Raw genomic sequence first — 142147 nt, 5'->3', positions numbered from 1 at the left:
GAATAGGGAGTTGTTTAAGGTGTTACAATTACCTCATCTTGAATAGGGAGTTGTTTAACACTGTCTTATTGAGGTTTTGGATTCACTTCTTAATCAATGATAGGTATGGGAACCTAAACATCGTCAAAAGTGATAGTAGAAACTGAGTTCGAATTCAATTTATCCTTAAAAGCAGCGTCTCTAACCTTATTTCTCCCTCCAAACTCAACTTCCTAAAAGAATGTTACAATTCTCATCTCAAAAATATTCTTAATTGTGGGATCATAAAACTCATAGCCCTTGGATTGCTTAGAATTTCCTTGTCTCTTATACTTTATAGACATCAAAGAAGTCAGAAGTGATGTCATTTCAACCATATCGTTTTTAGCAAAACGTTTCTCAATTTCGTCAAGGAAACTTTGGCTTGAGTAATCTTTTAACATGATCATTAGACTCATGCAATTTGAACCATCCCACATCTCAAAATCCTTTTTAACATAAAGGGTGTTTTCCATAATGAGAGGTGCGGGTTGTTCTTCCTTTAGTGTAATAACTATGTTCATACAACCAAACACTATAAGTAAGTGTCTTTTCCATTCATTGAAATTTGCTCCATTAAGGATGAGTATAAAATTTATATTAGCAGATATTATGGCAATAGAAGATGAATTAGCTGAATATAAAATAAAAAATAAATAAAAATAAACTCACATCAATATTCAAAAGTAAACAATAAATTCAAGATAATGGCTAATTTCATCTCAAGATACCAAACACAACATTAATATCAAGTCTTTGAGCAGTAATATTAACAGTAAGCGATACTCTTGTTGTAGTAATCAAATATTGATAATAAATTATGTCAAACAATTAATTAATCTTTGGACTTACTTATTGCTCACATAAAATACCTTATAATTGTCACACATTTATTACCACAGATGTCGTTGAAATTCTGCCAAATCTTAACTTAGCTTTGGGTCAATTAATAAACGCATGAATCACAAAAATATATAATCATCTTGATATTTCAAATAAACTAATCTACACAAAAGAGGTCACTTTGGCGACATTTTGTTTCAACTAATCTATTTAAAATATTAGACACCCTTAATTAAAACCTAGAGTCAAAATTTGAATTTATTTGTTTCAAAATATTTCTCTTAATTTCATCTTTCAATCAAATTCAAAGATAATATTATATATATTTATACCAAAACAACATACAGTGATGTTGGCAAATATAATAATAGTTGAATAAATCAAAATAACTTTACATAAGACTTTAAATTTAAACCACAATAATTTGAATAAAGGAAAATCTCATATCAAGATATCGAACACTCCATTAATATTTCATCTTTGGACAAAATATTAACTTGCAAGAGATATCTTGGTGTAGTAATCAAACATTGACAATAAGAACATGTCGAACAATAAATCTTCCTCTGGGCCGATTTATTACTCACATGTAAAACCGAATAATCATCACATGTTTATCGCCATAGTTGCACATGTAATATTATTAACCTTCAGTTGGGCCGATCAATATTAATATAACTTAAGTTACATGCACACAAACTTTTATATTTTAAAACAAAAATTTATACAAAAAAATCATTTTGGTGACTTATTGCTTCAATTAAGTTATTTTAAAATATATATAAACATACCAATATTAAAATTTAAAATTTACCCAATAGTCAAATGTCAAAACTATTTTTTTATTGCTTTATAGACTCGGAAATAACACAAAATAAGGTTGTCTTAATAATGCAATAAAAAACCGAAAATCTTAATCTTTGACTCTCTTTTTTTTGTTCCAAAATCATATATATCAAAACCAAATAGAAATAATGTAGTGGTTCAAAGCCAAAGAATTAATAAGCACATGTATTTATAATTTTGGCATGGACAAAAACACCAAAGTAATTCACGCATATACATGTATTCATAATCAAATAAAAAACTTACCTTAAATATACAATGTAAATCTAAAGTTATATTTATGATTAAACAGAGATTTACATGGATACATGAAAGAAAATTTTCAAGTCCATATATCTCAAAAATAATATCATAATAATTGACATACCCCATAATTCATACCGTAGACTATATCAATATAATTTAGCTGAATATTAGAAATAATAATATGTCAAACCCAAATATTATTTGACCAAACTTAAAACTAAAAATATATATATGTTTATATCTTGGTAGTATAGATAAATGAAATTCATAGACTAATATTAATAACATTAAAATAAGCAATTATGCACCAAGAAAAGGAATCAAAATAGGCGGCACAATTGGTAAAATTCAATAGCAACTATGATGCAAAACATTAAACATGAAAGATTAATTCATCTTGCACCAAAGCACCCATTAAATTGAATATACAACCATAACAAAAAAAAAATTTGACATCTTCAACGATATTCATCAAAACTTAATTTCACCAATTAAACTATAAAATATATCTTATTGAATAATGGTTATAAACGCCTATTCACGCCAACTATAACCATGCATTAATCCTCAAAATCATTGATATGCATATAATATATATACACACAATATATACACAATTATAATAATAGAAAAAATAATCTTGGCTTACCTTACATATTTCATGTAAACTAAAGACATTATCATAAAACTTCTTTATACACACAAATATTTAAAAAAATCCATAACCATCAAATATAAAATGAATCTCAAATTGTATAAAAGCCTTCATATGCTAACCACTTATGAAAATTCATTGTCACCATATTAAAAAATTCCAAATATTTTAATTTTAGTCGGGTTCCATAAGGACTAAAACTTATATAAAATAATTATAGTAGAAACCAAAAGTAATCATTCATATATATGAATTGAATTCAATGGTGAATATAATTAATTATGAATAAAGACAAAAGATAATAATTCCATGTACATTTAACCACAAACAAAAATTTAAAACAAATAGTGCTAAAAAATCATCTTAACAACATTCATTTATTCAATTATCAAGAGAATTAACTTTCAAAACCAATTATACAATCCAATTGGAATTCTTCAATTGCAAAAATTGTAAGTCTATAACTTTAATCTAATAATGACTTTAACAAAATTTATAAAATAATTGTGCGAAAATAAGAGAAAGAAATCTCACAAATCAATTTTTATCAATTGATTATAAATAAATAAATAAACCTGCATCTTTCAAATCATATGCAAATATTAAATTAGATTATATTTAAATTTAAAAAGAAAAACAAATCAATCCAAAAATAATAAAGAATCAATTCATTCTCAACGATTGAACATGACGAAACTCAGATGCCACTTGTTAGAATTGTAAAATAAATCTAAAATAAAACTTAATAAATTAGGATCTATCATGTCAAATCATTAAGAATAGATCAAGAACAAAACTAGATGCGGAAGCATTCCTTAATCCATGAATTCCTTGAAATCTACGGATCTTGGGGATTTGATCTTCTAAATTAACACACAAAAAATATTTGCTCTCTCTTTCCTAAAGATATCTTAACTGTAATTTTGAGATCATAACCTAACATATATAACTTTGATAGATTAACCCTAATTCCTAATTAGCCTATCATTCATTAGAAATTGATTAGAACTACAGTATCTATACATATTTGACTTATACTTTATTTAATATTTAAAGCTCAATAAAACTTTAACCAAATTAGATTACTTTTAATTTAAGCTAACTTATCATAATAGTAAATAATAATATATAATTATTTTATTATATATGTGATGTCCATATTTTTCAACAGTTGACGTCAACTATTTCAATCATTCTAAAATAGGACAAATTTTGAGATAAACTTAAATTCTATATAAGATAAAATTAAATTATGAAAGTGTCAAAACTTATAGTGTGAGATATTTTCTAATACTTAAATCAATTAAAAGAAATTGATAATAGAAAAAACCATATTAGGATATAAAAGAAGGACAAAACATGAAGGAGATGACCCCTCATGAGATTTTAATACTTATCCGCTTATGTTTAGTCCCCAAGACTATTCTGAAAGTGAGGTTGTTTTGTGATATATCAAGTTCAACCATTATTACTTGAGAACCAAAACTGTACTAATATGATTATATAAAGTAATTAAGGCAATTACAATTACACAACGTGGAGTACAGGACAAATGAAAATAAAATGATGAAGATTTGCTCGCGATAGTGAGCGTAAAATATAAGGTTGTGTATGTTCGAATAAACTCGTCCACTTTCCGTATCAATGACTAAAAAAGAAAAGTGGGTCGCTATAGGCTGACACTGATGAGTCATGCCCCCCCGACCCAGTCAAATTACTTACGTACCAACAAATAAAGTGAAATTGAATGGCTTCGGTTCAATCATCAATCATCAACCGTCCGTTTCCCAGTCGGAGCCGCCCATTATAATTCCTACATGGCACGTGCACCGCCCCAAAGTCACTGCAGCCTGACCAGATGCTTTGGATAGATGCCTTTGTATTTGAAATGGTCAAATCTGACTCGGATTTTGAACTCAGTCACGTGCATTGCCGGGGATCACAAATAATCTAATCCAAATGGTCATTCTTCACTTTCCGAAATACATGACATTCTCCAGCAATTTTTTTTATTTTATTTTTTACCTTTATATTTTGATAAAATTTATTATTTACCTTTTTTTCTTCCAACTTTTCATATCTTTCAATTTAAAATTCTAATTTAATCATTAATATTGTGTTAGTATTTTTTAAAACTTTTTAGTTTAATTAAATTTTTCTTTGTTAACCATATACCACATTATGTAAAAACCGAAAAAAAATAGAAAGAATAAATTTTAACTCTTTTAGCAAAACTTTTAAGTTCAAACACTAACTGCCAAACTGAGAATTTAACCTATAAATTTTAAGTATAGAAATTAACTCCCAAACTTTGTTATTGATGTTATTTTTAAAACTTAATTGTTTTTACTTGGGAAGCACCAAGGTATAAAAATTGTAAATTTATAATTTAGTTCCTTCAAAATTAAAAAAAAAAACTTTTAATCCTTTCAAAGTTTTATAATATAATTCTGATAAAAATTGAAATATTTTTATGTGATCACCCAATTAAACCCACAAATATATATAGGATTATTATACATATCTTGATTTGGTGGAAGACAGACTTTTACTTAAAAGATCGAGATCTATCTCTTTTTAATTATGACACATTGCACATGCTCTTTTTCCTTTCCTTGTCCACTTTCTTAGTTATTGCTTTTTGAAGATTTTGTTTAAATGTTTTTTCAGTTTGCAAAATATGTAACTTTTATGCTATTTTATTATTATTAATATAATAATATGAGAGAAAAATATTAATATACATGTGTTAAAATAGTTAGACTATTAGTTAAGTTTTTGAGTTGGTGTTACGCTTAATTAGGTCATCAATTTGGTTATAAAGTTATGGAAATGTTTATTCATGATTAAAATTTGTAATATTATTTGATGATGTTTTAATTTTTTACTTAAAACTAATAAAAATATACATATAGTAAGATTTCAATTTACACAAATTGCATTAGTAATTTCTTAAAATAAAGCTTTATTTTAATATTATTATGCTTATTTTATTACTTTCATCAGTTTCTATTATTTAAGTTTTTGATTGAGTCGATATCACTCTCAACCGATCACCAATTTAATTAGAAAATTATAAAAATACCCTTCCATAAATTTTAGGCTTTTATACGTAAATTATCCTAATTTAATCAATGCAAGAATCAACAAATTGTTATCTCAATGACAGAAGTAAAAGGAAATTTCTTCGCAGGAATCAAGGTGGGAGTTGCATCAACGTGGAAGATAGAAAATCCATTCATTTGAATGGCAAAAGAAAGGCTAAAGATAGAAAAAAAAAAAAAAGAAAGAGTACGGATGAGGTTTTTTTATATGAGTTTTTTAGTATTTTGTAGTAATATTTGTCCTCTATTAATTTTAAAATCGAATTGAATTGAACTCTTAAATAAAAATAAAAATAAAACTCGTCAATTGTTATTTCTTTTATCTATAAAATTAAAAGATATTATTGAGTTATTTACATTTTTCACGAAAAAAGAAAAAGAAAAAAGAAGTATGATTATGAACGAGTCTTAGAGTAGTAGTTAATTTGTTTAGAATTTGTTAGCAGCAATTGCTGCTATTCTTCTCTATATAAAACATGTTATTCACAGCTCGAGAAGTAAGGTTTTCTCTCTATTCTTGAATGACAAATCAGATCTAGTCTCACTTTTGTTCTATATTTATTGTTGTTTTTAGCACATTCTTTGAATGAGGAAATTGGATCGAGTACAAAGTCACAATAGCATAAGCATTTTTCTGTACAAAACAGAGTGTCGGGCTTTGACAACAAAATTTGGAAAAAAAAATTCTAACAAAAATGAATTTTATTAAAGATAAACATCATCCAATTGTTGGATAGACGATTTAATGTGAATATTTTTTAAAAATAGGTTTTAATAAAAAAAAAGTTACAAATTTTAGGGAGCTTAATAAGATTTTACAAAATAAAAAATAAAATTGAGTGGCCTAATGAAAATTCATAAAAGTTTTGAGAGTCTTTATTAAAATTTCTCAAGATTTTTGGGAGGTTTCATATCCACATGAATTTGTAATAATTTTATTTCTTCAGTAAAAACAAGTAAAATAATAATAATAACAATAATAATAATAATAATAATAATATGAGTTTCAAATTTAAAAATTAAAATGTTAAAAATATAATTTTAATTTTTTGAAAAATCAATATAATATGAAAATATAATGAAAAGGAGAAATTTCAATTTTCATTAACAGTTTGATTATTAATGCAAAATGATACAACTTCAATATGTTGTTGATGAATTCATTATATTTGACATCGACAAAACACCCAACAACAATTCTTTTCTTACATTCTCAATAACGAAAATGAAACTTATTGATTATTTCTCTTAACAAACAACGATAATATATATATATATAAAATCTAATTTGCTAATACCTTTAAAAAGATTTAATTTATTAAATGCATTAAAAAAATTCTAGCTAATAAATACTCACAAGCCAGATTTATTAAATTAAATTACATGCATAACATAAAATGCATACTTTGACATGCACATTCATGCAATTCATCTAAGATATTAAAATAATTAAATAATTATAGATTTCATAATTTTAATTTGACAAAAAAAATGTAAACTACCGAATATGAATATTTATATTTATATTCAACAACTTGAATATTAGTAATTTAAGTTGAAAGATAGAAATACCAAAGGATGGAGAAGAAAATAAACCAATTAAATCACATAAACTTAAACAATCAAAACTTTGAAATTATTAGAAAAAAAAAAAGTACAACAACTCATGTTGAGAGGAAGCACAAAACATGGTTAAAAATAGAAGCTGCCGCCCTCTTTCTCTAAAATCTAAAAATTCTTATTTACCAACTGAATGCAATAGTAAGTTACATTACACTTCTAAAGGAAGGGCCCGGATTCAAACTTTAAAGATGATATTGTTAAGGGAGGAGGCAGCCATGAACCCCAAAGGTGAAAGTGTAAGACATGATTTCTCTTTACAAAAAAAAAAGTTTTATTGTTTTTGAGTTCACTCGAGTGTGATTGCACCTTATGAAAAATGCACTTTTAATTTCATGTTTCACCCATCTCAAAATGTGAATTGTCTTTAGATCCTACCCTAAACTCCTCTTGCTTCGTTTTATTCCTTGAAAAACTAATAATTAAGCAATTAAAACTATAAAACTCAAGAAAAAATTCATGATGAAATAGAACTTTCAAAGAGGAATACCAAGTTGAATTATTTTGAAAAGTTGAAAAACTTCAATAAAGATTCATAATTTAATCTATCATAATCCATCACCATTTAAATTGTGTCTATATTGTTCTTTTAAATGTCTAATAATCTTTAAAATTTTATTATTTAAAAATATCCTTCATCGAATTGAATCTGAAACTTTCTGCGTCGTATGTATAAAAATCTTTCTTGTAAACATAATCTATTAATTATTCTCCTAATGTTTTGAACATTAATTATTATCCTAATTTAACAAGCCCAATTCAAATTAAATTGTTGATTAATTTATTTATAAAATATATCAAATATAAATATAATTTTAAAAAAGGATCACATGTTGGAAAAATAATAAATGCAAAGGCAAATTGGTGATATCGACATGAACGCCCTAACATTTGTCACTAATAATCATTAGCATGTCACTGTTTCTTGGTGTCAATGCCTTGTTTTCATTTTATTTCTTTAACTAACGCACTCGCAGAAAGGCCTAAAATATAAGTCCATTTAATTTGCAAAGACATAAAATATAAACAATTTTTATTAATATATATTATCATTAATTAATTCAATAAAATTGTAAAAATAATATTAACGATGTGTTTTTTTTTTAACAATTTCATTATAAGTTCTGATAATAATTAAGAGAATAATATGATTACGGTTCAACGCATTTAAACTTACATCTTCTGCATTAACAACAATATCCATACCAATTAAACTAAAACTCAATCAATTAAAACAAATCGATTTAAATTAAATGAATATAACAATAATCAATCTTAAATTAAATGTTGATCATTGACATTAATTACTTAAATGCATCAATACTCTTTATTTCAGTTTTACTTAAAGTAGATCCATTTTAAAATTTAAATTTACATATAATTTTCTTGTCAATAATAATAACAAAACACTAAATCATCAAATTTAATACATATTTTAGAAATCAAAATCAATAATCATAACACATATATTTAAAAACCAGTTTTGAAGTATGCCACCAATTTTCTATTTAAATAAAATCAATTTTAATTATTCCATTGAATAAATACTAAACTCCCAAATATTGTTTCATGTCATATTTAACTAGTCAATATTTTCAAAACTTTCATTTTAATTTGTAAATCTTTCACATATATTTTAATATAATTGATTTATATCCATACACAATTAAATCTCTCTAAATCAAACATTTTGAAATAATAAAATTTATACCATTTTGAAAGAGTTAGAACACGATAATCTAGATTTATTTTACAAATATTATTTCCAAAATAGAAAACATAAATATTAAATTATTTTATAATTTAATATTTTTTATTGATACTCATAATTAAATATATGCGTCGCACGAGTATACAAACTAGTTAGTAAATAAAATAAGCACAATCAAATATAGGATAAAGTTTGTTGATGAGGGTATCAACAATGGGAGAGAGACAGAAAGGAGAATACAATAATGCTAAGGAAGGTCGATTCACTTTAGCGGGGTGGAGAGTTGAAGGAGGTATGCTTAAAGATCAGTTTCTTCCTCATCGTGCTAAATGGTATATATAGTGGAGGTCATAAACTTGCTACCAATAAGCCACCATTGTGGAATGCATGGGGAGATGTACGTGATGGGACTCATTCTATCATTCTTTTTGAACAGTGGTATAGGTTTGTTATGTTCAAGTAGGAGTTGGTGGCCTAAAGTGCGTATCCACATTAGGAGGAGTGTTCTTACTAGAAAAATGGATGCCCTGAGAAGCAGGGCCTGCTCACGAAGACAAATAGACAATATCTTTCCAAAGGGAGCAAATAATTTGTTCATAGGGATAAATGACCAAAACCCTTCAAGGAAATTAAGAGGTTGGGTGGAAGTAAATCTTCTGAGATATTGGTCATCTGATGACCAGTCAAGTAATAGAGAATGACAGATTGCTTGTGATTGGCGCTTCTTAGAGCTTGCCATGTTGTCACGTGTCCAAAGGAAGGAGGGGTATAACAGAGTTATAAAGTTTAGTTTAATAATCTACATCTATGAGGTTTTATCTAGTGAGAGCTTCACTATAAATTTTTGGTATAAACTATAATTTAATGTAAGCTAATCCTTTTATTGTTGCAGTCTCACTTTTAAACATTCTCAATGAAAACTCTCAAAACTTATAATTTTTACCCTTATTATTACTCAGAAAGTAATTTTTTTTGTTGAAAAAGTAGAATAAGTAAGCTAATTACATAAACTAGACCATCCCCTCTAACGAGAAGATCTCAAACAAAATTTATTCTATGTTGGACTAATTTGACTAAACGATCAGCTTATTGATTATTCTCTCTAGAAATGTGTCGAATACTTCACTTTTTGAACCGTGATAACATCTGATGGATTCTCCTGATTAAAGTATAATTGAACCCTTTTGAAGAATTCTCCTGAATACTTATAACCGCCTCAAGACAATCAGATTGAATAAACACCTTTTCATATCCCCGCTCAATAAAACGAGTCAACCCGTCCAAAATACCTCACGTCTTCGCATAAAAGCAGAACAATTTTCCAAATGTCTATTAAATCCAAAAATCTACTATCCATTTTGATCACGTACTATTCTGCTGCTGCCGCAAAACCAGCATCTTAATCAAAAAGTAATTTAATACATTGTATCTGCATACAATAAGTTCTCGGTAATCAACTAGACTTGTGCACTCTTTTAACGTTTTTACTTTCTAAGGTACATTGAAACTTCAATATATAGGACTTTATTAGACCACTTTAATTTAGTGTCAAAATCAATCATGACTCATGATTTTTTTTTTCTTTTACAAAAATCGTGATTCATGATTTTTCAATCTCTAAAATATCATCCATATTAATTATCTTTTAAAATACAAATTATTTAACAAAATAAACTAAAGTTCTAATTTTGCTATGTTATGACATCCTTAAAAATATGTTAAAAACAGGCAACTTAGGAACACGATAATACCAGAACTCGTGACAACCTCAATTGCAATTGGAAAAACAACTTACTGCACTAACAATGTACATTCTAAATCTTATAAACATCTAACGATTTAAAAAAATATATTTGCACCAAATCTCCTTCAAACTTTCGCTCAAATTTTATTGTAGATTCCAAATTTTAAAATATTTTAATTAAATACTTAAATCGTCAATATTGTATATTAATCTAGTCTTACTATTATTTAAGTTGTCAACTTGAGCTGCTTAAATCTAATATAGAGCATATTTAAAATATGGGACTCAAATTAAATAAATTTATACTTGTTACATAAACAACTTGTATCTAATGTGTCAATAAAAATAGTGTCATTAACAAAATTCAAATTTTCATTTTTAGTATGACATATCCAAATTATTTTACAATAAGTATACATGTACTGAATTTGATTTACGTACTTTAGATATGCTTAACATGATATTTGAATGCATTAAGCCAACAACTAAACAGAAAAAAGAATCAGATTGATACAATATTGATATTTAAAAATTCAAATATTTTTAAGTTTGAGATCAATTTAAATCAAGGATATAGTTTGTGAACCATCGGTACTATAAACCTTAAAAAGTTAAAATTTAAATTCATTAATTAATATAATCTCTTTTATATATATATATATATATATATATATATATATATAACTACGATGTTGTCATCCATGGTATAATCTAAACTTAATCTTGTACTATCGTTTTATATACGAGTAAACTATACTAGTTGTCACTAAATTACTGTTAAATTTCTTTTGGTCACCTAACTATAAAATAAAATTATTATCCAACTATTTGATTTTGTATTTTTTGTTACCGGCTGTTAAATAGCTAAAGGAAATATGATGTGACAAGTTTTAAAATTTATATAATAGCAACTTTAACACTCAAGATTTATATATTGTGTTAATTTTATCTTGATTCTAAAAAAAAATAACATTCAACATTTGCAAATTGTGTAATTTGGTCTTCTTCTTTTTTCCCACTTTTGCTTTTCATTGTGACCTTTTTACTTAAAAACCTAAAAAAAAAATTATCAGCTAAATTTGGTAATTTCTTTTTACCAAAAATGGAAATATTAAAAAAAACCCAATATAATAGTTTTAAATGCTGACAAGTTATTTTTCCATTAGTAATTAAATGACTGATGACCGAAAAAGAAAAAAGTCAAATAGTTGGGTGACATTTTATAATTTTTCATAGTTGGGTAATAAAAAAACTTATCAATAATTGAGTGACTACTAGTATAATTTATCCTTTTTTATAAAAAAGTGGTTTCTTCTTCAAATAATTTGTTAATAAAACTACACCATTAGTCACTAAACTATGGGTAATCTTCATTTTGGTCACTCAACTAAAAAAAGTTACAATTCGGTTACTGAAATATTTGAAAGTTTTCATTTTAGTCACTGAACTATTCAAAAGTTTTATTTAAATTATTGAGTTGTTAAGTTTTTCTAAGAAAGTTCTGCCAGCGGGCTTCAAGCGATGATTTTGACGATCGGTACGGTGGATCATTACCCATAACGAATAGAACATACTTTAGACCCCAGTCGATATGACGATCAGTATCGAAGGTCGAAGAAAAAAATTGTTTGAATTTTAGTTCATAGATTCTTAACGTCCAAAGTTGTTTCATTAAAAAAAATTAAACTATAAAAAGATGAGGAAAGAATTTTTTATTTATGTAGATAATGTGAATAGAAAATTATATAATATTAATTTTAACAATCTAACGATATTAATAAAAATTTCAATTAATATAGTGACTAAATTATAACTTTTTTAATTAAGTGATTGAAATAAAATTTATCCATAATTTAATGAATAAAATAAGAATAGAGGTGAGAGGAAAAAGCATCTCATAATTTAATCCCCGGTGTACGAAAGTTGATGAAAAGAGAAAAAGTTGCGTAGGGGGGGGGGGGTCTTAGCCATTTGTGACCTCATATTTATTTTTCCTCCACCCATATAAATGCATCATATTTATATTTGACTTGGTCCATATAATTATGACTTTAAAGAAAAACTAGCACATTTATTAATCATTCTTTGACAAATAAAATACCCAATTTTATTTATTTGTCGGTCGATAGATTTATTTTAGGTGGTAGCGAGAGAAGTTTATTTTTAAAGGTTAAAATATGTTACAAAGTTCATGTTTTATTTATAAATTTTAGATTTTATGTTTATAAATTTAAATTTTTTATTTTTATTTTAAATTTTAGATTTTAGTATTATTTTTTGTTAAATTTATTAATGTGATAATTTATAATAAAAGAAATACTCATTTGATAGTTATGTATTTAACATAATAGTGTTAACAATTGGGTAAATAATAAAAATAGTCACTTATGTTACTGAGTGCTCACTTTCTTTGTTAAGTTCAATTCTTCTACTTCTCATGGCGGTATAAATAGATTTTAAATCTATCTTGGATGTCCAGTTGTTGGGATAAAAATAGGTTTTTAATTAAATAAAATTAATTTGGATTGTCACGTAAGATATCTGTTAGGGAGATAACGGAACTTAACAGTGGAGTGAGCATTTTGTAATAAAATAATAATTTAAGTGACTAAAACGTAACATTTTAAAAACAAATAACTAAAATATAATATAAAATAAATAAAAATAACTATTTTTATAATTTACCCGTTAACAACTTTACCGAATTTGTAGAATTTGAAAAAGTAAAACAGATGGGATATTCTGTATTTCCTGACTTATTAAAAATATGCTATCAATAGAGAATCGACAGCAAGCAGGAAAGGTTGCTGTTATTTTGGCGTATAAAACGGATGAAATTGAAAAAAGCTGACAAATAGATAGAAACAATGGAAAAAAAAAAAGCCTTAAAAAATTGGAGTAAAATAATAATAGTTTTAAATTAAATTAAAAGATCAATCAAACAATAAAATTAAGGTTAGAAATTTAATCTCCTAAGGTTTAATTAGCCGTAGCAACCAAAATTCGACAAGTGTTGGGCTGAAACTGGATACTGCTTTATTTTTTTGGTAATATTAGGACATAAATTTTTATTTTCATTTATGGTACATTCGTGAAGAAAATGTGTTTCACAACGTGTGAACTCTAAATTTGGATGTCGACTTACAAATTTCTTTACCACTAAATTACTGATTCAACCGTTGGCCATATAAATATTTAAAATTTTTATTATTTTTTAATAATTAGTTGATTACTTTAACCAATATTAATATTATTTAATAAACCCTAAATATTAATGAATAAAATCAGGTATTTCTAAAGATTAGAATAAGAAAGATTTCAATGGAGCCACCTGCACCACGGTCTATAAATAAAAGTGTATTTTGAGCTTGAAAATGGGGTACTCAATTCATTTCAATGAACTTGAATGCAATAAGTAAGTAAATATTGCTCTTTACCTCTCAACACTCCCTCGTCTCCACTGTCGCCCCTCTTCTCTTGTATTTCCTTTTGGGGATTCCGATTTGGGATATGGATACAAAGGTACTTTCCTCTGGAATCCGATATTCTAACTTACCGGAAAGTTACGTCAGACCGGAATCGGAGCGTCCCCGTTTATCCGAAGTCTCCGAATGTGAAGACGTCCCTGTTATCGATTTAGGGTGTGAGGACAGAACCCATATTATTCAACAAATTTGTCGTGCCTGCATGCAGTATGGATTTTTTCAGGTATGAAATTAATTTTCTCAATATCATCGCCTCTGTCTTTTTCCCTTTTTAGTTTTTTTGTAATCATCGATCGTATTATCCATTTTTCCAGGTAATTAATCACGGAGTTTCCAAAGAAACAGTTGAAAAAATGTTGCAAGTGGCACATGATTTCTTTGAGTTGCCATTAGAGGAGAAACTGAAGCTTTACTCCGATGACCCTTCTAAAACAATGAGACTTTCCACTAGTTTTAATGTGAATAAAGAGAAGGTTCATAACTGGAGAGATTATCTAAGATTACACTGCTACCCTCTTCACAAATATGTCCCTGAGTGGCCTTCAAATCCTCCTCCTTTCAAGTAAGTCCGTCATCTTCTTCTTCCTCGCATATACTGGTTTTGCCTCACCCTTTTTCTCTTTGAACAATGGCTATAAAATATTGAAAATCGATGCTCTAATTAGACCCATTTGTCATTTCCATTGTTTCTGTCATGCACGTTCTAATGATATGATTCAACTATAAGTTGAGTATTAAATGCATTATTTATGTTTCTTCAAAGGAGTAACAACCTAACATCATTTAAATAATCTCTTTGACATTATGCATGAAATCACAGTACGAGTCTTATAATTTTTCTCTTACTTGATTTGAGCACGTGATAAAATAAAACTGATAAGTTACTTTTTTGAATTTTTTAAATTTAAATAAGATCTTCTGAATGTTCTGATACTTTAGTACCATATAATTGATTTTATATTCTATTGATCATAACTCATATCAATTTTTTTTCCTTTGTCCCTACAAAATATCTTAAGATATTTTCTTGGTAGATTTTAGTACTTTTTAAGGTGACCTTAAAGGTGGAATTTTAGTGTTCTTCCTTTTGCTAATTAACCAAGTCATAAAGTATACTACATATCAAAGGAAAAGTTAAGTCCCCTCTCTTGAATTTTCCCCCTATTGGTCCCCTTCTTGTAATCTATACATGGTGTGCACTTGGCCATGTGGTCACGTGGTTTTCCTAGGAGTTTGTAGGTGGTGGTGTATTGTGGCCACTGCAATAAACATTACATAAACATGATGATCTAAGGGTTGTTTTAGATTGGCCTCCCATGGATGGATGAGTTTTGGTATGTATTTGTTGCTTATTCCATCACCAATAAAGCAACAATTACACAAAGTCAAAACATATTAACGCTAATTAAGCTAAAAAGAAAGTTGCGTTACTATTGGTTGGTAAAGGTGACGAAATGAAGAAAGATTCAAATCCCTTACTGAAATAAAAAGGAAAAAAGAAAAAAAATGTACTTTTATTATGAGAAAAGTAACTGGGAATATTCCGGTTTTGGATTCAAATTGTATGAACAAAATAATATTTATTTAGTTAGATATCAAAAGTTTTCGTATTCGGAAAAGGTTAAATAAGGTGCCTCTTCAGGAATTGGAAGAGTTAGAGCACGCGTAATTCACGTTTGTTGATATAAAGACTTAAAAACTACGGATGAAAGATGTCAGATTTTCAGATTTGGTTGCATGGAGTTTCAGGCTGTTGTCCGGAGAACAACCAAAATAAAATCAGTTTACCAGTAGATCTTCAGGTTTTTTTTTTTATAAAAACTCCATTATGGTATTATTTTTAAGAATAATATCATGACTGAGATAATAACAGGAATAGATGGAAATATTAACTGAAAAGATTAATTTGTGTTTTGAGTATGAGGGGTAAAATACGAACTCTTAATATAGAGGTATTAATGGTAATTCTACCTTAGTTGATCACGTATCTATACTTTTGGTCCAAAAGCAAATGTTATTTTCAGATTCATGACAAAATATTATAAAAATATCTTCTTCCATAGGGGAACACATAAACGTAATAAAGAGAAAAAGTTGTTCTTTTGATAGTGAAAAATAACAAATTTAGCCTTAAAAGAGTGTACAACTCGAGCTGGATGTTGATGCCCGAATTTATGATTACCTTAAGCCAAAATCGAATGAACACCGAGTATTATCGATCTCATCGTATAATTGGGTGGAGAGTGGGCCAATTGCCTTATCTGGTTAGATCTATCAGCTCAGACAGTGATTCAACCAGGTCTTTCTTAACCCTTCACTGTCAAGCTCCATTAGCGGAACAATAAACGGTCTACGGTGACGATGGCAACAAAACCTGAGAATAGAACCATGAAACTAATTGTGGAGACCGAGTCGGTGTGGCTTATGATAAGAAGATTTTTAATTAGTGGTAACACTCGGCGGTGATAATGGTGATGTTGATGATGAAGTTGACATTTGACAATTGCCTTTGTGGGGGTGAATAAAAGTCCTAATGAACATTTTTTTTATATACTCCATGCAGTGCATCTTTTTTTTATTCGAATCCAACATTTCAGACTGCCATCATCCAAACGTATATTTGGTATCATCATCTTTTTATCTGCATCTGCATATTTCTTTTTCCCTTCTTTTATTGTTGTTATACATCGTTTTCGAAGGGGCCTTTTTATGGTGTTTTTATTATTGGTTAAACACTTCCCCAATCAGATCGCTTTTATCTGCCCACTTGATCTCTTTTCTGTTTTTGAATTTTCTTCATGTGTTTCCAATGGACCCTATTTTGTTCTGAAATTAATATCAAAATGGGCTTTTTCCTGTTGAATTTTCTAGGAATATTGTAAGTAATTACTGTGTAGAAGTTCGAGAACTTGGGTATAGATTACAAGAATTAATATCTGAGAGCTTGGGCTTGGAAAAAGACTACATTAAGAATGTTCTTGGTGAGCAAGGCCAGCATATGGCTGTCAACTATTACCCACCATGTCCCGAACCAGAGCTGACTTATGGATTGCCTGGACATACAGACCCCAATGCTCTTACAATTTTGCTTCAGGACTTACAAGTTGCGGGACTCCAAGTACTCAAAGACGGCAAATGGCTCGCCGTTAATCCTCAACCGGATGCTTTTGTTATTAACATCGGTGATCAATTACAGGTAAACATAATATACCACTTTCAAAGGTAGCTAAGTATGATCAAGTGTGACATGTATGAATGGTTGCAGGCGTTGAGTAATGGGAGGTACAAGAGCGTGTGGCATCGAGCGGTCGTGAATGCCAATAAGGAAAGGATGTCAGTTGCTTCTTTCCTCTGCCCATTTGACCGTGCCTTGATCAGCCCCGCAAAGCCTCTCACTGAGGACGGATGTGGAGCTGTATACAGGGATTTTACTTATGCAGAGTACTACAGTAAGTTTTGGAGCAGGAACTTGGACCAAGAACATTGTTTGGAACTTTTCAAAAATTAATATCGGCTTTCGTCTCTGCCTGCTTCGGATGCTTGACTTCTATTGTTTCCACAGACTTGTCGGTTTTACTTGAATGCATGTATATTACTGCAGAATCACTAGACGGCCCCTATTATTATTATTGTTGTTATTATTACTATTCATTGCAGTACGCCATTTTTAATGCAGCATATTGCTGTATTGCTGGCCATCATTGCAGCCATTTTAGCAAGCCTACTCTGTAACATATGATCTATATGTAGCATGGGATTGTTTTGTACTGATATTGCACTTATCTTTATTATTGTATTCAAGCATACAGCACAACATTATCTGTAATAAAATGATTTTATGCAGATGATTTATATTATCTTTTATGAAAAAGGTTCTTGCTGTTCCTGAAACGTTCCAGATAATTCGAGCTGAGCCAGCTATCTATAGCTTTTCTGCCTACAGGCAACATTTGCCACTGCAAAGCGAACTGGATGCTGGATTCACGAAGTTATATACTGATTTAGCTGTCAGGATTTGACAATGATTTCCCGAGTTTTGCAGAAAGAAAACGGCAGCAAAGAAAAGGGGTATTTAAACAATCATCTTCTCCATGAATCATTCTCAAAATAGAGGCTTCATGCCTTTTTAACTTTGTTTAATAGTTACAGTAAGGTAGTGGATATAATATGGTATTTCTTCTACGTAAAAACCATGAAATTTCATTCTTTATTGTTTTCTGTCAGACAAAAAGTATGTAATTCCAGAAAATCCACCTTTGAGACAACAATCACCAAGCTTCAGAATCCAAAAGCATGTAAGATTCAAACACTTTTGAGAAACTCCATGATGTTGGTGCCAAAAGCGGAACATGTGATTTGGAAGCCTTGAAATCCCGCACCCTTTGCGAGTGCCTCGAATTCCTTTGCGGTCCTCTCTTTCCCACCAGGGTTGTGAGCCAACATAATGCAATCAATATGGACAACCAACTTCGTGGCAAGGCTAGGGTCGGGGTAATCAGGAAGAATGCATTCGGCAACAATCACTTTCCCGTTGTCTGGCAAAGCTTCATAGCAGTTCTTCAAAAACTTGGCGCAGTGTTCGTCGCTCCAATCATGACATATCCACTGTATAAGCACATACATGTCAAGAACATAACATAATGCGGTAGGTAAAGCTTAGTGGGGGCACTGAGCATACCTTCATGAAAATGGCATCTCCTTTTGGTACACTTACAAACATGTCTCCACCAACATGCTCCACACCTACAGCCAATCCCATTGCAAAAACATGATAAACAGGAACAATGCAATATTGCCTACAATTTGTGAAGAATGGATAATTGCATACCAGGACAGCTAGGAGCATCCTCAATGACATGAGGCAAATCAAAGTTAATGCCTTTTATGGTGGGGTACTTAGAGACGATCATGCTAAGCGTGGCACCGGTACCACCGCCAACATCGACCAATGTTTTTAGTCCCTGGAAACCATCATATGTATCGAGAATCTTCTTCATGGTGATGGTAGAGTGATCAGACATTCCCCTGTTGAAAACCTTGTTGAATCTAGGATCAGTGCCATGGTACTCAAATGCAGTCATACCATAGGCCTTGTTGAATGGAATTCCACCATCCAGCACAGCATCTTTCAAGTAGTACCTGGAAACAGTCCAACATGAAGGTTCAATTATTACCTCCCCTGAAAATTGTGAAACAGAGAATCGGATCCCCTGAATATTATCCAGCACTTCATCTTTTGTATGTTGAATACATATTATAAAAATTAAAGTTTGACATAGCTGATCAAGATAACGACAAAAAATAAATAAATAAACGCAATCATTCTACTTTTCCCATATGGAGGTTGAACCAACCCACTTATCCAATAACACGATTGAAATATATATTCTCTCCTATTTATTAACAATGCCTTGGTTTTCAATTTCTAGATTTAAATCTAAACAAACGTTGGGAGTTGGCTAAAATAGCTGTTAAGGCTGACATTTCAAGCAAGCAGAGCATATTCATATTTGAACACTATGCAAAAACTACATGTAGTCATGAATGATTGTTGTTGTTATCAATTCATCAAAAACAAACTCATAGATAAATGAAAAGATGAACCAGTTAAGCTTAAAGTTTTGAAGAATTGAGGCATACCAGCTCTCCATAAGGACCTTGTCTTGATTCATGAGACTAAGGGCGGAAAGAGTGACACCATCTTCGTTCTTGGTCAAGAATTTGCAGACAGGGCCAAGGCCATAGAGTCTTTCCACTTTGCCACCGGGAAAGGTACGCAAGGAGCAAGTGAGGACGTTGTAGCTAGCCAGGAGACGCAAGATACGGTCCAGCATGACGGGTGCATCAGGGTTGGTGGTGGGGAGCTTGGAAGCCACTTCTTTTGGGGACAAGAAAGCACCTGGACCAGCTTTAGCCATGATCTCGAGCAAGTCAAGTTCAATGGCTGATTTGAGGACCATGGGGAGGACTGATGCACTGGCAAGTTGCATAGCGAATAAGTTGGCTTCATCATCTGAGACTTGGGTGGGTGTCATTTGAGTTTCACCGATTGAACCCATTGTAATATCTGGTGTGATGAAACTCCAAAAAGAAGAGATTGCAGAGAATAAAGAAGATATGGGCATGGCTGATAACACAAAAGTGTTGTAATATATAATGTTTCGGTTCAACAGCTTTGGTTATGGAACCCAATTTCCTCTCTACACATACAAAACATTGACCCCACTTACCTACCTCTCTCTTTCACCATTTTTTCTCCATTTTAAAGATTACTTACTCCTGTTTATAGTAATTTATACGCGCCCCTTCCCCCCCCCCCCCCTCTCTTTTTTTATGGCAGTTCATATGTTTTCGTTTTCAAATTAATGCAGTTTTTAAATTGAGATTTTCTGTTTTGAGATTAATCTTTACTATTAAATTTGTTTAATAATTTAATGTGATTTATTTTAATCAAAATTTTAGTAAATTTATTTTTATTTGATTATATGTATGATAAGATTGTCAAAAGTATCGAAAATGGTAAAACTATTATGGAGGTCTTTGTATGAAGAATTAGATTATATTTTGTCTCCCTTTATTCAAAAAATAGATAAATTATTTCTTGTACATTAGATTAAAAAATAAATTAGATAAAAATTTCATTCATCATGCGGTTAAAAGCGGCGTGGTTGACGAAATAACTAGACAGTAACACGTGATGTGTCACGTTTACATCATGCTGATGTATAATGACCAATTTTTAATAATAAAAACAGATAGAATTTTTAACAGAAGAACCAATTTGTTCTTTGATATAACGTATAATAATTAATTTACCTATTTTTAGTAAAAGAACTAAAATATAATTCGATTCTTAATATAGGGACTTCTACAATATTTTTACCAATGGAACACATTCTCCTTGAGTAAAAGGGTGAAAGCATTTGCAAAGTAAGATTTTATATAGTTAAAGTTAACCTTTTTCTTTAAAAAGTGACATAAAAGTTTATTATTATTATTATTATTATCAATTTAATTTCTAACAAAATATTTTATTTGTATAATCATAAAAAACTTTTAAAATATTGACATTTTTAAACAATAAATATTAAGTTTATTGACATCTGACCTTATTTAATATTTTTAATAATAAAAAATTTAAATAATTTATTTAATAGTAGAAGGTATATAAATTGGTTTAAAACAAAGTGACCCATAAACTATATGGCCTGCAAAGGGATGAAGTGAGATTAGTGTTAGTTTAGTTAATTAATTAAGTTAAACTATTGTTTGATGCCAAGTTGCTGTCCAAACTTGTAAAATAAGAAAGATTAGAAAGCAACAAAAAGAAATGAAATTGTAATATTTAAATTAATGTTTTAGTTATAGGTAAAACCTTCATGCTGAGACAACCTCCAAATTAAAGCCCTAAGTTTTTCAATGAAAGCTGCCCCTTTAGGTCTTTTTGGTGCAATTTTATATTACGTAACGATTACGTCTTTGTGTTTTTCATAAATTTAAGATTTTAGTCCTATTTTTAAATTTTTAAATTCAAGTTTATCTATAAAAATTGTTAAATTTGTTGGTGTGATATTTTTAAATAAAAATATTCATTTGATAGTAATGTAATTAAAAAATGACATTATAATGAACTTGAATTTAACAAAATAATTTTAATCTATTTTAAATTTTGAAAATTAAAAAATTAACTTCTAATTATAAAAGCATAATTATTAGATTTTAAATTTATAAAGAATACATAAACTTATATCATATTTTAACCAATTTATAAACACTTTATATCTACTTTTTATTGTCGTGGTAGGAATTTTGTTCAGTGTGACATGAGAATTTGGACTAATATACTAACTTTATATATGAATTTAAAATATCTAAATAAAAATGGATTAATTAGAAAATAGTAAATTCGAACATTATAATTAACAAGGACTTACATGTTAAAAATTCAAATCACTATACAATTATAAAAATTCACATAATTTAAGTTGGTATAATCAAAAATAAAAAAATAAACTCAAACTTGAAATTATTTAAATAATAAAAAAGAAATTCAAATAATACAAAAGAATATACATTTTATTACGCAATTGTCAACGTAGAAATTAGAATAGAAGATTGTGAATTAATTTATAGAGGGATTAGCATTGTCATATCACTCACGTTATTAAGAAAAAACAAAAGGTAAAAGGACATAACATCTCACCTAACTACTGTTACATGAATAATAGTTACAATCGATGACCGGAAGAAATTCAAACCAACATGATCTGACCTCTTTTAATGTAAATTTTACGATTTAAAAGAATATTAATACTTTCGAAATTTATATTTACTTCTTGAAAATAAAAGATTTCTTATTATTATGGTGATTCCACCATTTTGTGTTGGTTTATTGTCAACATCTCAATTAAAATATCAACGTGACTCCATGTCTTATATAAATTTATGGACAAAAAATATATCACCATATTTATGCTGCAACTACACGTAGCCGAATTGTTTTGGTCAACACGCTATTGTCCTCACCAAACTCTCCCACCAACTCTACTACCTTCCAAGGGGTGAAAGGAAATGCGAAACAAAATGTAAGTTCACATTTAGGGGTCTTTACTTTAAGAAATGGAAGATTATTTTTAACAATAGATTTCCCAGATTACTTTTATTTGATTTATTCGGTTAAAATGTAAAATTTTTAGTATTTACTTGATAAAAGTGTTCCTTCAATAATTTTGTCACAATTGTGTTATTTTAGGGATATTTTAATCTTTTGAGATAAATTTATTTTTTCGATATGATTTTATTTTATTTTCTGATAATCATTACATCTTTATTTATAAAAAGTCAAATATTATAAAATAATAATCAAGACATTTATCATAAAAACAAGCAACTCGTGGTTAATTTACTTTCCATCTATCATGTAATGTCAATAAGAGGAAATGATGTTATATTGTAAAAGTCGATACTCAATACATCAACTTTTTAAAAATAAAAAATATATATAATGCAATTTTAACAAAAAATATTTATGGACTAATGAGGCATCTTTTGATACTTTTAATATTTAATTAGATGAATGATATTTCATTAATTTTAAAAGTAAGTACAAATAATGTTATTATTAATGACAACATTATTCTAATATTCACAATGTATATCAAATTGGCCTTGTAAACTGGATGAGAACGTGACACCAAATGCTAAAGTTGCATTCATTTATACTAAAATTCCTATCAGACTTGTACATGGAAATGATAGATTTAAAATATACATATATATTTTAAAATAATATATAATAAATAATTAAATGTAAAGTTTAGAATTAATTAATTATAATAACGCATGAAATATGTATGATATTAAATTAAAAATTAGATTAAATTATGAGTAAAGTGGCATTTAAACACAAATACATCGAAATGCAACACCCTGAAAATTTCTACAATAAGATATTATCCTTAATATAGTAAAATAGGGAAATAAAGTAACAAGAAGAGGAAAATTGAGTTATGTCACTGGGAAGTATATTATGTAAAGGATTAAATTGTAAAAGTGAGAAAAGTTTTGTGGCACAAGAGTAAATACTCAAATTTTGAGGAATTAAAGTGTAAATATGAAAAAGTTGAGGACTAATAGTGCAAATATTTTAAGGGTGGAATGATCTAGAAACCAAGTAAAATTGATGAATTAGGACCAAATTGAATAGGTAAAGAATTATGAGGGACTAAATTATAATTTTACCAAATTAAGTGATGACTCAATAATGAAATTTTAAAAGATCACGAAGGGTAAAATGGTCAATTGGAAGAGAAAGAAATCTAGAAAGTAATGATGATGTTGGTGATATGTTAATTATTTAATTAGATAATTATTATTTATTTAATATTTTAATAAGATATTTTATTATTTCATTTAGTCTCTCTATATATATATTTGTGTGTGTGTGGGTGAAAAAAAACACACACACACACATCATCCATCATCTTTTCCATGCAAACTAACGCGAGAAGAAGAGAGAAAGAAAGAAAGTTTTACTTTCTTTACAATTTGGTCCTTTCACAAAAAATTTACCATTTTTATCTAGAAATTAAAAGAATTTCCATAGCCATGAAGAGAGAAAGATCACAAGGAGACAAATATTAAGTTAGATTCAAGAAATAGAAGCTGGAGGAGAGAGAAAATCAAGTTAAAGATTGAAATCAATGGAACAAGGTGAGAACATCAAGATTTCAATACATTTTTAAGATTAATATTATTGAAAAAGCATGGAATTGATGTTAATGTAGAGTTTTCTTATATATAGTCTTATGTTCTTGATATGTTAGTGAAGAGAAAATAAGAGAAAGTAATGAGAAATAGTGTAGAGAAAGAAAATAAGGGTGTTATAAACATGATAAATAAACATCTTGCACTAAAATAGTTTTGGACAGCAGCAGTAGGCTAACTTTTAAAAATCACCATAAATTTTGGAAATCTAATTAGAGGATGAACAAAATATGAAATTAAATATTATTGAGTCTAGTTTCTTATAGAAGAAACGGTGTAAGCAATGGAATCGTGAATTGTGAGATATAATAAATTTAGTGAGACAAGGTCAGAATGATTTTGGGTTTCCCTGTTCTGAATTTGGAAAATCATCAAAAATTGGAGAAAAATAATTAGGTTCTTAAAGTTGTATGTTTAAAATATTTAAGGAGTCTATTTTCAATAGAAACAAACGAGAACATTATCCAAATCCTGTACAATGAGATAATTAATTTTTAGTAAAGAAGGGTTGGAACTGTTAGATAGTAGAACAAGGGTGAATTTAAAGAATAAACTGTACTTATTGGCTAAACCAAAAATTCTGAAAATTTTATGGTAAAAAGATACGTAAGTCTAGTTTTATAGAAAATTAGAGAATCTTAATTTTGAGTTCTGCAGCTCAAGATATAAATAATTTAGTGACTATGACGCAAATGAACAGTTTTGAATATACATATAAGTAAATAGTGAAATTATTGATAATGTTACTTATAGCATGTTATATAAATAAAGGATGTGGAATGGAGAGAAGGAGGAGGGAAATATTATGAATATTTAGCTAGTATGGCTAATTTGCATGTTTTAGGTTCAGGGACTAAGTTGAATAAAAGTAAAACTTTATGGGAAATTTTGTAAAAATTTTAGAAATGACTAATTTGCATGAGATGGATTATTTTATTATTTGAAAATTCAAAATTGAATGAAATTATTAATTTAGTTCAAGACCGCGGAAAAACATGTTTTAAGGATTAAATTGAAAAGTGTTGAAATTATGAAAATTATGATATTTTATAGAATTCATGGGTTGTTATCAATTTTTATGAGAATAACGGCTGAAAATACGGATTAAATTGTAAGAATTTTATTTTTTGAACCTAAGGATGAAATCGTCATGAATTAAAAGTTTAGGGGTAAAATGGTAATTTTTTTAGAGCATTAATTGAATGTATTAGAATATGAAATAAATGAAAACGACGATCAAATTTATTTACAAATATCGGGATGACTTGAATACGAGACTTGAACGTGGAAAAGAAAAAATATCGGATTAATGAAATTATAAATATGAACAAGCAACGAGGTAAGTTAGTGTAACTTGAATTGTATTTTTAAATGCATGAAATATCGATATAATGAATTACCTAATTTATGATTATGAAGAAACGACAAGAGAATGATATTTATCATTACATGTAAATTTGTGATTATCTTTTATACGTTAATACAAGGAAATTAAGTATATTGAGACGAGTAATAAATTCAAGTAAAACATTTCGAGAAAAATATGTACGTTTAAGGGACAATATGTTTGATTTTAATTGGTTCCAAATATGAACATTAGATGAAATAAAATATCTGATAAATATATCAGTAACTCCAATTATACTCCGTAACTCTATTCCAGTGATGGATTCGGGTTAGGGGCGTTACAAGAAAAATAGTACTAAATGCACTACAAGTATTTGTCCTGATTTCGTTATCAATTGTGAGTTGAATCGAGTTGCTTGGTGATACCAACTCAAGTAATAATATTATTAATATATATGTATATATATATACAATTGGTAGAGATAACAAATTGTGTATATTAAAAAATGTATAAAAAATTTCAAAATAAAATTTTGCTTGAGTAGTAAATTTAAGGTTTTATTAACTTAAGTGATGTGGGTTTTATTAATAGTATAGATATAGGTACAATGATAAGGTAATAAAGTGCGTATAATAAAAATTAAAATGTATAAAAATATCAAAATAAAATTTTACTTGAGTGATAAATTAAATGTTTTATTAATGCAGTCAATTTACGTTAAAATTCATCACATATTTTTATTACTATCATTTTAAGCATTAAATATTTAATTGGTTTTTAAATATTATATTTTTAATTTTTGTAATTAGTAAAATTTATTATTTGAATTGTTGAATATGATTAAAATATTATGGCTTTTCAATTCAAATATTATAATAGAAAATATTCAAATCATAATTAAAACATTTTAAACATATTTAACCTATAACATAGTTTTAACTTATGTAATTAATTTAAAGTAACATTATTCAAAACAATAGCCGATTAACATAATTAAATCTAATATATTAATTAAGTGATAATTAAGATTATTAGAATTATATTCAAGTAATACCCATATTTTACACAAATAAAATTGACACAATTTTTATTTACATAAAAAATATTAACTAATAATTGTAATTTATATTATAATTATCACAACTTGTTTTTATTATATTATATGTTTAACATTCTATTTAAGTAATAAACCTATTTTAAAATTAAAACAGATTTTAATTTCTAACTAATAATTTTAAATTAAATTATACTATTTTAAACGCGTAATAGTGATCACAACTTCTATTAAATTATAATTATTTTTAAATATATAATTATTATAAATTTTAAAAATTTTATTTTAAAATATGAATTTAGTGGTATGACTTGAGCTTTTATATATTATAGATAGATTATATGTATTTATATACTATATTTACATATATATATATATATGGCCACTTACTTAGGGTTGAAGAAAAGTGATAAAGTGAGGTGAAACCACCATTTTGGGACACTAACCGGCATCTGGGCCCTCTTGATAGGGTCACCTCATCATTCTTTCGGTTGAAACAAGCAATTGTTTGTTTGTGGACATGAATAATATATCATTTCAATATAGTAAATCCTACAGTACTCATTGTCTACAGTTTTAATATTAAAAATTTTGTATTATTATAATAAAATTAATTAAAAAGCCACATATCCAGTTTTTTTATATTGTTTCTGAAATTTAAAAAAAAAAAAAAGCACCTATAGTTGATGGCATAATGATCTTATATGCACACACCTAACGTGAGTCTCGGCCCAAGGCCACCACAGGTATATAGGTAGCTGAGAATACCCGTTTGATAGTAATGTAACTAAAAAAATAATATTGTAATGAACTTAAATTTAATAAAATAATTTTAATAATATTATCAGTTGGACTTATATTTTAAATTCTGAAAATTAAAAAAATTAACTTCTAATTATAAAAGCATAATGATTAAATTTTAAATTTATGAAGAGTACATAAACTTATATCATATTTTAACCAATTTATAAACACTTTATATCTACTTTTTATTGTCGTGGTAGGAATTTTGTTCAGTGTGACATGAGAATTTGGACAATATACTAACTTTATATATGAATTTAAAATATCTAAATAAAAATGGATTAATTAGAAAATAATAAATTCGAACATGATAATTAATAGGACTTACATGTTAAAAATTCAAATCACTATACAATTATAAAAATTCACATAATTTAAGTTGGTATAATCAAAAAATAAAAAATAAACTCAAAATTGAAATTATTTAAATAACAAAAAATATTCAAATAATATAAAAGAATATACATTTTATTACGCAATTGTCAACGTAGAGATTAAAATAGAAGATTGTGAGTTAATTCATAGAGGGATTAGCATTGACATCTCACCCACAATATTAGAAAAATAAAAGGTGGAAGGACATAACATCTTACCCAACTATTGCTACACGAATAATAGTTGCAATTGGTGACTGAAAGAAATTCTAACTAACATGATCTGACCTCTTTTAATGTAAAATTTACGATTTAAAAGAATATTAATATTTTTGAATTTTATATTTACTTCTTGAAAATAAAAGATTTCTTATTATTACGGTGATTCCACCATTTTATGTTGGTTTATTGTCAACATCTCAATTAGTCTTATATAAATTTATGGACAAAAAATATATCACCATATATATGCTACAAATACACGTAGCCGAATTGTTTTGGTCAACACGCTATTATCCTCACCAAACTCTCCCACCAACTCTACTACCTTCCAAGGGGTGAAAGGAGATGCGAAACAAAAACATTTAGGGGTCTTTACTTTAAGAAATGGAAGATTATTTTTAACAATAGATTTCCCAGATTACTTTATTTGATTTATTCGGTTAAAATATAAATTTTTTAGTATTTGCTTGATAAAAGTGTTCCTTCAATAATTTTGTCATAATTGTGTTATTTTAGGGATATTTTAATCTTTTGAATAATTTTATTTTCCGATATAATTTTATTTTTTTATGATAATCATTATCTTTTATTTATGAAAAGTCAAATATTATAAAATAATAATCAAGTCATTTATCATAAAAACAAGCAACTTGTGATCAATTTACTTTTATTTATCAAATAATGTCAATGAGAGAATATCATTTTCCTATTAATTGGACTTAAATGATGTTATATTGTAGAAGTCTATCACTACACCAAAACAGACTTTTCGCGGCGTTTTTAGCGGCGTTTTAAAAGAAAACGCCAGAAAAATCGAATAGATGGAGTTTTAGCGACGCTTTTAAAAAAACGCCGCAATAGGTCGACCTTTAGCGGCGTTTTTTGAAAAAGCGCCACCATAAGTCGGCCTTTAGCGGCGTTTTTTTAAAAGCGCCGCTAAAGGTTAATCAAAACGACGTCGTTTCGCATGAGCTTAACATTTTAGTGGCGTTTTTTATAAAAACGCCACTAAAATGTTAGGAAAAATGATATCATTTTCTATGAGCTTAATTGCCATTAGCGGCGTTTTCTCGAAAACGCCGCTAAAAGGTAACCTATAGCGGCGTTGTGAAAAACGCCACTAAAATGTTAAGGAAAACGACGTCGTTTTATATGTGCTCTTTTAGCGATGGCGGCGTTTTCCCAAAACGCAAAGAAAAGATCAAACTTTAGCGGCGTTTTTTTAAAAACGCATAATTGCTAAATATAATATTATATATTTTATATTTGTTTGAATTTATTTTAGTAGGGTTTAAATTATAGGTTTAACATTTTGTTAAAGCCCACTAATACTTGCAAATGATTAACCTAAGTCTATTTTAAGTCCAATCATATTATATTTTTAATTTTGTAATAATTATGTCATTTTAATTTAATATTTTTATTTATTTAAATTTTTATATAGTTATCTTAATATTATTTTAATGTTTATATTAGACTACTATTATACATTTAGTATAAATTTATTTTTTATAAATTATAAAATTACATAGTATATATATAAAATATTATGAAGTTGAAAACGGATTAGACCAAACTCGGTATTAAATGTTTCAGTCTAACTTATTTTTTAAATGAATTTAAAATTTTCTATTTAAACTGATTTTTACACTTAATATTTTTATAGGTTTAGGGTTATGGGTTTAAGGGTTATGATTTAGGGTTGATGATTTATGTTTTACGATTTAGAGTTTGAGGTTTATAATTTAGAAGGTTAGGGTTTAGGGTTTAAGGGTTAGTGGTTATTGGTTAGTGGTTAGTATTAAGGGATATATATGCATGGGTTTAAGTGGTTTATGGGTTAGATGTTAGGGTAGGGTTTATATGGGTTAAGAGGATAGAGGATAGGGTTTAGTGTTTTAAAGTTTATTATTTGGGGTTTAATGTTTAAGGTCTAAGATCTTAGTGTTTAGAGTTTTAGGGTTTAAGGGTTATGTGGATATAGGTTAAGAGTTTAGGGTTTAAGGGTCAATGGTGTAGTGTGCAATTGTGTACATGAATTGTAATTTGATCTAGATCTTGTAAAATATTAATTTACACGTTATTGATATAATAAACAGCATCATGTTTTTATTTAATTAATTAATTTATATGCATACATAATATGTATTTTAAAATGTGTATTAAAACAAAATTAAAGTTTCAACTATAGTTAGGGTTTTAGGTATTAGCGGCGTTTACACATAAAACGCCGCAAAAGATAGAAAATAGCGGCGTTTTTTTAGAAAAAGCATACAAATCATTTTAGAACGGCGTCGTTTTATTGTGTATCTGAAATAGGTATTAGTGGCGCTTTCTTTGGCCATAAAAGGTCTTATTAGCGGCGCGTTGCTAAAAACGCCACAAATTTTGCTTATTTGAAACGGCGTCGTTTTTTCTCTCCTGAGGTTTATGCCCTTTACCCGAAATCAGTTTCATTTTTTGGCTAAGTCCTTTTCCCCCATCTCGTCTTCCTTCCCCAAATCCCTAAAACAAAACCTCTTTTTTTTTCCCCAAATCATCCCTAATTCCCCAAACCCAAATCCCTAACCTTTTCCCCAAGTCCCCTTTTTTCCCTTAACTGTTCCCCATTCTCAAATCCTTACTTGTTTTCCCTTTCCTCTCGCCGACGATCGATGGTTTATGGGTTTTAAATGGTTAGTTTTTATTCCCTTTAGATTAATGTGTAATTCTTGTATTACTTGGCTTTTATTTTTTTGGGATTTTAGATTAATGATGTTGATACTGATGTTGATGTTGATCTCGATGATTATACCCTTGTTTTAAGTAAACCCAATACCGAGTCTAGTGTTTCTGGTGCTGTTTTGAACTGAACCACCACAATTATTTGTGCTGGAATCATGGCTTTACCTGCTACTATGAAGGTTCTAGGGCTTGTTTTAGGGATTCTCGATCAGTGGTTAGGACTAGTTCGGTTCGTAATGTCTGGGAGATGTTATGTCTGGTTCGGTTCGTCATATTGGGGTTCTCGATCAGTGGTTAGGACTAGTTTTGGGGATCATAGGAAGTTGTTGGTTTTGGTTGTTATGGTTGTTTTTCTTGCTCCACTTTGCGTGTTAGATAGGATTCATTCATTGAGCATGACTTTGGTCGCTTCGATAGCTCTCATTGTTGTTTTAATTGTGGTTTGCCTTCTTTGTTGCATTCATTAAGCTTATTGAAGGAAGATAGAGGCTCAATGAGGAGCCTAGATTTTGGATCGAAAATGGCAATTTTGGATTTACTAGTAGTTATCCCTATTATGACTAATGCATATGTTTGCCATTTCAATGTTCAACCTATATACAATGAGCTCAAAGGTGATATTTTGACCAATTTTGATAGGAATCTGGGAATTCGTTTTAGCACTGCTTTGAATTATATTTGGTCTTCATTTGTTTCTAGTTTTCCCTGTTATTCACTTTTCTCTACGGCAAACTGTGGATAACTTGGTGTTTGAGGGATCAGCTCCTCTCACGGAGAGTAAAAAACGGTCTTTGGCATTAACAGTAATATTGTTAGTGCTTATATATATTTGATCTACTATGTTCCCAAATATATGGACAGCTTTCAAATTTACTGGAGCAACAACAGCTTACTGTCTTTTAATATGTATATAATGTAACTTACTGTCTTTTAATGGTATTGAGCTTGGTCCTATTTCTCCTGTTAATGTTATACCATATTGTCGGGGCTGTTTTTGTAATCATTTTATTTGTTTATTCCCACCGTTATTATGCAATATAATTAATATTATACCAATCATTAAATGTTGTTTATTTTAGAACTCATTTGATTGTTTTGTCGACCGAAATGCACTTTTGTTCTTCAAATGCAATGAGTAGGAAGTCTCTCGACATTATTAGAGATCAATCCCAAGCATCTCTAAATAAACCCTCAAGAAAACATTTCCATTTCAATCAAGGTAACCTTTTTTTCCTAACATTTATGTTTCTTTCAACATGTTTTTCCTTTTATGTTTTCAATGTTTAATTAACATTTAATTACATTCGTAAAGTTTTAATGTTTTTCCTAACATTTAATTAACATTTTAATTACATTCCTAAATTTTTAAGCTTATTTCATCCACTCTTTTTTGTGTTTTGTCTCGATTTGGCTTCCTTCGTTAAGTTTCCTGTAGAAGCGTACTTATCTTTTATTTTCAAGAAATAGATGCCTGTAATGGAAGATGTATGCCTGTGTGTTTGTGTCTCTATATATGTATGTATTTGGTAATAAATGAAAGTCAGATTCAGCTTTTGAAATATAGACCAAGTTTTGCATACATTGATCAATTTCTGGCTCTTTTCCTTTGAATACATGGTTCTCTTGATATTAAATACTCAGGTACTTTCTGCATATTCTGTGATTCTTATTAGATAAGTTATATATCAACAGTTATATTAGTTTCCATCAAGGCCTCTGTAAATATAAAGTTGGTATTCTGGTTAGGAGAAGTTAATGTTTATGAGTTTTGTGGAGTATGATTCTGCACATGCAAAGTTGGTTTGTTTCAATCTGTGCATTTTCATGTTTACATAATAATGGTGATTCCATTTTGGTTATTTAGATGTTATTTTGGTCTGTTTTCATGTTTCTATCCAACTTATGTGTTTAGTGTGGACTTAGATTGATTTAAGAGTTTATTCTTTGTCTTGTTGCTCACGTTTTATATAATAAAATTGTTATATTTTGGTTATTTAGATGTTCTTTTGATGCATTTTTCATGTTTCTATCCAACTTATGTGTTTAGTGTGGACTTAGATTGATTTAAGAGTTTATTCTTGTCTTGTTGCTCACATTTTATATTGTTGAATTCCTCTATTCATTTTCTTTCGTTATGTGAAGAAATTGGTCATCTTGTGGATCGCTTTATTATCCATTTGTTTATTATTTTTATTGTTTGAATTGGAGTTGTCTGGGGTAGTTCGCATTTATTTTCCAGTCTTGAATGTTAAAAGCGCATTTCTTGCTCTGCTGCCTGAAAGGACCTTTTCGATTTGAGCTTCTTGGTCATTGTTTGGTTTTCAATCTCTGCAGAAAAACCGAGTTTATATGAATTCTGATTTATTGACATTATGTTCTATTTTACCATTCTTGAAATTATGTGAAGATTCTTTCTAATTTTCTCCTTGGTGTCTCTAGAGTCTAGCCTAATATTGATTTTTCCTTTTCATGCATTTTGAATCAAATAAAAGAATTTTAGCATGCAAGAAAAAGACACTTTACTTTCTTGAGAGTAATTTTTCATGTTCTTTTGGGAACCTACACATTGGGTCATTAACTTTGTTCATGTCTAGTTCTGTGTCAATCATTTTATCCTCACTTGTTTCCTGTTGGATTCTTTTTAGTTTCATACCCTCCATACTACCAAAAAGGAAGTGCTCTGTGAGACAAAGTCAAAAGTTCTAAGATATTTTTTTCATTATATTGTTTTTGTTCACCAAACCTAGAACTTAATAAAAATGATGGTTGTGAAATTTTATAAATAATGTTCCTGAAATGTTGGTAATGAACCAAAAAAGAAGAGAACTGCCTGCCATGCTGAAAATTCTTGATGATAGTCAAGAGAACAAGAGGTGGCTGTTGTCCTTAAATGAAATTGTTAGTATTTGAGTTTTTTCTTATGCTTTCTGTCTTTAGAATATTGATATTATTTCCTATGATGCTCTGATTCATGTGTGAGTGGGAATGAGCATGGTAGTATTTGCTTGTACTTATTCTGAAACCTGTTTTAAGATGTAGGATAATGTGTTCGATTTGGGCACTTTAGGAAAGTCAAGGTTTGAAGAAACAGCTGACTGGATTTGCTAATTGTGTTATGTGCCTTGTATTTACAATTTTTTTGCAGATGTGGAAGTCATTTGTATGCTCATAAAAGATTTTGTATTTTTTGCGAAATGGTTTGAAAAGATGTGCGCTTTGCGATTTTCTTTGAGGGTACAGACTTCATTTATCTTGCTTCTGCTCCTCCCGCAAGTATTGGTTCAATGAAGCTGCCATTTAATCTTCGAATTAAAATTTGGTACTGATATAGATAAAGTTTTTATATTTTCTTAAACTGAAATATATTTGGTGCTACTCTTATAATCTTACATCTGTTCTAGGTACGTACAGGTCGTTTAGTTGCTAAAATTTTTTTCCTTATTTCTATGCATTTTCACTTTAAATTACTTAACAAATATTACTTTTTGGACTCCACCTCTTTTCTTTGGTGATAGTGGAGTAGACCAGTACGTTTTATTAAGGTACGTTTTAAATATTTTAAAGATTCAAAGTATATAAATTTGAAACCCGACCTTATAGTATTACTTATTTGAAGTATGAATAAGTATGAATTAATTTTATTACCATATATGTAGCTTGCTTGTCCATTATAATTACAACAATAGTGACCTTCTCTCCAACCTTATTTTAAATATTTTAAAGATTCAAAGTATATAGGTTTGAAACTTTGACGGGTTGCCTTATATCGAGTGCAAGATATAATGGATCCTCCCTAGGTGTAACAACGCCACGTATGATGAATCTTAAAAAATTCAAAAAGAATTGAAAAAAGTTCTATCGCTATTGAATATTTATATAACCTTAATTTATTTCCACTTTAAAAGTAAACTACGATTCTTTCTTGATATTATTATATTCAAATTACTATTTTGTTATATTAAACATGTTTGATTTTAATATTTATTATTTTTAAATGTCTTTAAAATTTATAACTAATTTTTTCAAAATAGTATTATTAATTATTATTTGAAGTATGAATAAGTTTTTATGTTTTGGTTCAACTTAAGTATTATTTGATTCAACTTAAGTATGAATTAGTGTGTTTGTGTCTCTATATATGTATGTATTTGGTACTAGATGAAAGCTTTACTCAGTTTTGAAATATAGACCGGTGTTGCATACATTGATCATTTTCTGCTTTTTCCTTGAATACATGGTTCTCTTGAAATTAAATGCTCAGGTACTTTCTGCATATTCTATGATTCTTATTAGATAAGTTATAAATCAACAGTTATGTTAGTTTTGATCAAGGCCTCTGTAAACATAAAGTTGGTATTCTGGTTAGGAGAAGTTAATGTTTATGAGTTTTGTGGAGTATGATTCTGCACATGCAAAGTTGGTTTGTTTCAATCTGTGCATTTTCATGTTTACATACTAATGGTGATTCCATTTTTGTTTTTTAGATGTTCTTTTGGTCTCTTTTCATGTTTCTATCCAACTTATGTGTTTACTGTGCGGTTTTGCCATATTTTGCTAAGGTGTATAGCTTCATTGGCAGTGTCTTTGATCCTGGTACAAGTGGGCACTTGCAAAATTGATATAGGTAAAGTTTCTATATTTGCTTAAACTGAAACATATTTGGTGCTACTCTTATAATCTTACATCTGTTCTAGGTACTATCGAGCACCTGAATTAATATTTGGTGCAACTAAATACACCACAGCCATTGGCATTTGTTCTACGTCGTACAAGTTTCGTTGCTAAAATTTTTCCTTATTTCTATGCATTTTCACTTTAAATTACTTAACAAATATTACTTTTTGACTCAACCTCTGCTTTCTTTGGTGAGAGTGGAGTAGACCAGTGCGTTTTATTAAGGTAGGCTTTATTTCAAAATTCTAATCAATAATAGTTTTATCATGATGATTTTGGAAAAATTAATATTTTGGGGTTGCGATTTTGTAAAGATTTAATTGCTAGTTCTGTTTGGAGTAGAACTATTTTGTTTCCAAATTAATTTTAAATATTTGGTTCAACTTAATTATTATTTGATTCAACTTAAGTATGAATAGGTATGAATTAATTTTATTACCGTGTAGCTTGCTTGTCCATTAAAATTACAACAATAGCTGACTTTCTCTCAACCTTATTTTAAATATTTTAAAGATTCAAAGTATATAGGTTTGGAAACTGACGAGTTGCCTTATATCGAGTGCAAGATATAATGGATCCTCCTAGGTGTAACAACGCCACGTATGATGAATCTTAAAAATTCAAAAGACTTGAAAAAAGTTGTATCGAGCTCATTTACTATTGAATATTTATATAACCTTAATTTATTTCCAATTTATTTATAAAACTTAAACTACGATTCTTTTTTATATTATTATATTCAAATTACTATTTTTATATTAATAATGTTTTATTTTAATATTTAATATTTTTAAATTTCTTTAAAAGTTATAATTACTTTTTATCAAAATTACAACAATAGTGACCTTCTCTCCAACCCTATTTTAAATATTTTAAAGATTCAAAGTATATAGGTTGGAAACTTTGACGGGTTGCCTTATATCGAGTGCAAGATATAATGGATCCTCCTAGGTGTAACAACGCCACGTATGATGAATCTTAAAAATTCAAAAGACTTGAAAAAGTTGTATCGAGCTCATTTACTATTGAATATTTATATAACCTTAATTTATTTCCAATTTATTTATAAAAATTAAACTACGATTCTTTTTTATATTATTATATTCAAATTACTATTTTTTATATTAATAATGTTTTATTTTAATATTTAATATTTTTAAATTTCTTTAAAAGTTATAATTACTTTTATCAAAATTACAACAATAGTGACCTTCTCTCCAACCTTATTTTAAATATTTTAAAGATTCAAAGTATATAGGTTTGAAACTTTGACGGGTTGCCTTATATCGAGTAGCAAGATATAATGGATCCTCCTAGGTGTAACAACGCCACGTATGATGAATATTAAAAATTCAAAAGACTTGAAAAAGTTGTATCGAGCTCATTTACTATTGAATATTTATATAACCTTAATTTATTTCCAATTTATTTATAAAAATTAAACTACGATTCTTTTTTATATTATTATATTCAAATTACTATTTTTTATATTAATAATGTTTTATTTTAATATTTAATATTTTTAAATTTCTTTAAAAGTTATAATTACTTTTTATCAAAATTACAACAATAGTGACCTTCTCTCCAACCTTATTTTAAATATTTTAAAGATTCAAAGTATATAGGTTTGAAACTTTGACGGGTTGCCTTATATCGAAATGCAAGATATAATGGATCCTCCTAGGTGTAACAACGCCACGTATGATGAATCTTAAAAATTCAAATGTTTCAATTTAATATGTCCCATCTAATATACAAATATTTAATAAAATATTTTATATAGTTTTAACTTAAATTTAAATTATTATTGAAATATTCTCGTCCGTTTTATCACAAATATTATTCTCCGTTTTATTACAAATATTATCGTCCGTTTTACCATTTAAGTTAAACTTTTTATTCAAACTAAATCATAGCTTTTAAGCTAAATACGGATGTCCACACAGTGCTTTAATATGTACTTAAGAAAAGATGACTTGTAAAACATAAATTAAATTAATTGTGGACTATTTTAACTGCACATGTGATTTGTCAAATAAAAACGAACGACATGTATATTATTTAATTAAAATAATTTTTATAAATATTATTTAATTAAATATTATTTAATCCCGCTACTTACCTGTAGATACTTGATATTTGATATGTATTATCCATGTGATTTTCCACATCGTGAAATAAAAAACTTACATAATACATAAATATATTTGATATCATAATTTACATAGCTTATATAACATATATAACTTACATAACTTATATAACATACATAACTTATATAACTTATATAACTTAGATAAATATATAACTTACATAACTTACATAATACTTAAATATATTTTATATCATAATTTACATAACTTACATAACTTAGATAAATATATAATTTACATAAATATATATCATATCATAAATTACATAACTTACATAATACTTAAATATATATCATATCATACATAACTAGTTTACAAAATTTACTTAACTTACATAATACATAAATCTATAGTCGAAAATCCTGCAACGTCTTGCCTAAATTAGTTTATACCCATTAGAGACTTGATATTTAGTATAATGATATGATTTAAATCAATTGAGAACATTTAAGTAACTGTAATATGTTGTCAACTTTAGATTTCAAGAACTACAAAATGGATAGGAGTTGGATGAAATTGTCAAGGGTAAGCAATGCCTATCAAAATGGAGTACAAACTTTTCTAAATTTTGCATTTCAAAATGCAAGCCAAGAGAATATGATTCTTTGCCCGTGTAAGAAGTGTGGCAACATCTACTGGCATTTTCGTGAAGTTGTCTACGAACATCTAATTGTTGATGGCTTTATTCGGGGGTATAAAAAATGAATTTTCCATGGAGAGTGTACATCTAGTGGAACTTCTTCAACGATTAATCCGACTTATCCTCGATCTCGATTACCATCAGTATGTTAGACAAGATGACATGGAAGATATGTTGCGGGATGCATTTAATATGCGTAGTCATGGTGAGCAATCGTGTCCACCTGATTTTATTATATCTGAGGATTGTAATATTGGTGGAAATGTTTTTTGCGAAACGGGAACAAGTGCACCTAATGAGGAGCCAAATGAAAAAGCGGCTAAGTTCTACAATTTACTTAATGAAATGAATGAAGAACTTTACGAGGGATCAAAATATTCAAAATTGTCCTTCTGCATTCGTCTATTTCATTTAAAATGTTTGGGAGGGTGGACCGGAAACTCTTTTACAATGCTGCTAGAGTTTCTAAGAGAGATGTTTTCGTTTGCAAAAATTCCCCAGTCTTGTCAAGACATGAAGAGACTAATAAAAGATTTGGGCCTTGGGTACGATAAAATTCATAGTTGCCCAAATGACTGCATGTTGTACTGGGGTGATCAAAAAAACCAACAATCTTGTCATGTTTGCGGTAAGTCTCGTTGGATGAATAGTGTCTGAAGATGTGAATACGGATGAAGGTGGGGCACAGTTAAGAAAGAAGCCAGTCAAGGTCTTGCGATATTTTCCCCTGATACCAAGACTTCAAAGACTTTTCATGTCCTCAAAGATAGCCGAATCTATGACGTGGCATAATGATCAACGGACCGATGATGGATTATTAAGACATCCTGCGGATTCTTTAGCTTGGAAATCATTTGACAGTAAATTTCCAAGCTTTGCAAGCGATCCTCGGAATGTGAGGCTTGGGCTAGCAGCTGATGGCTTTAATCCATTTAAAATCATGAGTACTTCGTACAGTACTTGGCTTGTAGTGCTTGTTCCTTACAATTTGCCTCCATGGATTTGCATGAAGCAATCTTCATTTATTTTATCAATGATTATCCCTGGAGAGAAAGGTCCCGGAAATGATATTGACATCTATTTGCAGCCACTTATTGAAGAGTTAAAACAATTATGGTCGGTGTTGAGACATATGATGTATTAAGAAAGGAGAACTTTAATTTACGTGCAGCTTTATTGTGGACAATTAATGATTTCCGGCTTATGCTAATTTATCGGGTTGGAGTACTAAAGGACGTTATGCTGTCCTTGTTGTCTTTGCATAAAATTGTTCAAGTGGTTGTATAATGGGAAGAAGTTCTCTTACATGGGCCATCGTCGGTGGTTAGATGAAAATCATAAATTTAGATTTCAGAGGACTCTATTTGACTGATCTTGAAGAGTCTGAGGAGCTCTGAGCAGACCGTTGGATCTGAAATCTTGTTTATGTTAAAAGATATCAACTTTAGTTACGGAAGATGAATCAACCACCTATCACGCAAACAAGGAGAAGATCGAGGGATGAATCTGATGATGAATCTGACGAAGAGGATGATCCTAATGAGGCGGAGTTGTGGAAGAAAAGGAATATTTTTTTTGAGTTGCCTTATTGGGAGCACAACATTTTACGCCACAATCTTGATGTCATGCATATTGAGAAGAATGTCTGCGAGAACATAATTGGGACAATTTTAAATGTCGATGGAAAATCAAAAGACAATCTTCAGAGCCGACTTGATTTAGTTGACATGAGAATCCGGCGTGATCTTCATCCTCAAGTACTTCCGAATGGGAAATATCGGTTGCCGCCTTCTATTTTTTCAATGTCAAAGAAAGAGAAAGAAGTTTTCGCATGGTGTTGAAGGATATAAAGGTCCCGATCGTATGCTTCAAATATATCTCGATGTGTGAGTTTCAAAGATAGAAGATTATATTCATTAAAATCACATGATTACCACATCTTGATGCAAGATTTACTCCCAATTGCTTTACGGTGCTGTATGTCAAAAAATGTAACGTCCTGTATAATTGAACTATCCAATATAATGAAAGCTATCTGTGGCAAAGTTTTGAATGTCGAAGAACTTGAGAAACTACGAGGATCGGCGGCTTTAACTTTATGCAATTTAGAAGATCTTTCCACCTTCCTTCTTCACTATTATGGTGCACTTGATAATCCATCTCCTCACGAAGTAATCCTTGGTGGACCGGTTTTTATCGATGGATGTATCCTATAGAAAGGTGCTAATTTATTTATCAAGTATTCATTCATTCACCTCTATACATTTAGTTACGACTTTTGATAAATATTGTATATCGTGTTTAGGTTCCTAAGCAAATTGAAGTCATATTGTCGCAATAAGCGTTATCCGAAGGATCAATTCTTTGAAGGCTACTTGGCGAAAGAGTGCATGACCTTCATTCTAGATATTTAGAAGATCTTTGAAACACGATTGAATAGACCAAGTAGAAATCTTGGGCTCAATGATAATGACTTGGCTGAAACTTATTTATTTCAAAGTTATGGAGAACCAATCGGCAAAGTTGAAATTGTAGAATTAGATGATATATCGTGGATACGAGCACATCGATATGTACTTTTTAACCACGATTCAATTGAACCGTTGCGCAAGTAAGTTATAAAATTGTCTTACGTATTCGCTGCGTTTTGATTTGTTTATCTTCTAACCAATTAAACTTGTTTTTAATATAGTGAGTACAAACAAATTTTTAGATCTCGTGCACGCTCTCGAAGATTACAACATCGAGAGATTAATAAGTTATTCACGAAATCTTTTCATGAATGGTTAAGTCAAGCGGTATGTAACTAAAGTTAATAAGTTACATATAATCGCGAAATTTAGTTAATCAAATAAGAATGCTTTTACATAATACATTGTTAATTATTTAATTTACTTTCGATTCAATAGGTTTGGAGTGGGAAGGACGTCAATGACGAAGTTAAATGGCTTTCCCAAGGTCCGAACAGAGTAATAAAAAGATATAGTGCCTTCCTCATCAATGGATACAGATTTTATACAAAGTATCGCGAGAGAATGAGGAGAACTCAAAATTGTGGAGTTGTTGTTAATTCTTCAATTACAAGTTATGCTAGTGCTAGGGATAGTAATCCGGTTGAGGGTAATGTGGAGTATTACGGACTTCTTACCGACATTATTGAGTTGGATTACTATGGCAGATGGAAAGTTATCTTATTTGGTGTGATTGGGCGATGTTAATCTTTGCTCGAGGAATTAAAAAAGATCAATTTGGGTTTACAATGGTGAATTTCTCTCGCTTGATTCACACTGGACAACAATTGATGGACGAGCCATATGTATTTTCCTCTCAAGTGAAACAAGTTTTTTATTCGAAAGATCCAATTGATGAGGGTTGGTATGTTGTACTCCAGAACACCCCTAGAGACTTGTTTGACATGGGTAATGGAAGTAGAGATGACATCGTCGAAAGATCAGAAACATTACCTTTTCCAGAACAAAACTTAGATGAAAATATCCCTAGTACTAATACACAACATCAATGGGTTCGACATGATGTGGATGAAGATATTTACGAATAATGATGTAGTCAGATTTTACAATTTTTTAATTATATGTAATATTATAATTTTAATCTTTGTCATGTTATATAATTTAACTATTTTATATGTACTACTATTGTTGTAATTTGTTACTAAAACTTTAATTATTTTATGTGTATTGCGGGAAAATGCGTAGAAGAAGAGTATGAGATTTAAGTATTGTCGAAATACTCCAAATTCGGAAGAAAGAAATAGTGAACAATGAGACAGTTGTTGGATCTTGAATGTGCGGAGACACTTGATGAGCTGAAGAATTTCAAAGTAATATTATGTTCATTTTACATGTGTTGACTTTTATTATTGAATTATTTGTCAATTTTACTATAATAATAGTATATCATTTTTCAATTTGAAAGTGGTGGGACGCCTTGAGAGTTTGAGGACGTCGCTACTTAGAGATTTATCGACTTAGATCCTGTTGAGCGTGTTAAAGTAAGTAGAAATACTAATGGTCACTGTTGGATCTGAAGCTCGACTTTTAGCAGGCTATTTGGGCATTTTAGCACGAAATGCAAATATGTTGCCCATCAACTACGAATCATGGCATCACATGCCTAATAGCAACAAAAATCAGGCTCTCGCTAATATTAAGGTAACAAAATGTGAATGCAATTTATAATACTTTGGTTTAAGTTTCATTTATATTTACATTCTAAACTTATGTTTTTTTAGGAGAGATTTGCTTTAGAAGTCTCCGATGATTATATTAAGAAGGCATTAGGTAAAAGATGGAGAGACAATAAAAGCACTTTAAAGAAACAATATTTTAAGAAAGACATAAGCCTCGAGGAAAAAGAGAAATGTTCCGCCAAGAATCTTTGAGGTATCAATGGGAAGATGCGGTTAGATTTTGGAATTCAAAGAAAGGAGAGGTATTGCGTGTTTCCAAACTCTTATATATAGTGTTTACTATATACGTAATAATAATTTTATTATGTAGGACCGTGAGCGAGTTGGAACAAGTAGCAGGCAAAAACAAAAATTCACGCACACGGCAGGGTCGAGAAGTTTTGCTTCAGTATGGCGAGGTGAGGTATTATGAATTTATTAATTCTTTCAAATATTAATAACTTTCTATTATTAAATAATATTCTTACTACTATATTGTAGGAAGTCAAATCCGGACAAAAAGTTGGACGCCTTCAGCTTTTTGAGATTACGCATAGGAAGAAAGATGGATCTCCTATGACATCCGAAGCTGGAGAAATTATGGTATATTCACTTAATAATATTTGATTTATTCTAAATATTTATAATCTTTAATTATAATTGTTTAATTCAATTCATCATTAGTAGTTTTAAAAAATGTTAAGTTATGTTGCATTTCTTTTTATTATATATTTCGTTTCTAACTCTTTAATTGATTTTTTAGGAGAAACTAAAGGAGAAGAAGGCGGAATATGAAGCGATTGCTTCGAGTGATAGTTCTGTTAATCTTGAGAACATTGATAATGAATTATCACCAAGTTTTGGGTCTGAAAGGTACGGTCGGGTTCGATTTCAAGGATCCGGTGTTACCCAGGCCAATATTTTGGATCCGGCTCCCAGAATACATGCCTTCCTAAGTCAAGCTCAAGTGAAGTTCGAGAGGTTAAGAGACCGAGATAGCTCGGATGCAAGCGAACACGGTTGAGCAAATTGCCGAGGTTCAACGAAAATATGAAGAACTCCAAAGAACAACTTAGAGCGAGGCGAGAGAGAGAGAGGAGGCAATGCGCAGCGAGAGAGGCAGAGGCACGGCGATGGTAGCGAGCGAGCAAAAGTACGATGACCTCCACTACTGACTTCAAAGAGATGATGCATATGTTTCAACAATCATAAAAGCCACCGTCTTAGACATTAGTTTTCTTATTGTAAGAATGTTTTAAGTTTTGTCACGTTTAACATTATTGTAAAAAATTTTAAATTATACTTTATTATTAATTATATCATATATCTTTAGTTAAATTTGAAGTATCATTTAGAATTAATAATTTCGGTTGTATTTTTATGTTAAATTTGTTGTTTTTGGTCGCATTTTATATTATATTTGTTGTATTTGGTTGGATTTTAATGCGGGAAGAATGGATATTGGTGAAAAAAAATATTACAAATCTGCCAAATTTAGCGGCGTTTTTAAAAAAAGCGCCGCTAAAAGCCTTGACCTTTAGCGGCGCTTCTACTACAAACGCCGCTAAAATCTCTTGACCTTTAGCGGCGCTTTTCCCACAAACGCCGCTAAAAGCCTTGACCTTTAGCGGCGCTTCTACCACAAACGCCGCTAAAAGCCTTAACCTTTAGCGGCACTTCTACCACAAACGCCGCTAAAAGCCTTGACCTTTAATGGCGCTTTTCCCAAAAACGCCGCTAAAAGCCTTGACCTTTAGCGGCGCTTTTCCCACAAACGCCGCTAAAAGCCTTGACCTATAGCGGCATTTTTTCCAACAAACGCCACAAAATTTTGTGGCGTTACATATAGCAGCGTTTTTTACGGCGTTTTAGAAAGCGCCGCTAAAGGTTTTAGTGGCGCATAAAAGCGCCGCTAAAGGCTTAAAAAAACGCCGCTAAAAGTCTGTTTTCCTGTAGTGTATACTCAACTCATCAACTTTTTTAAAAAGAAAAAATATGTATAATGCAATTTTAACAAAAAATATTTATGAACTAATGAGGCATCTTTTTATACCTTTAATGTTTAATTAGATAAATGATATTTCATTAATTTTAAAAGTAAATACAAATAATGTTATTATTAATGAAAACATTATTCTAATATTCACAATGTATATCAAATTGGTCTTGTAAACTGGATGAGAACGTGACACCAAATGCTAAAGTTGCATTCATTTATACTAAAATTCCTATCAGACTTGTATATGAAAATCATAGATTTAAAATATGCATATATATTTAAAAATAATATATAATAAATAATTAAATGTACAATTTAGAATTAATTAATTATAATAATACATAAAATATGTATGATATTAAATTAAAACATTAGATTAAATTATGGGTAAAGTGGCATTTAAACACAAATATATCGAAAAATAGTACTAAATGCACTACAAGTATTTGTCCGATTTTGTTGTCAATTTTGAGTTAGATCGAGTTGACTTGGTGATACCAAGTCAAGTAACAATATTATTAATATATATATATATATATATATATACAACTAGTAGAGATAGCAAATTGTGTATATTAAAAAAAGTATAAAAATCTCAAAATAAAATTTTGCTTGAGTAGTAAATTTAAGGTTTTATTAACTTAATTGGTGTGGGTTTTATTAATAGTATAGATATAGGTACAATTGATACGGTAATAAAGTGCATATAATAAAAATTGAAATGTATAAAAATATCAAAATACAATTTTACTTGAGTGGTAAATTAAATGTTTTATTAATGCAGTCAATTTGAATTAAAATTCATCACATATTTTTATTAATTTTTAAATAAAAGATTAAATTACCCTCGACTATGATTTTACGCATTAAATATTATATTTTTAATTGTTGTAATTAGTAAAATTTATTATTTGAATTATTGAATATAATTAAAATATTAAGGCTTTTCAATTCAAATATTATAATAGAGAATTTTCAAATAATAATTAAAACATTTTAAACATAATTAACCTATAATATAGTTTTACCTTATGTAATTAATATAAAGTAACATTATTCAAAACAATAACTGATTAACATAATTAAATCTAATATATTAATTAAGTGATAATTAAGATGATTAGAATTATATTCAAGTAATAACTATATTTTACACAAATAAAATTAGCACAATTTTTATTTACATAAAAAATTAACTAATAATTGTAATTTATATTATAATTATCACAACTTGTTTTCTTATATTATATGTTTAACGTTCTATTTAAATAATAACTCTATTTTAAAATTAGCACAACATTCTAATTTTAATTAATAATTTTAAATTAAATTATACTATTTTTAAATGCGTAATAGTGATCACAACTTTTATTAAATTATAATTATTTTAAATGTATAATTATCATAAATTTTAAAATATTTTAAAATATTTTATTTTAAAATGGGAATTTAGTGGTATGACTTGAGCTTTTATATATTATAGATAGATGATATAATTTATATGTCTGACATCAAACCTAAACTGAGAAAACCATTCTGCCCATCTCAGAAGTTGAGGATGAGGAACTATTTTCTGTTTAAATTTGAGCATTTGAGGAAATGAAGACATATCCATTTCTACCAGAATGTAGTATCCTGCAAGATGAAATTTGAATTTTGCAATACCTTTTTTTACTGCAAGAATTTCTTTAAATGTGGAGTGGTAATGAATTTCTGCTTTTGAAAATCTTTCACTTTTATATCCACAGAGTTGTTTCTTTGTAACGACCCGAATTTTACCGTTACCGAAAAAGTGTATTTTCGGGTCTCTATTTCGAAAAGCAGTTCAGTAAATATTTATTAAAAATATTTACAAGTAAAATGAGTGGTTAATTAGAGTTTAATTAAGTGAATTTAATTTAATGAAGAGTAATTAAGAAAAGGACTAAATTGAATAAAGGATGAAAGTTAAATTGTAGATTAAAAGAAAATGAAGAGGACCAAAATGGCAATTATGCCATTTGTCCTAAGTGAGGCGGTGTACCGTGAAGAAAATCTAAGATTTTTTTTATGTTTTAATTATATTATATTATATTATATTATATTATATTATACATAAACATAAGAAACAGAATGAAATGGAAACGAAACAGAGAAGAACAGGGAGAAAGAAAGGAAAGAAAGAAAGAAAGGGAGAAAAGGGAAAATTGATGTTTTGAAGCTTTAAACTTTAATTGGTAAGTCAATTTAGCCATTTTACTTAATTTTGATGTTTTAGAAGTTTTAGAACAAAGTTTTGATGAAATTAAGTTAATATTTTGAAGTTATTAGATTTCTAGATATTGTCCATGTTAAATAAAATGATGAATTAAGGGCTAAATTGATAGAAATTCAAGTTAGAAATGATATAAGGATTGAATTGTAAAGTGATTCATAAGTTTTATGCTTTAAGGACTAAATTGGAAGAATTTCGAAATTATGGTTTTATGATGAAAAATAGATAATTATGTCTAAGTTTGGTTAAAAATTGAGTAGAAATAAAGTATGAATTAAGATAGAAAAGTAAGTGAATTTAGTTAGAATTAAATTGAAATTAAAGTAAATCAACATTTTGTATTGGACAGCAGCAGTAGTCTAAGTTTGAAAAATCATCAAAAATTGTAGAAATTGAATTAGAGGATGAATAAAATATAGAATTAAATATTATTGAGTCTAGTTTCTTATAGAAGAAACTATATAAGCAATTGAATTGTAAATTATGAGATATAATAAATTTTGTGAGACAAGGTCAGAATGAATTCGGGTTCCCCTGTTCTGACTTTGGAAAATCACCAAAAATTGAATAAAAATAATTAGAGGCTTAAAGTTATATGTTTAGAATCCCTAATGAGTCTATTTTCATTAGAAATCAACGAGAATGTTATCCGAGTTTTGTACTGTGAGATAATTGATTTTTAGTGAAGAAGGGACGAAACTGTCAGACAGCAGAATAGGGGTGAATTTAAAGAATAAACTGTACTTAATGGCTAAACCAAAATTCTGAAAATTTTATTGTAAGAAGATTTGTGAGTCTAGTTTCAGGAAAAATTAGCGGATCTTAATTTAGAATTCTATAACTCAAGATATGAATTAGTAATATATTAATGATTATGAATTGTATTAATTTCGTAGTCAATGTGGTACCAGAAATCTCGGCTAAGAAAGGACAAGACAAAGTCAACGGGGGTTAGCTCGAAAATTACGGTTTGTATTTCTATAATCCGAACCTAATACTTAATTGTTGAATTTATTTCTTAATATGTATATTAAGTGTTTTGAAGTAAGAATTATTGTGTTTTGCAAATGAAATGGATTGATATAGTATGTGATGAATTTATTGAATTTATATTGATTGAATTGGCATATATATATATAGATATATATATTGAATATTGAATATATATTGATTATTTGAATTGAATTGAAATATAAATTGTTTGAAAATTTTAAATATGAGATTTGTGATATTTGGATATTTGTTATTGAAAAGTGAATTGAATTGTATTGAATTATGAATTTATGTGATTAATTAAAATGTGTATTGATTGAAAAAATTGAAAGTGAATTGAATACCCTATTAACAATGATCGGGCTGAGTCGGACATAGTTGGCATGCCATAGGATTGGAAGTGTTCAGGGATTCTTCGACCTCGAGTCGATGAGACACTGGGTGTCACTATATTTCTTCGGATAGACTGGGTACCAACTTTACTTCGGCTAGGCCGATGAGACACTGGGTGTCAAATATTGCTTGAACTATCCGATGAGGCAATTGGGTGCCATATTGGTGTGTTTGGTTGGATCCGAGTATCTGCCAAGGTCCGAGTCTTGTTAATAGGGGTAAATAAGTGAAAAGATAAGTTGAGTGAATTTGATTGATTGAGCTATTGGAATAAAATGAGAAATTGAATTGAGAATTGAAATTGAGATATGAGATTGAAAACATGAACCAAAAGGTTCATGAAATGAGTGAAGTTCAAATGGATGATGATTGATGTTAGAATGAATTAAAATGGTATATTGTTAAGAAGTAAAGTGTGAAAACAAGTGAATTGTGAATATATTGTATAGAATTTATACGGTAAGTAAATGAAAAGAATTGAACAAGTATGTTATTGTGTTTGTTATATGACTTGTATAGAATTTATATGGTAAGTAATTGAAATTTTATCTATAAAACAAATAAATGAATACTTATAATTGTTATTGTGATTTTAAGTTTAATTGTTATATTATTAAGTGTTCGGATTATGGAAATACCATTGAGTATACCATACTCATTGTCACGGTTTGTTTCGTCTTGCAGTCTAGTAAAGATAGAACGTTGAATCAAGCATCCCGATTCGATCCCGAATTCATTAAGGTAAAGTGTGTTAACTATTGGTAATGGCATGTACCTAGGATGTTTTATGAGAGTAATTTAGGTTGTAGATGTACTCATGAAATGAGTAAATTATGGTTGGCAACGGTATGTAGTATGAATTTTGAAATTTACTAAAATTCGTAGTGATTCTAAATTAGTCCCGAATTGAATTTATTGTTCATATTGGACCGCGAGGGCCCATTAAAGGGACGACATCTTAAAACTAGGATGTGTGTAAATATTTATTTTAATTAATGACCGAAATTGGATTGTACTGACTGGTAATGTCTCATAACCCTGTTTCGATGACGGTATAGGGTTAGGGGGCGTTACATTCTTGCCATTTCTTATTTCAAGCAAAATTGCTCCACAGTATTTGTCACTGGCATCTGTTTGCAAGATTCTTTCTCCATCTGAAGGGATTTGTAGTGGAGGCAAATTCTGAGTTATTTCTTTCAATTTTTGAAGAGCTTTTGTTTGAGAGGAAGACCATTGTGGATGTTCCTTTTTGAGCATCTTTTTCAGGGGGTTAATATACTTAGAAACTTTAGGAATCTAAGGTAATTAACAATCCCAATAAATTGCTGAACTTGTTTGAGAGACAAGGTTTTTGATGGAAATTTGAGGAGCTCTTGGGCAATGTGTGGACCTGGGGAATATCTTCCTTCTTTGATGTCCATTCCTAGAAACTGGATTTCTGATTTGTTTGTTTGCATTTTCCTTTCTGACAACATTATCCCAAATTTGAAAATAAGAGATTTGAAGTCTTCAAGCAGTTGTGCATGAGAATCTTCATATTTGCTGTAGAGCAGGATATCATCAATGTAGACTAAAGCATTTTCCTTCAAAGGATGAAAAATACTTATCATTGCTTTCTGAAACAATGAAGGAGCAGTTTTTAATCCAAATGGCATGACTTTCCACTGAAAATGTCTATTAGGAATACAAAAGCCTGTTTTTGATCTGTCATCAAGATGAATTCCTAGTTGCCAAAATCCTGCCTTGAGATCAAATTTGGAGAAGACCCTTGCTTTGGACAAACTTGAGAAGAGTAAGTCTCTGTTTGGAAGAGGAAACTTGTCATCTTGGAGGAAATAATTAAGGGGTTGGTAGTTAATTACCAATCTTAATTTTCCTCTGGCTTGTTCAGATCTTTTGTTCACATAAAAAGTTTCACATGCCCATTGGGAGTTCGAGGGTTCAATCAGATCTTGTTGTTGTAGTTCTTTGCATTCTTGTTCTGCTAGCAGCAGATGATCTAGATTCATTCCCTGATAGCTGGCCTTTGTTAGGTTAATGTCTTCATTTTTCTTGAAAGGAAGATTAACGAAGAAGCTTGGGTTTTTCCACAAAGGATTTGGGCATTTATTCAAGAATTCAGAATGAGATTCTGTACATGATTGGGTTTTTAATTCCTAAACAATATGAAGGATTTTTTCAGATTGGATTGCAAAAAGTTTTGGTATTTTGACAAAGGGTTGGAAAAGATTTTTAAATCTTACTCCTGCAGGGAGTATTCTGAGATGTTGAGCTTTCTTGTAGAGGTCAAAACCTACTACAATGTCTTTTCCAGGAAGTTTTGATCCCAATACTGTAGTTTTAACACAACAGCCTGGGAAAAACTGAATAGTAATAGGCTTACTAATTAGGTGAGTAGCAAAAGGATGATCAGCAGCAAAATTAAAGTACCTTATATGAGCTTTCACCATTCTGAGGGTAGAACATCTGGGTTCATGATGGTTTCTGCTGCACCAGTGTCTATAAAGGCAATTATAGTAATGGGTTTACAATTGTAACACCCCCTACCCTTATTTCGAGCATAGAATAGGGTACGAGGCATTACCGAACTTAATATGATCAATCATGTAAAAATCAGCCATAAAATTTCTTCTAAATTAAAAACTTTCATACATATGTTTAACGTCCCTTATATGGGCCTATGAGGCCCAAAACATACATTCAGGGTGGTTCGGGACCAAACCGTAAACATATGAAACTTTTACAACACTTAGAAAATTTTCACACTTTGGAGAGTCACACGCCCGTGTTTTCAACCCGTGTAACTCTCTGTTTATGACTTCATCACCCTTGTCAGTCGTACACTTCATATAAATAACAAGAAACGTGTATGGGCTGATTTCTCATTAAATTTCTCAGATATATACACAATTTCACGTTATGTAATCATACAACATATATCAGCCATATCTCTATAATCTAAATATATTTTTATAACAACTTATCTTGATTTTATACTGTTTCAAATAACCAAAATATTTGAAATATCACCTTTATGCAAATAGTACACATGAGGTATATAATTCCATAATTATGAATAAACACATTTACCATACATTTTCCATATTTATATACCAATGTCTCATGTCTCCATATATCAATAACCGTCATTTTCATCAATTCCGAGTTCAATTTCATAATTATTTTTCTCGTGTTCAATTTATTACATGTCGGAACTTTATTCATTAATACGTTTGAATTATTAATACATATGGACAGTACATTCAAGATGAACAATTATATAATCACAAATGAATTCATTTATCAACCAAGTTCTATACTCATATCTTATCAACTCGTACTTCCTGTATCACATAATTCCATGTAACACTTACCAAACTTTGTCAAATTAGTGAACGTCTTACGGAATTGAGTACTTCGTTTACTCGATGTCATAGTTCAACTATGGTCTTACACATCTTCATATATAGATGTCATAGCCCAGCTATGGTCTTACACGTAATCACATATCACATATCGATGCCATAGCCGAGCTATGGTCTTACACGAATCACATATCTCACTGATGCCATATCCCAGATATGGTCTCATATAGTAGCATATATCACACCGATGCCATATCCCAGATATGGTCTTATACGAAAATCACTTGTCACTTGTAGCCGAAGCTACCACTATCCACTGATCAAGTAGCCGGAGCTACCATTTTTCACTGATCAGGTAGTCGGAGCTACCATTTTCATCGATCGGTGTGAAGCTACCACTTTTCACTGATCAGGTAACCGAAGCTACCACTTTTCACTTGTCATTTGTCCTTGATCAGATAAGTGTAGCCGAAGCTATTACTTATCGCTTCCACTTATCCTTGATCAGATAAGTGTAGCCGAAGCTATCACTTATCACTTGTTGCCATGGTCCAACCATGGTCTTTTCCTTCAATTCATCTTGTCACTGAACTGAAATGCTCAATTTGATCATTTATTCAATTTTCGTGCTTTTACATTATTCACGATTTTATCATCGATACATATGAAATAACACATCATGAAATTCATAAAATTAACAAATAATCACTAAAATTTAGCCATATAAACTCACAAGTACAAATTTTGTATTATAACGATAATCATAATTTCATAATAAATATTCCACATAAAACATTATATCATTTCTAATCCAACACTTACCGATTATAATCGGGCATGTGTTTAATTTATACACGAGTCATTCATATATTTTTCCTCCTCCTCCTCTCCATCCTCATCCTTGGTATAAATAACACACTTGTAAGTAACCTTATCCATAATTTTCACTAATTACTTATGTGAATATTCAGACTATCCACCCATGTCGTAGTCACTAAATTATTTATATCTGGAGCTACGGAACTCAAAATTAAGATCCGTAAAATTTCCCTAAAACTAGACTCATATATCTTCTTACCATAAAGATTTCATGATTTTTGGTTGGGCCAATTAATACAGTTTATTCATTGAATTCTCCCCTATTCTGCTGTCTGACAGTTTCGACCCTTCTTCACTAAAAATTAATTATCTCCTCATACAGGATTCAAATGATGTTCCTGTTTGTTTCTCTTGAAAATAGACTCATTTAGGATTCTAAAAATATAAATTTAAGCCTATAATTAGTTTTATAAAATTTTTTATGATTTTAAAAAGTCAGAACAGGGGAACCCGAAATCATTCTGACCTTGTCTCACAAAATTTATCATATCTCATGATTTACAATTCCATTGCTTACATCATTTCTTCTATAAGAAACTAGACTCAATAAGATTTAATTTCATATTTTATTCATCCTCTAATTCCATTTCTACAATTTTTAATGATTTTTCAAAGTTAGACTACTGCTGCTATCCAAAACAGTTTTAGTGCAAAATGTTGATTTCTATTTTGCCCCAAATTTCACAATTCATACAATTCAGTCCTTGCTCAATTAACCCCTCAATTAAGATAATTTTTTTGAATTAATACTTTTCCTAGACATTATAAGTTATTTCATAACTATTGAAATTCAAAATTTCTACATAAAACTCTAACTTCAAACTCTTATACAATTAGGTCCCAAACATTCACTTTCTATTCAATTCTTTCAATAAAATCAGCATATAAACAATTTAAAACTCTAATTTCATGCCAAATCATCATATAATTCCATCACATATTCATAGCAACTTTCAATTTCTTTCATAGAATCAAAAACTAATGAATTTAACAAGTGGACCTAGTTGTAAAAGTCATAAAAACACAAAAAAATCAAGAAATAATCAAGAATTGAACTTAATTGAAGTAAAAATATGAAAAACCAGCTTAAGGGAACTCTTCCATGGTGTTTTTGCTGATGACAATGCAGAAAAATAAAGAGAAATCTAGATAATTCCACATTAGTCCTAGCTTTATTAAGTAAATTTTGCAATTTTCTAATTTTTCCCTTAATTCTCCTTATTTTCTTGCTGATTTCATGCCATTTCCGTCCAGCCCAAAGAGACCTTGGGTCTATTTTCCTTTTAAACACTCTTTCTTTTATCATTTAAGCTATTTAATCATTTCCCACAATTTTGCATTTAATACAATTTAGTCCTTTTTGTTCAATTAACTATCAGAACTTTAAAATTTCTTGACGAAACTTTAATACTGACTTATTAACACTCCATAAATATTTATAAAAATATTTATGGCTAGATTTAAAATTCTCGAGGTCTCGATACCTTGTTTTCGATTTTAATTATTTTAATATTTATTTTTAGTACACTATTCACTACTTCAAAATTTTTCCTAATTTCACATTTAACTTATACTCACTAAATTAATAATATTTCCTACTCATTTGTCCGATTTAGTGATCTCGAATCACTGTTCCGACATCACTGAAAATTAGGCTGTTACAACTATACTTGTCTAAATAGACTTTAACAAGTATATGAGGAATTGGGACTGTGTCAACAGACTGAACTTTAGCTTGCATCATCTGTATATCAGAATAATCTGATTTCATAAGCAGGAATAGCACAAATTGTTTTATCTGATGGCTCATCTTCAATAGAGCAAACATATTCAATATCTTCTTCTTGTATTCTGATTCCTGATTGTCTCACCATTTGCGCAATCTGCTTAGCTTGCTTCTTATTCTTTGGACAATTTTTTGAAAAATGTCCCATTTGATTACAGATGTAGCAACGATCAGGTTTTGTTGACTTTCTTTTCTTTGTAAGATATCTCCATTGAGGCCTGACTTTTTTCTTTCTTGAAGTTGGGAAAGAAGAATGTTTTTTGAAGTGTTTCTTCTTTTTTGTGCGACAGTCGCATAACTGATCTTTTGTACATTTGTACTTCAAATAAGAATCATCACAGGCTCTGTCAATTCTTTTGTCACCGTGGAGATAATCTTTGAATATCTTTCTTCTGTTGCAAATGTCTTCTAAGGCAATAAAGATTTCTTGTTAAAGTTCTGCAACCGTAATTTGGAGAATGTCTTTATTTTGCTTTTGAAGAGCTTGATTGACTGCAACTTGAATTGGATATAGAAGAGATGAAAGGATGACTGGCTTGAGATTTGGATTTAGGCCTAAAGCACAAAATAATTTGGTCATTATTTTGAAATACCTTGCCAAATCCTTCTTGTCATACGAACAACATTTTCTTTTGTAGAATTCCCTTCTCTTTAGTGTTAACAAGTCTTCAAGGTTTCCTACAAAATGTTGATGTATGATTCTGATTGGTTGAGCCAGGTCTCGAAGAACTAGAAACTGCATTTGATTATGTTGATCGATAGCATTCCATCAATCTCTTAACATTCCTGTAAATCTGGAAACAAATTTTATGAGAATGTTGTAATTGCTATCTTTAGTCAGCTTGCGAGTTTCTAGCCAAGAATGAAATTCTTAGATTCTGTCTGGCCATTTTGCTGCTGGCAAATCATCAAGAGTGAAAGTGGTTCTTCCTATGGAAGTTTTTGGCATCTGTCTCTATGGTGTAGAATATGATTCTAGCATATCTTATATTTCATCATCGCTTTGCTCTTCAACTTTAGTTGTTTGAAATGCTTTCTGCAAATCTTCATCTTCTGTTTTTGTTTGTTTGTCTAATGAGAATTCAGACTCTTCTGATGATCCCAAATGTTTTCCTGAACCAATTTCAGTGCTTGACTCTGGATTTTGTAAAGTTGATATCTTAGGAATCATAGATTCTGTACAATCTTTTAAAAATTTTGATAAAGGATTTTGATCTTCTTCCTGGATTATTAGGGATTTTGAGACTTGTTTTGGAGGAGGTGATCTTGGTGAAGATTCCTCTGAAACTGGTCTTTTTCTAAGTTTCTTCTCCATTTGATATGCTTTACTTTCACTTGCTGCTTTGGTTTCTTCAGTGGATTTTTTCTTCTTTTTCTCAACTTCTTGTCTTTTAATTTCCAGAAAAATTTCATACGTACTTGGTTTGGTACGTTTTGAAAATTATGGAAAAGTTATTCGTACTCTCTCTGTTGAGAGTGGATTCTTCTGTCTGATAGAAGGAAACAACTCAATTGTTTCTGTTCTTTGGGTGGGCTCAGGGATTTTTTCCGTATCTTAAAGAGTCTTGATTTGGTCTTTTAATTTTTGGATTTTCTTTTCTCTTTGAGCAAGATGAGAAAAGAAATCTTGTCCTGGTGCTGTTGGTTCTCTTGCTACTGCATCCAATTTTTTTTATAGAAGTTGAATTAGATCTCTGACCATGTTGGTGTTGTCATCTATCTTGGCTTCAACATTTGAGATATCTGAATCAATTCTTTTCAAAACATGGTTTTGAGCAATAGCATTTTCTTTTTGCCAATTGAGAGTGGCTTCTGCAGCACTTATTTTGGCTGGTGCACCTGAGATATCAGTCTGGATTTTTGAAGGTATTTTTAGTGCATGAGTATAACTTTTCTCAGAACACTCTTCAAGAGGTGGAAAATCTTTATCATATGATGCCGTGGAATGCATCATGCATACAGTAGATACTGGTTTTTTAGGAGCAAGGAAATATGGGTTTTTCTTAACCTATTTGTTTATTTTCTTGTAACATGGCTGGGAGAAAAACTTTTGTTTTCTGGAGGAATTTGAATTTTGTGAAGGAGAGGGGTGTAAAAGGATGGTGATGAAGGAGAAAAAGAAAGTTTACATGGTTTTGGAGGATATTGTCTTTTTGGAGGAGATTTGTAGGGTGAATAGTCAACAAGGTAAACATATTTACCATTATCTTCTCCAAGTGGTCCAATATCTGGATTTCCTTCCATCCATCTTTTATAAAACTCGTCTTGAGTAGACTTTTTCTTTTTCCTTTTTCCTGGCTTTGATGCAGACATGTCTATACCATCAATCCAGACCCTCAATCTGTCATCTGTACAAAGATCACATGGGCAGCTTAGATCTCAAAGGCAATGTCCAGTTACCTTGTCCTTAAACATGTACAAAGGTTTTCCATCAGCAGAAAAACTTTGTATCAGGTTTCTTTCTAGACCAGGTTCACACAAAAGGACAATAACAATCCGAATCTTCTAGATCATGTTCCTTTGCTGGATTTTCAACTGGTTGCATCATCAGCTGAGTTGGGAAAATATTGGGGTTCTTTGGACTGTGAAGATAACTATGATCAAACTTGATCTCAGTTGTTCCATCTCCCTTTGATATAATCTTGCTTGAAGTTAACTGAATTGGTTGGCTATGCTCAAGAAGCCGTTCATAGCTAGTAATCCATTTTTCTGGAAGTAGTTTGATAAGTTCCTTCTTAGGAATCTGCCTTAGAACATGAACACAATGAGGCTGGTCATTTGTGTTTACCTAGATAAGTAGGGAGTCATCTGTCCCATGCCTTGAAAGATTAAAAGCATGATCTTGAATTCTATAGACAATCTGATAATGAAGAGTTGCGGCAATAGCTGATGCTACTTACGGTGCCCTGGCAATTTGAATTTGAACCTTCAAAGTTGTGGTCAAGTTGGGGTCTGCCAAAGCCATTATGAAATTTGGAAAAAGGCTGACCATAACAAGACCAGAATTCAAAGTTGCTTCTATGGTAGCTATACATGCATTTTGATATTCCAAATATTTGGAATCCAATAATGCAATTCTTGCAACTACAGGCTTTCCAACTGTGCCATGATAGTTTAAAGCAAGTCGTATAACTCCAAAATAGATATGAGTGTATTCTGTGCGTTTCCATTCTGCTAGAAACTCTGCTGGGATTTCAAGAGTAACAAACTGCTCTGGTAAAGCTGCAGAAATGGGATAACTATCAAACCGTGAGGCTTGAATGTATTCCCTTACTTGTTTAGCAGAACCTTTGATTAAAGTTCTGATAGACTTTACAGGGGAAAAAACAGACTTTCTATAAGTAGCATAAGGATTTACAGTAGGAAGATCTGTAGGCTGAACTTTATCTTCTTCACTTAAGTATTCTACTTCATAAAGGGAAGAGATCTTTTTTGCAGAGTGGAATTTTAAAGGAAAATCTGGTAAAGTGAGAGGAGTTGAAGAAGTAGAAGGTTTGGTTAACATATTTTCAGTCATGAGTAAGAAATATTCTCTAAATCTATCTATCTTCTAGACTTACTAAAGATGAGTTATAATAAACCTCTGGCTCTGATACCAATATGGGTGAGGATAAACACAGGGATTGCAAGAAAGAATAAATTGTAGCAAGTATGCTATGCCAAAACTTAAACCCTTTCTCCATACGGGTTATTCAACAGGCACTGCCTTTTAATTACAAAGCCTTAATTCAAGATACATATGTTATCCTCAACAATATTGTTATCATTGATCAGAATTCAATATTTTTGATGTGCAGGATCCATTATATGGCAAGCACAGAGCATACTATATTGTAATCCTTTGTTAACTCATCTAAAGTTTTCTAAGAAGAAGAAGACTTAGAGAAATGGAGAGAATTTAGAAAGCCATGGATAAAGAAAACACACTAGGATTTTATTTAGGAAAATCTTGATGATTCTACAAAGAAAACCCATCTTCCTTTTATAGCTGAAAGAGATGTAATACAACAAAATAATAAACAGTACACAGGATAACTATCAGACATTAAAGCATAAAGTAAACAGTGCATAAAGTAAAAGTGGTACTGATATTAGACATTATTTGACGTAAAACAGAAAGCTATTTAATTATTAAAGTAAAGTTCCTGACGAGTGTCTTCAGCTGTTTGTGTTTGAATGAGGATATTGAGCACTATCCATGGAATCTTTACTGCAGCAGGTCATTTCTTCATCTTTTTCTTTTTCATCATGCATCTCCATTCTTGCAAGACTGATTTGACTGTATTGCCACGGTTAATCTTGAGACCATTCTGTTGGATTAAGAATTTCTTCATGATAATCATGGAGAGCTTTTAAGATTCTTTCATGATAAGGTGTGTAGGTCCTTGGCCAGGTGTCCCATGGTGCATCAATATTTGGAGGTGGCCATATCTCAAATGGAATAATTCTATTGAGCTGGCAGAGAAACTTTTGTAACTCTCGATATTGATCATCAGTCTTGAAGATATTATTTTCAAGAGATTTATGAATCCAGTAGGTAGGAAAGGAGTTGAGCTGAGTTGCTCTTCCACATTTGACAAAGTATTGAGGCTTATAGAAAATTATAATCATATAATTTCCATAATTTCCTCTTGCCTGATTGCAATGTTGTTCAATTTTCTAAAGCTATTGTGGTAAAGGATGGAACCAACTAAGGAAAGTAAAGAAATTTTGATGTTCTGGTTCAATATTTCCTCTGATGGCCTTTTTCAAGTAATAAAGAAGGTTAAATGTGTTGAACTGCATGGCAATATGGTAGAGATGAGTGAAATACCATAAAAACCATTTTAATTCATTTGGTTGTTCAACAAATTCACACCTAATTGGGTGAATGAAAGGATAATCAGGATGGACACCCCAAGGTTTAAGAATAAGTCCTTCAAAATTTTTGAAAATTTGAATTTGGTATTCGAACGTCATATCTCTGACCTTTTGGTAAAAGCTATTTTTCTCCACAAGAGTATAAACTTCTAATGGATATTCAGGGTGAAGGTTGGGAGTAACTGTGTATGGTGTAGGGAAGGTAGATGATGAAGAATAAGGTCGATACATCATGATTGGCCTGGGCCAAAAAACTCTTTTGTAAGCAAATATTTCTGGTTTGGGTATGGAAAGCAAACCAGCAAGAACATTTTGCTTATAAAGTGAAGGTGATACCTTAATTAGGATTGAAGAAAAGAGATAAAGTGAAGGTGACACCACCATTTTCGTGACATTGACCGGCATCTGGGCCTTCTTGATAAGGTCACCTCATCATTCTTTCGGTTGAAACAAGCAATTGTTTGTTTGTGAACATATATAATATATCATTTCAATATAATAATCCTACAGTACTCATTGTGTATAGTTTTAATATTAAAAATTTTGTATTGTTATAATAAAATTAATTAAAAAGCCACATATCCACATATCTAGTTTTTTTATATTGTTTCTGATTTTTTTTTTTAAAAAAACACCTATAGTTGATGGCATAATGATCTTATATGCACACACCTAACGTGAGTCTCGACCTAAGGCCACCACAGGTATATAGGTAGCTGGGCTTTTATAGTGCCGTATCATGGATTTATCTGAAATGTGAAAGCCCTGTTTTCGGCTAGACCTTGATACGTTCATTTGTCGTTTAAGCTTTAACGAATTTTATGGTTAAAAAGAGGAGCACGAATAGTTTCATAAAAATAAAAATAAGAAACTCAAAACAGTATCATTTCCGTTTCCCGAGGTGTATTTACGGCAAACCAACGGTTCTTTAATATAGTACCGAAGATAATTGGCGACGTACGCCATCAACAAGAAGCAAAAGGGAAGAAACAATGGAGGGTAAGGAAGTAATAGTCATATCATTATCGTCTGTGAAAGATAGGATGCTAAGCAATATTAGATGTAAACAGGAGGATGATGATGGGAGTACTTTACTGAAAAAGAACATGGACATGATGGAGGATTGTTTTATTCTTGATTTTAACCCTTTTGATTCGATGGACATTGCCAAGCTCTCCATCACCATCCAGGACGCCCATGATGATGATGATGATGATCTCACTGTTGTCGCTGAGAAGGGCAAGGTTTGTCTTTATTCTTTTTGTTTATATGGATATTATGTTGTTGTTTAAATTTGTGATAACGTTAATGACAAAATTTTGAGTTGAATATAGGTTGCTTGTAGAGATTATCCACATTCAAGGTATCTTTGTCTGCGATTTCCCTTTGATAAAACACCTCATGAAAAGCATTGCTACCTGGTATGTACTATAAAAACACTCTTTTACTTTAGCTTTATTTATTATATGGTCTGAGCATTGGCATTTGATGAAATAGTTGTGGGTGTATTCATTGTAGTGTTACTGTTATGTTTGTGATTTAGTGGCGCCATGTGAGTTTTGGACGAAACATTGTCATGCATCGGAGCATGTTGAGGATTAGAAGTCCCAAAGGGAATTGAGACTGAAAATTCAACGTCAAATTGGTCAAACTCAAGTAAGTGTGCCTGTTTCTTTCATGGAGTAAATAGGCTTCTAACATGTAATGACAAGTTTGAAGTGGGGATATCTCAATGTAGGTGGCTTAACATTGTTATTTTTTTTGTAAGGAGAGTCATTGTCAAGTGAATGAAATATCTGGTCGAGAAAAACTTGAATTGGTCATCAAATTAAACGGAAAATATCATTTTGCCCCTTTATTTTCAAGTGACGAATTAAAATTTAAACCTTTGGAATCTTATTAATTCATATATTAGAGCCCATTCTATTAAACTAAACACATTATTCTCAATAGCATAAGGAATAATAATTAAGCTTTTTATTAGTAACTTAAAATTCATGGTTCAAATCTTGTTGCCAAGGCCTCAAATTCCTTTTCAGTCCTCTCTTTCCGACAGTGGTTGGTAGCCCACAAGGTGCAATCGAAAAGTCCAACTACCTTTGTGGCAAGGCTAGGATCTGTGTAATCCGAAAGAATACTATCGGCAACAATCATTTTCCCATTGTCTGGCACATCCTCATAGCACTTGTTCAGAAACTTAGAGCAATGATCGTCGCTCCAATTGACGTATAATACCCATTGCATGCATCAACACATATATGTCCAGAGTGTAAGTTATGATTTCATCAAGATCAAATATTCTTAATTTACATGTTTCTCTAACTCACCTTCATGAAAATGGCGTCTCTTTTTGGAACACTTGCAAACATGTATCCACTAACATGCTCCACACCTACAACCAATACCAACGACGTGAAAATCAATCTGTTTCAGCTTTTTAAAAAAAATACTTGTGAAGCATGGATAATATCATATATATACCAGGATAGGTAGGAGCGTTCTCAATGACGTGTGGCAAATCGAAGTTAATGCACTTTATGGTGGGGTACTTGGAGACGATCATTCTAAACGTGGCTCCTGTACCAACCGCCGACATCCACCAGTGTTTTTAGTCCCTGAAAGCCACCATATATCTCAAGAATCTTCTTCATGGCAAAGGTAGAGTGATCAAACATCCCCTTATTGAAAATCTTGTTGAGTTTAGAATCTGTGCGGTCATACCACCACTGGTCTTGTTGAATGGAATTCCATCTTCCAGCACTGCCTTTCAAGTAGTAGCTGATCAAAACAGACAGTCCAACGTACGGTAATCTCAGTCCAATCACAGTTTATTACAAATAAAACGAAGAAGATAATACTTGCTCAAATAAAAAAATAGTTGAACAAATAAGGAAGTAAAATATTAAAAAGGTGTAGCAGTAGCACTTGCTTACCAGCTCTTCATAAATACCTTGTGTTGATCAGGCTCGGCTCTAGAGGTGGTATAGAGGTGTGTCGGTCGTTCAGGGTTGAAGGCCAAAAAAAATATAAAATATTGTTTTCCACTTTTTAAGGGACTAAATTTTTTTTAATCAATTTTTAAGGTCTAACAAATTTTTTCTCTGACTTTTAATAACCTAAAAATTCATTTTATTATTTTGTTTAAGGCTCTAAAAAGGTTAATAACTGGCCGGTGTTATTCAAGAGACTGAGGGTGGAAAGAGAGACAGCAACTTCGTTCTTGGTCAAGAAGTTGCAGACAGGGCCAAGGCCATACAGTCTCTCCACTCTGCCAACAGGAAGGGTGCGCAAGGAGCAAGTGAGGACTGAGTAGCTAGGCAGGACGCGAAAGCTCCGGTCTAGCATGTGTGGTGCATTAGGTTTAGTGGTGAACTTGAGGACCATGGGTAGGGCTGATGCACATTCCACCGTAATATCCTCTATCACAAAATAGCCGAACGAAAAAACAACGGTGTAGTAGAAGATAGCAACAAACAAAGTCAAGAACAAAAGATAATGGAGAGATACCAATCTCGAAACTGGACAAGCACCCTATTTTTAGGCACTGAAGCGATAAATGAAATTGACATTCCAAGCGAAAAGGAAAAATGATGCCTCACCAAACACCAATCAATAAAAGCCACGATATCAATCAATATGAAAGACGGTGGCGATTGGAGGAACAACGATGGCACCTCAAAATGGCCAAGTCAACTCAAGTGGCGAACTTGCCCTTGCCCGCATAAGTCACTCGAGCCAAATAACTTTATAACCTGTAACGCCCCCTAACCCTATACCGTCATCGAAACAGGGTTATGAGACATTACCAGTCAGTACAATCCAATTTCGGTCATTAATTAAAATAAATATTTACACACATCCTAGTTTTAAGATGTCGTCCCTTTAATGGGCCCTCGCGGTCCAATATGAACAGTAAATTCAATTCGGGACTAATTTAGAATCACTACGAATTTTTAGTAAATTTCAAAATTCATACTACATACCGTTGCCAACCATAATTTACTCATTTCATGAGTACATCTACAACCTAAATTACTCTCATAAAACATCCTAGGTACATGCCATTACCAATAGTTAACACACTTTACCTTAATGAATTCGGGATCGAATTGGGATGCTGATTCAACGTTCTATCTTTACTAGACCTGCGCACGGAAACAAACCGTACGCTGAGTATGGTATACTCAATGGTATTTCCATAATCCGAACACTTAATAATATAACAATTAAACTTAAAATCACAATAACAATTATAAGTATTCATTTATTTGTTTTATAGATAAAATTCAATTACTTACCATATAAATTCTATACAAGTCATATAACAAACACAATAACATATTTGTTCAATTCTTTTCATTTACTTACCGTATAAATTCTATACAATATACCATTTTAATTCATTCTAACATCAATCATCATCCATTTGAACTTCACTCATTTCATGAACCTTTTGGTTCATGTTTTCAATCTCATATCTCAATTTCAATTCTCAATTCAATTTCTCATTTCATTCCAATAGCTCAATCAATCAAATTCACTCGACTTATCTTTTCACTTATTTACCCTATTAACAAGACTCGGACCTTGGCGAGATACTGGATCCAAACCAAACACACCAAATGGCACCCAATGGCCTCATCGGATAGTTCGAAGCAATATTTGACACCCAGTGTCTCATCGGCCTAGCCGAAGTAAAGTTGGTACCCAGTACCTCATCGAATCTATCCGAAGAAATATAGTGACACCCAGTGTCTCATCGACTCGAGGTCGAAGAATCCCTGAACACTTCCCAATCCTATGGCATGCCAACTATATCCGACTCAGCCCGACTAGTTAATAGGGTATTCAATTCACTTTCTCAATCCTATATCACTTTCAATTCACAATTCAAATCACCAATCATTTTTCAATCAATACACTTTTCAAATAATTACATATTCCATAATTCACTTATTCAATTCAATTTGATTCAATTTGCATCACTTTCATTTTCACTCAATATTCATATCAATTTCACATACTTACCTCAAGTCTTACTTACCATACATAACAATAAAAAATTCAGCAATCAATAATAATTAAAATTCGAATTATAGTAATACACACCGTAATTTTCGAGCTAACCCCGTTGACTTTGTCTTGTCCTTTCTTAGCCGAGATTTCTGGTACCACATTGACTACGAAATTAATACAATTCATAATCATTAATACATTACTAATTCATATCTTGAGTTATAGAATTCTAAATTAAGATCCGCTAATTTTTCCTGAAACTAGACTCACAAATCTTCTTACAATAAAATTTTCAGAATTTTTGGTTTAGCCATTAAGTACAGTTTATTCTTTAAATTCACCCCTATTCTGCTGTCTGACAGTTTCGTTCCTTCTTCACTAAAAATTAATTATCTCACAGTACAGAACTCGGATAACATTCTCGTTGATTTCTAATGAAAATAGACTCATTAGGGATTCTAAACATATAATTTTAAGCCTCTAATTATTTTTATTCAATTTTTGGTGATTTTCCAAAGTCAGAATAGGGAACCCGAATTCATTCTAACCTTGTCTCACAAAATTTATTATATCTCATAATTTACAATTCAATTGCTTATATAGTTTCTTCTATAAGAAACTAGACTCAATAATCTTTAATTATATATTTTATTCATCCTCTAATTCAATTTATACAATTTTGATGATTTTTCAAACTTAGACTACTACTGCTGTCCAATACAAAATGTTGATTTACTTTAATTTCAATTTAATTCTAACTAAATTCACTTACTTTTCTATCTTAATTCATACTTTATTTCTACTCAATTTTAACCAAACTTAGACATAATTATCTATTTTTCATCATAAAACCATAATTTCGAAATTCTTCCAATTTAGTCCTTAAAGCATAAAACTTATGAATCACTTTACAATTCAATCCTTATATCATTTCTAACTTGAATTTCTATCAATTTAGCCCTTAATTCATCATTTTATTTAACATGGACAATATCTAGAAATCTAATAACTTCAAAATATTAACTTAATTTCATCAAAACTTTGTTCTAAAACTTCTAAAACATCAAAATTAAGTAAAAATGGCTAAATTGACTTACCAATTAAAGTTTAAAGCTTCAAAACATCAATTTTCCCTTTTCTCCCTTTCTTTCTTTCTTTCCTTTCTTTCCCCCCTGTTCTTCTCTGTTTCGTTTCCATTTCATTCTGTTTCTTATGTTTATATATAATATAATATAATATAATATAATATAATTAAAACATAAAAAAAATCTTAGATTTTCTTCACGGTACAGCGCCTCACTTAGGACAAATGGCATAATTGCCATTTTGGTCCTCTTCATTTTCTTTTAATCTATAATTTAACTTTCATCCTTTATTCAATTTAGTCCTTTTTCTTAATTACTCTTCATTAAATTAAATTCACTTAATTAAACTCTAATTAACCACTCATTTTACTTCGTAAATATTTTTAATAAATATTTACGAATCTGTTTTTCAGAAATGGAGACCCGAAAATATATTTTTTCGGTAACGGTAAAATTCGGGTCGTTACATAACCTGTGAGGATAATTATTATATCTCTAGCCTTATTGCCGGAATAAGTAATTAGGGTGGGTGAATGAAACTTTGATTTAATTTGATTTTTTTTAATTTTGAGTTAATTAATAGGGTAATTTAATTTTTTCAAATCTCGTCGAGTTGAGTTTCATAATTAGCATAATAGATTGATATAAATATTCTTTTAATTTCTGTCAATTTCAAATATAAGTAATCAATCTCTACAAAAGTTGCAAAAAATCAAAATAATTTAAAAAATTAAATTAAAAAACTAAAGAATATATTTAAAAAATAAAAAATCAAAATAATAATTTTGAGGTCTTAAATATGTAAATTACCCATTCCAGTTCACCATACTAAAGTATTTTTCTCTTAATTTACTTAAAAGAATTTTCAAATACATATAGTTTTAAATTTATGTGCTTTAACATGGAATTAATTATATTATAAAAAGATTTTAATTTGATATGTTTGATTTTTTTTAAATTTAAAAGGTTTTATTCACTATTTGAATTTTGAAGTATATTCATTTTCTCATTTTGGTAATCTAATTTTTTATCCCAATTTGATATTTAAAGTATCAGCCACTAATCAATTTGGTGCCTAAAGTATGTTTCTATTATATTTTTTAAGTCTACTTAAAAAAAATCTTATAATAATAACAAAGCACCACGTGGTATCTTTATGTAAAAAATATTTTATTTTATTAAATGTATATACATGTTAAAATATAAAAATAAAAAAATAAAATATTACAAGTAAAAATAGAAAAATATAGAAAAATATGATAACTGAAAATAAATTAATTGAAAGTAATAATATTATTAAAACAATGTAAAAATTTGTAAAAATAAAATTTTAAAATTTTAAAAATTATTTTATAACATTCTAAAATTTATTCAAATTTCAAGGTTTTCTTCAAATAATTTTTTTACTTCTTATAACATTTTTAATTTTATATATTATTTTTACTTTTAAAATTTATAATTGTATATTTTATAATTTTATAAAAATATTTTAAACTTTTTATATATTATATATGATTTTTTTATATTTTAACCAATATAATATATATAATATTTAAAAACGATACGTGGTGTATTTTAATAGTGCCACATGGTCGGCCAACGTCGATAAAAGATTGGTCTAATTATTAACACTGTTAAATTTTTCTATTAAATTTGTTGCTCTAAAATTTTTTAAATTAAAAAAAATAGTGTTGAAATGAACATAAATTTTAAAAATATTTTTAACTGTATTAACAATTATACCTGAATATTAATATCTGAAAAGTAAAAATTAAGTTCTTAAAAAGAAAAGTAAAGGAATTAAATTTTAAATTTATGTAGAATACAAGATTTATGGCATATTTAAAAAAAAAAAAAACTAATGCCTATAGGTTCGTTTCAAAGTATGGGCTTGGGTATATTATTTTTGGGTTGGGCCTAATATTTCATATGTCGAGAACTAGCAGAAGGGATCCTCCTCAAAACCCTCGTCACCACACACAGAACCCATAAGAAGGGCTAATTTCGATTGAGTGTGGACGCCCCTCAAATTCTCTGATTATCCTTTGTATTTTCTTCCCTAGTCGGCGAAACCCTATCCAACGAAACTTAAGGATGTCGCCAGCTGCTGTGGTTGAAGCCGCCAATCCTGAGACTGAGCAGGTTCCTTCTACTGAGGAATCCAAGATAGAGCTTCAGGTTTCCCCCCCTTTATTTCACTTATTTTATTTTATCTTTTTTTTTTTGTTTCCTTCGAATATATGTTAATAATGTATGATTTACAGAGCGAGGAGGCTGTGGTTGAAGATGTTAAAGAAGATGAGAAAGAACATGACGATGACGAGGAGGATGACGACGACGACGACGACGACGATGATAAGGAAGATGGTGCACAAGGTTTATCACATTGTTTATTATTTTCCGGAGTTTTGTCTTTATTTATTTCCTTTTTTTAACTTGGTTTTGGGTTCAAATCTTTATTTTCGTTTCTGTACAATTACTGTTATTGTTATCTCAAATGATACTTTATGAATGAAAGGAAGCTTTGCTATATTCTTTTGGAATTTGACCCTTATATGTTATTATGAAAGAAACTTATGTACATCTGTTCAAAACGGCTTAATGTTTTCCAAGTATCAAATGCTCTGGAATTGAATTTCATCCAATCATCTCGTGCATATCTTATGCTTGGAACTTACAGTCTTTGGAATTAGATTAAAGTTTTCTGGTTCTTGAAATCTTGTTAGCATTCATTTTCTTGCAATGCTTTGTTTTGTAGATATCTGATTTGTTAGTGGCTATGTATGCCGTCATTTTTGTATTTGCTGGTGTTATTTCTTTGTCTATTATAGGTAATTGGTGTGAGTTCCTGACCTTTTTAGGTACTTGACTTATCCAAGTTAATTACTTGGATATTTCTATGCAGCAGCCCTTATGATTTGATTTGAATATTGGTTGCAGGTGCTAATGGAAGTTCAAAGCAAAGCAGAAGTGAGAAGAAGAGTAGGAAGGCCATGTTAAAGTTAGGCATGAAGCCTGTTACTGGTGTAAGCAGGGTCACCATTAAGAGAACAAAAAATGTATGGTATTTGCTGATGTTCTTTTCGATTCAAATGGTCGAGCTACCTGATGAATGGTAATTTATCCTAGTTTCTCTTGGTTTCAGGTGCTATTTTTCATCTCGAAACCTGATGTCTTTAAGAGCCCGAATTCAGAGACCTATGTCATTTTCGGTGAGGCTAAGATAGAGGATTTGAGCTCTCAGCTCCAGACACAAGCTGCCCAGCAGTTCAGGATGCCAGACATTGGTTCTTTGGCAGCTAAGCCAGACACTTCTACTGCAGCTGCTGCACCGGCTGATGAGGAAGAGGAAGAAGTTGATGAGACTGGTGTAGAGCCTAGGGACATTGACTTGGTCATGACACAGGCTGGGGTTTCGAGGGCCAAGGCTGTCAAGGCTCTCAAGAGTAACAATGGTGACATTGTGAGTGCTATTATGGAGCTTACCACTTAGGCAGTCTCTATCGTATAAGTCGGCCCTGGTCGACTGTCAATGAGTGTTTCGGAATTAGTATCAATGTTTTAGTTGTTATAGTCAAGGTGGCTAGATTTTTACCCTCCCATTTGTTTCGCTTGTCATTGAGACAGTTTTCTTGGAACTTATGATCAGTGTCACTACGACTGATTGTTTCCTTTGCCCATTTCTATAAGCAAATTTTGCAACTCAATTAAACTGGTTTCGTGCAGTAGAGAATTTGGAGCAAATGAATTCATGTACGAGTGTTTGGTCATAAAGTTGATAATTTTTGTTGTTTATGCTTTGTTGTTAGAACCGGCAAAATAATACACTCGTGGACAGGCAGTTCTAGACATTCAAATACTTGATGAAATCACCATATAAACCAGGAAAAAAAAAAAACGAAATATAAGGAGATTATAGGATCAATGGTCTCATTGAAACAAGGAGTATAATGTTCAGTGAATACTGTGACTGTGCAAGCAAGATAATGGTGTTACCAAAAGAAACAAAAACCATCAATCACAAAAGAAACAAGATCTTCTATTCAGAATCCGAGGAAGAATATTCATCATCCTCGTTCTCATCATCTTGTTTATCATTATCAGTGAACAAGTCATAAACCCAGGGGCTCTTAAAAGCCGGCAGTTGCAGGCACCTGTCCTCCAACTCACCTTCCAGTTTAACATTCCAGCATCCTTGGATGTCAAGGTGGGTAAGGGCCTTGCACTTAGCAAGGATTGCACCAAGACCAGTGTCACCAAAGCAGCCAAACCCGAGTTGAAGATGCTGGAGCAATGGCATTGTATCAGCTATGACCACTGCTTCAAGCTCATTGACCTTTGATGTGCTTGATAACCTTTCCAATTCTTGTGGGGGCATATTTCTCTTTAACTGAGTCAATGATTTACAGTTCTTCCCAAAGGCTTCGATGCCTACGTGAGTTATCTTCAAACAATAGCTGATATCCATTACAGACAGGTTTACAAGTGATTCTGCAAACTTTGCCACTATTTTGTCATTTACTTCACTCATGGGAATCTCCAACACTTTAAGACACCTTCCACTGAAGAAAAAAATAAGGAAGTAGTTCATTCCAGCCATAGTTCTATCAAATATGTTTATATATTTAAGCTGACCAAAAAATTTTGAAGTCTGAAACTATATACAGTCATATCCATTGTCACTAATCAGTAATACCCTAAACATTTTAACACGAACATTGCGACCATTGGGAGAGAGACCCTGATTATGTTGGTAATCTTACAATCTTTTTATCTTTTTCAACCATTATAAAACAGACATTCAAAAGTTGCTTTTTTTACCCTGTTTTTCTTAAAAAGGAACGAAATTTAATGGAAAAAATGACCTTTTCTTTTCTTCCTTTCAGCGGCAAAGGAAAAAAGGACCCAACTTTTTTTTTTTGAAGGAGAACGTATGAAGAAGATACGAAATAAGAGTAATGAATAGCAGTACCAGTTTGCAGCGAAAGCGAAGCCAGAATCACCAAGGCGGAAGGCAGAGAGGCGGCGGAAGGTGCCCTTACTGCGACGGACGAGCTTTCTGACAGCAGAATCAACGTATTCGACAGCCAGATGGCGGCGGCGGCACCAGTCTTGAATGTCAATGTCGGACCAGCAGAATGGACCCAACACACATGACATCCAGGACTTGCAAACCAAAGAGGCTGTTGCCACCCTCTCCTCAGCTGGGATCCTGACCAGTATTAGAGCCAATATTTCAGGGTTCAGGTCCTCCCACTTCCCCCATTCTCCATTACTATTGTACATCATCTTTTTTCCATTTCTCTTACTCTTTCTTTCCCTATAACTGCCAGGAAACTCACCCTCTGCCATTTCCATTTCCATCTGAAAGCATGGTATGAAACCTGAAAGTCAAGAGAGAGACAATGACTGGCTGACGCGTGTACTCTTTTTCGTTTGTTTCGTCTTAGGAAAGGGCCTGTAATATCAGCCCACATCAAGTCCTCAGCCCATGATTCGTAAAAAAGAGTTTAAATTCTTAAATTAGATCCTATATTTTATGTAAATTGTGGATTTAGTACCTGTACTTTAATTTGATAAATTTAGTCTCTATACTTTTTGAATTTTGAATTTTTTGTCCTAACCCAATGATAACAGTTAAATCAATTTGGTTAAATTATGTCATTAGTCTTGTATATATGCAAAGTCATAGATTTAGTCAACGTTCACCAATTGGATCATTCTTAGTGGCTATATTTTTTAAATTTCAAAATTTTAGCCTTAATATAAACGACAGTGGTTAAATCTATTAATTGAATTTTTCTGAGTATTATGTGAAAATAACAAACAAACATAACATTACATATATAATAATATTAATAATATGTTTGACAAATCAAATTTTAAAAATAACATAACTTAATGAACTTAATAGTTATCATTTAGCTAGGACTGAAATTTTCAAATTCTATAAGTATAAGGACTAAAAATGACCAAATTAAAGTATAAGTACTTAATCCACAACTTGAGCAAAATACAAGGTCTATTAGCAGAATTTGACTAAAAAAACCATCCTTTTTCACCATAATCATCTTCAAAGTTGAAACAAATTTAGGAAAAGCTAGTGTGTTCCAAGAAATTGGCTTATGTTCATGTAGTTTAATGCACCACCAAGAATATGCATGTTACCATTTCTATATTTTTTTTCTTTGTCTGATATATATACTTGGTGTTATTTCCTGAAGTTTGCTTTGAATATTGATTGCAGGTGCTAATGGAAGTTCAAAGCAAATCAGAAGTGAGAAAAGAGTCAGGAAGACCATGTTAAAGCTAGGCATGAAGCCTGTTACTGGTGTAAGCAGGGTCACCATTAAGAGAATATAACCATACTAAACAAATAAAAGAAGATACGAAAATTTATCGTTCTCGTTGAATTGAACTCAGCCAATTTTCTTCGGAGAACTTCTGATTTCTCTAGTAGAGTCATGTCTAAAAGAGTATCTTTAGACAAGAAGCAAAAATTTACCTGCACTATAGTATAATGTTTAATGAATCAAGTTTTGGTTAAGTGAATACTAAACTTGATTACTATATCTGTGTAAGCACAAAGAACACCTAGCGCAAAAGCAATTAGCCTGGATGAAGAAACAAGATCTTCCATTCGGAATCCGAGGAAGAATATTCAGCATCGCCATCATCTTGTTCATCCTTGCCAGTGAAAAGAAAGGGGTCTCCTAAAAGCAAACAGTTGCCGGCACCTGTCCTCCAATTCAGTTTCCAGTTTCACATTCAAACATCCATGAATTTCAAGGTGGGTGAGGGCCTTACAATTGGCAAGGATTGCACCAACCACGCTCACTAAAGCAGCCAAAACCAAGGTGAAGATGCTGGAGCAATGGCATTGAATCAGCTATGGCCATTGCCTCAAGCTCATTGACCGTTGATGTGTTTAATAACCTCTCCAATGCTCGTGGGGGCATATTTCTCTTTAACTGAGTCCATGATTTGCAGTTCTTCCCAAAGGCTTCGATGCCTACTTGAGTAATCCTCGAACAGTAGCTAATATTCGAGACAGTCAGGCTTGCAAGAGATTCTGCAAACTTTACCACTGTCTTGTCATTTACTTCACTCATGGGAATCTCCAACACTTTAAGACACCTTCCACTGAAAACAAGGAAACAGCATCAAACAAAAACAAAACTTTTTATAAAGATAATGCATGAAGAAGATACGAATCAGAGTGGTAAATAGCAGTACCAGTTAGCAGTGAAAGCGAAGCCGGCGTCACCAATGCGGACGGAAAATAGGCGGCGGAAGGTGCCCTTGCTGCAACGGATGAGCTTCCTGACGGTAGAATCAACGTATTTGATTTTCAGATAGGGGTGGCGACGGTACCAATCTAGAAGGTCAATGTCGGACCAGAAGAACGGATCCAACACACATGACAACCAGGATTTGCAGACCAAAGAGGCGGTTGACACCCTCTGGTGAGTTGGGATTCTGAGGAGTATTAGAGACGGTATATCAGGGTCAAGGTCGACCCACTTCCCCATTCTTCATTAGCATTGTACCTCATTTGTTTTTTCCATCGCTCTCTCTAACCCACAGGAACTACGTTGCAGATGAAGGGGGCTCTGTTTTTTCTCTCATTAATATATATAATACAGTAAGTAAACGCATCATCTATTTATATTTAAAGGGCACCTAAATATTAAAGATTTATGGCAGTTAACTTTTAAGAATGAAAGCAAACATAAACTCCATTAGTATGCGTAGTTGATGGGCAATAAAGCGAGGCTTAAGTCATAGATTTCAATTTCAAATAGAAATTAATAAATAATTTTTGGATTAATATTTCATGTGTATTTTATGTTATTGTTTTGAAATTTTTATGGTTTTTTAATTTTTAATTTTGAATATTTTATAAAATTTAAATTATTTTTAATTTCATGTGTTGTTATGTAACATTAGTGAAATATAATGTTTTAGTCAATATTAAAATAGATTATATTAAAATTTTATGTGGCAAAAATAAAGTTACATTATTTTAAAATAATGACATAAGGATAATTTTAAAAAGTTAAAATCTTTGAGGGGCAAATATAATTTAATCATCTCTTTAAGAAGCTGAATGGAGCAAAGGGGGAAAGCCAGGACTCTAAATAATATGAATTTTATCCCAGATTATTTAATGAAAACTAATGATTTTGTAATAAAATATCATCTGATACTAAAGCTTCTGGAAAGAATTCACCACCCACTTCAATATTTAAACCAAATTTATTCATGTTTTCTTGTCAAAATGTAGACAAGTTATCATGCAAAAATATCCAGAATGTTTTCCTTGACTGCGTGTCACTGTAATATTCAAAATTGAAAAAGGGTTCATTGTAATGATAATATGGTTGTCACTTTCCTTGATAATCCTATTTTACCAACCATAGTGCTTTCAACTAATCCAAATTTTGGTGCTTATGACTTTTAACTATTGCAAATTATGTGACATCCAGCTTTAAAAAGCTTCAAGTTCACTTTTTTAACTTCATCATCACACATTTGATGTGTTCAAATCTCTAGCTTTTGATCACCCTACAGTTGGCTCGAATCTCTCCCTCGGATCCTGTCAAGACATCAAGCTGCCCCATCTTCACCATTGCCGCTGCGAATTTTGCCTTCCACTGTATAGGATTCTTTGCATTCTCAGCCACTTGGTTCGCTGTAGCTGGACTTGTTAGCAGCGTGTGGTCTGATGTAAACAAGCCCCTGTTTGCTAGGATATCGATGTAGTAACCTGCATCTGCAATGCTCGGAGTCGAAGTCATCGGTACCACCACGTTAGGATCCGTGCTACCCTGAGGGCATTGCTGCTTCAACTTGGCTGCATATGTTGGATCTAAACTTGCGTCCTGCTTCAATGTCCCACTGAAATTGTATAGTCTGTCACTGAATGAACTGCAGTGTGACCGCCCAAGGGTGTGTCCTCCTGTTGATCATAGAGTTGTTTGATTTAATATAGCATCAATATATGGTCTAATTGATTGAATCTAAATCCTTACCTGAGAGAGTAACCATTTCTTCTTGTGTAAATCCCTTATTTGCGAACATTTGAGTCAGTTGGTCGACATTAAAGGTTGGGGGAGGTAAGTTTCCTATTATCTCTGAGGCGAGTGAAGTTCTACCATCTCTTCTTCCAGCAGGGACATCATAGCCGAGGCCTCCAGCCTGCACAAAAATTCGACAAGAAAAGAAAAAGTTTTATTGAATTCTAGTTGCTTAAATAATGAAAGCATACGTGTTTTTACCATCTCTATACTGTCCCTTGCTGCAAATGCAACTATGTCAGCGCAGGAAACTACTCCTTTACAAACAACTTCCAGTCTAGCCTTTGCATTGTCTATGACTTCATATCCTCGTAAACTCGGGTTATTAGCAAAAGAGTCTTTCTCCGCTATGCTGGACGGAGTTGAATCAAGGAGTATCGATGCATCACAACCCTATGATACAAAATAAACTGATGAAATTAATCTAGTTCTGTAAAGTTGTAAAGGTGACTCAACCATCCAAACTCACCCTAACAAAGCAATCATGGAAATGCATTCTCATAAGAGCTGCAGCTAATCCTCTATCTTTAATGATGGCTTTCACCACTTCTTCTTTGACAATGAATTCTACTAACCTGCATGTATCTTTGTAAAATCCGACTTGAAGCTGCGAAAGCACACACTGGGAAAACAAAAGCACAGACAAAATCACAGAGACTAGACTTAGCTTGCTTGGTCTCATCTTAATCATCTTTTAATAGATGATGCTTATGATTCAATGCAGCCCAACACAGTCACAGATACTTATAGTTGAATAAAAACGATTTATCTTGAGTGTTAAAAAATATGTAGTGTCATGTGAGATGGAAATGCTGCGGAATGTCATTGTCACTTAAGGGGCAGAACATTATTGGAGCTTTTGAGAGACTAAGAGACAACAGGAGTGGGTTTGATTAAAAACTGGACAAAGAACATTATTGGAGGCAACTGGAAGGATTCAAGCGACAAAAATGGAAAATACCCATATGTTTTGAAATACCCGTATTTGACATTTGTATCCAAACATATTCGTACCGATTACGACAGTCATCTGAGTTTTGGTGACATGAACAGATGATAAATGTAGAAAATATGGTATACCATAAGGTGTGCGACTATAATCATATTAAAAATAGAATCCATCTTTATTTTAATGTTTCCATGCTTTTTTAACAAATCTTGCTCCTGCAGCTAAGATCAACTTCAAATTTCAAACATATTTAAGAAAAGCTAGTGTGTTGCAACAAATTGGCTTATGTTCATGTAGTTTAATGGACCACCAAGAATATGCAGTAGCTTATGATTTTTTATTTTTTATTTTTCAACAGAATGATGTTATAAAATCAGACTTTCAACAGCTAGCAAACATGAAAGAAGAATATCCAAGTTGAACAAGAAAAGAAAAGGTTCCTTTAAATAAAGTTTTTAACAAATTTTTACAAGGTTTGGAGAGCAGTCATGTTCCAAGCAACTCACTGTTGGTATTCCAATACAAATTTTACCATAATCCATAAACAATTCCGAGCAGAGAAAAGGCTCAAGAAACATCACCAATAGTCTCTGCAAGAACAAACTCCATCTCTGTAATGGTGGAACCTTGTCCTATCCCTGACAATAATTTCCCTCCTATACACCTTCGAAACTAACTTCAAAAAGGTATGGCAGTCCTCGCAAACTCGAAGATTCTTAACTATCCGAATGCATGAATCTTTTGCCCCATTTATGAGTCCATAACAAAGTGCTAACTTCTCACTATGCCATAGAACCACCTCCCTTTTTTCTTCCTCTTCTAAGTCAACAAGAACACAACCGGTATTTGGAGCATAGCCATCCAACTTCAATCGACTAACCACCTCATTCAATTTTTCATATATCTCATACGCTTGTTTGTGATTCCTATCTGCCACTAAAAACTCATGCACCTCATTGTTCAATTCAATCCTACTATATCCCCTTTCCTTAGATATACCTCTTTCTTTCATTAATTGCCTCAAGTCTCCAACATTTTGCCATTTTCTTTCTTTGGCATAAATATTTGATAGTAGAACAAGAGCCCCATCATGATCTGGCTCAAGCTCGAGTACCCTTTTGGCAGTGAATTCTCCTAATTCAGTCTCACCATGAATTTGACAAGCAGACATGAGGGATCCCCAAATGACAACATTGGGTGCAAAAGGCATCGTCTCTACAATCTCAACTGCTTCTCTCAAGAGATTAGCACGGCCAAGGAGGTCAACCATGCAACCATAATGTTCATGTTTAGGAGTGATATTGTGTTCATTAATCATGGATGCAAAGATCTTTCGGCCATCCTCAACCAGCCCTGCATGGCTACAAGCATAAAGCACGCCCACAAATGTAACTCCATTTGGCTCAACACGAGCCTCTTTCATTTTCTGAAAGTATCTTAAAGCATTATTGGCATCCCCATGTATAGCAAATGCATTGATCATACCGGTCCAAGATATCACATTTCTGCTTGTCATTTTCTCAAAAACATTTCTTGCTCTTTCCAAACTCCCACATTTGGCATACATGTCAATAAGAGCATTATTAATACGTAAACTTCCTCCAAAACCGTTCTTATCAGCATATACATGTATCCATTTAGCTTTATCTAGTACACCCAGATTTGCACAAGCTGATATAACACTCAGCATGGTCACCTGATCAGGTCTTATTCCTAGTATTTGCAGTTCCTTAAACAATCTAAGAGCCTCTTGAGGTTGATCACTCTCAGCATAACCAGATATCATTGCACTCCAAGACACCAAGTCCTTCTCTACCATTTGGTCAAAAATCAATCGAGCATCCTTGACTCGCCCATGTCTTGAATACCCTGAAACCATGGCTGTTGAAACAACCACGTTTTTTGGTTTCATCTGATCATACAACTGCTGAGCCATATCCATGCAACCACAACTTGCATACATTGTCACAAGAGCACACCTTAGATGAGCATCAATCACAAGCTCTTTCTGAATAATGTAGTCATGTATTGCTTTCCCACAATCCAGATTCCCAGCTCGAGCACAAGCAGAAAGAATACCGGAGAGAACAAACTTATCAGCCTCGATATTAGCCCTCTTCATCTCCTCAAAAAGTTCCAATGCATCATCAAAAAGTTCACTCTGGCAGTAGCTGTTAACAACTGAAGTCATTAAACAAGCCCACATTGGTTTATCTCAAAACATAAAAATAAGAATAAAGTTTTCTACTACTTTCTCATAAGTTTACTTCACTATTAATACAAATTTTATTCAATCTTTAATTACTCAAAATCATTATTTACTTCACATGTAGGCACTCTGGGCCAATAGGTCTCATCGAAATTACACAAGTCTTTTTGTATTCAGAAGTATCTATCTTTTATTTAAAGTATAGGGAACTTTTAAAAATTGAAAAACATACCCATCTATCATAATCCTCCATGCAACAATATCTCGGTAAGACATTTTATCAAACACCAACCGGGCCTCCGGAAGTCTCCCACAGCCGACATACATAACCATAAGACCGGTCTGCACAAACGGGTCGGAATGGAAACCCGACTTAAAGCCAAAGCCATGAATCTCTTTCCCTTCAGCTAACCAGCCAACCCTGGAGGCAGCCTTTAAAAGCGGAGGAAAAGCGAACCTGTCAATTGGTATCCCTTCATTCCTGAGTCTTTGGTAAACAAAGAAGGCGAACTCGGGTTTGGAACTACGAGAGAGGTGGCGGAGAAAGGGAGTGGAGAGGGAAGGGAGAGGGTGAGGGAGGTGGGAGAAGATGGAGAGAGAGTAAGGGAGGGAAGGAGAAGAGAGGAGTTTGAGGATGAGGGAATGGGAGGGCGAGTGGGTGGAGCGGAGGATGTGGGCGTGGACTTGTTTGAAGTGGGCGAGGGAATGGGAAGAAGAGAGGGTTTTCAGGAGGGTTGTGGGGTTTGGGATGGAATTGAGGTTGGGGGTTGGCAGAGAAATGGTGGGTTGGGGAACAGCTGACATCGGGTGAATGCCAGGACAGAGAGTTCTGTGACTTGTCTTCAAACTTTCAAATTCCAGAGAGTGGTGAACTATTAGTGCCACTGTGGTTACTTGGTTACGTCAACATGGACACTCTTTCAACTGTTCATTTGTTTCGTAATTGGAGAAGCTCGTTTATAGTTTTCTGGTTAATGATGTAAAATGCGAAATAAAACTTATTGGCACTCCCAAAAATACTAAACATTGTTTATGCAAGCAAAAAGGAGCATAAACATGTATTGTATTAGTAACGATCGATGGCATAAGGATCAAATATTAGTTATGTTAAACGGTAGGATTAACAAGGAGGAAGGTACTGGTTTATACAATGGAGTTCTTGAGTGAGGGCCAGTAAAGAAGCTTTTTGGTGGGAGAGGTTAAGGATTGAGAAAGAATATGCGAGAGAATATGAGTTGTTTGCATGATGATTTTATAATGGGAGATAAGCTTAATTACATTTTTTAAGGTCATTCACATGAAATTTTAATTCCATAATTTTAATAATATCAATAAGATGTAGAATATTACATCTTAAGATAATACGTCTTAAAACTATTGACAATTAATAATATGTACTTCCACGTGGTCCCATAAAATCTTAGTTAAGATGCATAGTGTTAAGATTCGCTGCTTAACTCAAGGTCCATTAATTGATAGATCAACTATGCCTGATTTACAGTTATGTTGACATCATCCAGAGACAGGTATCAAATACTGTACAGTGACATAAAACTTGTATATTTGGATTAGTTAATTTATCATCCAACCAGTTCTTAATAAATTATAATTCTATCACCAAAAAAAAAAATATATATATATATATATATATATAATTCTAAACAAGAATTAGGTAAAATGTCATGTCATCGAAATCCAATTTACCATTTTGGTTTTTCATTTAAATTTTTTTTCTTTTGGAGTTTGAAATAATAACATAGAAAAATGGTAAATATAAAAACAGTTGGTGAGTGGGGAAGGAGAATAGGAGAGACAATAATGGCAATGGTGATTTTCAAAACTAGCTTCATGACATGATAATGGATTTAGCCCTTTGTTTTTATTTATTTTGGGGTTCTTCCAAAAAATTGACATCATTCACTCTCGTGACTCAAAACGCCAAATCTACAATAATTAGTGAGTGGGATTAACCCAATACTTAAGTCATAAAAGATTTAAAGAGATATCCTTTATTTTTCAAATAAAATTTTGAATTAAAATGAAAAAAAGTCTAAAGAAATAGTGAAATGTGATGGATTTACTGTTAAAAATAAAAAGCAACCCTCATCTATCAAATTAAAATTAAAAATATATATTCTTTCACCTTTTCGAATAAAGTTTAAAATGTTATTATTACCTTTCATTTCTGCTCACATTAATTCATAGAAACAATCTATATGTACTGATTATATATAGAATATAATACAAATATGCATAATTGCTAACAAACTGAAATTCAGAACTCACATTTGCAATCTTTTCTTTATTTTTTCATTTATTTTAGTATTTTCCAAAAAGAGCAAAACTATGGAAAAAAAAAAAGAAAAAGAAAAAGAAAAGCTTGTTCAAGAACTGGTAGTAGGGACATAAATGCATAGAAATTAATATAGAATTCTGGCCACACCCATGAATTAAATTAAGTACTCTCACATATATAATTAAGCACTTAATTGAAAAAAAAAATAAACAAACAAAATGGGTTTCCTCAAAATTTACATGGAAGAGTTCTGATAAGTGATAACAATTAAAAATAATAATAAATAAACAATAATAATTATAATAATAAGAGGTTCTGATATATACTAAAAGTAAACAAGGAAAGAAGAATCCTGATTGAGGATGGCAGAAGCAGCAGAATATGAAAAGCTGAGACGACGGAAATGAAGGGTCGGCCATGGTGCTAACACCCTCTCCCTCACCGTCGCTAGTGCGGCCGTGCATTCTCCTAACAGCTCCGCCATAGTCGACACTTTTATCATCTTCTCCAGAGAAAGTTTTCTTATAATTAAAAATTAAAAAAAAAAAAAAACTGAACCCCCCCTTTTTTTTAAAAAGACCTACAATTCCAAAATGTTATTTATAATAAGCAAAAAAAGTGAATTCACTTTACGCTTATCCAATGAATTTGTTTGAATCCTGAGAAAATAAAAAAGAGAGGAAGATGCAGCCAAATTTATAAACTGGCAATGGTAGTGGGTTATCATGTTAGTATCTACCCGACTATCCCCACCTTTTTTTTTTTTTTTTACTTTGGATTTTTGTTCATCTTTCATTTCATCCATGGAATTATTATTATTTTATTATATATACATTATTATTTGTCATCATGTATCAATAAATTATTGGAGTTGATAATGATGGAATGAATGTTTCTCTTTACATGTCAACAATATGTCGTCAATTGAAGGTTGGTTTGGGCGTTAATTAGTAATCATAAACTTGATTAGTTTTTGTATTTCTAGTCTGAAACTGCAAAACCTTATCAATTAAGCTCGATGAACTTAATTAAACTATGTTATTAGTTTCCATTAATTATTTTTCCCTCTCCATATGGTTAGCTATGTTTGAGGAAAGGGACGATGACATTTTTAAACTGTCATGGATGTATTAGAGAATTAATTTGTTTGGGATTTTATTTGGTCAGCATCCATTAAAACTAAGCAAATTTCACAAAACATTGGCAAGGACCGACTATCTTGAAGCCGAAATTTATTTACAAAATGAGAGAAGAAAACATAGATAATATCAAAATTTACACTCATTTCCGTTTTCCTTGTTTTGGAAAAACATCAAGACATGCATGCATGCAATGTCATGTAAAATCCTCTATTAGAAAGAAAGGGAGCGGGCGAATACTTTTTTCCATGCTTTCCAGCTTAGAGATCGAGCCTTCATTAGAGCCAAAGAAGGCTTGTTGAATCCCTTACGAGGAAGAGACGGTGACGGCTCTTCCTCCTCGACATCTTCCATCTCGACGTTGTCTTCGGGTTTCCAAAACCGAGCTTCTTTTCTTTTGCTTCTCATCGTTGATAGCACGTCGTATTTGTTGCATATTCCCCATACTGTCACCTTTTGTTGATCATATTCCACCGTCACTGAATATATTCCTGCATATACACACATAATAAACACAAAAAGAGCTTAATGGACCAAATTCATTCAATAGATTTACAATTCCAAGTCCTTTGACAATATTAGTGGGCTTTGGGCCTGTAATCTAAGAATGGAGTAGCAGAAAACATAGGGGAAACATTGAAATTAAGTGACAAGGGTCTTAGCTAAGAAAATAATTAGGTATACCTTTGAGATGGGACAAAGTCTTTTTGACTTTCCTTTCGCACCCGTAAGAATACAAAGGCACCATCATCTCCACGTACTGCGGCTCTACTCTCTTGCTAGCTACAACTATTTGCATGTCCGCCATTCTAGCTCCTAATTGAAACTAGATCTTTCTTCTTTCCGGTGTTGCTATTTTCTTGGTGATCATTGCACCCAATCCAGGAAAGGTCTTATATAAGAGTTTTTCAAAGACGTAGGAAGAGCCTGGATTCCCTGAAAAGTAACCCTAGTATAGCCTCTTTTTAATTTCTACCCCACCTTTTCTTTAATTTAATTAATGATTAATATGGCTTCATGGTTCATCATAGTAGCTTGATTCGGGGTCAGTTTTATTTGTATAAATCAAAAGATACTTTATGATCAGCGAAAATGAATCCTTTCAATGAAGAGGGTGTCATGTTGAATTGGGTAGGGGGTACATGATGTGTCAGCATATCTGTTTGTTTTTATAAAAAGTGCATTGAATCATCTCTTTTTTTCATCCTGGGGTTTGGATAATTCTTATAAATTATTGTGTATATGTAGTTTGGCTCCCATGTGGATTGTTGTTTTCTTAACAAAGAAGTTGCTTTCTTTCGGATATTGGAACTTAAATAAAAACAAGAGGTTATCCTAAATGCAGTTGGATTATATGTATCTCAAAGTGCCTTTGCAGGTCCCCTAATTTCAAGTGTTAGATAGCAAATTAATTAGCCAAAAGAAAAAGCAGCATACATGACACTGTAATCTTCAGTAGTAATAGTCAATAAAAGCAGTTGGGTCACTTTATTTACAGTGATGGCAGTTAGTCAATAAAAGCTGCTTTAATCAACTTACACTTTTTCTTTCTTCAACTTTTTAATCCACAACCTTTCATGTTTACCCCCCACCTTTTAATAATGGATTTACTTTAGTCTCTAATCTAACTTAACTTCCAAAAGTCTATACTTTCTGACGTTAAAGATAACTTGGATTGGTTGAGAAAGTTGTGGATTCAAGCAGTAGATAGAGGCGGCACCAAAGGACCAGTTGTAAAATTATTTTTTAGGCTCTTAAAGGTTTTACAAATCAATTTCTAGTCCTTACTAAAAACTTTAGAAGCAGACAAGGGCAACGCATTGATCGGCTCTAAAAGGTTGCATGTGCCACGTTAGAATTATACAGATGGTGGGCGTGGGATTCAGGTGCCTGTCTTTGGCATTTTTTAATAGGATGACTCAGACCGCATAATATAGGAACAAGGAGAGAAAGAGAGGTCCCACCATGTGAAACCCATACCTCTCGTTTCCTCTGAGAGAATCCCCAAACCTACCATTTTTATACCGTCTTTTTTATCACTTTTGTGATTTTATCCTTTACTTTTAACGTTTGATTTGATAATACCATTGTTTTTTTAAGAATCTATTTTTATTTTTTTTGGTCATCGATATTTATAATAATTGATAGTTACGATGAAGATGTTTTAGGTTAAGACGAAGAACTTAGTACCAGTAGCTGATGTTCCACTAAGGAATCTTCTAAGTCATAGTGAATCATTTCAGAAACTCAGGCGCTGCTGCTTTCTTTCTTTTTGCGTCGGATGAGATGAAAAGTTAAACATCCCAACACAAGCAACAAAAGATAACTGGTAAAAGAATAACAACTTAAAAGACTAAAAATTATTACGTGTCCCTTTTATTTATTTATTTTAAATCTATTTTTTAAATGAAATTTCATTTAGGTAAAAACTCGTGATTTATTAAATATATAGAATTAAAACATTTTACGGTATTCAATTTATCAAATTCTAATACAGTCAATGTCTTATTTATTTGTCAAGATTTTAATTGTTATAAAGAAATGGTCCTCATATAACAATATTTGATTTTTTTAATTTTAAATTAAAAATTATAATATATTAATAATATTGATCAATGAGATTTAGATCATATTTTAATAAAATTGAATAATTTAATTTCCTTCATTAAATATTATTTTCATATAATTAAAATGATTAATAGATTTTTATTTTTATGCAAAATTTAAATAAATTATTAAAATATTATTTTAACTAAAATTATTGGGTTTTTTATTTCACTTGAGATTAAAATTATTTTTACTAAAATTTGATTTAAAAATTGTTGTTATAAATAGAAATTTATTATAGAGAATAAAAATAAATTTTACAATAAACTTTACCATCATAATGTTGTTGTAAAGGTAGGTTGATATAGAAAATTTGTGTACTCTATTTTTTACAGCAGGATACATTTTCATACAATCATATTATTAATAACAATATGATACATTTTAATACATAATAATCATATTATTATTAACCTCACTTGTATTATGATTATCCCGAGTTCCCCACATTCACTGATTGATCATCATGCGACCCGTCCACCGCTTTGCTCTAAAATTCTCATAATCAGTGGCACGGACTCAACAAAATATATACATATACACTATATACTGTCAACTAGTATGATCATTTGACTATGAAATGCAGCAAGCATTGGGATTTTCATCGCTGAACAACTGAGGTGCCGGTGGCATTCGTTCAATAACGTAGAGCGGCTGATAATAGTAGATCATCTTCTTCATAGATTCATCCTCGTTGTTGCTGCCATTGTTGTCTTCTTTCTTATCTTCTCCTTCCTTGGTCTCACCAGTAGCTTCATTGTTGCCTTCTTCCTTGGCTTCTTCTTCGGCTGCTGGTTTTTCTTCTTCTTTTTTATCCGGGTTTTCTTCTGGCTTAGCTTCTTCCGATGGCTTCTCTTCGCCTTCCTTCTTCTCTTCTTGTTTTTCGGGTTCCGGTTGCGGTTCAGGCTCCGGTTGAGGCACGATCCGAGCCTGCTTTTTGGTGCGTCTATACACGTAATCAACTAGCTTGTTCGCGTCCATGGTACCCGTCACTGTAACTTTCCCTGTGCTATGCTCTGTTACTGCACTTTGTATGCCTGTATCAATTATTAAGCTTCAAAAATCAATAAAATTACCGATTGAGTATAATGTTATGTCACATTATACTCTTAAGAGGAGAATATATAGACAGCTACGAAACCCAAACATGCACAGTAAAATAGACATGAAAGATAAAAAAAAAAAAAAAAAACTCAATAAAATTGGCATCAACCAGATCTATGCCAATGCTTAACTAACTATATATACCTCTCATTTTCAGTATCTTTTTCCTGAGTTGCTCAGCACAGGCTTGGCAATGCATGTCTACGTTAAGTTCCACGGTTGTTAATCCACTAACCTGGAACAATTAACCCAAACATTAATATTATTATTATTATTATTGTTTATCTGTGCTTTTGGGTGAAATTATACCTGTGAAGTAACAACTTCAGGGATAGGTTCACCCTCAGCTGCAGGCAAAGGAGAAAGGACTTTAGCTCTTCTCTTGGTTTTTTTCATGATTTTAGCACATATAGCTTGGGGTTCGATTATTCCTTTTATAGTAACTTGGTTTTGAGCCATGTCGATCACAACTCCTTCCACACCTGCTACCCAAACAATTCCAATACAAAAAAGGAAAAAAGTATTAACACCCAATTAAGTGATTCATTATAAGGGATGAATAATGGAATATTCCTAATTTACCTCTAATCTTCATGATGGTTTTTTCAATCTTCTTTGCACATCCAACACAATGCAAGTCCACAAACAATACAAAAGGAGGTGGTGGAGGCGGTGGCGGTGGTGGCGTTTCTTCCTTATTTTCTTCGGCAGGCTTCTCCTCCACCTTGTCTTCTGTTTTCTCCTCTGCTGGAGGTTGTTGTTCCTGCCAAACATCAATCAAAACAAAAAGCCAATGTAAATCTATGTTGCATGCAAATTGTTTTCCCTTAATTCCATGAACAAAGACCCTCACCTGCTTAACTTCCTCACCCATTTCCTCTTATGAATTAACAAAGGAAGAGTAGTAGAACAGTTTTTTTTATAGATGGTAACGGAGATGGACGGTGAGGTTAGTACTTAATAGCATAAAAAGCAGTGCAAACTATGGGATTCCACGGCACATGTAGTATACAAAGAACTCTTCTTAGTTTAATATTTATTTCCAATCTCCGAGGATAGAGAGAAGAAAGGAGGGGAGGGAGGAATGAGTGGAGCAGAGTTGGGAGATTATATAGAGAAGATGGTGGGGAGAGAGATAAGTTAATTGGAAGGTGTTGGTGGTGAACCCAAAGTGACAAGGATGGTTTCATAATAATACTTCCATCGTCCACCGACATTTGGTAAGCTTTTTTTCAATTTTCTGACGTGGTGATTTGTCAGATAATGGCGTTAAATCTTGCCTTCCAGTCATCCAGTGACAACCCCGATGTAACATGCTGCATTTTTACTTCCATATTTCTTCATAGGTAACTCCGATAAATAGTAATTTGACTTAACGAGAAAGAAAATATATCTGTAAAGAATAATTCTTAAAATTATTAAATAAAGTTTTAATTGAAATAGTTAAATACTGTTGCACTTGTTCATGGGTTGGCCATCTGATCGCTTAAAAAGTAAAAGGATTTGAATAAGAATATAAGTTCCAAAAATTGACTTAAGCAAAAAATAAGGCTTGTTTAGATAGTAAGTTGAGTATCAAGTAGGGTTTTTTTTTTTTTACCTAAACCTAGCAAAAAAAAATATTACTTTTTTACCATTTTCTTGCTATTTTTCACTATTTTGTTGTTATTTTATTGTTGTTTTTTTTACTATTTTACTACAATTTTACTATTGTGTTACTACTATTTTATTGTTATTGTATGGATATTGTGTCATTCTTGTTTTATTGTTAATTTTGTTACTATTTTAGAGACATATGCTTATTAAGTTATAACTATATTAGTGTTATTTAAGTATACATTTTTTTAAATTTATTTTCAATTTTTGGGAAACATTTATTTTAATATTTTTAGTATTTTTGATGTATTATATATATTAAAAATTATATAAAATAATAATATAAAAATTTAATAAGGGTGGGTTAGTCTTGGGTAAAATTTTAGACTCATTTTTGGGTTGAATGAAGCTCGAGCCTAAAATTTTAGTTGGGCCGACCCATCCCAATAACACCTCTAAATCTTGTAATATTGTAAAAACATTTAAAAATACTCATAATAATTTTACTTACTTTTATCATAAATATAATTTTTAATTATTTTTTCAAGGAATATCAACTCCATAATCATACATTTAAGTTAAAAATTTTATTTATAAAAAGTTTCACGTAAGAAACAAAGAGATTTTGGTTGGAATTTTGAAGTTAAAATATCTAAAATTATGAGTTTTTTAAGTACAAATATATTTTTAAGTTTTAAAAAATATATTTTTATTGTTTTATAAAATGTTTGATAATTTCTTAAAAATTTTAGTTGATGTTAGATTAAGGTTGGAATTTTGACAACTCAATATTTCTTTTTGTTATAAAAAATAATAAATAGAATCTCAATCTGGTTTCTTAAAGATGCATGGCTTGTTTGCCACGTCTGCATCAGTGGGGTTAACTGATTCTTTCGGCTATAACGGTTATAGTTGAATTAAACTCCGGAGGGGTCCGTGCATCGAATTCGAATGAATGATTTATTTGGAGTACCAAATTAAGCATCGAGAGTGGTTGACGTTTAAAATTATGAATTTATTTATTTATATTTCAAATTTTATTGAGAGAATATATATCAATATTGTGAGACATCACTGTTGGTAAAAAAACATATAATGTTTGATAATTACGTCTTCCAAACACTTAGCTTGCCTTCAAAAACCAGTTGTGTGGAACATGATTTTGTACTGTCTTCCACCTACTGATTACTTAACACTTAGCTTTGGAAATTGGATACACATGACTGTCTGTCCATTTTAGCTTTAGTGTATATCAACGTTTTAACTACTTAAAACTTTGTCTTATTTGAATTTTTCATGTTGCTACCCCTTTTCAAAATCCAAAAAATAGACCTATAAAGCATGGGCTATTTTGGGATCCCAAAAATGTATCCAATTGATTGCGTGTAGAGATCACAAAAGTAAAGTTGATACATCACATGGGATAATCACCTTCGATTCAAATCACAAAGCTTCATTTTCCATTCTTTTTACTATTTTCATAACATTTTTTTTCCCTTTACTTCTTTCTTAGGTTTTCAAAAAGCTCCAAGATAACAGTTTGATTTACTATTTTGATCTGACTTTTAATATATCACAAGGGGTACTAAACCCTAAATACTAGATTATAATAATTTAATTAATTTAAATTCAAAATCGAGTAATACAAAGCAGTGAATTACGATAAAAATATACTATTTTTTAGTTAAATTCTACATCAAGTCCCCGTAGCATATATATTCTTTTTTAGGATTAACCTCTATTATAAAATTAATTCAATTATTTTTAATTTCTTTATTTTGAAGTGCCTTATTAAAACAAAAAACATTTATCTAATGACATGAAAAAAAACGCATGATATATTTACATTTAACTCACACGCCCCTCGTAAACAGGATTACTTTTCTGGTTCAAACCCACGAAGTAGGTTTTGACGTAAACACCAAGTGTGACTAGGCCAAGAGCTAAGATTCTAAAAATATAAAACTAAAACTAGTCAAATTTTAATATGCAAAAAGTATAAAATACAAAAAGGAATAATATTTGATGCATTGTTGACGCATGAATCTCGTGTATTATCAGTAAATAATATCATAACATATCATCATTAAATAAAATAATAAATTATGGAAGATTTAAAATTTTATATAATAACATAATTGAATAGTAATCCTAACGATCATAAATAAATATTAATAACCCTTGAGTTTAAAATTTAGATATAAAATTTAAAGTTTAATGTTTTAATATTTATTCATAAAAACTTCACTATTTTTCATTAACTCTACACATGAATTGGTGATACATCAATAGAAACATTCTATAAAATATGGAGTATTCTTTACCAACAAATAGGGATGGCAAAACTCGAATCGTTTCATAGATTTCAGATCGATTTGCTTTGGATTCTTCATTGGAAAGTGAACATGAGTTGGTTGGGTGGGTGGAATTTTTCTTTTAGACAATGTGTATAAAGTAGTTACAGTAATTACTTATATCGTACTACTTTATTATATAAAATTATCATTTTATCATTGTATATATAATTATTAAAAGGCTAAAAATGTAATAATATATTATTAAAAAGTTCATATATTTTATCTTTAAATATTTTTTAAAATATTATGTTTAAATATTTATGTGACGTTAAAAATTAAATTAAAACGAAATAAAATAAAAATGATAATAAATTTTAAAATTATACATCACATTTAATAATGAATTAAGCCAAATAGTGAAACAAAGTCTACCAACTGTTTCATTTCCATCTCTACCAACAAAAGGGTGATCTGTTATATTTCTCCTTCCATAAAATTCATCAACCAAACCACAAGTAAAAAAAAGGGAAGATCCTTTAAGAAAAAAGCCGACCCAGCTACATTGGTTTGGCCTTCCAAATATCGTACTGAAAAAAGCAACTTTGGACCGAAAGGATGGATTCATTTTTCATGAATGTAGAAAGGGAATACCCAACTTACACGTGGGAATGAGTCAGCATTACTGAGACAGCAAAAGGCGATTGAAAATCGAGAATTTTGAGAGTCATCATATTCAATACCCGACACCACTCTTTTAGCTTTCCCAGCCAAAACCAATCCCACCAATCAACTTTTCTTCTAATTCATGCAATGTACAACAAATGTGTTTCTGATTTAACCACACATCAACTTCAATCTCTTACGGAGTCTACTAAATTAATAAATTTAGTGGGTTAATTATTTTTACTGATAAAGTGGTGGTTTGGACGGTGGTTCACCTTGGGCCTTGGGAGTTGATTGAAGGTTGGTTGGGTGTTTTTTTTTTATGAATTTTGAGGTTGGAAGAGAATGATCTCTAGAGAGGGACTTGGTTCCTGCAATTCTTATGAGCTTTTATGTTAGGAGATAGAGTTACTTGTGTATTTAGAGGTTGTTAGCATTGGGATTATACTTATGTTCCCTTGAAGTAACTGTAATGCGATGTTTTAGGATATGATGTGTTAAGACAGTTGAATAATTAATTTTATTTGCATTCTATGTATATTCAGTGAAAATTATCTTATACAAATTTACTATTACAGTGTCGTGTAAAAATTATTACATACAATTGATTTAGAGACTTACTTATTATAAAAGATGAAAAGTTCACCATTATATGACACGTGTAAAAACATGTAATGGAGATATAACAATTACTTATTATCCATATTTTAATCTAAATAATATATGAAATCAGACCGATTCCATTAATTCTATCCCTTTAACTTAATTGTTTAAACATAAAGAATATCACCTGCTAAACCTCATCAATTTCATTTTGAGAAAAAGATGAAGAGAATTGAGATTGACCCCATTTCAATTACTTTTTTCTTTTCATCATAAAAAAAAAAATTAGTAGTTGAGAATAATGTGGACATTAAAGGGATAAAGTATGGTGATGGGGGGGGGGGTGTTTGTTAGTAGAATCTGGATGCATGATTGATTATAAAGCAAAGCCTTCACAACCACCCATCACTTGCTAAATTCTAATCACACTATATCTTCATAATTGCACATTATCTTAGTAATTAATTCTTATATATCATTAATAAATTTTAATTTATGATTACCTTAGAAACAATATTCTTTAAGTAATCATAATAATTTATATGGCCAGTATAAATAATGTTATTAACTAATCTTAAAAAATAAATAATATTAATTATTATTAGCTTAACACATGTCTTGCTCCTATCGGTGATATCAAAAGTTCAAATCTGTCGATCAATTTTCCTGTTCCTGCACAAATATGATTTTTTTTTTCGAACAGATGGATCAACTAATGGTGGGATTAACACCCAGTAGAAAATAGGAAAATACTTTTTTTTGTTAGATGTGAAAAATAACAAATGTGAGTTGAAATTTAAATTCAAGCAAATGCAAACTTAATTTTAAATTAAATATAATTATGTGTATTCATGTGCTAAAATAATTTAAATTTGGGAGGTCTTGATTTGATAAGATTGAATTTATTGTTTGAAAGTTAAGTTTCCGGTGGGAATGAATTTTTATTAAGAAATTTAAATCAAATTCATATTACCTCGCAAAAAGAAAATCAAATTACTTGTATTATATCTCTTTGTTACCTGGACAAGTGTCAATAAAACAGAAAGTGTTAGATTTCCTCTTTGACTACACCTGAGATAATGTCCTAGTTAATCACTCATCCCGACCATAAGAGTGACACCCTTTTGTTTTCAAGGCCATTTGCTAGTTAAGCACTCTTGACAAGCCCACCCACTCTTAGATAATGAGATAAGCATCCGCTTTAAGTGTGAACACGTCCTCAATGCAATAAAGGGCGTCATAATCTCGTATTGATTGAGTGCATAATGGAATGAATTCCATGCAAGGGTAAAACTAAAAAAAAATGAAATTAGAAGGGCGAAATTAAATTGTATTTTTTTAACAAAAATGTAATTTTACAATTTTAATAGCTTATATCTTTATAATTTAAGGGAGGCGAAAGTATAATTTTACTTTCACTAATTTAAAATTTTAAAAGATCTAAGTGAAAATTTATCTATTTTAGGGGGTCCTACTAGTCCCCCTAATTTCTCCCTTAATCCCATAGTGCATGTCCTTCACACTTTGCATGATGACAATTTTTTTTATAACAACTTATCACATCACACTAGTGGACAAAATGACATTTTTACTATAAATACCTTTATAACGATAAAGAAGAGATTGACTTTTTCAACCCTAAAGTTACTCTAAACAAATCTTTTTTCTCCCTTAATTAACATGTCCTCTTGTTCTTTTATGGCTTTCAGCATTTTTAGGTGAATTAGCTTCTACAGACCCAGCACTAACTCTTTCCTACTTCCTCTCTACTCTTCTCCCTTATTGTACTTTGTATCAACCACTCAAATTTTTTTAAAAAATATAACTAATTTATATATTCAATTAGGTACTTTTTATTTAATTTTATAATAGTTTAATTAATATTATAAAATTTATATTATTTTCAAAATCATTCCAAATATTAAATTTCTAGATAAAATCAAATTAGAAACAACATTAAAATGAAAATATATAAAAACCACATGGAATTGAGACAGAAAAAACAATCCGTTCTACACGATTGTCATCCCTACAGGGAGAAAGGCCAAGAGCTAACAAACTAAAAAGAGAGGCACATGGTTAATTATTTCGCATTATTAAAGTTTCATTAACGCCTAGTGCCGACTCATGTGATCTGCTAATGATCTCCATCAAAAGGACTACATATTTATGCATGCATGTATAGAAGGATAAAGGACAAAGCGAATGTGGATGCCACCCCACTCCCTAACACAAATAAAAATGGATTATTTTGATAAAATTTGATGTAATTTTAGTAAGTTTTTTTATATAAAATTTGATATGATTTTGTTAATCATTGGAAAAAAAATAATTTTGGTGAATTTTATACATATTTTTTGTTACCTTTGGTAGCATTATGGTAAGTATTGGTGATTTTTTTTGTGAATAGTATTGGTGAAATTTTAGTTTTCTTGTATAATTAATATTGGTAATTAACTGATATGATTTTGGTAAATTTTGATATAAAACTTTATATGTTTGGTATGGTTTTATTAGTCACAAATAAAAATTGATTTTGGTAATTTTTATACAATTTCGATAATTTTTTGGTAAATATAGATAAAATAATAAGAATTAAATTGTCATCATTCTTTGTATTACAAAATCATTTAAATTTTATGTAGAATCTGAAGAATTATATCTGGTGGTTGTGGAAAAACACAAATACTTGGTTCTAGGATGAAAGCCATGACCGTTGTTCAATCCGCTAATTGATTCCCTTCACGAGGCATAAGCTTGAGTTCAATTTCCCAAATACAAGCAACTAGTCTTTTATTAGCATAGCATTATCATAATCCATCTCACCTTTTATGGGGATAAAATTCAAAGCTGCTAAACCGTCAATTTCCAGGATCACCCGCCTTGCTTTCATCTTCCTTACTAACATCAATCCATCATAAATACACCATAATTCAACTTCAATAATACTACAAATATTTATATTCCGTGCAAAACCAGATTGCTAAAAATACCATTCTCATCTCAGATAGAGCCTCCAACTGCATAACCCCTCTTTATCTTTCGTGCACCATATGACATAATCTTTGGTATAATTTTGATAAGTTTCAAATGCCTTGACTTAAATTTGTTTATCCTAAAATCCTTTTTATTTTTTGTTACATTAGTAAATCTCATCTGCAACAACTTACCAACTGTTAATCGGTTAAATAATTCCCTCTTGCAATATTATTTCTTAAATATTCCGTAACTTTTAATCCTTAAAATGAAAAATATTATATATTTAAATGTGTTTAAATTTATAATTTTAAATTATTATAATACCAATAATTCATCTGCATATATATTTGATACATTTACATTATTAAATTTTATAAACTAAATCAAATGATAACATGTCATTGGAAGTAAATCAATTGAATTTATTTCTATAATTAAATTTATCCGTATGATAAACAAATAAAATAACAATTATAATTAGTATATTCGTATTATTATGACAAGAAATAAAATGCTAGTTAATTGAAATATATTCAAACTTAGATAATAATAAATATGAATAAGATTAATATAAGATTAAACTTAACTAGAATAAAATATAAACGGAAATCCTACACGTGTAAATACTCAATGTGAGACTTGTTGAGGGGAGGTCAGACTTGCATTGGAAGAAGTCTTTGAATTATCGTTCGTCGAGGGTCGATAAATCCCTCGACAGTGAAAGTATTGTGCTGAATTCTATCTGCAAGTTTTGTCTTTTGACTCCACGAAAAGCTCTTACTAGGTTCACGAAGTGAGAGCGCCTTGTCCACTAAGGAAATGTGAGCAATTGTTCTTTGTGGGGCTTGAACCCATGCCCTTGTATGATGTTTCTGGGTAAAAGTGATATAAATAAAACTCGAAGATAAAATCGAGCACAAACATCTCAAACATAATATCTTTACTGTTGAGAGATAAGTCAACTCTTAATGAGTAATATTTTAAAGATTTCTCCTAAAGTAAGTTGTTAATATGAAACCTAGATAGTAAGAATTTTAATAGCTCGGTACTTACCTTCCAATGACATCAATTAATTTATTTTTAAAACTTTTCATAATGAATTATATAAATTTAATGTTTTTCCCCGTGACATGTTGCGGATCCTTCTTTCTTGCCCGGTAACTGTTGGGCTTCCTCCTGCTGTATTATGGACCCAAGGCCGACAAGGAAAAGTCATACCAAACCTGTCGCTTGTCATTGTAATCGCGAATTAACACTCGAGCAGTACTGTAAAATGCATGAACTTTGCATTACTGGATTTGAAAGAGAACCCTTTTAAATTATTCATCCAAATATTAGTGAAATCAACAGCCTAGCTAGTTTCCTTGGAACTAAGGTAAGTGAACATTTCTGAGTATTAACATGACCTTTACAAAAAAAATGGGGTTCCTATTGATTCCAAGATATTACACTATCTTTTAGAGCTCCTCCTTCCTTAGCATAAACGCTTTTAACAGGTGATGGTGTTACAAAGCTCTTCAACTGCATCTCTCCCGACTCCAGATCCGCTTTGGCCGTCAATGTTTCATCACCTGCACTTGCTTGACCTAATAGTTTCGTTTCCTTCCTTCTTCCCCACAAAAATGAGTACAATCCAACTATTATCATAACCGTGCCTAACACACTGAAAACATGAAACCATTCCAGTAAATGTGAGTAAGAGAATTATAGATTTTAAGCATCGCTTTGAATTTGTACCAGGAATTAATAGAACATACATTCCGAGTCTCATCTGTTCACCGAGCAATAAAGCTTCTGATATGGCAACGAATATTAAGGACAGCGGGTTGAACATTGGGGCATAGGTAGGGCCTTGCTTAGCAATCGACCATGTAAGTAAGCAGAATGTTGCTGCAGTACTTAGTGCTCCCTGCACAACCAAAATCTTATCTATTTTAAGTATCATATATATATATATATATATATATATATATAACTAATTCTAGTACGTGGGTATTACTTGCAACTTTTGTCATGTCATAACTATTTTATCTTTCTTAAATTTTGTTGTGCTCGGCTCGTGTTTTCCATCATTCAAAGATGAGCATTAAGTTTTTAAACTTAAAAACTGTCATTTAGATATATCAATTCAAACTAAAATTTAATTTTATTATAAAATTTCAAAGTCAATAACCCTAATTTATTTAACCCCAACTCAAAATTAATTTAAAATAAAAATATCCAAATTAAAAGTAATCAAAATTAATATTTTTTCAACTAAAATTGACTTAAATAATGAACCCAATCCAAATTCACCTGACTCAGACCAATTCAATAAATAGGAAAGAGAAATAGGTTAGTAACATTACCGAGTAAACTATAGTAACTAGCTGCAAGTTCCACTCTATTCTCCAAGCAGCCTTACTCCTGTCTAAACACAGGCCTATGGCTGTTGATTGTACGGACGCCATGATGCATGTTATCAGCGTTGCCCGATATCTCGACGGAAATACTTCCAGCAACTTCACCTGTTTCAAAGTTGAAAATGAAACATATTGAAACATCCTTAAAAAGAAAAAAAAAGAGAGGGAAAAATGGACATAGTGGGATGATGACATTGTAACATTTAGTTGATACCTGCAATATGTACCAAGTAGCATAGCACAAGCAACTACCAACAAGCATGAAAGTACCACGAGTCCAGTGAGGACTCGAGACTGCCATGGTAGCAGCAACAGCAGGTGAGTGGTAATGGGGATGATGATCATGCGTGAGATAGAACGCTTTTCCCTTATAAAGACTCGTTGTCAGCGCTCCTCCAACACATATAATTGCACCCACAGTCTTGATTTTGCCTGCTTTGCTGCCTAATCCCAGCTTTTCCATTCTACAAAAAAAAAAAAAAAAAAACACAATATTCCTTTATTATACGTCGACCCTTCCCCCCTGCAACTAGAAACCAAATTTGGATCGCTTAATGTATTACCGTAAAAAGATGGAGAAAACAAAGGTGACAATGGGAATTATGTTGAGGAAGTTGGTGGAATATGTTGCTGTTGTGTCTCGAAGACCATAATAAAACAGTCCCATCGCCATTGTTATCCTGTTCATGTGGTTAATTAGAAAAATTAAATCATAATAATAATAATAATTAAGCATGGTCAATGATTCCAGTGGTAGCTGCGTGTGCTTGAAATGATACCATGGGAAGTCAAATTGGTTGTTGAATTAAGCAGAAGTTGTTTGGTTGAACTTGAATTCGTATTGATTGGTTCTAAAAAAAGTGGGGGAACATCTTTACTATTGCTCGTATTCTTTATTGCTTTAATTCAATTCTTAAAGTACATTTATGCAAAGTTTATGTTGTATTTCATATCTTTAGCTTTCCTTTTTATCTTTCGGCAGGTGATTAAAATTCAGCTACGTGTCTCACATCAAATAAAATACGTAAAGAAATCCAATAAAAAAAAAAACTTAAAAGAATCCAGTCAAGTGTAGAATATTTATTATGAACACATTAAATCACACACTGACACCTCATTAAAACCCTTTAAAAGTTAAAAGAGGCAATGAATTCCATTGTCCTTTGCTTACATTATCAAAGACGTCTATATCCACAAAACAAGAGTCTTTCTTTCACTTATAATAACGTCATTTATCTGTGTGATTCAGATAAGTATTTATGTTTGTCTAAGGGCAAATAAAGAAAGGAATGTCTCGTTTCTGCTTTTTTTAAAAAAGCCAGATACGAAAGTTGATGGTGATATATGAAATTATTGGTTTTTCTCGGGGGTCAAATCGGTATAGATTCTCTAATTTTTGTTTATTTAAAACTCTATAATTAACAAACAAATTTTACAGTCTTTTGATGTTTGCTTTGTAATATTAAGTAAAATAACAAAAAGAGTTTTTATCATATACGAAATGCTTAACAACCAAAACACGAATGGTTTACCCTGTCAAGGCATTGATGAAGAGCCATAACCATGTCGACCAAGCCATCTTCTTTGAATCAACTCTGCAACCATGGCGAAAAAACATAGACAAAAGCCACCTTAAAACAATGTACAACAAAACAATAACAGGGAACATAAAGTAACATGTATGAAAAAGAGGAAACCTTTCCAGGAAGAAAGCAAAAGGAGCGACACAGAGAGCGGCGACTAAATGTCGGTAAGCCATGAATGAAAAGATGAAGGTTCCTTGATTCAATATAACTTTAGAAAGAAGCTGTTGCCCTGTTGCAAATAGTTGTACCAACAACATGCTGGCTACCATTTGAGACCAACTCAACCATTTCTTCATTGCTCCCATGGCTTTCGGAAAAAGAGAGTGAAAGAACAGGGATCGGAAAACCGGTTGTCGGTGCCACCGGTTTTTGTTTTCCGATTCCAGATGGAAACAAACAAAAAAGAAGAGTGAACAAGAATGGGGTTTTCTAAGAGAGAAGAAATAAATGGAAAAATACAAAGGAAAAAGCGTTTTTTAACAGATGCTCCATGCCATTGGCATTGGCATATATATTGTCAGTCATTGGCATATTCATAATAGACATATTTAAGCTAAACAAGTAATTAAACTGTTTACACAGTGGACTGCCCCTTTACTTTAAATATGGATAAAAAAACCCTCGTTTGTTTTAACTATTCTGGGATATTGGACTAAGAAACTTTCTCTTTAATTATGGCGGATTTCTATACATAAATGATTCCTATATATGTCTACCAACATACCCTTATACGGTGAAGCCCAGTAAGGTCCACCAAAAAGTTTATCTTGTCAGGCTATTGAATTGTAATTAATCGAAATTTGATGAGTACATATCTAAATTATTTATAGATGGATAATGTGGTGAAAAACGGAGTGCAAATAATGAAAGAGTGGTGACCACTGGGAAAGTTGCAAACGGAACTTTCTCGGAAAAATCAGACAGATAGGTAGATACAGCTGGTGTTGGATTGGAGCCTGTTTTCCGCAATTTCAATAGGAGATGAGACAGCAGCTGAAAAGCATTTGTGCCTTTATCTTGTTGTGTTTTTCTTGGGACATTCCTGCGTGAGTTTGGTATTACAATTTCTTACTGCAGTGATGGATCATTTATTACTCAAGGTTGTCAACGGGATCAAATTGGCTAGTTAGATGTTAAAAAATTTTAATGATTTATTTAATCCGATCAAATGAATTAATTGAATTAGTTGAAGTAGTGACCTGACTCATAAAATAAAATTAATTAGAGGTGTAAATGAGACACTAATACTCATAAACTACTCGAGTCTATATTAATTTTTTTTGTTTTGATTTTATTTTTAATAATCTCGATAAATATGATTATATCTACAAAACCGTGACACTGATAATCATCATGTCATAGTATGATGCTAGTAATGTATTTTAAGGTAAGAGAGGTTGTACGTTTGAATTATTTTAAGTTTAAGAATTGAGTTTTCCGTATTAGAGTAACGTGGTTTTAAATATTTTAAGTTCATGATTATTTCTAAGTTTGTATGTTTCGAGTTTAAATTGATATCTAATTTTTGTGCTTTTGGATTTGAGAGGGACAGATTTAGATGATTAAATAGAGTGGGCTAAAATTTGGATTCAGATGGATTGATTTGAAGTTTCTGAATTGGGGTCATATCAATAAGTCTATGAATTGCAATTGTGGTTTCGGCTTAATAAAAAAGGCTTTCAATGTAGTTTGGGCTTTAGAGGAAAATGGGACAAAGCTCGGTTCAACCAGTATTCACCGGAGAAAGAACAGTGACTCGCAGAAAATGATTTTGATTTTCCAATTCAATTTTCAAAGGTTTTACTAGGGCTTTAGAGCTTATTAATTAAAACCCTTTTGGGAATTGGTACGTGTTTCTTGATTGGGGGAAAAGAAGAACGAATTTAGAAGAAGGAAAAAATTCATAGAAATAGAAGCCAATAGATTCCCATAAAAAACGGAATAAATATCCAAAGATTGAAATGGGTAAGATTTGGAGAGTGAATTCCCTGAACAATGCGGTGAAGACTCTTAGATATCTCCAGGAATCCTCCTTCTCAACTGCCGTTATCCGCCAGCATTCTTCTTCCACTCCGCGCCTCTTTTCTCCACCGTTCGCCACCACCGTGCGTCATCTTCGCGCCGGCCGCGATCCTGGCATCAGGTAGTTTTAAATATTTTTATAATTTGATTCTACTTTAGACCCAAAAATGATTTCAATTCTTGCTTCAACTTTTTGTTTCAATTCAATTCCTTTTTAGGTACGAGGCTGCACCTCCAGTAAATTGGGGAATCCGTATAGTACCGGAGAAGAAAGCTTACGTGATAGAAAGGTTCGGGAAATACTTAAAAACGCTGCCGTCTGGTATACATTTCCTTATCCCATTCGTGGATCGAATTGCCTACGTTCATTCCCTTAAGGAAGAGGCTATTCCTATCCCGGACCAATCCGCTATTACCAAAGACAATGTCAGCATTCTCATTGATGGCGTTCTGTATGTTAAGGTCTTTCTTCCATTCCACTCCTCTTCTTTGCCCTTTTTGCTCAATTTTTATATTCTTTCTGGTCTATAATTTTCTTTGGAACCTTTGCAGATTGTTGACCCCAAGCTTGCTTCTTATGGTGTTGAGAACCCAATTTATGCCGTCATTCAGCTTGCTCAAACAACCATGCGAAGCGAGCTTGGTAAAATAACCCTCGACAAGACCTTCGAAGAAAGAGATACTCTCAACGAAAAGATTGTGGTTCGTTTTCTTTCTTTGATTCTATCTTTTTTTACCTTTTGTTCTTGAAATCTAACTTATTAGAAAAATCGACCCGACATATGATGAATTGGGTTTATAATACAATTCTGGTTCTATATCAATAATTGGATAAGTGGAAAATAGGTAGAGGCTCTTTATAAATTTGACTCTTGACTTTGTGTTAACAGTTTGGGAGGAGGCATATTTGTTGAATTTGTATATTTCCACACATTTTATTCTATGGGAAGGCTAATACATACTTTTGATGGTTCCTGTCAAATTCTTTCAAGTTGACAATTGAAGGCTAATGCATGTTATATTGATTTTCCCTCTGATGTCAACAAGGTTTTCATGATTAATATCTGTATGTGGCTGCTCTGATAAGTTTATGCCTGATTGGATATATTTCTTTTAGGTAGTTTGCTAAATGTCTTTTCTGATGATTTTCCAGTGACAAGTGATTATGGAAGTGTGAAAACAGTTGGAATGATATCCTATTAGTCTTATACTTGTTTTGCACCATAAAAGTCTCAAATTCCCCCTCCCTTTTTCTCTTACAGAAAAGGATGATGATTTTTTTTAAATGAAATGACTATTGCAGGAGTCCATCAATGTGGCTGCAAGAGACTGGGGCCTTCGATGTCTCCGTTATGAGATAAGTGAGTATGGTTTAGCCAATATTTTCTTTCTGGAATTGTTTTATGTTTGCAATACATCATATATATTTCTCTTTCCTATCAAACCAGGGGATATATCTCCACCTCGGGGAGTGAGGGCAGCTATGGAGATGCAAGCAGAAGCAGAGCGTAAAAGGAGAGCTCAAGTTCTTGAATCTGAAGGTAATGCAGTAATAGTTCTTTTCCTTTTTAGGGTAAGGTAGTATAGTATCTAATGGCTCTATGCCATCTTCTTTTAATGGTTAATTTAGACAACATGATTTATTCATAAAAGTTAATTCTAACAGGAGAAAGACAGGCCGACATAAATATTGCTGATGGTAGGAAAAGTTCCGTGATCTTAGCATCTGAAGCAGCAAGAATGGATCAGGTTAACCGAGCACAAGGTTAGTGATCATCAACTAGTAAACAGTCATAATTTAAAAAATGGTGGGGCTTTATATGAATTGTAATTGAACTTGATGTGGGTGATTAATTTTGATTTTTTAGCATACGGCTCAAGCAATTGTAATTGTAATTGTAAAAAATGGTGGGACAACACAAACTGATCAAGCAATGATTTTATTATTGTTCTTGTCTCTTTTGATTATTCTCTTCATGTCCATAAAATTTCCTTCTTTACAAACTCATTTATCAGGTGAAGCTGAAGCCATCCTTGCTAGAGCCCAAGCTACAGCCAAAGGAATTGCCTTGGTGTCGCAGTCCTTGAAGGAAAATGGGGGAGTTGAGGTGAGATTCTTCCATCATTGTCATCATGTGTGTGTGTAATAGGTGCTAACATTTCTATCATGAATTTCCTGTGATAGAATTGGTAAACATGTTGGGCTGACCATGATACTTGTAAATGTCAACTAGTATATGCCCAAGAGTCAAAGAGACTTCGGTTCCTGGTTCTGCACTTGTGTAATGATTTGATGCTCATTAGTTGTCTAGATTTTGCTGATATGGGGAAGGTACTTCTGATATGCGAGTGTTATATGAATCAAGAATAAAGTGGGAACTAAAATTTAATCTCTTTTATAGGCAGCAAGTTTGAGGATTGCGGAGCAGTATGTTCAAGCATTCAGTAACATTGCCAAGGAGGTAAAAGGGAGAAATAGCTGACACCTGTTGCCAGTATTAATGTTATCAATGTTTAGTCATTCAATCATGCTACTGAACATGTCTTTTGTTAATTTGTTAGGGTACAACAATGTTGCTTCCTAGTTCTACAGCAAACCCTTCAAACATGATTGCCCAAGCTCTCACCATGTACAAAAGCCTGGTAAAAAATGCTTCTACAGATGGTTCTCATGCAAAAGATTCTCCTTCGGAAGAGCCTGAAGGTGAAACTCGAGACCTCCCTACATCTGTGGAAGCGAGGGACACAAGTCATGATGATCAACCGGGATTTTCACTTCAGAGCTCCAAGAAAGAAGAATAGAAACCAAATTTACCAAATTTTTATCGCTTGTATGGACACTACTTTGATACTAGTTAAGAGGTTCTGAATATTTCAAAAGGAAAAATGTAGGGGATTTAGGGAAATTTAGAATTGATAAAATGATGCTCATTCATCTGGCAAGACATTAGGACTGCCATGTAATACAGGCTGGTGTTATTTTCCAGCCTCGAGAATCAAACTAAAATGTTGAAAATAGTTCTCAAGAATTACCTGCCTTGCCCTTCTATCTTCACTTACATATAAGCATTTCATTTCATATGATCTCTTATGCTTCTGATAAGAAAGCCCCTTCTGTCTTCATTTCTTTGCACGAACTGCATTTCGTCAGAGATTCAAATGCAATAGGAAAAATAGATAAACTGGGCAAAATGATGGTCAGGAAAATGAAAAACCTAATGCTTGCTTACTTAAATCAATGGTTACATATATGCTTCTGTATGAATTACCACTAAAAGTTCAAATTAAAAAGAGCCCTCATTGTTCTTTGTCGAGGGTGAAAAAAAAACAAATATTCATATAAGGCCCAACAAAACAGTAAATCCCAGAACGATGAGCCAAACTATGTGCACCAAAAGCAGTGCTTGCACAGTGAGAGATCCATTTCCACCTTTGTTACCTGCCTCGCAAAATCCTATCCTGGCAACTTTAGCCCCCGCGCAATAAGCATCGGCACACCCGCACCAGTAGGTAACACCGTTGTCACCACAAACAGGGTCTGCCATGAAGCAGTTAACAGGGCAGAAATTAGGCCGAGGGGAACTGGTGCATGGATCGACCTCGGAAGGCAAACGTATGGCCGAAAATTGCTGTTGCGGTCCAAGAGTGAAGGAATAGGAGAAAGGAACGAGCAGCAGCAACAACAACAGCAACAGCAACGACAATGCATATTCACAAAACAACATCGCCATGTTTGATTGATTCGAATGCTCTAAAACACGAAAACGGTGAAATGGGTTGCCTGCAAACGGAATTCGTAAGAATATTAATAGGCAAAGGACCGAGCTTCTTCCCTTTTGGAAACTGAAAAAGAAAAAGGAAGCTCCCTTCGTGTTTAGTTTCTTTCCCGATTCAGACCAATACCAAAATTCTTCAACAAATCAAAGCTTAAAATCCTTGAATAGAGTTGTCTCGATAGCAAATGAATTCATTCACCTTACATGTAATCAATGTACAAACGCCGAACAAGGAAAAACGAGTACAAGGACAAATGAAGGATTATCTTCGTCTTCGTATAACAATAATGAAGATTCCGTTTCCTTTGGACAAAAAAAAAAAAAAAACTAAAAATACTAACACACGAGTAAAGAAAGAAGCCGTCAAAGCTGTTGAAATTTATCTTTGTTAACGCCTTAATGGCTAAGAATTACCACTATGATGATATCTTTAGCTTCCAGAAAAGCTTGTCCTTCTGTTTCTTAGTTGTCCATTAGAGTTTACTGATTTTTCATTGTGATCTAATTTTTATAAATTCATTTAACATACATAGTATCGGCCGAGTTAACTAACACAAGTATAAACTACCATAAAAAGTTAAAAACGATACTATTCAGATTACCAAAATATTAGTTTAAAGATATTATTTAATTATTTTTATTTGGCTCTAAAAATTATGACAAATTATCATGATTTTGTTAATTAATCCACTAACCATTTATTATCTATTTCGGTGTTTGTAATAAACTATGAAAATCATAATTAATTAAAATTTTGAATTTCAATTCCAATCCCTCTTAGTCCGAGGATTTGTAACTCTAAATTTATTAAAGCGTGAGATCTAAATAATTGTGGGAGATTTCATAGATATCTTAACAATATAAAAAATAAAATATTGTATAATAATATTTATTAATAGTTTTAAACTAAATGAGTTGAGGTTAAGTAAACTCGTAATACCATTTCACCAAAATTATAACTTATCAAAATTGTGTTAAACTCTTTTATAAAAAATAAATGTGTCTCAAATTATAAAATAAAAATGTAATTTTTCACTTGCCATGAATTTCAGCTTCAAAAGCCACCTAAGGAGTAAAAGCATTAAGGAAGCTCCTGTTTTTAGTGTTAAATTGCATTTGAAAGATCCAAATTAGTCTTTTTTGTTAAATTTTTCTATTAAATAATAATGTAAAATGTTAAATATATGCTAAAAATTATTTTTAAGGATAAATTATAAAATGTCACTTAATTATGTCTTTCGTTTTATTTTAGTCATCCAACTCTTAATTTTTAATTTAGTCTAATAATAAAATTAACAAAAATATTTGTATTTTATTACTAACCATATCAAGCATTGTTCTATACATAATACATATTTACATTTTATATATAAATTTTGACACAATAAATTAATTTTATAAATTTCGAAAAATTCACTAATCATATCAAATTTCATATCGTATTAAATTTTAATTAATTTTTTCCAAAATAGACCAAAATTTCCATTTTCCGTGCATGTAGAAGGGCCATAAATTTCCGTCGATATAACAGTGACAACCAACTCCAACCAATATATACATTTCTCACCCCTCACACTGCCGTAAAAGTCGCCGTGAAAAACAACGGTGGTCAATCTATATACCAATTAACAGAAGGTGACAAATATAGATATACAGCCTACAATTGAACCTAACATTGCCATGCCAATGCCCGACAAAGTCTCCTAATTATTAGTAGCCGATATACCTATTTTAACGGATTCCCTGCATTGCTTCCATTTCTTAAACCGCAACAGCGTAGTACAATCCCACCACCACCACCACTGCCGCCGCCAATCATCCCCGAAAGTTCCTAACGTTTTAATAATGGGAGGCTGCGCAAGCAAACCCAAGGAGTTCGATACTACTGCTGGCGTTCCTATGAAGCCCGAGAAACCTAAACCCGATACCGCTGCTGATGTACTTTATATTGATGCATGCATAATATACGTGTATTACACTTATTTGTTAATAATATCTATTATATGCAGGACGATGCCAACGGAGGTGAGAAGAAGACGGAGAAAGATATTTCTGATTCGAAGGAGGGTGAATCCTCGTCTGCTGAACCGGAAAAGGATGACGGTAAACCCGAGTCGAAGAACGATGATGAAGAAGATGATAAGGTCAAGGCAAGTGGAGAACCGGTAAAGAAGGATGAAGTTGAACATGATGGTGCCTCTAGCAAGGAAGAAGCTAAAACCAATTGACGATAAATGATGGAATAGCAGGGGCTAGAAGGTTTAATTCAACCAAATGATTACAGGTTGGGTTATATCACGTATCAGCCTTAATTGGGTTGATGATGATCGGCGTTATATCTCCATTATTGTTATGTTTGTAATATTATGAGCTGTGGATTATATATACTATTCCTGTTTGAATGAGTATGGTTTAACCTTTTTTAAAAATCCAATGGGAGAAATCATAAGATGAAGATAGTGTTTGATTTATCTGTATTATCACCACAGACTGGGAGTAATATGAATGGCATAATTTTTTTTATTAACTAATTTTTAATAATTTTTATTTTTATTTTTCAATCATAAAAGCAACTTAATTTCCAATTAACAGATTTATTAATACCACTTGCAAAACTTCAAAAATTTTTGGTTAATGTTATAAAAACAAAATATACCTTGATTTAAAAAAATCTTAAAATTATCTATAGAAATAAAATTATATAATTAATATGAAATTTTAATTATGGTTGAAGTGTATACATGAAACTTTAATTTTAATTCAATCATATACATTTAAAGAAATAAATGCATCAATTTAAGTTTATATTAGATAAATATTATTATTTGTGTATGCAATAAGTAAACATAAATTGATGATAAATCAAGAATTAGTGTTAATAATTTATAAGTTTTGGATTAAATCAAAATTTTAAATATTAGACTAAAATTCATGTATAATTTTAATATTTATCCCTACTTGTAATAATGTCTTTTATATAAACTACAAAATTAACCTTTAAACTATACTATTTTTCACTTAGATACTTAATGTTTTCTTTTTGCCAAAAACGATAATTAGAGGATCAATTTCTGTCTCATTTTACAATATTTTCAGTATTAAAATAGGTTCTTATTTTGTGAACTGTGAGCGGAGTAAAATAACTCAAGGAGACTTAGAATGATACGAAGTATCTTTTTAATTATTTATTATTATTTTATTATATCTTAAAATAAATAGTATCAACTAAGACTCACTTGTGATTTTTTTTTACTTTAGTGTAAGATAATAATCCTTAAAAAATAATTTTATATTTTTAATATTTAAATTAATTGTAGAGAAGTCTTTAAAGTTTAGTAAAGGTCATAAAAAGAATGTCACTTTCTTCGCTCAATTGGTCACGTGTCATGTATAAAAAAATTTAACCACATTATGGTCTAATAAACGGGATTGAAATTTATATACCAAATTGGACAGTTTGAAAGTAGAGGTACTATATTAGAAGAAATACTAACGAACAGGGGCCTAATCTGGTATTAACCCTTATATTAACGATTAAAATTAACATATTAACGGATAAAAATGAAGCCAACTTCTGATTTGGTGGTGTTAGGGTGGCCGTTGAATACCAATCACCATCCTCCCGCCATTTGTAACAGCTGATGAGCATGCCAGTGCCACTTTTTGCAGCAGTGGGCACCATTCATGGTTGCCCAATCAATATAATCCGAAGAAGGAATGCTTATTTCAAAGTATCATCCTCGATGGACCACCATAATCTATCCAAAGTCAAATCCAATTCTCTCAGGGTTTTAGAATGGGATAAGCTTTGCCACTCCGTTGCCTCTTTTGCCCGCACATCCTTGGGTCGTCAAGCAACTAAGGTTTCCTTTCAGTTTTTCTCTTCCTTTTAGATAAAACCCACAATTATTTTTTTTTGTTTTCTTTGATTGGGGTGTAACGATTGATAATTTGATAGGCCCAGCTTTGGTCTCTCGATCAAACATTCCAAGAGAGTTTGAGTCTTTTACAAGAAACCAATGCTGCGATCCTAATGCACAATCATGACTCTTTTATCTTGGACTTGACTTCCGTCGACCTTGCTCTCGTAAATATCTTCTTCTTTTTTCTTTTTTCTTTTTTCACTTTCTTCCAGCTTTTAATTTGGTATTGTCGATTTATGGCTCTTCCAAGTGTTTGTGTTTTTGTCTCTGTAAAGGTTGAATCTGCTATCAAACATGCACGGAGGGGTTTACCTTTAGATGCAAACGAAGCAATGGCTCTTCTATCTTTACTGCAGTTTGTTGAAGCTTTGCAGCTTAGTTTAAAAGCTGCAATCAAGCAAGACTCTGACTGGTATAAGCAATTCATGCCTCTCAGTCAAATGGTAAATTTTGCCCTTCAAATTCTTAGCCTCTCACCCTTCTTCCAAATGCAAATGCGCATTTAGATTTAGTTTCTTTTTCTTTTTCCAATATTAAATTTATTTTAAAATTATAAGTAAGAGCTATTTCAAACTGTTAATCAGTCGAGGTTGAATATTTAGCGGAATTGCTTGCAGATTACTCAACTGGTTGTAAATAGGTCAATAATCAAGTTGATTCAGCAAGTTATAGATGAAGATGGCTCTGTTAAAGACTCTGCGGTTTGTTCCTTTTGCCTCAACATTTCATCTGTGAAATTAAGTATAGAGTTTTGTTTTTAATCATATGCCATTCATCTTATTCTATCTTGAAATTCCTTTTTCAGAGTTCTGCCCTTAAAAAAGCTCGTGATCAAGTCCGAACACTTGAAAGAAAGGTGAAATTTCTTGGTTTTTCTTCTTAGGCTCCATGGTAAAAGAACTCAGTTGTTATCCCGTCCTTGCTTGGTTGTTCTCAACAGTCCCCTCAGAAAGAACGAGAAATTAAATAAAACTATGGTTCAAACATCTTTGTGTGAATGAGATAGAAATCTTATTAAATTCAGCTAAGCCTTAAACCTGTAACTCACACTTTTTTGCCCATGCAGTAGGCTACATGAATCCTTTTATCTTCATACATCTCAATTAAGGTCATACACTTCAAATTATATCAATTTTGGTCTAGCTCTACCTATGTTCTGTATTTCCAGCATCAAATCAATCCTTGTCATGCTCAAGGAAAATGCTCTTATATATGCTAAATTTTTGTTTATCAGGTTAAATCTACCATTGCTGATTTACCTGTGTTGTTTTGACATATTTTTCTGTTAATTATAATATCGGCTCGAGTCCTTTTCTCTTTTCCTACTTTGCATTTTAACTGTGTAGTTGCCTGTCTGTTCAGTTGCATCAATTAATGGACAAACTAATTAGGAATGAAACAAAAGAAGCTGCCCTTATGGTAAGATGCATTTTATTACCAATGTATGCTATATCAATCTTCATGGAAATAAGTCTGTTATCCTAATTACAACTGTGCTATTGATTAAGGTGGCGAGCAGTGTTGATGGTAGATGGTGTATAAGTTCAGGGACTGATCAGCCAACAGGTTTTAAGGGTCTTCTACTGTCCAGGTGCGTAAAATTGCTGCATCAATTTATGCAATTACGTCAATGTTTGATATGAAAAAGTATAGCCCAGTTTTGTGTCTTATGTGTTAGAGCTTAGAGGTTACTGCTTAGCAGGGCCATGCCATGGTAAATTTTGTATTATTGAGGCACACAAAGACACTGGCAAACCCTATTTTGGATGATAGGAGAATACTTTCATTAACTGTTTCAACAAGTTGGTTTGCAGTTTGTTAATCAGGGACCTTCAGTTAATTTCTAAATGATGAATCAAGTTGAAAAGCCTTATAGAAAAGATTACTTTTCCCCTTTCCCACATCCTTATTAAAATGTAAAACTTAAACCAAATAAAATGTAGCTTAATCTTCAATATTTATGAAATAAAATTTGACTATGGTACATAGAGATTTCTTCTCCAGCGACATTGTTTGAGAAAATGCACAATTCATTTACTTTTTGAGACAAATAACTGACATCTAAGAGGACCATGGGATGAAGAGATGGGTCAATTTGTATTAATATAGCTAATTCAAAATTTAAACCTGTAGCATTTCCTGATTTTGCCAGTTTTCCTGGATCAGTGCTAAAATATTTTTGAAGGTCAGATCTTTTTGTATTGCTTTTGTGCTCATGAGCTGTTGATGGGAGCTTACCTTTTAATTCCAAGTTCTTGAAAGGATATAAATGGTTCTAGTGGTTCAGGAAGTATCATAGAGCCACTTGCAGCTGTTCCTTTGAATGATGAGTTACAGCAAGCGAGAGTATTGGTGGCAAAGGCCGAAGCTGATGTGCTTTTGATGGTGACAGAAAAGGTTGCTCACTTTAATATCTGAAATTACTTTCTTATCCAGACTTTCATTTATCTCTCTTTATGTGTTTCTGTTGCTACTATCTATGCAGATACAAATGGATCTTGATGACATTGAAAAAAGCTTGAGAACTGCAATTCAATTGGATATGGTAGGTGATTTCTTGCGACTTCTTCTTGGATTATAATTTATTTATGAAAAAGGTGAAGAGAAAATATGCTTAGAAAGGTTTAGATATGATATTTTTTGGATCTAATAATTGATGCCTTAAAGAGCTTTAGGAATATCGTAATTGTACCAGTTTGGTTTGTGATGGGTATGTTCTCCTTTGTGCTAAAAAAAGGCTCAAAGATATGTGTGCATGCTTAATGCCAACCATGAGGAAAACCTATCAGGTTCTCACAAAGTAGAACCTGTCATAATTCTACATCACCAATACAAGAGCTTCAAAATATTTCTCTGGATTACATTTTGTAACATTCTTTTTCATTTTGATGAAATAATAGTTTATTTTTACTTATTGATTATCCATTGTCATTCTGTTTCTTTTTCTTGACATCTAGATTTATGCTCGTGCAACTTATAGTCTTTCATATGGAGGGACATACCCCAATATTTTCCTGCCAGAAGACATTGATGGAACTTTAATGGCTGAATCCTACAGATCAAAGGAAAAAACTTCACAGGCCTCAAATCCAAAAAAAGAATGGATTTTTTATCTGCCTAAAGCTTATCACCCTTTATTACTTCAGCAGCATAGGGAAAAGCTGAGCACAGCCCGGAAGAATGTCCGCAGTGCTGCTGCTGTAAGTAACATATTTCTAACTTTTGTTGTCCTAAACCTTTATTTGTCTGAAAACACTTTTAAGAATTGTAACTTTCATATAAGTTTATGAAAATTGAATTCTTTTGCTCTTGTGTCCTCAGTGGTGTTTAGAACTGCTGTTTATCTACTAATTGCCACAAGAGATAGCTACAGTTAAATTTTGCTCAAGCAACTCTCAAGATTCAAGTGGTTAACTTCATTCTAATTACTTGCAGTTATCTATTCTTCTACTCCTTACTGTCTTTTGCCTTAGGAAATCAGGAGAAGAAAAATGCAGGCAGAGAATATGGCTGTGAAAGGAGAGGCAGAAATAGATCTTTCATCCTTGCAAAAGCAGGTAACTAGTTAAATAACTTAATATTATCCGTAATCTGTTAGTTTAATCAGTGGCTAAATAAGATTAATATCCAATCATGTCAAGGTTCAGTTTCAAAAGGACTATTCTCTTGGTTCCAGGTTAGAGCACTAGAAGAAGCTCCCCCTGTACCAGTTGATTTTTTTATTTCTCAGAAGACAAGAGTGCTGGTCATAACTGGCCCTAATACTGGTGGTAAAACTATATGCTTAAAGACAATTGGATTGGCTGCTATGATGGCAAAATCAGGTCTATGTTTTTCTTTAATGAATCATTTATGCTCCTGAAAAACTGAATGGAGGCGTCAGAATTATATAATGCTCCATGGTTGTGTAGTTATTAACATATTAGCTTTCTCCCATTCTAAGCTTTTTGCTTGCACTCCAACTGTGTTGACTTGTATGCATGACAGAAACGCTTGTGAAACAAAAGATGAATCACAGCATTAATGTTTCAAACCATATACTAAGTTTTCCGATTTAACCGAGTTTTCTCTTAATGCTTATGGTGAATATTAATATAACTTCACTGAGCAGTAGTTTTATTTGCTTTACCTGTTATATTCTTTTGGTCGTTATTTTTTGCCCTATACTGCATAACCTTATCCTAATTTCTGTAATATTGCAGGTCTTCATGTTTTATCTTCAGAATCTGCAAAAGTTCCTTGGTTTGATTGTGTTTTTGCCGATATTGGCGATGAGCAGTCCTTGTCTCAATCATTATCTACATTCTCTGGCCACTTGAAACAAATTAGTGTAAGAATGATATACTTTCTTTAACTCTTCCTGCTTGTTTGAGATGAACCAATTTCTTGGACGGTTCAAAGTGTATGACTGGCTGCAGTGTAAATATTCAGCATTTTAGGCCAACAAACTCATCTCTTCAAATTGGTTGGACATCATTCCTAAGATTAAAAGCTTGGTGACTTTGATTCATTCCTTATAGAGTTTGGATTTTAGTTGTCAACTATGAATTCTTTAGTTTTGGGGATTAAATACCACACATTGTGTTGCAGGAAATTCAATTACAGTCCACAAGGCGATCACTGGTGCTGCTAGATGAAGTATGTTTCAATTAAGCATCTTTGATTACTTACCTCAATTAACAGTGAGGTTGAAGGGAAGAAATAACTTCTCAGTTACAAACAAATCTAAAACGGATTTTACCCCATTCCATATCTACTAGGTTGGTGCAGGAACTAATCCCCTTGAAGGAGCAGCACTGGGAATGTCTCTGCTAGAATCTTTTGCTAGAAGTGGTGCATTGTTGACAATAGCTACAACGCATCATGGCGAACTTAAAACTTTGAAATACAGGTATATAGTTGCTTGCTTCAGTCTACTGACACATCTACTTTTTGAAGGAAATATAAACTGTGATCAGGTTTATGGTTTATGATTATTGTAGTTTCAACTCATTCATATAAATTATATGTTGTTATCTATCTCCTGCCTCTTTCATCTATAATAAGGATTGTGTTGCCGCACCAAATTCTTGATGTTATATTATGTTTGGCAGTAATGATGCTTTTGAAAATGCTTGCATGGAGTTCGATGAAGAGAATTTTAAGCCTACTTACAAGATTCTTTGGGGAGTACCAGGTATTCAGTCTTGAGTATGTGACAATAATCAACTACTTGATTCTTGGACTGTTTTCTGCTAGTTAACTGTGTCTTGCACAAAAGGTTCTCAAGCCAAGTTTTGCAACAAAGGAACTTCTGGTTATCATCATCTTGTTATAACGAGTTTTACCATGACTTACTTTGGCAGTGTAACAATTTTTTAGGTCGTTCAAATGCAATCAATATCGCTGAAAGATTGGGTGTTCCAAGCACTATTGTTGATAATGCTCGCGAATTATATGGTGCTGCTAGTGCAGAGATTGATGAGGTAATTGGGTAATGATGTAATATGCTTGTTATTTGTTAAGTTATGATATCTGATAGGACTGGCTCATGGGTTAATTAACTATTATTGTGTACTTTGCTTTACAAAAGTTACTATTGTTCAGTTGCACAGTTGTATGATTACTGATTTTACAGCTACTGAAAACGACTGTTTTCAGGACTTGTATGTACCATGTAGTTGAAAATTAATACTGAGCTCTCTGTTTCATCCTACTTCCTACATAATCAGTATTCCTTATAATATTGGGTTCATTTCTTAATGCAGGTAATAATGGATATGGAAACATACAAGCAAAAATTCCAAGAGCTTATCAAGGAGTGTAGGCATTACCTGACGTATGTATCTTTCTTGAAAATTTGATTACCGGATGTGAAGTAAAAAATCTTTAATGCCCATTGATTTAATTTTAAAAGGCTAGGAAGATAACTGCTCTCAATCATGCTCTTTACCTTGTTCAGCATCTTTAAAAGTTATTTCTGATCAGCTAGTCTTTTATGAGTTTTCTAATGGATTTTGATATATTTATATCCTCGCTGAATGAGTCTACACTCTAACTATTCTAAAATATACAGGGCAATGATATTGGTTAAAAAGAATGCTAATTTTCAAATCAATTTTATAAAGCATGCTGTTTTCCATTTCATTTTCCCTGCTAATTGCAGACATTTTAGACAAACGTAATTCCTTTTTGCAATTGTCCAATTTTATCTGGCAACTGTGTCCATGGAGCTTTATTTTTTTGGCTGGTCTACAACTAGAATTTATATAAGGCTATCGTAGCATTAAGGGTGTGCTTGGTTGAGTGGAAAAAGTGGAGAGATAGAAGGAAGGAGTGGAAAAGTGGAAAGAAAATAAAATTTGAGTGTGCTTGGTATGGGAGAAAAGTGAGAGGAAAGAAAATAGGAAAGTTGATCATTTTCCATCCTAATGCATAAAACCAACTGCTAAATTGGAATGATGGGATGAGAGAAAATGAGAGAGGTGCATGTTAGTTCAAAATTATGCATTTTTCAAATGTTCTATCTTATTCTTTCTTTTTTTCAACTCTACCAAGCAACAGAAGGAAAGAAAATTACTTTTCCTTTCAATTTTTCCATCTTTCCTACCAAAAACAACTCTGGAAAAAAAAAATTATTCTCATCTTTCTATTTTTCTTCCTCTTCAAAGAAAATTAGAAGGATGGAAAATTTAAGCGGTAGAAAAATAGAAAGGTGGAAAATATAATTTTTCTTCCCATAGGTGTGCTTTGTAGGAAAGATGGAAAAATTGAAAGAAAAAAATTTCTTTCCCTCTATAGCTTGGTTGAAAAATGAAAGGAAAAAAAAATAAAAAATTTGAAAATTGCATAATTTTGAACTAACGTACATTTCTCTCTTATTTTCTCTCCACTTATCATTCCGTTTTGGAAAGATTTGTTTTTATGCCTTAGGATGGAAAACGATCATCTGCTTTTTCTTTCCTCTAATTTTTCTTCCCTATCAAGTACACTCAAAATTATTTTCTTTCCACTTTTCCACTCCTTCCATCCCTTCACATTTCTACCCAGTCAAGCACACCCTAAGAGTTTTTATTATTTGGTGAAGGAATTTTGCCTGTACATTATTTCTAAAGCAAAGACCTTGGATGGTGGATTTTATGGAAATGATTATTTTTAGACTAATACATTATTGAAATTTGAAAGTATCAAAAATGAAAATATAATGATGTAACCACATTCCATCAGCTTTAGGCATACTAATCTCTCCAAAATTAAGAATAGTTAAACCGGCCTAACTAAATAATGCTACCTCTTGCTTTTTCTGAATTCAAGGTATTCTAAAATTCTTATTGTGAATAATTTAGTGATTCGCTTCCTTGTAAAGGAAGCTGTGATTCAGCTCTGCATGAATTAAGCTCTCTTGTCATGTCGCCTATTACTGTTTGACTTGAGGACAAAATATTTAAGGTCCACTTGCAGTCTCCTATGTGATAAGCCAATAACCATGGAAAACTAAATTATGGAGAGAAGTAAGAGTTTGTCAATGCTGCATTTATCCATTATGTAAAAAATGCTTTTCTAATCATGTAGTGTTGATAATTACTAATTATAACTTTGCCAGTGGATGCTGTATCTAATGTCTGGGTTCTGCTTGTGATTAAAGGATGTCAAGAGATCTCCATGAAAAGCTATTGGTCAGCAGAAGAAAGCTCCAGGATCTTGGCGCTCAACAAAGATATAAGAAGATGCGAGAACTGTCTGAGGCTGCTGCAGTTGCTCGATCTACCCTTCACAAAAAGGTACGGCAGCTTCGTACATCTACAAAGAAACAATCTCAACTCAGTAAAGCAAGCAAGCGTAAGCTAGCAAATAATTACAAGCATGCTACGGCAGTTGAAAATGAGCCGCAGGGTACCAATATGAGTTCATCCTCCATTCAAGTTATTAAGCAACCACAATCAGGTATCATTTATAAGAAAATGAAGTTTCTTGTGTAGAGTAGGAGTGGAAAACTCCTTGCGCTGGAATGTCTCTATTAAGCTTAGACCAGTGAAAAAGTCATTTGAGTTTTTATTAGTAAATATTTCCTTTGGCCTTTATGATGCAGAAAAAATTACTGAGCTTCCTAAGGTTGGTGATACAGTGCATGTTTCATCCCTTGGCAAGAGAGCAACAGTTTTAAAAGTTGACACATCTAAAGAAGAAATAGTTGTTCAAGCGGGTATCATGAAGCTGAAGTTAAAAGCAACTGATGTTCAGAGATGAATGATGGTATGATAATAGGTACCTAGTTTTTACTGGCACAGTTTCATTGATTTTCTCACTTGTCCATAACCTTTTCATTCAATATTATTTATACAATACAATAGCATTGTGCTCAGAGAAAACATGATTGAAGACACCTGAATGTAAGAACATATCCTTACCAAATGTAGTCTCTTCATGTTACATGTTATTCCTAAAACAAATGCGCATCCTCCAACCATTCGACCCCTCATCATGTTTGGTCTGTCCATTGTATGCACTCAGTCTTGTTGCTTACATGCTTATTTTCAAACACTCAATCATATGGTATATACTTGCTGAACATGGTGGTTGTATGAGCTGTAAGTTTCTCTTGCCTACAGGTCATTGCATGAGGAGGTTTTGCATTATATGGAACAGTTTATTCATGATTGTTCAACATACCAAAAAAAAAAAGAACCATAGATAAATGTTTGGAAATGATGAGGAATTATGAAATTTCAAGAAAAAAAAAACTAATCACAAGCTTTGTCAACAACCTATAAGCATGTCAAGGTGGAGAAAGGAATGTATTAGTGTAAAAATATTTCCTGAATAATCCAAATTTAGCAGCTAGTGTTTTGTTGAAATTTGCTGTTTGCATGTTGCCTATAGTTTATACTCTTCTCATTGACTAACTACATATATTAGCAGATATAAAATGATAGAGGATTCATCTCCCTTTATTATATAAGCTATTGCAGTGCACGTGGAGAGTGGCGAATATCCCTTCAACGGAAGCGAATAATATATCTGATGTGAAAGTAGGTATCTGAGACATCACCAAGTTGATGAACTCAAAATTCCAAAAAAGTACAAATGGAACTCAACTTGGTACCACAATGTCTTGTAGCTCAGTTCGTGGAGTCTTCCTCTTAATCTCTTTTGTCTTTTCTGTCTTTGAATTAACTACCTTAAAAAAGGATTATCATAACCCTAAACTAAAATCTGCAATACTTTCTTCTTTTAAATAAACTGCAACTTTTGGTGAACTTACACGCCATCTCCTTTTTTGGGGTAAATTTCTTAACACTAGAAACCATTGCTGACTAAGGGAAAATGAATATTTATCTAAGAAAAAGCAAGCTTTCATTTTTCATTTCCTCTTTATGGAACAATTCTCCTTCATTGCATTTTCATATATGAAAAGGCTAAAAACCCTTTTCGAATTAGCAAACCAGCTCCATACAGATGATAATTAACGTAGAAACCTAAAAGAAACAGTACCCTTATTTACCCGAGGAGTAAAAAAGGCAATTCGATTCAACTTTGATTGCACGAATTATTTAACGGGATCAGGATCGAGTACTTGAAACTCCTAATTCTTCATCGCCGCTGTGGCCGTTGTGGCCATTGTCATCCACAGCCCCAACCGCCCACCCGAATTTAAAAGTGATGTCAAGGAAATACAGCAAGAAAACAAGGGCAATGCAAGAAAAGAACATAGGAAGGGGTCCAAAGATCCACAAGAAGAGGGGGAAAGAGAAGTAAAAGGCACGGAGTCCTAGGGACCAAAAGTAGCTGCCTCTATTCACTGTGTTAGCTACATATTCAGCTGTGAGATGTTGGTGGCGGTGGGCCATCTTCTTCAAGGGCACGTTGATGAGGATGCTTGCATGGCTGTAATACCTAATGGACTGCAAGTTGAGTAAAAAGGCCACCATGAAACAAACCAATATGGCAAAGAACTTGATCGAAAATGCAAACTCGCTTCTATCTCCGAATAAGAACCAGGACGATCTATCGCTGCTCCCACTCGTCATCAAGATGGCGATGAGGGAACTCAACATGATAGCCGTCGATGCTAATAAGGTCGACGCCATTATATTGTTTCGCAGCGACTGCACTGCCAATACTCCTTTTGACCCGTCCTGCATGCGCCCCCCAATAATTTTTTTTTACATCAATCAGTTACCATTTCTATAGAAAGGAAATCAAGATTTAAAGAAATAAGTAAAAGACCAACCTCCATCATAGCTTGAACCCAAAAACGGCGGTTGATGGCGTTGACGCCGATGACAGTCTTGGTGGGATGTTTTAAGATTCGATAAAGAAGCCATAGATGGTAGGACACCATTAAAAGAATCCCCATCGGGACTAGTATCCAATCCAAATATTGTTTCTCCATATTCATATTGGACAGAGCATAGTTTCAAAGATGGTTAGGCTAGCGTTCTTCAAAGCCTAAAAGACGAGTGTGTATTTGTCTGAGGGGGAAAACAAAGAAACAGTGCTTAGGTTGAACTGTTGAAGACACTGCGTAGTTTGCTCGTATAAATAGAATGAAATGAGAGGCGTATTTAAAGAGCATTCAGGGTTCTTAATTATGTTAATTAATTTAGACTCTATTGTTGAGATCCCACCCAAATATATTCCACTACAGCACTCCAAAACTTTATTCTTACCACTTCATGTTTCTACACTATAACATTCTATCAACAATTATAGTTGTTTTACTTTAATATATATTATTCATTCTTTTTAAAAATATTACAAATGTATTTATTTTATAATTAAATAATTATTATTACTAACTTATATTAAAATAATTTCTTTAAAAACAATTAGACTCAACCACTCCCATTGATTAATTAATTCATAATTATATTTTTGCAAAAAAAATCAGTATTAATTATAATTGTAACGCGAGTTTCGATGTAGTGGAGTTAATGAAAAATAAGAGTTAAGAGGCATTAAAGCGAGAGTCTAACGTGGAGCGCAAAGTGGAGAGGGAAAACTGCACTTGGCCGCCTGCCAAAGTCTAAACCCTCCCCTCCCACGACCTGTTTTTTTCCAAATTCAATTGAAATGCTAAACCCAAAGCAAATAACATATCAACATTGGCTGTCGCTTTTTGACTCCGGTTCTACCAACCGGATGGATCATTAATTTTCACTTCATTAGATTTAATTATTCACGAGTCAATTAATCTGGATCGGTCACTAATTAATTTTCATTCCCAATAATCTACACTTGACTCAATTTAATTCTGAAAATTGTGATTTTACCCCAAGAGAAAGTAAATTTCTTTCTTGTATTAAGGTTTAATATATAGGTTAAAATATATTCCATACATTTCAATTTAATATTTTTATTTTTTGTTTTAAGACATTTAATTCTTCTAGATTTTGAATTTAAAATGTATGTCAATTTATTAATATTTTAAAAAAAAATTTGGTGATAAAGCAAAAACTTTTAAAAATTACAAAATAGCAACACTTTTTAATAGCTACTAAGTGTGTGTTTTTTTTAATTTTAAAATGTCATGTCAATAAATTTAATAAAATAATTTAACTAAAGTTAACTGTTAGAATTAAAATTTGAAATCTGAAAAAGTAAAAAATTAAATCATTAAAATAAAAATAAAATAAAATAATTAAATTTCAAACGTGCAAAAATATAGGAGCTTAGAGCATAGTAGTATATTTAAGGGGTTAGCAGGAGCCTTGGCCTCCCTAAAATGAAAAATTATCTATTTAAGCTTTTGAAAAATTTAAAATTTTAAATTAGTAAAAGTAAAATTACATTTTAGACCCTCTAAAAATAATAAAATTTAATTTAATGCTTTAAAATTATAAAAATATAGTTTCACCCGAAATAAATTTTCTAATTTCACCTCTATTAGAGTATATTTTATCCTATAATATTCATTTTACATATTAATAAATCTTAAACTTTAAATATTAAAATTAAAATTAAAATTATATTTTAACTCAACCCATTTATTAGGTTTAATATTTTTAATTCAAATTCTCCTTTTCAACTTTACATATATATAAATATATATAGGCATTCATTTTTATTGGTTTCATTTTCACGTTCCATTTAAGAAAACCATCTAAATTTTAACAAACCAAATGCAAAAATACTGGTAGTTCTATTTATATACGTTTATAATAAAAATATTATATAAAATAACTTTAAAATATATACTACTATTAACTTTTAATCAACTTTACTCTAAAATTAATATTATCTTAAAATTTAAAAAAAATCTATAATTTGATATTCAAGTTGAGGTTTCACTTTTTATCAATTTAATTTAGATAAATGCTTACTAAGGGAATATTAGATTAGGACAAGTATATGAATTGGGTAAAAAATCATGTAAAAAATACATTTATGAAGAATTATGTAAACATCAAATAAAATTTTTAATACACATGATAAATTTGAAGATTTAAAATCACCATAAATTAATTATTATTGAATTTATAGAAAATATAAATAGACAAAATAATTCTAAAATCATTTCTTAACTGAATTAGTGCTCCGTTGATTAAATACACTATATCAACTAAGATTATAAGGATTGTGGTTTACATTACTCCAAATTTAGAATTTCATTTTACAAATGTGAATTAGGAGGCTAACCTTTTGAAATACCTTTACAGATAATTGGCTTTTGACACCGACGGTCCACCAAATTCTACCACGAGCCGCCTTATTCTATTTTATGCACCTTAAAGCTTTATTATTATTATTGGGAACATCCATTGAATTTGCTTGCTTGGTAACATGTTCAAGTAAGTAAATGAGGGGTAAAGTGCATAAATGCACTCCTCCAAAATCCTTTTCTATGGAATATGATATTTATGCTGACAGTAAGAACATGGAATTTAAATATATATCTATGTTTCTGACACTTAATTACTTTTAAATTCAAATGAAAAATTAGAACCTTGTGCTAAGAAAGAATATGTAATAACAAGATTCTTTTTTAAGGATTTATTGTTCTTAAGAATTGCTAATAAAAAAGATTAATTTTGAGGGGAAGCCATGATATTTCATTGTTGTGAAGAGAAATTTGAACCTTGGCTAGGAAAGAACAATGTATTGTGCTATTTTGTGGTGGGTTTTAGGGCAAAAGGAAACCCATGTTGAGCCCAAAAACTGTAGTTAGAATAAGCCACTTGGACTTGATGATTCCATCCACTTTTTAAGATAATTGTAGGACTCACTCTTATCATAATTCTAATAGTCACTCTATTGTTTGGCTACTTACACCAATGTGATACCATTTTCTCACATTATTCTGAAATGAAATTGTAGGTAAAAATAAGGGCGGGGGAGTTGGGTAGTTTGGTTATTATATAAGCAATTAAGCAAGGCAATGAGTCCTTGTCATGTCATGTTGGTAAATAAAATTCCATTTTTATAAGGTGAAGGTCAAGATAAACAAAGTCAACCTTACATGGGGAGCATTCGGTTTAATACTTTCTTAGTACCACATTTTTAATTGTGTAAAGATTTTAGAATATAGAGAGTAATTTTAATATCATTTCTTCTTTAGATAAATACTACTATATATTATAAATAAATATTAACAACTTTAACAGACGAATAAATAATTTTCATCAAATATATACTTTGCCTTAAGACATTCAAATATATATCTAACAAAAATATTAATTTATCAATATAATTTTCACTATTTATAGAATAAATAATTTACATTTGTGCAAATTCTGAAATTCTAATAAGTAGTGAAAATAAACTATTGTTTTTTCTATTATAAGCATTTAATTAATTAATTACATGAATATTAATAATCTATACATATTTAATTTAAGGATATCTATAAAAAAATTAATTCGGTCACTTTAATAACTAACAAATTATATGCATCACATAAATACCATAATTAAAATTATCAATGAACTTAATATAAAAATCTAAAGAAATTTTCATGGATTTATCAAAGAAAAATCTCTCCCGCGCATTCTCTTTTTCATCCAACTTAATTTTGATATCACATATAAAATCTTTATAATCAGTATATTATTAAAATCAAACTTTAATATAAAATTGGAGCTGGTGAATAGACTTAGGGAAGAAGGACATGTAATAAATTAATTTCTCCTTCTTGATATTTTTCTTTATGTTATACAAATCTAAGTAATGGAGGCTATAACTTTTATGTGTGTTCAGTTTTTTACGTGTGTAATCTTAATCGATAGAAAGATAATCAATTTATAATGATCAACTTTTAATTTAACACGTTCATCAAATAACCAAATGAACAGATAAGATTTAATTTTTATTAAATTAATTTTTTTTATTCCCTTAAAATTGCATCATATGATTTTAAGCTTAATAAGTGCACGGGCTTAAAATCTTACAAGTTTTTGGTGAGGAAGTCATCAACCACAACAGCAGTAGCTCAGCCATTGGCGATGTCGACTTCGTTCAAGGAGGGTGGAGGGAAAGGTTCGTTGAGCAGGAGAGTTGTTAGACCTAGCTGCGATGTAGATAATGAGTTCATTATGTTTCTTCACGGGTCGGATCCGATGAAAGTTGAGCTTAATCAGCTAGAGAATGAAGTTAGAGGTGAGGAATGTGGCTCGATATAGCTTTTTTTTTTTTTGTCTGCCTTGATTTGGTCCAATGTTCCTGCTTAATTAACTGTATTCTATTTATTTTGTTGGATTGGGCTCTAATGCCGAGTTGCATTCATTTCTCAGTAAAGATGCGTTGCGTGTGCCATGAATCCATGCAACTTCATGCGATCTAACCTAAAAAGTGAAATTAATTTTTTCAATTCTAACACTTACACTCTTCATCTCAATCCTATAGTTCTTCTCTATTTGGAAATTTCTCAAGAACCTTAAAATTTTGAACTAAGGAATTACGGCAAAAAGTAAAAATTGGGTTTAGAATCTTTCTAAAAACGTTTGGTTTAATCTATATATTAAAACAGGTACAACAAAATAATGCCCAACAATTAATTTTATTTTATTAAGTAGAAATTGGTAAAATTACTTCTCTAACATCTCCGATATTCATTTAATGGAAATTAATAGAGAGTGATTAAAATATTTAATTTCGAATCATTGAGTGACTAAAATAAAAAAATTAATAGTTAAGTGACCAAAATAGAACAAATTTAATAGTTTGGTAACTAATTTTGTACTTTACCCAATTTTTTAAGTACTATAATTTCATGATAAACCCCAACCATCTTTAATAAGCGGTATTGTTGATGAGAGGAATCAATAAAGGAGGAGAAAATGAGGAGATGATGGTAGAGCAAAGGAGGCCAATTCGCCTAAATAGGCGAAGAAACGAAAACAGATAAGGCAAGGAGGAAAGTAGTTCTAAAGGCAAAGAAGACCAAGTGCAATGTATGAATGCTTAAGGTTGCTAATGGGGAAGAAGATCCCTTTTTCATCGTTATAGTATTTATCGGTGAGGTCCTTTTATCTGGTAGTGAAGTTGTTACAGATAGGTTATCATCATGGATTGCATGGGTGACGTTCATGCTGGGTCCTATTCTGTTATTCCTTTTGAGGTGATATGAGATTGTTATGATTAGATAAATCCTAATAGTCTTTAAAATGAGTGCTCAAACTTGAAAGAGTATTAATACTAAAAAACGGGTGGCTTGACTATAGTAATGGGTGGCTTTATCCTGGGTATATTCTCACTACCAACAAATAATCCCCACGGGTGATAACTCGTTTAAGAGATTGAGTAGTTGGTGACAACCTGAAAGATGAGAGGCGAAAAGCCATCCACAGACATCTTTTTAGTAGTCTCTCATATGTATGTGTCCGGCCTATATGGGGTTATTACAAAGATATATATATATATATATATACACTTGTACCAAATAATTAAACAAGATGATAATTACAGTCAACTAAAGAACTTGCAAAAAATCAATAAGTAGTTGGGTGCAATAATAAGATATATTATATTTTTAAGAAAAAAATTTAAAATCAAATCTTAAAAATAACATTGTTGATAGTACAATCACAAACTTTTAACATGTATCATAAAATACCTAATATAAAGAAATAGTACCCGCAAAAAAAAGCTTGGGTTGCTCTTTTGTCTCCCCTCCTTACAAATGACCACGTGTAAAATGTTTATATAGGATTTTGCAGCGCACGTGGAGAGTGGTCAATCAATGTCCCTTCAATGGACGCGAATGAAATATCTGGTGTGCAAGTAGGTAGCTGTGATGTCACCAAGTTGAACTCAAAATTCTAAAATAAGTACAATTAGAGCTCAACTTGGTATGAAAGATTTTTTGTCTTTCTCTATCTTTGAAACAACTTCCTTAAAATTGGATCAACATAACCCCCTAAACTGAAACCTGCAATGCTTTCTCATTTTAAATAAACAGAAACTTTTGGTGAACTTACATGCCATCCCCTATTTTATGCAAGTATCTTAACACTAGAAACCATTGCTGACTAAAGGAAAATGAATATATTTTTATCAAATCCTAAAAGGGCTTATCTTACTTTCTTTATAATCATTCTCAAAATCTAAATAAAATCTGAATTTCATTATTAATTTATTTTATACGTGTCCTGCTTTTTATATACTTATTATTTATTTCCATTATTTATAATTTAAGTTTTAATTTGTTGAATCATAATCATGTCCATAATTTTAAAGAACAATTGTCAACAAATCAAGGTTTGATTCCTATTGGTATATTATGGTTACCTTTTAGAGATAGGGGATTGTTGGCGAATAGAGATCAATGCTTTTGTATTTGGTGTAAGGTCTCAGAAGAAAGTTGTTCACATATACTATTTGTCTATTTTTTTTTTCTCTTGGATTATTTGAAATATGGTCCTCCAATGGTGGGGACTGTCTTGGATTATGCCAAATTTCACAGAGGAGTTCATTGTTCAGTGGACTAATGCACCGTTTGGGGAAACTTTGAAACAGAGGTGGCTTATTGTATGTGGTCTATTTAGCTAATGAGGAATGCTTCCATTTTTGAAGGGAAAGGTTGGAATGGTATCGAAATAGTTGTTCTATGTAAGATGAGATCTTTTCTTTGGATTGCAACATTTTAGAACGACAAAATTCACGTAATAAGGTATTAAGGTCCCTCTTCACACCTTAAATATGATAACTTCTAAAAATATTATTGATTTTTAGGGAGAAGTAATTCGGTGGAAGAAACAATAATGGAAATTACACAATAAGATGACTATAAGGATTTTAAATAATTAATTAAGTCATATTAAGGAGTTTTTATACTCAATTGTGAAGGTAATTAGTTCCTAGTTAGAGTTTTAGAATGCAGAGATGCATAGGCATTGATATACTATTTTTGTCTATAAAATAATTCTAACTAATCCATGTCTTCAATGTAATTGGTAAGTGATTCTATTGATTAGAGAAAGAAGTTGTAAAAGGCAAAGCAACAAGTCCATGTTAGAAGGGGGAAAATGAAAGAGAAGATGAGGCGTGTTTAATGAACTAGCTTTGGAGATTGAGCATCCATTTAGAGGCAACTATCAAGAAACAATGGTAAATTAAAACAGTCAATGGAAATGAAGTAAAGCTTAGTATACTAATATTGGATATTGATAAATCATAGGCTTATTTAATTAATGTAAGCTCAAATTTTTTAAAGGTTAATTCAACCAATGCATCCATTATCAAACCTTGGAGAATAAGAGTATATATAATAACTTTTAAATTAATGAAGTAAATAGTGAGAGGCTAACCCAAAGAATAATTGAAGAGGATAAAAGTTCATAATTAAAGATATCGAGAATACATACACGAGTTAATAAAAGTAGAAAATAAATGAGTATCTTATCAATTTTGAAGTTCAAAATCATAGGAGAATTTTACACAAAAATATAGAATAAGCATGAAGGGCCAACAAGCTCACCAAATTTTCAACAAATTCTTATGGTCAAGTAAATCATCAAGGAATTGATTAATCTTGAGTCCAGGGATAATATTGGGCTATAAAATTAGTATATGAAAATATTTAATTAGTTTATATAGGTTTTCTTTGTAAAAAAATTATATACATTATGAGAATTATAACCATCAAATTATATTTAAGACTAATTTAATGAGTTATTTACGTGAATTGTCTATTCTTTATTATTTATTATAAAATTACATTTTCTATAATTAAGCAATTTCTATGCATTATTATTTATTATTAATTATTTTAATTGATAAATAAATTATGAATAATTTTTTACATATATATCATAAATATCAATTAAATATTTGATAAGCTATAAAAGTAACACATTTTAATCTCATTCTTAATGCGTTTTTGGGTGATTAATTATGCAAATTAGTGAATTTGATGCTCCTAATCCTTTAAATTCATATTTCTATAGTTAAGAGAGCACTTGGGAGCGAAAGGAGCAAAAAACGAGTCAAAATCAGACATAAAGAATTATTTCCAGGGTCCACACGACCTGGGCATTTTCACACGGGCTGGCCACACGCCTATGTGCCAGCCCGTGTCAATATCGCACCATGCCTAAATACGCGGAAAAACCCAATTTTTAGACTTTCTAAGCATTTTAAAGTCTATAAATACCAATTAGAAGAAGACATAAGGGGACACCATCAAAGAATATCGAAGAAAACACTCGAAGAACACCATTAGAATCAACTCGGAAGCGGATCTCCCTCAAGATCGAAAATTTCCTTTTAATTTCTTGCAACGTTTTATTAAGTTTCTTTATGTCTTGTGGTTATCCTAACTTTAAGATGTTTCTATTTAGGATTATGAACTAAATTCCCTATATACCTAGGGAAGATGAAACCTATGAGGAATCTTATTATTTGATTTCTAGTTTACGCGATAAATAATTTATTCTTGTTCTCAATTATGTATGCTTATTTCTTGTTTAATATTTTTAGGGATATTAATTCATGTTTAATGTGCTTAATTCAGTGGAGCAAAAGGCCCTGTTTAATAATAGATTTAGCATAATTGAGTGGAGTTGCATGCAATCCTAGAAATAGGACGACATAAATCTTCCAGATTAGAGTCAAATCTAATAAGGGAGTCCATAGATCGAGTTAATGGGATGATAGGGGTTTTAAGTAGAAAGTGATTTCAATTAATCAACCTAGAGTCAGTTGTTCTTACTCTTGAAAGAGACATTAACATAATTTAGGAATTTCTACCGATCAAGACACAAGTGAATAAATCGTTTAATTCAGTTTAATAATAATAGGTGAAGTCTAGGTGAATTATTTTCTGGGTATTATCTATCTCATTGGTTATCTTTGATTATTTTCCTATTTCATTCTCTGTTGTATTCTTAGTTAGATTAGTTTATTAATTTTAGATTCAAAACAATCACTCCAATTTGTCGGCTAAATAATAGAAAATAGTAATTACTAGTACTTTTTGTCCTCGTGGATACAATATTTCCTACTCACCATAACTGTACTATTGTTTGATAGGTGCCCTTGCCTTAGTCATATTATAGTTAGTTTAGTGACCATCAATATTATATTTGCATGTATCATTATTATTTAAAATTATGATAAAATTATTATTTGAATACATAATACATTTTAATCCCCGAAATGATAGCATTTTCACTTTGGTATAATGAAAAAGTTAACTCCCAACATTTACCTCTTTTGTTATATTGGCTCTAATTCTGTTTTTTTTTTTTAGCTCTAAATCATCAAATTTTAGTCAAATTGCTTTTTGTAGAGACAATTTTTGAGTAGTGCCTGGACCAGTGCTAACAAGTAGTAGCAGTGTTTGCTCAAGAAACTTGTAATGTTTAAGTTTTTTTTTTTTTTTTTTGCTCAGTCAATTAAAAACATCAAGAAAGAAATTGGAACTACCAACTCTTTCAAGAACAATAGGAAAACAACAATATTACAATTGGCAGCCAGATACAAAGCCTTTGCACAACAAGTACTAGAATGCATTTAGCAAATTCACCACCAGGCTTTAAAAAAAAAAGGATTTCGATATACCTGCTTTCGCCAAAGCATCTGCCATACCATTACTTTGTTGATGAATACTTGTGATCTGAAATTGAGCCAACTGGTTAGTGTCACAATCAATGTCCCCAAACAATTTCTGCAACAACCACATTCTACAATTCCTATTTGACAACCATTCCGAAGCAACACACGAACAAGATTCGACTACGAATGGTACATGCACCTTCCGACTCGATCCAATATAAATATCCACAACTATTTTACTTGCCATTATTTCTGCCATTTCTGTTCCCCTAGCTTCAATCCTCCCCGAAAATAACGCATAAGCCACTCATTTATCATCCCTCAAAATCCCACCACAACCCGCTTCATCCTCCAAAACAATGTCAACCACATTGGCAAATTTTGTAAAAAAAAAAAAAACCATTGGGTTGTGATTTCTTTAGTTACTTTGCACAATTGTCAACCCATCCTTAATATCCAAACTACACATAGCAACATATCTTGGAGATTAGTTTGGATTTGGATCGAAACAACCAACTTCTCAAGTTTGGTGATCGCATCGAATAGGGCTAAACTAGGAAGTATATATTAAAGATTCAAGACTTATTCTGAGCTACTTGAAGATATTCTTTATGCATATTATCCTGCTTATTTCAAGGGAAGATTGATTGTTAATGATATAGTATGTTAGCAAGTCTCTATTACTTATATATTGTGGAGACTTGTACAGTGTTAAAGCTTGAAAACAGAACACTTGTTGTACAAGGTGTTAAATATAGTGGATATTCTCTCTAGGCAAGACCCGTAGATGTAGGAAAATCGAATTGCGTAAACATATTGTATGTTCATTTTTTTCTTTACCTTGTTTAATTTCAGCGCTTGAAGCAATTGGAACTGGTCTTAGCACTACTTGTTTTCTGCCTACAAATATCAATTTTAGACCCAACACTTTTCTTTAGATGAAAAAATTGAATAAATTATTGTGTAGAATATATTTTAAGTACTCTCACTACAACAAAATAGGTTTTTAGCGGCGTTTGAATAGAAAACGCCACTAAAAATCGAAAAGATCAAGTATTAGCAGCACTTTTTAAAAACCGCCGCTATAGATCGAGCATTAGTGGCATTTTTAAAAAAGTGCCGCTATAGGTCGACCTATAAACGTCGTTAAAAGATTAAGCAAAACGACGTCGTTTTACTTTAAGCTTCAGTGACATTAGCGGTGCTTTGTGGAAAACGCCGCAATAGATTGAGTATTAGCGGCGCTTTTTGAAAAACGCCGCTATAGATCTAAACTATTTTAAAGTTTAGTGATTATGGGTTTAAGGGTTAGGGTTGATGGTTGATTGTTTATGTTTTATGATTTAGGGTTTTAGATATTGTAGTTAAGGGTTTAGAGTTTAGATTAATTAGTATTTTTAATTTATATATTAAATAATCTCTTATATAGTTGTAAAGGAGATAATATTAATTTTAATATATTAAAATATAACAAATTATTTATTGAAAAATAAATAAAAAAAGTAATGATTGATATGAATATAGGTAACTATTTATTTTGGATATGACCAAATTATAACAAATAAAATAAGGTCTTATTTTTATTTTGATCATAAATGAAACCGACTTTATAAACAATATAAATTAACTACACCATTCACTTAGCTATGGGAAAGTTAATTTCATTTTAGTTACTTAATTATGAAAAGTTACAATTTAATAACTTAAGTTGCCAAGCTGTTAAAACCAATGTTATGGCTTTCTCTAAACCCTAACCCACTAAACCCTTAAATCATTAAACCTTTAAACCCTAAGTCTCAAACCATAAACCCTTAAAACTCTAAACACTAGAGCCTAACCCATAAATCCTAACCCATTAACCTTAACTCCTAACTCCTAACCCCTAACCCCTAAACTCATAAACTATGAACCCTAAATCCCAAACCCTAAACTTTTAAACCACAAACCCTAAAATCTTAAAAATAAATTTTAATATAATATTAATGTGTATATAGATATTAATATAAAAGAAAAAAAAAACACAAACAATAAAAAAGGAAAAAAAAAGTGAAATGGCAAAATGATGCATTTGGCAAATGGAAAACTATTAATATATCAAAATATCAATCCAACATATATTTCAAGTTTATGTTTAGCTTTATGAAATTTATTTTTTTTGAATTCATAATTATCTCACTTAAATTATGGTTAGCAAAAGTTGAACAATAGTGGCGTTCTTGGCCCAAACGCCATGAATATGTATTGGAAGATTGAAAAATGTTGCCATTTTAAGCTTTGTTTTTAGTGGCTCTTTGACTAAAACGTTGCAAAAAGATAGCCTTTAGTGGCGTTTTCGTAAAAAACGCCTGCAAAAATGTTTTAAAAGTGTGCAAAATGCTGTCGTTTTTTCTGACTTTTAGTGGCATTTTTAAGAAAACGCCGCAAATATGTTTTAAGCGTGTAGAAAACGATGTCGTTTCTGTCTGACTATTAGTGGCGTTTTAAAGAAAACGCCGCAAATATGTTTTAAGCGTGTAGAAAATGCTGTCGTTTTTGTCTGACTATTAGTGGCGTTTTTTAGAAAACGCTGCAAAAAGAAGCCTTTAGTGGTATTTTCTCATTAAACGCTGCGAAAAATGTTTTAAGTGTGTGCAAAATGCTGTCGTTTCTGTCTGCCTATTAGTGGCGTTTTTACTAAAACGCCGCAAAAGAATATCCTTTACTCGCATTAGAAAACGCCGCAAAAATATTTTATGGTAGTGCAAAACATGTCTTTTCATCTGCTTTTAGTGGTGTTTTTTTGAAATGCTGCGAATATCGATTGTCAGTTTAGAAAACGTTGTCGTTTTAGCTTCGTTGGTGGCGCTTGTGATAAACGCCACAAGGTTCAATTCAATTAACTTAAACGGCATCGTTTGTTTATGCCTGAAGTTCCCTTGTTTTCCCCCAAATCAGATTACCCCGATTTCATTCCCCCAATTTCTCAAATTCTTCTCTGATTTTCCCTAACTGTGTCTTCCACAACTTAAACCCAATTTCATTCCCCCTCCATTTAACCAATTTCTTTTCTCTCATTTTCCCTAAGTGCGTCTTCCCCAAATTATTTTCCACATTTTTCCAATTTCTCAATCCCCAAGTGGTCGAAATCCCCAATTTCTGAAAACCCTTTTCTCTCTGCCGCATACTCTTCTCTCTGTCATAGCGTCTTCTTTTCGCCGTTGCTGCTGGAATTTCGAGTCCTATAGGTATTGTTACTACTTATATGGACCCATTTTTAGTTTTAGTCTCTTTGAAGATGCATAATGCATGTCATCTGTTGATGTTGTTTTTGATATTGCTGACTTTATGTTTATATTGACTTTGTTAGGTTGTATTTTATTAGTTTATAAGCTTCGAATTTATATATATTTTTTACTTACTTGGGTTTTCCAGTTTGTTCATGTTATGTGATGGCCATTTCCCCCATTTTCTAATATCAACTTCATCACCCAAATACAAAATTAGTCTATCATCTTGTTCGATTAAATTATCATAATCTATGTGGCATGCTAATAATAGAATTTTTCAACATATGCCATCCTGCAGCTAAAAAAAAATTAGGGCATTAAAAATATTTGTTAAAATATAAAATTGTTAATTCAAATATACTTTAAAATTATTTGCATATCATTTGTGTGTGTTAGATTTCTTATATGAAAATGATAAGCCACATTATATTTTAAAAACTATTAAATCTAACTTAAACTGTATGAAAATGTAAGGGCGTCTAAAGATTATATCTTTTGATCTTAAGAAAAGGAATATGAGTTTTGGTTGCATGCTGAATGTAGTGATGCATATAGATTTATTGTTGTGAATAGTGATATTCAAATGTGCCAGAGACACTTGACGAGCCTGCAGAATTTTAAAGTAATGTTAAGTTTATTTTACATGTGTATTGACTTTTATTATTGATTTATTTTTCAATTTTAATATAATAATAATATATCCTTTTTCAAATTGAAAGTGGTGGGATGCTTGAGGTCGTCGGGACGTCGCTACTTAAAGATTTATCGACTTAAATTCTCGAGAATCTCAAAGTAAGTAGAAACAGTCATGGTCAGCCTGTTGGATCTGAAGCTCGACTTTTAGCAGGCTATTTGGGCATTATAGCACAAAATGCCAATATGTTGCCCATCAACTACGAATCATGGCATCACATGCCTGATAGCAACAAAAATCAAGCTCTCGATAATGTTAAGGTAACAAAACGTGAATGTAACGCCCCTAACCCGAATCTGTCACCGGAATAGAGTTACGGAGCATTACCGGAGTTACCGATTCATTTATCAGATATTTCATTAATCCGATATCTTTTCTTTTCCACGTTCAAGTCTCGTATTCAAGTCATCCGGATCTTTATAAAGAAATTTGATTGTCGTTTTCATTTATTTCATGTTATAATACATTCAACTAATGCTCTAAACAAAATTATCATTTTACCCCTAAACTTTTAATTAATGATGATTTCATCCTTAGGTTAAAATAAAATAAAATTATTGCAATTTAATCCTTATTTCCAGCCGTTATTCTCACACAAATTGATAACAACCTATGAATTCTATAAAATGTCGAATTTTCCATAATTTCAACACTTTTCAATTTAATCCTTAAAACATGTTTTTCCCGATCTTGAGCTAAATTAATAATTTCATTCAATTTTGTAATTTAAATAATAAAATAATCCATTTCATGCAAATTGGTCATTTTAACATTTTTTTTACAAAATTTCCCATAAAATTTTACTTTTATTCAATTTAGTCCATGAGCCTAAAACATACAAATTAGCCATGCTAGCTGAATATTCATACATATTTTCCTCCTCCTCCTCTCCATTCCACATCCTTAATTTATATAACATGCAACAAGTAACATTATCAATAATTTCACTATTTACTTATGTATATTCAAAACTGTCTATTTGCGTCATAGTCACTAAATTATTTATATATTAAGCTAAAGAAATCGAAATTAAGATCTGCTAATTTTTCCTGAAACTAGACTTACTTATCTTATTACCATAAAATTTTCAGAATTTTTGGTTTAGCCAATAAGTACAGATTTATTCTTTAAAGTTGCCCTTGTTCTGCATGTCATACGGCCCGACCCTTCTTCACTAAAATTAATTATCTCATCGTCGAGATTCAGATGATGTTCTCGCTTATTTTTATTGAAAATAGACTCTTTGAGGATTTTAAACATTTAATCCCTTAATTATTTTTATCCAATTTTTTATGATTTTCCAAAGTCAGAACAGGGGAACCGAAAATCATTCTGACATTGTCTCACAAAACTTATTATATCTCATGATTTATAATTCCATTGCTTACACCGTTTCTTCTATAAGAAACTAGACTCAATAAGCTTTAATTTCATATTTTATTCATACTCTAATTAGATTTCTACAATTTTTTGAGATTTTTCAAAGTTAGACTATTGCTGCTGTCCAAAACTGTTTTAGTGCAAAATGTTGATTTTCATTTTGCCCCAAATTTCACAGTCCTTACTTAATTAACCCCTCAATTAAACTAATTTTCTCAATTAATACTTTTCCTAGACATTATAAGTTATTTCATAACTATTGAAATTCAGAATTTCCACATAAAACTCTAACTTCAAACTCTTTTACAATTTAGGTCCCAAACATTCACTTTCTATTCAATTCTTTCAATAAAATTAGCATATAAACAATTTAAAACTCTAATTCTATGTCAAATCATCATATACTTCCAGCACATATTCATAGAAACTTTCAATTTCTTTCATAAAATCAAGAACTAATGAATTCAACAAATAGACCTAGTTGTAAAAGTCATAAAAACACAAAAATTTCAAGAAATAATCAAGAATTGAACTTACTTGCAGTAAAAATATAAAAAACCAGCTTAATCAAACTCTTCCATGGTGTTTTTTCTGATGAGAATGAAGAAAAATAAAGAGAAATCTAGATAATTCCACTTTAGTCCTTGTTTTATTAAGTAAATTTTGCAATTTTCCAATTTTGCCCTTAATTCCCCTTATTTTCTTGGTGATTTCATGCTCTTGCCGTCCAGCCCAAATAAACCTTGGGTCTATTTACCTTTTAAACCCTCTTTCTTTTATCATTTAAGCTATTTAATCATTTCCCACAATTTTGCATTTGATACAATTTAGTCCTTTTTGTTCAATTAGCTATCAGTACTTTAAAATTTCTTGACGAAACTTTAATACTAACTTATTAACACTCCATAAATATTTATAAAAATATTTATAACTCGATTCAAAATTCCCAAGGTTTCGATACCTCGTTTTCAATTTTAATTATTTTAATATATATATTTTTTAGTACATTTCACTATTTCAAAATTTTTCCTAACTTCACATTTAACTTATACTCACTAAATTAATAATATTTCCTACTCATTTGTCGGATTTAGTGATCTCGAATCACTGTTCCGACACCACTGAAAATTAGGTTGTTACAGTGAATGTAATTTATAATACTTTGGTTTAAGTTTCATTTATATTTACATTCTAAACTTGTGTTTTTTTTAGGAGAGATTTGCTTTAGAGGTCTCGGATGACTATATCAAGAAGGCATTGGGTAAAAAATGGAGAGACCATAAAAGCACTTTGAAAAAATAATATTTTAAGAAAAAATAAGCCTCGAAGAAAAATTGCGAAATGTCCCGCCGGGAATGCTAAGGTACCAATGGGAAGATGCGGTTAGATTTTGAACTCAAAGAAAGGAGAGGTATTACGTACTTTCAAATTCTTATAAATTTTTCGGTATCTAGTGTTTACTATATACGTAATAATAATTTCATTATGTAGGACCGTAAGCGAGTTCGAACAAGCGTGAGCAAAAACAAAAATTCACGCATTACCAGCAGGTCGAGAAGTTTTGCTTCAGAGTGAGGTGAAGTATTACAATTTATTAATTCCGTCAAATATTAATGAATTTCTACTATTAAATAATATTTTTACTATTATATTGTAGGAAGTCTCATCTGATAAAAAAATTGGACGCCTTCAGCTTTTTGAAATTATACATAGGAAGAAAGATGGATCTCCTATGACATCTGAAGCTGGAGAAACTATGGTATATTTACTTAATAAAATTTGATTTATTATAAATATTTATAATGTTTAATTATAATAGTTTAATTCGTCGTTAGTAGTTTTAAATAATGTTAAGTTATTTTGCATTCCCTTTTATTATATATTTCGTTTCTAACTCTTTGATTGATTTATTAGGAGAAACTAAAAGAGAAGAAGGCGGAGTATGAAGCGATTGCTTCGACTGATAGTTCTGTTAATCTTGAGAATATTGATAACAGAATTATTACTGAAGTTTTAGGTCCTGAAAGGTATGGTCGGGTTCGATTTCAAGGATCTGGTGTTACTCCAACCTAATATTTTGGATCTAATTCTCAGCAATACATGCCTTCCGGGAGTCAAGCTCAAGCTAAAGTTCAGATGTTAAGAGACCAGATAGCACAGATGCAAGCGAGCACAGTTGAGCAAATTGCCGTGGTTCAAAGAAAATATGAGGAACTCCAGCAACAACTTACAGCGGATGCAGCAGCAGGGGAAGCAGAGGCAACAGCGATGGCAGCAGAGCAGAGCATAAAGTACGATGAGCTTCAGCTACAGCTTTAGCATATAATGAAGATGTTTCAGCAGTCGCAAAAGCCGCCATCTTAGACATTTGTTTTCTCGTTGTAAGAATATTTTTAACATTGTCACATTTAATACTATTGTAAGAATATTTTGAGTTATACTTCATTTGTTAATTTACATCATATATCTTTCGTTGAATTTGAAGTATCATTTAGATTTAATGTTTTTGGTTGTATTTTTATGTTATATTTGTTGTTTTTGGTTGTATTTTTTATGTTACATTTGCTGTTTTTGGTTGGATTTCATGCTATATTTGCTGTTTTTGGTTGGATTTAATGCAGGAAAGGTTGGATATTGGTGAAAAATGAATATTGCAAATCAGTCAAAATTAGCGGCGTTTGTAACAAAAGCGCCCCTAAAAGTCGTGACTTTTAGCTGCACATTCCCCACAAACGGAGCTAAAAGCCGTGACTTTTAGTGGTGCTTTTCCTATAAACGCCGCTAAAAGTCATGATCTTTTGTGGCTTTTTTTAAAATAACCGCCGTAAATTTTTGTGGCATTTCTTATAGCGGTGTTCTAGCAGCGTTTTTAGGTGCCGCTAAAGGCCAAAAAAACACCGCCAATAAAATGCCGCCAAAAGTCTATTTTCATCTTTTAGTGATATGTTTTATTATTTTTAATTTACTTATACTATATTCTATAATTCTTTTGAAATAAGTTAGATTATATATGACACACATGCAACGCATGTGAGGTAATACTATTTTTTTATTTTTAATATAATATTAGTTTTATTACATTTAAATAATTATGTTAAATTATCTAAGAAAAATATATATAATATATACGTGTGAGGGAGAAAATTAAAACATGATAAGGCAAAAAAAAGTTAGAAAACAAGCAAATATATACAATCAGTATGGAATAGATAATTTAATATGAGTTCGATCGATGTTAGTATTATTGTCGGTGCAAGAGGATATGAGTTCGAATGCTCTAAAATGCATTATTATCTTATTTAAAAGTTAGAGAAGGATTATAAATAGTTCTAAGTATAGTATAAAAATATATATAATAAATGTTTGAAAAATTTATAAACTCAACTAGTGATTCTACGTGGTTGCTGTCTACTTTTTCAACACACATTACTACTTTAGACTCCGACACTTGGATGTACTAACATGTGTTTGCAGGACCAACACATGAATAAATATCCTTCGCAACTAAAATCAATCACGTCACGTATGTGCAAGCTTATACAAGGAATGATAATGCAATTTCAGAAACTACATCAAGAGCGAGTAAATAGCATTGTTAGGGTCGTGGTTCCTTTTGAAATAAGTTTGGCCTTGTTATAAAAGAAATTGAAAAGCCATCAACAAACCAAATACAGAAATACGGTACATAATAAAAATATTATATCAAAATACAATTTATTCTAAGATGATGATATCTTAAAATTTTAAATTTTATTATTTTATATTTAAATTGACTGTTCAACCAACTATTGATTCAATTTTTACATCAAAATAAGTAGTTTTAAAATAAGTTTAGATTAATTATCTGCAAATAAAATTTAAAATTCATATTAATTTCAACAAATAATGATATTCATAAGTCAACCCAATTGACCCTCTACTCTCCAGATTCTCCGCTAACATGTAAGAAACCTTTTAATTCTTTTTCTAATAAACCCTAACATGAATATTAATGTAAGAAATTAATGCAGTGACGTTTGTTTAAACCTTTTTTATGGTGAAAAATAAAACAAATTACAACATAACAATTAATGAGAGTCTTTAAAGGCTGTCTTGTTGAAGAACCATAATCACATAATTGAGGGGCTCTTCAAATCTGTAGGGAATCTTGCCAAGTAAGACTAAGATTTGCGAATTGATCTGTGATTAGATTGTAATTCCTAAGTTAAGATTTGCCAATTTACCAGTATGACAATTTTAAATAAAAGAAATATTCATTTAATAATTTTGTAATAAAAAAATTTGACGTTGTAAAGAACATAAGTCCAACAAAATAATTTTAATCGTGTCAACAATTTAACTTGCAAATAAAAAATAGAAAAATAAAAAAAACTCAAAAAGTTTTTAAAAAAATTGTAAACATATCTATAACCATCTTTAAATAAAGTAATACTTTTATTTATTTTTATTTATGTTAAGTTTGGGCCTATTGTTTAGTGGGATAGTATTGGGCTTTATTCATTTTATATTTTTAGATTTTATAATATTTTAGATTTAGGCTGGTCTAGGTTGATTAGTGAATTTAAGGTCGGCTTTTGACCCCTGATATATGTCAAGAATTTTGGCCCAAAGCATAAAATTTAATTTTATCAATTCAACTGGTCTTGATTCATGATTCAATTTAATCTAATTCTTCTCTCCAAATTGTTATTATAATCGATTCTTGAAAATATGAGTTAGTACAATTTAAACAACCATAATTTTGAGAGAATAATTATTTTTTGCATTCTGCCCATATAAAAACTAATCACAAGCTTTGTGAACAACAAGTATAATGATATGTCATGGTGGAGAATTTATAGAATATACAACATTCTTGGAAGCTCAGATCAGCATACATATATATATTCTTCTCGTTGACTAAACTACATATATTAGATATAAAATGATAAAGGATTCATCTCCCTTCATTATTATATGACTAAACTTTCACTACTGCAAAATGGGTTTAAAAGTTTTAAGTATCACAGTCTCTTGATAAACCCCAGAAATCTTGCAGGAAAGCAACATGTTTTGTCATTATTTTAATTTGAGAAAACAAAGCTTAACGCATTAGAATATAGCAGAGTATATCCAAGCTTGATGCAAAGATATATTAAATTCAGAAAATACCGACTAGTCCTTACAAATTCTCATAAGAGAATGGAGGTGAATAATATGTAAATGTATCTCAAAAGTGCTTTAATTAGCTTTTCATGGATGGATTTAATTCTTTAAACTATTAAAATATGAAATTAGAATAGAATTTAAAAAAAAAGTATAATTCACTTAATATTTTTAAACTTTTTATGATTTTGCATTTTTTAGTTCAAATTAAATTGTGATGGAAAAATTAATTTTTCAAGAGATTTTTCATATCAAAAACAAAACCGTTATTCTATTTATACACACGGTAAAACAATAATACATGCATGTTAATTATGTCTTTAACTCCAATTACTTAATGAGAAAAAGAGGCAAGTCTTTGTATGAATCCTCTTGAAAGTTTATGCATAACCAATGTAGGATTGTACTTTTCTTTTACATTACCAACAATTTTTAATAATATAAAAACTAAATTGATTTATTTAATAATATACCTATCATATAAAGACTTTCCAAGTAATTTAACCGAGAATAATATCATGTGCAAATAGGTAGCTATGGCGTCACCAAATTCTAGAAAAGTACAAAATGAACTCAACTTGGTAAAACAATGTCTCTTAGACCAAAAACTCTTTTGTCTTTGAATTGACTTCCTCAAAAATGTATTAACTAAAACCTGCACTATTATATCATCTTTGGAGTTAAATAATAGTCCTCCTTTTAAATAAACAGAAACTTTGGAGTTATATATTATTACACGCCATACCTTTTTTTGTAAGTTTCTTAACATTAGAAAGCATTGCTTAGTAAGGTAAAGTGAATATTTATTGAAGGAAAAGCAAGCATTCGGTTTTCAATTTAGTTTCCTCTTTACGAAACACCTCTCCTTCAACCATTTTCCGATGTGAAAAGCCCTTAAACCTGTAGAAACCACCTAAATACACGCCAATATTACTTAAAAAGCAAATTCGGTTCAACTTTGATTGAACCAAGTAACGCCGCCACCATTGCTTATATTTGGTAATAGGAATTTGAGGGATTACGATCGAGTTGAACCACCCCTACTTCCTCGTCTTCGTTGTGGCCATTGTCATCCACAGCCCCAATGGCCCACCCAAATTGGAAGGTAACATCGAGGAAGTACAGCATGAAAACGAGGGCCATGCAAGAAAAGAACATAGGAAGGGGTCCAAAGATCCACAAAAAGAGGGGGAAAGAGAAGTAGAAGGCACGCAGTCCTAGAGACCAAAAATAGCTGCCTCTGTTCACCGTGTTGGCTACGTATTCAAGTGTGAGATGCTGGTGTCGGTGGGACATCTTATTAAGTGGCACGTTGATGAGGATGCTTGCATGGCTGTAATACCTGATGGACTGTAAGTTGAGCAAAAAGGCCACCAAGAAGCAAACCAATATCGAGAAAAACTTTATTGAATAAACGAGGTCGCTTTTATCTCCGAATACAAACCAGAACGATCTATCGCTGGCGCTGCTCCCGCCCGTCATCAGGATGGCGATGAGGGAACTAAGCATGATAGCCGTGGATGCTAATAAGGTCGACGCCATTATATTGTTTCGCAGCGATTGCACTGCCAATACTCCTTTTGACCCGTCCTGCATGCCCCCAACAATCAATTAGTTACCATTTCCATAGGAAGGAAATCAAGATTTAAAGAAAGAAGTAAAAGACCAACCTCCATCATAGCTTGAACCCAAAAACGACGGTTGATGGCATTGATGCCGATGACAGTCTTGGTGGGATGTTTTAAGATTCGATAGAGAAGCCATAGATGGTAGGCAACCATTAAAAGAATCCCCATCGGGACTAGTACGGAATCCAAATATTGTTTCTCCATACTCATATTGGACGGAATACAGTTTCAAAGGCCTTTGGACAGAGTACAGTTTCAAAGAAGGCCTTTGGCTGTGACAGACTGCCTCTAGCGTTCTTCAAAGCCTAAAAGACGAGTATGTTTTTGTTTGAAGTGTGAATGACGAGGGGAAAACAAAGAAAGAGTGCTTTTTGGTTGAGGACTCTGTTTGTAGTTTGCTTGTATGTATGGAAGGCAACGAACCGTATTTAACGAGTTGTCAGCGTGGTATGATTCTTGTTTTACAAGTTTTTATCATAATTAACTAAAGTTGTATTTATCAATACAGACCACTAATTAATTAATATTTACTTATTTATTAGATTTTGAAACGCGAGATTCGATGTGGTGTGGACTAATCAATGGGGTTAATGGAAAATAAGAGTTGAGTAATGAAGTGGGACTCTAACGTGGAGTGCAAATTGGCACTTGACCACCCACCAAACACTCCCATCCCATCACTTGGTTTACTGCCTGGCTCACTGCTGTCAAATGTGACTCCCTCATTCCCCTTATCAGTTATTCCCAATCTTTAATTCACTATCAGTTTCTAAAATCAAAATACCTAGTGCCACTCATGACCTCCACCAGTGACCTCCAACGTCGCTGCTCGTCTGTCTCCCGCTCACCACTCCGTCTCCCGCTTCCTCAGTTTTGTGCCTATCATCGTTGCGTCGTCCCACTCCAGCCCATCACCATTGCCTCGTCCGTCTTCCTGTTGCTTCCTCTGTTACCGGCGTTCACCACTACCGAGGCCTTCTCTGCTCCAGCCTTCAGTCGTCGTCGTCCCACTGGTTTGCTCGGTATATATGCACCGTACTTCAAGATTTTCGTTCTTCTATCTTGACATTTTGATTTAATCTCTGTAGTTGATTTTTCACAATGCATGTTTTCCTTCCTGATACTGCCAATTTTATTGTTGTTCTGGCTTTGTTTACTGCGTCATTAATCCAATGAGGTCTTTTGGAGGTGATGTATCACTTTCAGTTTCAAATTAAACAACGTCGTGGTGGTTTCATTAATTCTAGTGGTGTTTTGTCCTAATATGAATGAGTTTTCTTTTTGAACTGTTTTTCTCGTCGTCTAGTAGTGTTTCGAGCTGAAATTGGGTTGGGTCAATCTGTGCCGGGCTTAGTAATCGGGTCTAAATTTTTTAGGATTCAACTAAATTCATGAATAGGTCTAACACTCCACAACTAACGTTAGGATTAAAATTGAGATTTTGGAGGTATTTAAGGTACTAATGGCTTTTTTTTGTGATGAAAAAATTTAAGGGAAAAAAAAAATTAAGGGCAGTATTGAATCAAGTCGATTCGAATCGAATTGAATGAAAAAATTTGAATTAATTAAATTGATGAGATATACTTTAATAATATAACTTAATTTGAGGTTTTTAGTTTTTACAAATTGAGCAGAGTAAAATAAGATTTTGGTCGAGTCAACTTAAACAAATTTGTTCGAGTTAACTTAAAACAATTTAAACAAATCTTGTTGATAATATTACTAAAATTGGTAGAGTACAAAATTTAATACATATATATTTAAAACTTTTTCAGAGTAAAAAAATAGACTTTAGTATGATAAATTAATTTAGTATTTTACGTAATAAAGTCATAACATTAATGATCATATAGTAATTTTAAAAGTTTAATAACTAAAACATAATTTGTTTTTTTAAAGTACATTAATTTAATGTTTTTAAGGTAAGCAAAATAATTAATGAAACAAATAGAGAAAACAAAGAAAACTAAAACCGAGGAAAATCTAAACCCAGGCTAATAAGCTTCCCCATTATACTCGGTCCTATTATCCTCAAAAATCAGTGCTAGAAGACACCAAATCGAAATGTAAACAATCAAGTAAAAAGGACGGAGGAAAATTCCATGAAACATCATAAGCACATAATAGTGCCGCTCTAGCAAGACAATTAGCGGCTTAATTTGCATCCGGACACATCCAATAAAAGGATAAAGCTTTGGAAAGATTCTTTCAAAGCCAAACAGTCCCGAGATAATGGGCCAAACTCCGACAGCCGATTAGAATGAGAGAGCAATGCATCAATGGCCACTTTGCAATCGGACTCTACCATTACAATGTCCATAGGGAGAGCCTTAAGCCTCGAGAGGGCCTCACGAATGGCCATAGTTTCAGCCGAAACAGGTTAAAACACAGAACGCGGCATAATAGCGTGGCCCTTGATAAACTGACCTTGGTCGCCATGAATAATAGCTGCCAAGACAATTACGTTCCAATCAGACGAGATAGCAGCGTCCACGTTATATTTAAAGCAATCAGGTGGAGGTCTCAACCAATACAGCAGACGAGGAGGATGCCCGAAAGATACGCCTTGGACACGTTGGAAAACAACAGTAGTCGCCTCTCGCCAATCCTGAAGGACCGTATCTACAAAAGGCGCAACTTTGGCAGGTTGAGTCACCACATTCTTCCAACACAAAAGGTTCATCTGGAACCAAATACTGCCAAGAAATAGTGAGAAAAAGTTTGCTGCGAGAAGAGTCCGGAAGATGTAGTAGGTAATACATAAAATCAATAAAGAGTTATGCATAGGAACCATCCCAAGACTGTCCCAAACAACCGTAACTGTCGGGGAATGCATAATAGCATGCTCCGAACTGTCATTTCCCCCTGCAACTAACACAACTAGGATCAATGACACAGACCTTCTCAAGTAAACGACTTTTACTCGGGATAAAATGTTGCAACCCCCGCCATACAAAGGATTTAACTTTTGTTGGAAGAGCCAAGTTTCAAAGTTTGAACCAAGCACCCACAATTGCCAACGACGAAATATTAGTGCTAGTTTGAAGACCAACTCGATAGCCAGGCTTCACATTATACCGGCCATCCTTAGAAAAATACCAAATAAGTTGATCTGGTAGCTTTAAAATCGAAAGAGGAATGCTAAGAATTTGCCTTGCATCTCGAGGCGCCAAGAGAGTAATTCAAACTCAAACCATCGGTATTGAACAAAGCCTTCACCAACAAATTTTCAAAACCTGGTAAGGCCTCAAATTTAACAAAGAAAATATCATCATTAAGTAACTAAGGATCCGCAAAAACCTAAATAGAGTTCCCATCCTCTAATCTCCAATGCAGCCTTTTAAAAAGCAAAAACGAAAGAAGGATTACTGCCTTCCGAACCATTGAATAAATCCCCAACAGAATAGTATTTAGCTTTGTAAATTCTATTAGCACGAGAGTCTGGATTGGCAAAAGACCAACATTGCTTGCCCAACATCACT

The 142147-nt window shown here is 31.5% G+C and overlaps 18 protein-coding genes across 21 annotated transcripts; 6 read left to right on the top strand and 12 right to left on the bottom strand.

The window, feature by feature from the left end:
* The first annotated feature begins 14092 nt into the window (after positions 1–14092).
* Positions 14093–18753, top strand: LOC108456844 (protein DOWNY MILDEW RESISTANCE 6-like). The gene is made up of 4 exons (XM_017755550.2): positions 14093–14495; positions 14587–14834; positions 17144–17468; positions 17538–18753. Exons 1-4 carry the CDS (start codon positions 14298–14300, stop codon positions 17778–17780), a joined length of 1014 nt encoding a protein of 337 aa, XP_017611039.1. The 5' UTR covers positions 14093–14297; the 3' UTR covers positions 17781–18753.
* LOC108456843 (caffeic acid 3-O-methyltransferase-like) lies at positions 18342–20530 on the bottom strand. Its single transcript, XM_017755548.2, has 4 exons — positions 19913–20530; positions 19101–19411; positions 18951–19015; positions 18342–18877 (listed from the first exon to the last, which is right to left on the bottom strand). Exons 1-4 carry the CDS (start codon positions 20395–20397, stop codon positions 18575–18577), a joined length of 1164 nt encoding a protein of 387 aa, XP_017611037.1. The 5' UTR covers positions 20398–20530; the 3' UTR covers positions 18342–18574.
* Positions 20531–60241: 39711 nt separating this feature from the next.
* On the top strand, positions 60242–60851 carry LOC108487846 (RPM1 interacting protein 13-like). Its single transcript, XM_017792187.1, has 3 exons — positions 60242–60493; positions 60584–60670; positions 60768–60851. Exons 1-3 carry the CDS (start codon positions 60242–60244, stop codon positions 60849–60851), a joined length of 423 nt encoding a protein of 140 aa, XP_017647676.1.
* A 393-nt stretch (positions 60852–61244) lies between these two features.
* Positions 61245–62633, bottom strand: LOC108487847 (caffeic acid 3-O-methyltransferase). Its single transcript, XM_053023002.1, is given in 6 exon segments — positions 61245–61489; positions 61579–61641; positions 61731–61833; positions 61835–61938; positions 61941–62009; positions 62438–62633. Coding segments are annotated over 6 exon segments (780 nt in total).
* Positions 62634–67306: 4673 nt separating this feature from the next.
* LOC108489632 (nascent polypeptide-associated complex subunit alpha-like protein 2) lies at positions 67307–69062 on the top strand. Its single transcript, XM_017794306.2, has 4 exons — positions 67307–67528; positions 67615–67726; positions 68291–68409; positions 68496–69062. Exons 1-4 carry the CDS (start codon positions 67445–67447, stop codon positions 68841–68843), a joined length of 663 nt encoding a protein of 220 aa, XP_017649795.1. The 5' UTR covers positions 67307–67444; the 3' UTR covers positions 68844–69062.
* A 130-nt stretch (positions 69063–69192) lies between these two features.
* Positions 69193–70838, bottom strand: LOC108489631 (F-box protein FBW2-like). Its single transcript, XM_017794305.2, has 2 exons — positions 70323–70838; positions 69193–69912 (listed from the first exon to the last, which is right to left on the bottom strand). The coding sequence occupies exons 1-2, from the start codon at positions 70712–70714 to the stop codon at positions 69390–69392; spliced, it is 915 nt and encodes a 304-aa protein (XP_017649794.1). The 5' UTR covers positions 70715–70838; the 3' UTR covers positions 69193–69389.
* Positions 70839–71959: 1121 nt separating this feature from the next.
* On the bottom strand, positions 71960–72882 carry LOC108487848 (F-box protein FBW2-like). Its single transcript, XM_017792190.1, has 3 exons — positions 72587–72882; positions 72180–72493; positions 71960–72087 (listed from the first exon to the last, which is right to left on the bottom strand). The coding sequence occupies exons 1-3, from the start codon at positions 72880–72882 to the stop codon at positions 71960–71962; spliced, it is 738 nt and encodes a 245-aa protein (XP_017647679.1).
* A 785-nt stretch (positions 72883–73667) lies between these two features.
* LOC108487599 (peroxidase 5-like) lies at positions 73668–75253 on the bottom strand. The gene is made up of 4 exons (XM_017791970.2): positions 74900–75253; positions 74632–74823; positions 74386–74551; positions 73668–74312 (listed from the first exon to the last, which is right to left on the bottom strand). The coding sequence occupies exons 1-4, from the start codon at positions 75119–75121 to the stop codon at positions 73903–73905; spliced, it is 990 nt and encodes a 329-aa protein (XP_017647459.1). The 5' UTR covers positions 75122–75253; the 3' UTR covers positions 73668–73902.
* Positions 75254–75796: 543 nt separating this feature from the next.
* Positions 75797–78854, bottom strand: LOC108487101 (pentatricopeptide repeat-containing protein At4g14820). Its single transcript, XM_017791335.2, has 2 exons — positions 77821–78854; positions 75797–77550 (listed from the first exon to the last, which is right to left on the bottom strand). Exons 1-2 carry the CDS (start codon positions 78390–78392, stop codon positions 75957–75959), a joined length of 2166 nt encoding a protein of 721 aa, XP_017646824.2. The 5' UTR covers positions 78393–78854; the 3' UTR covers positions 75797–75956.
* A 2245-nt stretch (positions 78855–81099) lies between these two features.
* Positions 81100–82074, bottom strand: LOC108488771 (heavy metal-associated isoprenylated plant protein 36). Its single transcript, XM_017793059.2, has 2 exons — positions 81708–82074; positions 81100–81514 (listed from the first exon to the last, which is right to left on the bottom strand). The coding sequence occupies exons 1-2, from the start codon at positions 81829–81831 to the stop codon at positions 81237–81239; spliced, it is 402 nt and encodes a 133-aa protein (XP_017648548.1). The 5' UTR covers positions 81832–82074; the 3' UTR covers positions 81100–81236.
* Positions 82075–83842: 1768 nt separating this feature from the next.
* Positions 83843–85925, bottom strand: LOC108487038 (heavy metal-associated isoprenylated plant protein 9-like). The gene is made up of 5 exons (XM_017791251.2): positions 85588–85925; positions 85317–85497; positions 85044–85216; positions 84879–84969; positions 83843–84667 (listed from the first exon to the last, which is right to left on the bottom strand). The coding sequence occupies exons 1-5, from the start codon at positions 85606–85608 to the stop codon at positions 84204–84206; spliced, it is 930 nt and encodes a 309-aa protein (XP_017646740.1). The 5' UTR covers positions 85609–85925; the 3' UTR covers positions 83843–84203.
* An 8244-nt stretch (positions 85926–94169) lies between these two features.
* Positions 94170–97649, bottom strand: LOC108487137 (WAT1-related protein At1g43650-like). The gene is made up of 7 exons (XM_017791389.2): positions 96972–97649; positions 96807–96869; positions 95838–95954; positions 95489–95738; positions 95221–95379; positions 94630–94781; positions 94170–94535 (listed from the first exon to the last, which is right to left on the bottom strand). The coding sequence occupies exons 1-7, from the start codon at positions 97163–97165 to the stop codon at positions 94301–94303; spliced, it is 1170 nt and encodes a 389-aa protein (XP_017646878.1). The 5' UTR covers positions 97166–97649; the 3' UTR covers positions 94170–94300.
* Positions 97650–98328: 679 nt separating this feature from the next.
* On the top strand, positions 98329–101911 carry LOC108487136 (uncharacterized). The gene is made up of 9 exons (XM_017791388.2): positions 98329–99003; positions 99101–99344; positions 99435–99584; positions 100186–100243; positions 100331–100423; positions 100549–100647; positions 100899–100990; positions 101285–101344; positions 101445–101911. Exons 1-9 carry the CDS (start codon positions 98822–98824, stop codon positions 101682–101684), a joined length of 1218 nt encoding a protein of 405 aa, XP_017646877.1. The 5' UTR covers positions 98329–98821; the 3' UTR covers positions 101685–101911.
* Positions 101912–102108: 197 nt separating this feature from the next.
* On the bottom strand, positions 102109–103120 carry LOC128285574 (uncharacterized). The gene has a single exon (XM_053023217.1). The coding sequence runs from the start codon at positions 102611–102613 to the stop codon at positions 102218–102220; it is 396 nt and encodes a 131-aa protein (XP_052879177.1). The 5' UTR covers positions 102614–103120; the 3' UTR covers positions 102109–102217.
* Positions 103121–104287: 1167 nt separating this feature from the next.
* Positions 104288–105087, top strand: LOC128285573 (uncharacterized). Its single transcript, XM_053023216.1, has 2 exons — positions 104288–104596; positions 104668–105087. Exons 1-2 carry the CDS (start codon positions 104504–104506, stop codon positions 104884–104886), a joined length of 312 nt encoding a protein of 103 aa, XP_052879176.1. The 5' UTR covers positions 104288–104503; the 3' UTR covers positions 104887–105087.
* Positions 105088–106137: 1050 nt separating this feature from the next.
* LOC108489364 (uncharacterized) lies at positions 106138–115415 on the top strand. 3 transcript variants are annotated; one of them, XM_053023214.1, is made up of 21 exons: positions 106190–106521; positions 106617–106745; positions 106857–107024; positions 107199–107282; positions 107387–107437; positions 107944–108000; positions 108090–108172; positions 108861–108978; positions 109067–109126; positions 109539–109781; positions 110055–110138; positions 110258–110405; positions 110784–110911; positions 111172–111219; positions 111342–111472; positions 111675–111757; positions 111943–112046; positions 112329–112399; positions 114206–114504; positions 114650–114813; positions 115170–115415. In XM_053023214.1, the coding sequence occupies exons 1-20, from the start codon at positions 106300–106302 to the stop codon at positions 114805–114807; spliced, it is 2469 nt and encodes an 822-aa protein (XP_052879174.1). In that variant the 5' UTR covers positions 106190–106299; the 3' UTR covers positions 114808–114813; positions 115170–115415. The 3 variants fall into 3 exon arrangements, with proteins under 3 accessions (XP_052879175.1, XP_052879174.1, XP_017649361.1); XM_053023215.1 differs by lacking the exon at positions 115170–115415 and having other exon boundaries at positions 106138–106521; positions 114686–115039; XM_017793872.2 differs by lacking the exon at positions 115170–115415 and having other exon boundaries at positions 106191–106521; positions 114650–115039.
* Positions 115416–115891: 476 nt separating this feature from the next.
* LOC108489365 (uncharacterized) lies at positions 115892–117150 on the bottom strand. Its single transcript, XM_017793873.2, has 2 exons — positions 116792–117150; positions 115892–116696 (listed from the first exon to the last, which is right to left on the bottom strand). The coding sequence occupies exons 1-2, from the start codon at positions 116957–116959 to the stop codon at positions 116121–116123; spliced, it is 744 nt and encodes a 247-aa protein (XP_017649362.1). The 5' UTR covers positions 116960–117150; the 3' UTR covers positions 115892–116120.
* Positions 117151–137633: 20483 nt separating this feature from the next.
* LOC108487612 (uncharacterized) lies at positions 137634–139930 on the bottom strand. Of its 2 annotated transcripts, XM_017791995.2 has the most exons (3): positions 138708–139930; positions 138482–138627; positions 137634–138379 (listed from the first exon to the last, which is right to left on the bottom strand). In XM_017791995.2, the coding sequence occupies exons 1-3, from the start codon at positions 138873–138875 to the stop codon at positions 138028–138030; spliced, it is 666 nt and encodes a 221-aa protein (XP_017647484.1). In that variant the 5' UTR covers positions 138876–139930; the 3' UTR covers positions 137634–138027. The 2 variants fall into 2 exon arrangements, with proteins under 2 accessions (XP_017647484.1, XP_017647483.1); XM_017791994.2 differs by having other exon boundaries at positions 137634–138627.
* Positions 139931–142147: the final 2217 nt, after the last annotated feature.

Source organism: Gossypium arboreum, chromosome 12 (genome assembly GCF_025698485.1).
Source record: "Gossypium arboreum isolate Shixiya-1 chromosome 12, ASM2569848v2, whole genome shotgun sequence".
NCBI lineage: Eukaryota > Viridiplantae > Streptophyta > Magnoliopsida > Malvales > Malvaceae > Gossypium > Gossypium arboreum.
This window is presented reverse-complemented; position numbering and strand designations above follow the sequence as displayed.

Excerpts from the sequence above, each read along its gene's own strand:
- LOC108488771 (XM_017793059.2), bottom strand. The coding sequence starts at position 81,831 with ATGGCGGACATGCAAATAGTTGTAGCTAGCAAGAGAGTAGAGCCGCAG. Across the intron at positions 81,515-81,707 it reads GACTTTGTCCCATCTCAAAG|GAATATATTCAGTGACGGTG; the intron begins GTATACCTAATT and ends GTGTATATGCAG.
- LOC108489365 (XM_017793873.2), bottom strand. The coding sequence starts at position 116,959 with ATGAATATGGAGAAACAATATTTGGATTGGATACTAGTCCCGATGGGG. Across the intron at positions 116,697-116,791 it reads GGGTTCAAGCTATGATGGAG|GACGGGTCAAAAGGAGTATT; the intron begins GTTGGTCTTTTA and ends GGGCGCATGCAG.
- LOC108487848 (XM_017792190.1), bottom strand. The coding sequence starts at position 72,882 with ATGGGGAAGTGGGTCGACCTTGACCCTGATATACCGTCTCTAATACTC. Across the intron at positions 72,494-72,586 it reads TTCGCTTTCACTGCTAACTG|TGGAAGGTGTCTTAAAGTGT; the intron begins GTACTGCTATTT and ends CCTTGTTTTCAG. Across the intron at positions 72,088-72,179 it reads TGGCTGCTTTAGTGAGCGTG|GTGCCGGCAACTGTTTGCTT; the intron begins GTTGGTGCAATC and ends ATTGGAGGACAG.
- LOC128285574 (XM_053023217.1), bottom strand. The coding sequence starts at position 102,613 with ATGGCGATGTTGTTTTGTGAATATGCATTGTCGTTGCTGTTGCTGTTG.
- LOC108456844 (XM_017755550.2), top strand. The coding sequence starts at position 14,298 with ATGGATACAAAGGTACTTTCCTCTGGAATCCGATATTCTAACTTACCG. Across the intron at positions 14,496-14,586 it reads TGCAGTATGGATTTTTTCAG|GTAATTAATCACGGAGTTTC; the intron begins GTATGAAATTAA and ends CCATTTTTCCAG. Across the intron at positions 17,469-17,537 it reads ACATCGGTGATCAATTACAG|GCGTTGAGTAATGGGAGGTA; the intron begins GTAAACATAATA and ends GAATGGTTGCAG.
- LOC108487137 (XM_017791389.2), bottom strand. The coding sequence starts at position 97,165 with ATGGGAGCAATGAAGAAATGGTTGAGTTGGTCTCAAATGGTAGCCAGC. Across the intron at positions 95,380-95,488 it reads CTACTTGGTACATATTGCAG|GTGAAGTTGCTGGAAGTATT; the intron begins GTATCAACTAAA and ends ACTTTGAAACAG. Across the intron at positions 94,782-95,220 it reads TAGTTACTATAGTTTACTCG|GGAGCACTAAGTACTGCAGC; the intron begins GTAATGTTACTA and ends TTGGTTGTGCAG.
- LOC108487101 (XM_017791335.2), bottom strand. The coding sequence starts at position 78,392 with ATGTCAGCTGTTCCCCAACCCACCATTTCTCTGCCAACCCCCAACCTC. Across the intron at positions 77,551-77,820 it reads TGGAGGATTATGATAGATGG|CTACTGCCAGAGTGAACTTT; the intron begins GTATGTTTTTCA and ends AGTTGTTAACAG.
- LOC108489632 (XM_017794306.2), top strand. The coding sequence starts at position 67,445 with ATGTCGCCAGCTGCTGTGGTTGAAGCCGCCAATCCTGAGACTGAGCAG. Across the intron at positions 67,529-67,614 it reads AATCCAAGATAGAGCTTCAG|AGCGAGGAGGCTGTGGTTGA; the intron begins GTTTCCCCCCCT and ends TATGATTTACAG. Across the intron at positions 68,410-68,495 it reads CCATTAAGAGAACAAAAAAT|GTGCTATTTTTCATCTCGAA; the intron begins GTATGGTATTTG and ends TCTTGGTTTCAG.
- LOC108489364 (XM_053023214.1), top strand. The coding sequence starts at position 106,300 with ATGAGCATGCCAGTGCCACTTTTTGCAGCAGTGGGCACCATTCATGGT. Across the intron at positions 107,025-107,198 it reads TCATGCCTCTCAGTCAAATG|ATTACTCAACTGGTTGTAAA; the intron begins GTAAATTTTGCC and ends AATTGCTTGCAG. Across the intron at positions 111,473-111,674 it reads CTTAAAACTTTGAAATACAG|TAATGATGCTTTTGAAAATG; the intron begins GTATATAGTTGC and ends TATGTTTGGCAG.
- LOC108489631 (XM_017794305.2), bottom strand. The coding sequence starts at position 70,714 with ATGGAAATGGAAATGGCAGAGGGTGAGTTTCCTGGCAGTTATAGGGAA. Across the intron at positions 69,913-70,322 it reads TTCGCTTTCGCTGCAAACTG|TGGAAGGTGTCTTAAAGTGT; the intron begins GTACTGCTATTC and ends TTTTTTCTTCAG.
- LOC108487599 (XM_017791970.2), bottom strand. The coding sequence starts at position 75,121 with ATGATTAAGATGAGACCAAGCAAGCTAAGTCTAGTCTCTGTGATTTTG. Across the intron at positions 74,552-74,631 it reads CAAGGGACAGTATAGAGATG|GCTGGAGGCCTCGGCTATGA; the intron begins GTAAAAACACGT and ends ATTTTTGTGCAG. Across the intron at positions 74,313-74,385 it reads AGAAATGGTTACTCTCTCAG|GAGGACACACCCTTGGGCGG; the intron begins GTAAGGATTTAG and ends TATGATCAACAG.
- LOC108487136 (XM_017791388.2), top strand. The coding sequence starts at position 98,822 with ATGGGTAAGATTTGGAGAGTGAATTCCCTGAACAATGCGGTGAAGACT. Across the intron at positions 100,244-100,330 it reads ATGTCTCCGTTATGAGATAA|GGGATATATCTCCACCTCGG; the intron begins GTGAGTATGGTT and ends CTATCAAACCAG. Across the intron at positions 100,991-101,284 it reads AGGAAAATGGGGGAGTTGAG|GCAGCAAGTTTGAGGATTGC; the intron begins GTGAGATTCTTC and ends TCTCTTTTATAG.
- LOC108487846 (XM_017792187.1), top strand. The coding sequence starts at position 60,242 with ATGGAGGGTAAGGAAGTAATAGTCATATCATTATCGTCTGTGAAAGAT. Across the intron at positions 60,494-60,583 it reads TTGTCGCTGAGAAGGGCAAG|GTTGCTTGTAGAGATTATCC; the intron begins GTTTGTCTTTAT and ends AGTTGAATATAG. Across the intron at positions 60,671-60,767 it reads ATGAAAAGCATTGCTACCTG|TGTTACTGTTATGTTTGTGA; the intron begins GTATGTACTATA and ends TATTCATTGTAG.
- LOC108456843 (XM_017755548.2), bottom strand. The coding sequence starts at position 20,397 with ATGCCCATATCTTCTTTATTCTCTGCAATCTCTTCTTTTTGGAGTTTC. Across the intron at positions 19,412-19,912 it reads AAGGTCCTTATGGAGAGCTG|GTACTACTTGAAAGATGCTG; the intron begins GTATGCCTCAAT and ends GACTGTTTCCAG. Across the intron at positions 19,016-19,100 it reads GGATGCTCCTAGCTGTCCTG|GTGTGGAGCATGTTGGTGGA; the intron begins GTATGCAATTAT and ends GATTGGCTGTAG.
- LOC108487038 (XM_017791251.2), bottom strand. The coding sequence starts at position 85,608 with ATGGGTGAGGAAGTTAAGCAG. Across the intron at positions 85,217-85,316 it reads AACCATCATGAAGATTAGAG|GTGTGGAAGGAGTTGTGATC; the intron begins GTAAATTAGGAA and ends TTTGGGTAGCAG. Across the intron at positions 84,668-84,878 it reads AAAGATACTGAAAATGAGAG|GCATACAAAGTGCAGTAACA; the intron begins GTATATATAGTT and ends TAATTGATACAG.
- LOC128285573 (XM_053023216.1), top strand. The coding sequence starts at position 104,504 with ATGGGAGGCTGCGCAAGCAAACCCAAGGAGTTCGATACTACTGCTGGC. Across the intron at positions 104,597-104,667 it reads AACCCGATACCGCTGCTGAT|GACGATGCCAACGGAGGTGA; the intron begins GTACTTTATATT and ends TATTATATGCAG.
- LOC108487612 (XM_017791994.2), bottom strand. The coding sequence starts at position 138,875 with ATGAGTATGGAGAAACAATATTTGGATTCCGTACTAGTCCCGATGGGG. Across the intron at positions 138,628-138,707 it reads GGGTTCAAGCTATGATGGAG|GACGGGTCAAAAGGAGTATT; the intron begins GTTGGTCTTTTA and ends GGGGGCATGCAG.